The 122,414-nt window shown below is 47.3% G+C and overlaps 16 protein-coding genes, 1 long non-coding RNA gene, 3 other non-coding genes and 1 pseudogene across 27 annotated transcripts; 12 read left to right on the forward strand and 9 right to left on the reverse strand.

Moving 5' to 3' along the window:
- Window positions 1-3,626: 3,626 nt before the first annotated feature.
- On the forward strand, window positions 3,627-3,700 carry TRNAV-AAC. The gene has a single exon. It is a non-coding gene; the product is annotated as a tRNA-Val (tRNA).
- Window positions 3,701-7,433: 3,733 nt separating this feature from the next.
- On the reverse strand, window positions 7,434-10,123 carry LOC101775649 (transcription factor PIF4). Of its 4 annotated transcripts, none has more exons than XM_012848667.3 (8): window positions 9,920-10,123; window positions 9,596-9,677; window positions 8,912-9,491; window positions 8,706-8,804; window positions 8,548-8,613; window positions 8,337-8,402; window positions 7,948-8,247; window positions 7,434-7,849 (listed from the first exon to the last, which is right to left on the reverse strand). In XM_012848667.3, exons 2-8 carry the CDS (start codon window positions 9,640-9,642, stop codon window positions 7,721-7,723), a joined length of 1,287 nt encoding a protein of 428 aa, XP_012704121.1. In that variant the 5' UTR covers window positions 9,643-9,677; window positions 9,920-10,123; the 3' UTR covers window positions 7,434-7,720. The 4 variants fall into 4 exon arrangements, with proteins under 4 accessions (XP_012704121.1, XP_004981540.1, XP_004981539.1 ...); XM_004981483.4 differs by having other exon boundaries at window positions 9,822-10,123; XM_004981482.3 differs by having other exon boundaries at window positions 9,927-10,121.
- A 6,868-nt stretch (window positions 10,124-16,991) lies between these two features.
- TRNAA-AGC lies at window positions 16,992-17,064 on the forward strand. The gene has a single exon. It is a non-coding gene; the product is annotated as a tRNA-Ala (tRNA).
- A 3,417-nt stretch (window positions 17,065-20,481) lies between these two features.
- Window positions 20,482-20,554, forward strand: TRNAA-AGC. The gene has a single exon. It is a non-coding gene; the product is annotated as a tRNA-Ala (tRNA).
- Window positions 20,555-21,318: 764 nt separating this feature from the next.
- On the reverse strand, window positions 21,319-23,794 carry LOC105915098 (annotated as a pseudogene).
- Window positions 23,795-26,528: 2,734 nt separating this feature from the next.
- On the forward strand, window positions 26,529-29,176 carry LOC101777008 (reticulon-like protein B8). The gene is made up of 6 exons (XM_004981485.2): window positions 26,529-26,733; window positions 27,677-27,877; window positions 27,953-28,133; window positions 28,208-28,349; window positions 28,504-28,573; window positions 28,729-29,176. Exons 1-6 carry the CDS (start codon window positions 26,544-26,546, stop codon window positions 28,896-28,898), a joined length of 954 nt encoding a protein of 317 aa, XP_004981542.1. The 5' UTR covers window positions 26,529-26,543; the 3' UTR covers window positions 28,899-29,176.
- A 495-nt stretch (window positions 29,177-29,671) lies between these two features.
- Window positions 29,672-30,800, forward strand: LOC101769079 (U1 small nuclear ribonucleoprotein C-like). The gene has a single exon (XM_004986150.2). The coding sequence runs from the start codon at window positions 29,759-29,761 to the stop codon at window positions 30,428-30,430; it is 672 nt and encodes a 223-aa protein (XP_004986207.1). The 5' UTR covers window positions 29,672-29,758; the 3' UTR covers window positions 30,431-30,800.
- Window positions 30,801-31,221: 421 nt separating this feature from the next.
- On the forward strand, window positions 31,222-32,505 carry LOC105915208. The gene is made up of 2 exons (XR_001164960.3): window positions 31,222-31,375; window positions 32,170-32,505. It is a non-coding gene; the product is annotated as an uncharacterized LOC105915208 (long non-coding RNA).
- Window positions 32,506-33,067: 562 nt separating this feature from the next.
- Window positions 33,068-35,296, forward strand: LOC101777690 (probable ribose-5-phosphate isomerase 4, chloroplastic). Its single transcript, XM_004981486.3, has 9 exons — window positions 33,068-33,367; window positions 33,445-33,572; window positions 33,778-33,847; window positions 33,953-34,060; window positions 34,210-34,305; window positions 34,386-34,442; window positions 34,563-34,680; window positions 34,790-34,856; window positions 34,998-35,296. Exons 1-9 carry the CDS (start codon window positions 33,182-33,184, stop codon window positions 35,065-35,067), a joined length of 900 nt encoding a protein of 299 aa, XP_004981543.1. The 5' UTR covers window positions 33,068-33,181; the 3' UTR covers window positions 35,068-35,296.
- A 3,965-nt stretch (window positions 35,297-39,261) lies between these two features.
- On the reverse strand, window positions 39,262-41,325 carry LOC101778105. Its single transcript, XM_004981488.3, has 5 exons — window positions 41,199-41,325; window positions 40,382-40,624; window positions 40,013-40,286; window positions 39,824-39,901; window positions 39,262-39,723 (listed from the first exon to the last, which is right to left on the reverse strand). Exons 2-5 carry the CDS (start codon window positions 40,615-40,617, stop codon window positions 39,676-39,678), a joined length of 636 nt encoding a protein of 211 aa, XP_004981545.1. The 5' UTR covers window positions 40,618-40,624; window positions 41,199-41,325; the 3' UTR covers window positions 39,262-39,675.
- Window positions 41,326-45,345: 4,020 nt separating this feature from the next.
- Window positions 45,346-46,281, forward strand: LOC101778774. Its single transcript, XM_004981489.3, has 2 exons — window positions 45,346-45,623; window positions 45,857-46,281. The coding sequence occupies exons 1-2, from the start codon at window positions 45,447-45,449 to the stop codon at window positions 46,028-46,030; spliced, it is 351 nt and encodes a 116-aa protein (XP_004981546.1). The 5' UTR covers window positions 45,346-45,446; the 3' UTR covers window positions 46,031-46,281.
- Window positions 46,282-59,516: 13,235 nt separating this feature from the next.
- LOC101769488 (pentatricopeptide repeat-containing protein At4g21300) lies at window positions 59,517-64,979 on the reverse strand. Of its 5 annotated transcripts, none has more exons than XM_022823092.1 (6): window positions 62,263-64,979; window positions 61,568-61,620; window positions 61,084-61,202; window positions 60,723-60,980; window positions 60,180-60,504; window positions 59,517-60,070 (listed from the first exon to the last, which is right to left on the reverse strand). In XM_022823092.1, exons 1-3 carry the CDS (start codon window positions 64,951-64,953, stop codon window positions 61,157-61,159), a joined length of 2,790 nt encoding a protein of 929 aa, XP_022678827.1. In that variant the 5' UTR covers window positions 64,954-64,979; the 3' UTR covers window positions 59,517-60,070; window positions 60,180-60,504; window positions 60,723-60,980; window positions 61,084-61,156. The 5 variants fall into 5 exon arrangements, with proteins under 5 accessions (XP_022678827.1, XP_022678828.1, XP_022678826.1 ...); XM_022823093.1 differs by having other exon boundaries at window positions 60,180-60,521; XM_022823091.1 differs by lacking the exons at window positions 59,517-60,070; window positions 60,180-60,504; window positions 60,723-60,980 and having other exon boundaries at window positions 61,568-61,709.
- On the forward strand, window positions 59,682-60,637 carry LOC101779451. The gene is made up of 2 exons (XM_004981491.3): window positions 59,682-60,104; window positions 60,322-60,637. The coding sequence occupies exons 1-2, from the start codon at window positions 59,688-59,690 to the stop codon at window positions 60,493-60,495; spliced, it is 591 nt and encodes a 196-aa protein (XP_004981548.1). The 5' UTR covers window positions 59,682-59,687; the 3' UTR covers window positions 60,496-60,637.
- Window positions 64,955-68,062, forward strand: LOC101779842 (ribosome-binding ATPase YchF). Its single transcript, XM_004981492.4, has 11 exons — window positions 64,955-65,290; window positions 65,725-65,913; window positions 66,040-66,093; window positions 66,332-66,442; window positions 66,522-66,584; window positions 66,652-66,906; window positions 67,043-67,189; window positions 67,268-67,295; window positions 67,391-67,461; window positions 67,593-67,652; window positions 67,753-68,062. The coding sequence occupies exons 1-11, from the start codon at window positions 65,042-65,044 to the stop codon at window positions 67,819-67,821; spliced, it is 1,296 nt and encodes a 431-aa protein (XP_004981549.1). The 5' UTR covers window positions 64,955-65,041; the 3' UTR covers window positions 67,822-68,062.
- A 4,067-nt stretch (window positions 68,063-72,129) lies between these two features.
- LOC101781056 (alpha N-terminal protein methyltransferase 1) lies at window positions 72,130-74,956 on the forward strand. The gene is made up of 8 exons (XM_004981495.4): window positions 72,130-72,487; window positions 72,602-72,740; window positions 72,918-72,976; window positions 73,208-73,327; window positions 73,418-73,519; window positions 74,156-74,210; window positions 74,381-74,478; window positions 74,560-74,956. The coding sequence occupies exons 1-8, from the start codon at window positions 72,263-72,265 to the stop codon at window positions 74,686-74,688; spliced, it is 927 nt and encodes a 308-aa protein (XP_004981552.1). The 5' UTR covers window positions 72,130-72,262; the 3' UTR covers window positions 74,689-74,956.
- Window positions 74,957-75,638: 682 nt separating this feature from the next.
- On the reverse strand, window positions 75,639-78,186 carry LOC101780654 (dihydroceramide fatty acyl 2-hydroxylase FAH1). The gene is made up of 7 exons (XM_004981494.3): window positions 77,896-78,186; window positions 77,152-77,217; window positions 76,766-76,858; window positions 76,493-76,689; window positions 76,302-76,407; window positions 76,039-76,185; window positions 75,639-75,944 (listed from the first exon to the last, which is right to left on the reverse strand). The coding sequence occupies exons 2-7, from the start codon at window positions 77,200-77,202 to the stop codon at window positions 75,825-75,827; spliced, it is 714 nt and encodes a 237-aa protein (XP_004981551.1). The 5' UTR covers window positions 77,203-77,217; window positions 77,896-78,186; the 3' UTR covers window positions 75,639-75,824.
- An 819-nt stretch (window positions 78,187-79,005) lies between these two features.
- Window positions 79,006-82,161, reverse strand: LOC101780256 (tubulin beta-7 chain). Its single transcript, XM_004981493.4, has 3 exons — window positions 81,616-82,161; window positions 80,108-80,377; window positions 79,006-79,986 (listed from the first exon to the last, which is right to left on the reverse strand). The coding sequence occupies exons 1-3, from the start codon at window positions 82,007-82,009 to the stop codon at window positions 79,313-79,315; spliced, it is 1,338 nt and encodes a 445-aa protein (XP_004981550.1). The 5' UTR covers window positions 82,010-82,161; the 3' UTR covers window positions 79,006-79,312.
- Window positions 82,162-88,426: 6,265 nt separating this feature from the next.
- Window positions 88,427-92,792, reverse strand: LOC101781461 (inosine-5'-monophosphate dehydrogenase). Its single transcript, XM_004981496.3, has 4 exons — window positions 91,708-92,792; window positions 90,768-90,947; window positions 89,363-89,620; window positions 88,427-88,860 (listed from the first exon to the last, which is right to left on the reverse strand). Exons 1-4 carry the CDS (start codon window positions 92,701-92,703, stop codon window positions 88,789-88,791), a joined length of 1,506 nt encoding a protein of 501 aa, XP_004981553.1. The 5' UTR covers window positions 92,704-92,792; the 3' UTR covers window positions 88,427-88,788.
- Window positions 92,793-94,347: 1,555 nt separating this feature from the next.
- On the forward strand, window positions 94,348-97,462 carry LOC101781863 (actin-depolymerizing factor 2). The gene is made up of 3 exons (XM_004981497.3): window positions 94,348-94,559; window positions 96,092-96,357; window positions 96,947-97,462. The coding sequence occupies exons 1-3, from the start codon at window positions 94,539-94,541 to the stop codon at window positions 97,095-97,097; spliced, it is 438 nt and encodes a 145-aa protein (XP_004981554.1). The 5' UTR covers window positions 94,348-94,538; the 3' UTR covers window positions 97,098-97,462.
- Window positions 97,463-104,683: 7,221 nt separating this feature from the next.
- Window positions 104,684-105,802, reverse strand: LOC101783089. Its single transcript, XM_004981500.4, has one exon. It carries the CDS (start codon window positions 105,645-105,647, stop codon window positions 105,006-105,008), a length of 642 nt encoding a protein of 213 aa, XP_004981557.1. The 5' UTR covers window positions 105,648-105,802; the 3' UTR covers window positions 104,684-105,005.
- An 11,467-nt stretch (window positions 105,803-117,269) lies between these two features.
- On the reverse strand, window positions 117,270-119,686 carry LOC105915099. The gene is made up of 2 exons (XM_012848892.1): window positions 117,336-119,686; window positions 117,270-117,279 (listed from the first exon to the last, which is right to left on the reverse strand). Exons 1-2 carry the CDS (start codon window positions 119,684-119,686, stop codon window positions 117,270-117,272), a joined length of 2,361 nt encoding a protein of 786 aa, XP_012704346.1.
- Between the last annotated feature and the right edge of the window lie 2,728 nt (window positions 119,687-122,414).

Here is a 122,414-nt window from a genome sequence, read left to right on the forward strand (position 1 = left end):
AAAAAAAATGCACGGACGACACAGAAGAGCTTGGTAGGTTGAGAGTTGGGATAGCTGAGACTAGGAGGAGCTTTGCTGGTGAGAGACTGGAGAGGACTTCTATGGACACAAGCAAGCTATAAAGCTAATCGATGGATCTCCCTCTCCCGTCCCATCACCTCTCTCTCACACACACACATGCCCGCACATTGCACGCTCCTCCAAGCAGCTAGCTCGGTCATGGCGCGACCACAGCGAAGAGAAATGAGAATGAGAGAATAAAGGCACACCCGCATGGCAACAAGCCCCGAAGAATAAAGGCGGACGCCCGCTACGCACCAAGTGAAAACCCTAGACACAGGCGCGCCCTAGCTGGCACAGTGTCAGGTTGCCGCTACTAGTGCTACTACTAGCCCTAGCTGCATGCCTTTTCTCGCTCTGACTCTCTCTTTGCTTTGGCAAGCACCCTTGTGCTTGTGGCGACATGCGTCTCGCGCACAAGAACGAATCTCCATGTGCTCTCATTCTTGAGAACTTTTTCTTTCTGCATTGCCTATGTGTATCAGTGTATGTAATTTTTGCAAATTGCAACCCCTCTCTCTGATTCTCTCTCTCGTCTACTGTCTGTTTTGCAATGCAACGACCGAGCTGGCTTTCTGAGACGGGGTTTGTCTGGCAGCGCTTGGACGGGAGCCGGATTCCCATTCCCCAGCGCGCGCGCTAGCTAGCTGCTGGACCAACAAGGTGTGCGTGGGTCACGCCACGCCTGGCCGGCCTGGTCTTTCTACTGCGCAAAAGGGGGGCCCCCCCCCCCCCCCCAAAGAAAAACCCTAAACCAGGCGGCCCCCAGGGGGGACAAAGTTGGAGGTGCCCCCTTTAAGGGTTATATATACCCCGAGGGGCAAGCCTTTTTCCCGTTTGACCTTTTTTTTTGTTTGGGCAACCCCCCTTGTGGTGGGGGGAAAAGGGTTTTCGCGAAAAAAAAAAAATTCCAAGTGCTTTTTTTTTTGAAGAATTTTTTTTTTTTCATTCGCCTTGGGGAAAAGGGGAAAGAATTTTTTAAAAATGAACCCCCCTCTTTCGAATTTTTTTTTTGTTTACTGTTTTTTTTCAAAAGCAAACGCCGAGGTGGTTTTTTTAAAAGGGGTTTTTTTGGGAAGCCTTTGGGGGGGGCCGGTTTCCCCCTCCCCCAGCGGCGCCCTAGTTAAGTGGGGGCCCCAAAAGGGTGGGGGGGGTCCCCCCCCCCCCGGGCGGCCCGGTTTTTTTTTCGGGGCGGGAGGGCCCCCCCCCCCCCCCCCCCCCCCCCCCCTCTTTTTTAACAGCGGCGTGCCCCCGTGACCGTGCATGCGATGCAGGTGCATTCGGCTTTTTACATGGCGCTCGCAAAAAGGTTGATGGTTGATGCGACGACTGGGGATTGAGATGATGGGCAAAAGGAGGATCGGAGCCGGCCGGGCCTTGCGCATTTCGTGCTGTGCACTAGGATTATTGCTCTTAAACCCAAGTGCGTATTTGGTCCCAACTCCCACGCTACTTGAAAGAAATAATGTTGAAGGAAGAGGTAGTAGGAGTAGTATACTAGTCAAGGTTGCTACAGATTGCAAGCTCTGAAATAAAGCAGCAGCCTTTCTTTCTGAGTTGTGAATATAAAACATAAGGCCGTCAGGATCAACTGATGAAGCAGTACAACGACCCTGTCAACCCCCACCGGGGAGTAGGCGTTGGACAGCAGGAAGCTAGGTGAGTCAGGTCAGGTCAGCACCACCACGTACGAACGATGTGCGGACCACGTGAGATCATCGACGAACGGGAACCAATGGCTACGCATAGAGTACAACCCGTCACGTACGCCCTCCGTACGGCGATGTCGTCGTGGGTGGGGGACTGCGGCCGCGGGCGTTTCCTTCGTTCGCTTCCGCGCCCGGCCGGCACCGGCAGCACACCCGTGCTCCCGGGGCGCCCTGTGCCGTCGCGGTCGGCGAGGAGGCCGACGCGCCGCCTGTGGGCTCACACCGAATCAGATCGCCGATCGAAGCCTCCGGCCGGCCGGCAGCGGAGGGACCATGCTGGGATGGTGGATGAATCCCGTTGGCGCCCGCGAATCCGAGATGGATCCGTGCACGCACGCACGCACACCGCTTTCGGGGAGATTCGCGGCGCCCGCTATGGAACAAACGCCCGCAACGGCCGCCCCTGCCCGGCAAAGCTAGCGAGCCCCCCGCCCCGCCCCGGCGCCGTCGTCTCGCCCTGCTTGTCTCCCTCTGCTCGCCCGCTTCTCTGTCGACTCGACCTACTCGATCCCTCCCTCTGCTCTCCCTGCCAGGCTCCTTTTCCTTGAGCTGTGCCGCAGCAAGCCTGCTTGCTGTTGTTAGTTGACCGCTCATAGAGAGAGTCCATGACAATGCATGCGTCCATATCCATGGTTCAAACGAAACAAAGCACTGTGTGTGTGTGTGTGGGTGTCCCCTGCGTTATTTAGCTTCCTTGCAAATCTATCTCTGCTCTGATGATGAGAGTATGAGACACGGCAACGACTAATAGCCCGACAAGGGCTAAGACGCTGCATCTGCTAGCTGGTTGATGACACGACAGATAAACAGCCCACATGACGGACAAGCTCGATCAGCTTCTGTTGGCCGCCGGGCACCACCTAGATCGATCCATCTCACTCTCACCTACCGTGCGCTGTTTCGTGCAACGGACATTATATTGCTCCCAAACTAAACCTCACCATCCTATCAGTACGAGGGGCCATGATTTGATCAAGCAACGTAAGCGATCGAAGAAAGAGGCCACTGCCATTGGTCAGATGCCCTGCGCGAGTTGGCACGCCGGGGACCGGGACCCGATCGAGCCAAACACCCATGCCAGTAGATAATATGGAAGAGGCGGTGCGAACGAGATCATCATCCATCTTCTCCAGCTACATCTCTGATGACAGGAGTACGTGTACGCAGCGCAGCGCAGCTAGCCGTCTGAAACTGCTCTAGCTGATCATAAACAGATGCGAACCGGCTGATCGAATCGCACACTACAGAGCAGGCCCCTACAGCTAGCTGCTGTACGTAAAGTGCGCATGGATGCGTAGATCGATCGCAGCATGCACGCACCTGCAGGTAAGGCTGCAACTTACACAAAGAGGCACGGACAATGCATGCAAGATCCCGCGACCCCGCATGCATGCAGACATGCAGGCACCTCGAGTACGCGGTACGCATGCACGAGCGATGCGTAGGAATTACTGTGGTAATAAATGGGCGCAGCACCAGGCCGGCGAAGCATGCCTGGAAGTCATCATTCTCGAGGCTAGCTGCACGATGGACGGGCATGCTCTTCTAGTCTCCTCCTTCCTCGCTGTCGTCGCCGCCGCCCGCCGACGCCGGCGTCCTCGGGGACCGACGTGCATGCTGGCAATGTTGAGAGAGTGACGGGCCGGGCGGCGGCGGGTTCTAACATTCGGCTTGGCGGGCCGCACCACAGGGACGACGACGACTCAGTCAGTGGCCAGCCACCAGACGCCGGTTCGGAAAGCCCGTGGGCTGCTTGCTCGCTGCCTCGCTACCAGGTTTGGGCTTCGCCGCCTTTCGGCCCAAGTTGAGGTCTATTTACAGTAAAGTTAAACAACTTTAACAAATTCAAACGCGAGCGGTTTCGTGGTGTAGTTGGTTATCACGTCAGTCTAACACACTGAAGGTCTCCGGTTCGAGTCCGGGCGAAGCCATGTATGTTTTTTTCAATTTCATTTTCGTCCCTCCCTCTGTAGTCTTCCGTACGCTGACGTTGAAACAACTGCTGCAAGGCACAAAATGAATCGTATCTTTTGTTTTACAAATGTTCATCACCACAGTGCGTTCGGATCCGCATGTTCTCCTATTATTATCGCTCACATTTTGTTTGCAGTTCCTCGATTTTCTGATTTCCTCTGTTGCGCCGCTAATTCATGCAACTGCCAACTCTGTTTCTGTTTCCTGCTGTTAGCCATCTTTATCATCTAGATGCACACCAGCACACAACACAAACAACATGCTTCAGTTTGCCAGAGGAAATAAGAACACAGCTCATTCCTCCATGCAAAACACAACACTTTGACAACTAGACTTCAGCAGGAGATAGAGATGCAGCCAGCTTGCGCATGAACTCCATGCAAATCCCAACTTCTAAACGTGAAACACGATATGAGTCCCAGTCCCATAAGATTGTTCTACCCGGAGATGGCAACTGGAGTGAACCCTAATAAACACAAGATGCAGACGTGACATCAATCACTCCTACACCAAAGCTTAGCATGTGCTCATCGCTTCCATGTTTTTTTTTCTTTTTTTGAGGTCCACTTCCATCTCTTAACGTTAAGCCAGAGAGGAAAAGGCATCAATTATTATCACACTCAATTATTATCAAAGCTGTGTGCTTTCGAGCAACTATCAGGACTCAAAATTAATTTTCATAAGAGTAAAATCTTTTGCATTTGTGATGCATATGAAGCGAGGGCTCATTACACTGAACTCTTTGGATGTAATCTAGGGGACTTTCCAATGAGATATTTGGGTATACCTATTCATTATAGGAAACTGTCAAATGCTGATTGTAAAAGAGTGGAGGAACGCTTTGAAAAAAGACTTTGTAGTTGGAAAGGAAAACACCTTTCAACAAGGGGTCGGCTGACATTGATTAACTCAGTGCTTAGTAGCTTACCTAGGTATATGATGTCTTTCTTCTCGGTTCCCAAAGGAGTATAAAAAAATCGGATTACTTTCGATCACAGTTATTCCGGCAAAGTGATGAACAAAAATGTAAATACCGGTTAGCCAAGTGGGACATTTTGTGCCAACCTAAAGATCAGGAGGGTCTAGGAATTCATAATCTTGACATTAAGAATACTACTTTGCTTAGTAAGTGGCTTTACAAGCTACTGACAACAGATGGAACTTGGCAACAGATCTTAATAGGCTCCAAACCCCTCTCACAAGTGCAATGGAAGAATGGGGACTCGCATTTCTAGGCTAGTCTTATGAAGGTTAAACAAGATTCCCTTCATTTTGGCACCTTCATATTAAGGATGGATCTCAAGTTAGGTTTTGGGAAGATATATGGATGGGCGACAGAACCCAGCGTGAACAGTATCCTTCTCTTTATAACATAGCCCGTCATAAACAAGATACTGTTGCAGAAGTACTAGGCGTCGCTCCACTAGTCTTTCATGGCGTAGAGACCTAGTTGGACAAAAACTAGTTGCGTGGAACAATCTTTTGCCATGTATTGTTAATATTGTGTTGAGCCAAGAGGAAGATGAGTTTCGCTGGAATTTGCATCCCAATGGACAATTCTCAGTGAAATCTCATTATTTAGCATTGATCCGTAACAACATCCCCAATATAAATAAACGAATTTGGAAAATGAAAGCACGATCTTTCTTTGGTACCTACTTAAGGGTGTAATCTTAATGAAAGATGATCTAGCTAATCACAATTCGCAAGGTATTAAGCAGTGTTGTTTTTGTCACAAAGATGAGACAATTAGACACCTGTTCTTCGACTGCCAATTTGCTAGAGATGCATGGTCAGTTATTTATGCATCTACAGGTTTATCACCTCCTCGTAGCGTCGCAAATATGTTTGGGACTTGGCTATTGGGGATTAGTAATGATCTTAGGCCATTTGTTCTTCTCGGGGCCACAACTTTTTGTTGGTCCATGTGGCTATGCAGGGATGATTTGGTTTTTGAAAAGAGAAATATTGCTACTCCTTTACAAGATATCTTTTCGGTTATTCACTGATTCCGTACATGGGTTATTCTACAGAAGGCAACCTCGCAGGGTTTGGTTGCAGCGGCGTGTCAATGCTTGGCGTAGGTAACTAAGGAGTTTTTTTACCCAGCACATGGGTGGCAGTTTAGTCTTAGGATTACGAATCACTAGTGTGTTTTTATCTTTATTTTTTCTTGTAAGGCTGTGTGCATCTTAGTTGTGTAGAGGTCGGGAGGATCTCAAGATTTTTTATCGACTCGATGTAACGATCTTGATTTTAATAAAACTTCCCTTATCGAGAAAAAAAACAAAATACCACACAACATGTTCCAGCTGGCGAAACAACTGCACAAAGAAAAGTAACACGAAAATCACTGTCCAGATACAGCAATAATAGCTAGCCTTGGTCATTGAGCTTCGTGCATAGACTAGTTGCACCAAAAAAAACTAAGATAATTTGAAAAGGAGGGCAATTCACTTCTACTTCATCACTACTCGTATCCCCAGCATTCCGACGACACAAGTGACAAACCATATGCATCCAAAGAATAACCGAGAGACGAAAGCAACAGCGGGGCAAGGACTGCCAGGGGATCCAAAAGTGGTGGTAGACATGAAACTCCAGGAGATATGAGCATCCGATCCTATTATCACCAGTTGCAGTGAGCAGGCCCCGGTAGCATGTGCTGATAGGACATCCATGTATGTAACATGCACACTTGAGTGCTGTAACATCAGTGAAAACTTTGGAGCGAAAACCGCCATGTCTTGAAAAACACCTCCAGGCTGAAGATGAGCGGCTGGCATTTTGCAAGCCTAGGGCTCCACACAGATTCTCCCGGCTGCTGTGAGCCACAAGAACACCAGGAGGATGCTGAAACCATTGCCATCAAGCATGTTGCCTCAGGTGCCCCACAAGCAGATCCAATTATAAGCCGGCAGTGTGATGGCGAGCTCATCTTCTGCAGATCAAATCTTTCCACAAGTAGAAAATGGTGTTGGTAAGTTGTAGATAAGATCATCGTTGTATGTGTTGGTTCCCCAGAAATAGGAGCAGGCAAAAGGACAAGATTGATTGATCTGTACTTTGGATTTAGAGGTTTGTTATCCAATCTCTGTCTGTAGGACCTGTTGGTAGGACTTTGGTCAGTTCACAACAATCATTTCTAAATTCTGTTAGAAAAAGAAACCGCAAACATCTCGGTGATTTATTAACAGTAATGGAAAGGAAAATCTTGCCATATGTACAACTTAGGAATTGACTGTTAATTGAATAATATTGTTAAAATTAGTAAATGCAGTGTGAATCAAAGTTAGCATCTCAGAGGAGAAAAATCGATATCTGCATTTACATGCACTTGTAGCATTCATATCTAGACAGCTATTGCCATATCAATCGAGATATAGCACAGCAATATGGATGTCATCTGCTCATCATTGTCAGCATTTTCTTTTATTGCCAGAAAAAAAGACCCTTGTGCAAATCGACATAGCATTCCTGATCCTGTAATTGTCATGAAAGGGATGGTTAGACCGACTAGTCCTGACGGTATCTACATCTTTGCTAATATGTACAAAATTGTCAATTCAGTCTGAAGAAATGGATTCAACATTTAAAATTCATGGATCATGCCAAAAGAATGTCAAGATGAGATAGATAGGCAAAAACAAGCAGTCAGTTTCCATGAAACTGATGGATGCAGCAAAAGCATAGGTTCAATGTGGACAGCTTCGAATATACTCATCCATTCACTCTTGTGTACACTGTACCGTGCAACGGTATGCAGCCATGTTCCACAGATAAAATATGGAAGCTAGACAGTTTCCTTTGTTACCTATACTAGAGTCTAGACTCCTAATAACTCTTAACAGTTTCGATGTCAAAGAATGGCTGCATACACTGCTTACACTTCTGTACATATATGCAGTGATATACAGCTCAAGTTATCTATGCATCATCAGTTTTATCAACGCAACACCTTACAAGATTTGGTCATTCTAAACTCCACCATAAGTATGCGGTTGTCCTGCACTAGAGGTTGGCACGACAGTACTAGCTGGCACTTCCAGTACCCTATTATGTTCAGCTTGTGGTATTTCAGGTCCATAAACATGGGTTCCTGGTACCTGCAGAACAGATGACATTTCAGCTAGGTGAGCAGATGAAAGAAGGTTAAAATGTCCCTGAAGTTCACAGCATCTGGGTTATCATACTGTGATCATACCTGAGGTACCACTGTTTGCCTGCCATCTGGGTGAATGAAGTGATTACTTGCCTCTCTGAGGTGAACATTTTGCATCTGGTTCGAGACACTCAGTGAATTCATTGGATTCATAGCTGGAGATGAGTTCAGAGGGATGTGATTTGGCAGGGGAAGGTTCATGTATGGTACTACTCTTGGCATCTGATTTAGTCCTTGCGCTGCAGGGATGCAAGCTGAAGTCATGCCTAGAGCCATTGGTGGCATGAATTGGTGAGCACCAGGAAACATCATCGGTGCCATCCCAGAAGTCATCCACATGATCTGAAACATATTCATTTCTTAGTCTCAGTTGGTACCAGCAAATGATCTCATATCGGATCATGTGAGTTCAGGTAAGAGTAGCTCCTAACCTGAACTTGCATTTGGAGGGACTTCAGATACTCAATTGTCTCATCTAATATCGACGCTTTGTCAGTCTGAAAATTATTGCAACCAATAAATTCAACCAAAATATCAGAGAGAAACATATTGACAACAATCAAGTACATATGCCACCACTCACCAACAGAATTTTATTAATCAAGGGACTTGCACCTGACAAAAAAAAGATGCATAATATACCTTGTTGCAGTGTGGTATCAGCTCTTGCAACGCGCGCATCTTTTCATTGATCCGGTCTCTTCTTCTCTATATGAGCAGCAATCGACAATGCTGTAAGAACAATTAACCAACAAGCTTTCTTTCTGAAAATAGACTTGGCTAGTATAATCTGATCTCACCCTCTCTGAGAGATTATGAACTTCAGCTGCGCGAGTCCTGCGCTTCGTCCCGCATCGCCTTGATGATTTGGTTTCCTCAGTTGCCTCACACTCGGCATCCTGCAATTTCCTCATCAATTCTATTCTATTCAAGCATCCATACTTCCTAGTTCTTACCCAATACAGGTTACAACCAAGGAACATGAACAAATTAGACCAAGAAACACCTCACTCTGACTATCCGAGTCGTCTCTACACCTCCCCATCTTTTTCTGGACACGGCCGCTGTCACTCGGCAGCCCGGATCCTCCATAGTTGCTTCCGGACCCGCCGGATGACGATGTGCCGGCGCCGGCGCCGTCGTGCGCGCCGGCACCGCGCGGCACCTCCGACTGCAATGCCGCGTCCTTTCCCCTGTTGATCCCTGCCGGCGTCATGGGCACCTGGTTGCTGCCGCAGAAGGTCGAGCAGATGTCGCCGGCCCAGCTCGACTCGACGCCGCTGCTCCCCACCGGCGGCCTTGCCGGGTGCGCCAGCTCCGGTGGCGGCGGCGGCGGCTGCGAGCTAGGGCCCGGGAGCGTGCCCCCGTGATGCGGGGCGGCGTCGGCGATGGTGCTGTACCAGAGCTGCGTGTACAGGTCCTTCTCCAGCGAGTCGTCGAGGGTGTCCGGGAACCACGCGGCGGTCTCCTCGTCGGTGAGACCGCTGCTGTCCAGGCGTTCGGAGGGCGCCGGCCGCTGGTGCGCCTGGGGCTGCGCGACGACGCCCCCGTTGTGCCACAGGAGCTCCACGAGGTCGTCGTCCGTGCTGCGGGGCGCCATCGGAGCACGCGCAAATCAGTACCCAGGGATCAATCAATCAATGGACACGAAAGGAGAGTTCTTTTGGGGGGCGAAGAAAAAAATCTTTACACGATGGGCTTCCTCTGATTCGCCGCCGGTCTCGCATTACCATCCATGTCGTCACGATTCTAGCCCCTGAGGAGAACGTTTCCTGCAATCGGAAAAAGGTTCCGGGGCAAGAACAGCAAAAGCGTCAGCAAACCTACCAAAACAAGAAACCTGGCCATCGAAGTAGAGCCCCAAGAGAAGAAAGAAAGAAAAGAAAGGCAACAAAGGGGAGGACAAGCTAAGCTACCCTTCTCTTCCTAGCTTGGATTGCAAAGGAGAAGAGATGGAGAGGCAGGCTATTACTAGTACCGCTGATGACGACTGAGCTAGTGAGCTGACGTCTACCTCCTACCTGAATACTGCTAGGCTCAAGCAGCCGTGCGCGAACTGCGAAGTCGTCTTCAGGTCTTCTACCGGCGTCTTCTACTACCTCCCGCCTCCGCGCAAACAGGAGCAGCCGCAGGAAGCTTTATGAGGTAGCTCTGTACTAGCACACAAGTAGGCAGTAGCTGCGCCGCTGTCCCGTTTTAAGTGTTTTCTCAGTGTATTTCCCTTTCTTCAGAAAGAACAGAGCCCGTGGGCGAAATTTCGCGTGGAATTTTCCCGGGAAATAATGGAGGGACGGAAGGGGGGACGCGATTTTTGCAGCTGCGGTTTCGATGGCGGAGGACGACAATGGTTGGCGTCGTTGTCGGATCCCCTTGGCATGGGATAAATGTCGGCCCTCGGAATTGGCAGCTTGGAGAAACGGAATGGATGCATCGCTTGCTCTGCTTCATTTTATTGATCTGCTTCCTTCAAAGAAAAATCAGTGTTTTCGTTCTCTTCTGCTGCTATGGCTCCGAGTCGTATTGCGTAAACTAATGATTCACCTCTGCAACTGATGCTGCATGGATGCACTGTATTTTCTTTTCTTTTCCTCCTTATTTTGGAAACAGATTTCTAGATCAAGTTCTCTGTTAAGTATAAGAGCAAATTCATGAAGTGACAATATGCACGGATGGAGTTTGATGCATGCGTATACTTTTCGTTTCTTCCGGTAAAGCGTAAAAGAGTAATCTTTTTTTTTATAGATGTATTGGTTGTGTGAGCGATTCTGCGATAAGATTTCGAGATGGAATGGATCATTTTGCCGAAATCATGGAAGAGTCCGAACAGAATATTTTCTCACAAAAGAAAAGGATATCATGGAGTTGAACAGTAGGCAGCAGGAACATTCTGGCATTTGGTGCCTGATGGATACCATGCAGAAAGAGAATTCTCCAGAGCTGATTCCTGTTATCTGCAGTTCAGAATATCTTGTACCACAATACTCAACCTTAAACAATGACTGATATACATGTGCATTGAGCAATCAACAAAAACGTGGAAACCAACTTCAATAGACATACTGTCACATGTTCAAATAAAAAACGTGTTCCTTTATTTCCAACGAACAATAATACTAAATATTATCCGTTTCTAATGATATAGCACGAAAAAATACAATAATGTAATCCCCGGAGACTATACTCACGAAAAGAAAAGAAAAGAAAAAGACTACCTAGCAATGCCTACTAACAACAACTACGGGCAAACACATATCAGTAGCACATGATAACAACATAAGCAAGATTAGGTGATTGTTTCCTTGGTAGAAGAATAGAGGATCCTTAAGTGGACACCAAAGCTTATACCATGATTTCAAAAGAAAGAAAAAATCTAGCCGAATCTATAAATAATTTTCCTACCCAACTGTGAAATTTACTCTCTGCACAGGAGCAACAAAAAAAAAAATCTCTTTCAGACGGAGCAAAACTGTTTTCTCTTCTTCTAAAAATGAAAAAAATGGCATATCCGCTACTTGCCGGTGAGAGAATGAGTCGAAAGCGAAATGTTCCACCCAACATCCAGACTGCCGAAACCGACTGCCGAAGCTGGTTGAGAGCCATCCAGTTCATCTCGATCATTCTCTTCTGACGTTTTCCTCTCCCGTTCCTTTCCGCCGCCATCTCACGATGATGAAGAAAACCTTCCCTGCCGCCTTTGTTCCGTGTGATCTTGAGCCAGGTGAGCCTGCGCCAATGGGAGATCGGATTTGGATTACGGATACGTACAGGCCAGGGCCCTCTCATCCCCGAAGAAGATCGTGCTCTACCACGGCCTCTTGTGTGCAGACAAAGGACTTGAGCTTGTCGACAGCAACGGTGCTGCTACAGTTGACGATTTTGTTTCATTGATCGGCCCCCTCTGAATTTTGGCTCAAGCTCCGTTTCTGGTTATTGCAGCGGTTTATAGCCATCTTGATCTGTATCTCTGTTTCCTGACGGTGAGTAGCGTGCGAAGCCGACACCCAAAGAGAGTCAATAATTTTCCAATAGCGTCTTACCTTACACCGCGTGGAACATCTGGTAGGAGAAAAACGCATGTACTTTTCAAGAAAAATCAAGAACCGAGACGAACTTCACAATTGAACATAGATATCAACCAAAGAAAATCGGTCTATTTTCTTCATTGCACTATCTACATAGCTTTTGCACCTTGAATGATACGGCCTTTCGACCTCTGGGAGCGTTATTGTTTTCTGCCAAAAAAAAAGACCTTTCTATCTCCATCTTGATGGTGATGCAGTTTAATTTTTGTTTCAGTTCTTCTAGTTTTCTGGATTATGCAAATTCTTTTGCGTGCATGATGATCCCAAAATCATATTCATAGTCGAGAACCTAGCTAGAGATCGATTTGAGGTTGACCACATCAAGCGTCGAGCCCATTGCATGGTCATCTGGAAAATCGCTATGCACTTATTTGTACGTCCTCTGTCCCTTCCTCCAAACTATGTACAGTTAGTAGCCGTTTTGTTCCTATGCATTTCCTCAGCAAATAGGTATAGGTTAGTGTCCGATGGCATACCATTTGGAAGGCAATGCCCAAATAGACTAATAGAGTTTCCATGGTTGTTTACATTATTACATGGAACGTTTGGAAGAAAGGAATTGGAGGTTTCCATCGTAATTGAAGTTATCAAACAAAGAAGATCATCCTTGCTCTTGGCGAGTTATATTAGGCCGTCCCAAACACATTGTCTTTCACAACGGAGATGGTGTTTGGTTGGCTCAAATGTAACATAATCCAATTACTGAAGGTAACGAATCCCATTGCAGATGATTGTTTGAGTGGTTTGTAATCAATTGACACTATAATCGAATCACTTACCTATATAAGATTGTTACCCCCTCCTTCCCCACCGTAATCGGATACAGTACCCCCACTGTAATCTGATAACATTACCGGAGTCCAACCAAATAAAGAGGGTGATTTACTAATTCCACCGGCCACTGTAATCTGATTCATCTGATTCCCTCTAGGTTTACATTACCTTTAGCACAAACCAACTCACAAGTTACGACACTTCCCGTGCAGCAGTTTGGGCTATGATCGTAGTGATGGGCTGGGCCGAGCTTAGTAGAAACGACCAATCTTTCGGCCTCAAAATTGAGGTGCAGGCCCACACGAAGAAACTGAGATAACCAGAAAATCAGACGTAGATGAGGGAGTCAGGGAGGGGAAGTACAGAAATACGAAGCTAGGGTACATTTGTACATGTACATATGAACAATGGCAGAACACTCCAACACAAACAAAAATACCCGTGCAGTCGCACACCCTTGCGGAAAAGAATGGTGAGGTCCAGACTGAGAGACATCGCTGCTCTTTTGTTTACGTACAACACGCAGACGGAGGAGCGGCGAGTGATCCCGCGAACCCCCCCACCACACAACCAGGCCGGCCTCCGATGATGGGCACGGCGCGGCGAGCGCTCCTATGCCGACGGGGGCGGCGGCAGGAACGGCACCGCCACATTGACGTTCGGGATCGGGGGCATCGGCGGCAGCGCCACCTTGGGGTTGGGCACGGACGGAGCCGCCGGCATGCCCGGCAGCGCCACCCGGGGCACCGTGACCACCAGAACCGCCGTCATGGGCGGCAAGGTGACGGCGGGCATCTGTGGCACCGCCAGCAAGGTCGGCAAGGCCGGGAGGCCAGGGATGGCGGCAGCAGGGGACGCGGCTGCCGCTGTCGTGTCGGCCAGGTGGCGCGCCGCGTAGCAGGAGCTGCCGGCCAGGAGCGCGCACACCATGACCTTGGCCAAGAAGCTCGCAGCGGGAGAAGATGCCCCTCAGCTCTCTGGGCTTGTTCTCGCGTCCGGTCTAGTCTGGAAGGCGTCGGTGCATTGGGCTTTGCTGCAGCAGCTCGCCGCCGGCCACGCCCTCCGTCTCGTTGGAAGTTCCGAGCCTGAGGAGGACGACCGAAAGATGCGCGCCTCCGCCGCGGGTGAGGCACTTCGACAAACATGTGTGGCCGGGATCGCACCACCGCCGGCTGCCGGCGACGCCAAAGTGAGCCAGCTGCTGCTTCTCCTGAGCCACCGGTCAACCGCGGCCACCGGCCAGCTGCCGGGCGCCTGGCGAGGAAGAGACTCCTGTGATAGATGTTCCCAATCTGGGCCGCTCAGGCTCGATCGGACGGCTGCTACGTGCCCAAGGGGTGGACAAATACCGTCCACCCGGTCGGTTTCTGAAATACCGTCCGCCCTTTGGATCGGGCATCGGCGGCAGCGCCACCCTGGGTACGGAAGGAACGGGGATCGGTGGCAGCGCCACCGGTGGCACTGTGACCGCTGGAACCGCCGGCATGGGTGGCAGCGTCGCCGGCGGCACGGTGGCCGCTGCCGTCTGTGGCACCGTCGGCAAGGTCGGCACGGCCGGGAGAACAGGGACGGCGGCGGAAGGAGCCACGGCTGCCGCGGTCGTGTCGGCCAAGTGGTGCCCCGCGTAGCACGAGTGGCTGGCCAGGAGCGCGCACGCCATGACCATGGCCAGGAAGCTCGCGGTGGAAGCCATGGAACGCACTGCCAGCAGCTAGGCAGCCTGGCTTATCGTACTCTGCTGCTACAAGGTTGGTGGCCGCCTGGCCTGGCCGGATCGGTGTGGCAGCGCGAGTTCTTTAGCCAGAGTTGGTGATCAGAATGCTACGACGAGGAGATTAGTCGTGTGTCTCAGATTTCTGTGTTTATTAGGTGAGCAGCAGGGGTCGTGCCCTGCATCTCCAAACTGATGCAGTATCCAAGAACTCCTCTTAGCAGTCGTCTATAAAAAAAACTGTTCTTAGCAGAAGGGATAAAACTGAAAGATGCAAAGTGCAGGCTTTCAGTTCAAACAATGAAGGGATCGATCTGTCATTTCTGCGTGAAGAAGATGCCCCTCAGCTCTCGCTTGCGCGGAACGAGAGGGCGCAGCTGCTTCCCAAAGAAACCGGAAGGCAAGATGACGGGGCGCTCATAGCAATGGTACTGACGGAAGCGCCCGGACCACCGGACGCTCATGCTTTCCAAGTCGAGGTTGCAGATGTAATCCTCGACGCGTTCGTCGTCCCAGGTCCTGGGCTTGTTCCGCACCAGGAGGCAGAGCGTGCCGTCCGCCATCAGGACGGGGAACCTGGGCTCCATCTCCGGCAACCCCCGCCTCCTGAAGCTCCACCACCTCCACAGCTCCCTGGCGCGGAAGCTCCTCTCCTTCGTCCACCGCCGCGCCGCCATGTCCAGGCTCCACACGGTCACCGTGACGTCGCCCAGCCGGCGGGAGCGGTCGATGCAGACGAACCGGATGGCGCCGGCGGCGAAGCGCATGGTCCGGTCCCTGTTCATTGAGAACTCGTCCGACAGCCTTTTCGTCCAACTCTCGTCGGGCGGGCACCCCGGGGGGATGCCGATGAAGCCGAACTCCACGGCCGCGCCGCCGCCGGTGGCCGGGGGCCAGGCGCAGTGCGCGAGGCCCTGCGCGAGGTCCACCCAGAAAGCCTGGCCGCCGAAGGAGAAGATGACGTTCACGGTGAAGGGGTTCTCCTGCTCCGGGAAGCGCCGCCGCATAAGCTTCCACGGGCCGACGCCGTCGGGGTCGGGACGCGCGCGCCGCTCCTCCGCCGCCGCCGCTGGAGTCCACACGCAGACGACCTCCTCGTGGCGCCGCTTCAGCCGCTCCGGTGTCGGGGGCACCGGCTTGCGCGCCAGGAGGATCGGGTCGTAGAGGCCGCCCCCGCCGCGGGGCACGTGGAGGGGCCTCAACGTGGATGCGACAGAGCACTGCTCCGGGAGGAAGGGGACCATGGACAGCGATGGGGAAGCAGCGTCGTAGACGAGGTAGGACCGGCGCGCGCCGACTGCGTCGTGGTCCCTGAGGAGGAGGTCCACGGCGAGGAAGAGGAAGCGCTCGTCCGCGGCCTCGATGACGTAGGCGTCGGCGCCCAGCCCGCGGTGCTCGTTGATCCGGAGGAGAGGATCATGGCCGCCGCCGCCGCCGCCGAACTCCGCCTGGATGGCCCGGAGCGCGCCGTCGCTGGTCTCGATGTAGAGAGAGGAGGTGAGGTCGCCGCTGCTGGCCGGGTGCGCGACGAGGCGGGCGTGGAGGGTGAGCCCCTGCACCATCCGCTGGCCGTGCTCCCCGCATCCGTAGGCGTTCCTGGATTTGCACTCGGCGACCGCCCACTCTTCTTCCTCCTCCTGCTGTTGCCGCTGCAGACCCTCGGGGACGGGCCCGGGAGGAGGCCCCTGCGCCACAACCACGGAGCGCTCCAGCACGAACGCGGGCGGCGCGGGGCGAGACGCCAAGGCAGCACCCGGGCGACGGCCGCGGCCACGGCGGTCTTGGTGGCACGCGCGGCGGCGCTGGCGCAGGAGGGCGGGTGGTGGGACGGTAGAGATCGGCCCGTACGGCCTCCATGGCTGATGGCTGTGTTATGACACCACAAGGTATCAGGAGAGAATTGAGATAGGATAGCAGGAATTTGAGGAAGAACAGATAGAACACGGCGGAGCCGCGAGGAGGATAGCGAGCGTTGCAGAGTTTTGGTTATTCACCATTTGGGCGTTTATATGCTCACCGACAGAGCTCACAGCCATTTGGGCTTTTGGACACGTTATGGGCCGAGTAGCCCATAACTACTCACTCACTATTTCGCTCAACATTTCTGGCCCACGCGCCCTGCGTCTTGCCTGGCGCTCTTGCAATCGCTGCAGCTTCTTAGTGACCTTCCGGTTCACGACAGACTTGCGCGTGGGACGGCGAGATCGGAGGACGGGAGGAGGGCGAGGTCGCGAGGATGAAGGGTTCGATGGATCGAACGAAGGCGGGCCCGACCTGTTGAACTCATGCCAAACTCGGATGCGATCCTACGTTTTCAGTTTTCCACCATGCACAGCACAGGGCGGCGAACCTGACGGAAGAAACACCATGCACGGACGCCGTGGCCAAAGGCGCCCCATCTCTAACCCGGTCGGCGAATCTCTCCATCTCGTATGTGCGGGCGCGTCGAGTCGTGTCAATTCTTTGGTTACGCAACCAGAACATATATATTAAAATTTAGCAACAAAAACAACGTAGAAGGGGATGTAGCTCAGATGGTAGAGCGCTCGCTTAGCATGCGAGAGGTACGGGGATCGATACCCCGCATCTCCATCTAGTTTTATTTTTGCATTCCTTTGTTTTGTGCCTGCATACGGAGGAGCCCATCTGCAGCGTTCGCTCCGGTGGCCTCCGCAGTCTCCAATTTTCCATGCCATACTCACGAGCCTATCATCTTGGCTTCCAACTCCTTAAGGATTGTCATTTTTTTTCTGTTTGTTCCTGTTTGACATGGGCTAGCTGCTCAAGAGTATCGTTTTAGTTTCTTGCACTTCGCTGAAGCCCTGAAAGCTGTAGTAAGCACGCTTTTGCATTTCCCTAATAAAGGAGGAGAAAATATATATAGCGGCATATGTAAACACGAAGGCACATCAGGTTAATTAAGCATCATCGGGTAATAACAATAGTACCATGCATACTATTACTACATGCATATGCTACACTGATTTGGCAGCCCATGTAAATAAACGATGTAAAATTACTCATACCGACACCGTACCGAGCAAACATGATCACACACGCACTCCACGTACACATGTACATATATATATGTACCCTACAACGTAGGTATCACGACGAAATCAGACACGCACACATAACACCAAGAGTGCACGACGTCGTCGTCATCGACCACCCCCGTGCCCCGGTATGTGCACACGTCGGGGCCGATGGGGACGCGGCGCAAGAGATGACGGCGCGGGCTCGTCCACACCGGCCGGGAGCGGCGGACAGCATCCACGATACCCGCGCGGCGCACCTAAGGCCCCGCGGGCACGCCGGGCACCGGCACTGCTGGCAGCTCAGGCACCTTGGGCACGCCGGGCACTTGCGGCACCTTGGGAACACCGGGCACTTCAGGGATCGGCACTTGCGGCACGCCGGGCACTTCAGGCACCTTGGGAACGCCGGGCACTTCCGGGATCGGCACTTGCGGCACGCCGGGCACTTCAGGCACCTTGGGAACGCCGGGCACTTCCGGGATTGGCACTTGCGGCATGCCGGGCACTTCAGGCATCGGAAGCGTCGGCAGGCCTGGCAACTCGGGCATCGGCAGGTCGGCGAGGAGGCGGGCCGCGTGGCACGTGTCGGCGCCGCCGCCGAGGAGCACGGCGGCCATGACGAGCGCAACGGCTAGGAAGCTCGAGGTTGTGGAGGGGGCCATGTCGATCTATCGGTGCCACAGCTAGAGAGCTAGCTAAGCTGCTGCCACCTGCCAGTGGCCGTAACAACGCTAGTCGCTAGCTAGCTTGGTTTCGTGATGAGGCGAGGAAAGAGGGGAGCCGTGCATGGCGATTTTATAGGCAGCTCGATCAATCGCCCATGTGATATACGCGCCGCGCACCACCAGGCGATGGCAAGGGTTGCTGGTGGCCACCCAACGCCGGCATGGGTCGCGCTTGTCGTTACAGAGAGGACCGCCGATCGGTGAACGAGAGACGACGACCGCATGTCCGCATGTGCACGGCTAGCTTTGTAACCCCAGAAGACCCCCAGAGCACACATTTTTTTCCTACGTGTCGTCTCTTTCGCGACACCGCTCACTTTCGTCCTCTCACTTTGTGACTTTGTCCGTCTTTTCGGCTACGTACAGAGAGGAGGCGAGGAGCTTACGGCTGCAGCCCGCAGGGCACGCAGCGACACGGCGGCCATCCGTCGTCTGCGACGGGACGATGAGGGGTTTGTGGCGGGTGGACGGTCACTGCCCTCTGTGAGGCCGGGGTGCTCGTGCCCGTGGATCGAATTGCGGCCGGCGATTGGGGCCTTGTCTCGCCGGATAGCATTTCCAAAGGTTTCGTTGGGCCACGTCACAAAGCGGTGTTCTTTTTTGGGGGAAAAAATCCGTGCAGGAGGGCTGCAAAACGCTCTCCTGCAGCCCTGCCGTGGATTTTCGCCACGTGGACAGCCCACGTATCCAAGGACAGGCAGCAGACACGGCTCCCCCCTGCTGCTGCAACCCAATCAACGTCGCTCCACGCGCGGCGCATGCTCAGCTCCCTCGGCTGTCGGCTCCATTCTTTTCCCTCGCTCCAAGGGATCACAGCATCTTCATCCGCTACCCGGCGGTGCGACTCCCATCGTCCGACGCTGCCGCCATGTGAGGAGGTGGTCAAGAGGACGATGCAGTCGCTAACTCACCATGCATGGCAGGAGGAGACCAGGAAGGTTTTATCGTATTGCAGATAGCTGCATAGTTTCTACAAGACCACATAGCTGAATAGATGAACTTACATCACCAGAGAACATTGCTCAAAGGTTCCATGGCCTTGATAGCATGTGTAAATGACACTACAGCCATTAACCGTCCCATATCTGTGAAAATGATTGCCATGGTATGGACAATAGCCACATGACAAATCTGACATTATTTTTTATGCATGTTTGTGATGAAAGTTTGTCCAACCAAACTAAGTATTCACTAGGGCATCAAAATACCAGGGGTGAATTTCTGAAATTTCCACACGAGACATCTTAGCAATCTTTAAGCATCAGTGAACTAGCGCCACAATTTCTCATCGACATGTGTAGTTTGTATCAACTAAACCGCACATCTTGCTTTCCTATTTGACTCTTGAAGAGGATTAGTCACTGGAGACCAAAGCCGCCACCATCAACTAAATAAAGTGAGCTCAAGTGTAAGACAAAAACTACCACTCCTTTGACAGGCAACAAGGAGATGGAAGCAATCTTCATTTTCAAAGCACAAATCATAAATGACATTGCTACTTATGTCTCAACTCCCATGTAGTCATGTTGCAGTACCTTTAGTCGAGTGTTTGTGCCTGACGATAAACTAGCCAGAGAGAATTTGCATTTGGGTGGCACAAAGCTTTAGTTGTGCACTGATAATCAACCATGAACTTGGAGGAATTCATGCGTAACTGAATGAATGGATCAGTAGAGAAGTTACATCGAGTACGCTAGATCAGACATTTCATTAAGCATCTAGTGGCCGCGCGAGCAACTAGTCCGAGCCATGCCTACACACGGGAGCCTAACCGACATTGCATCGATTTGAGGAGAAGGTTCATGCAGTAGCGGAGTAGTGCACCGAAGGTGTGGGGCACTAACATCGTTGTAGACAGTGGCGGTGGAAGAGGGAGGAAGCTTCAATTCGAACTACCGCGGCAGCGGCGACGGCGGACGACCGATGCTTGCGGCGGCTGACAGAAGAGGTCGAGCCGCCTGCAGTTGAGCGAGGACCTGCAGTGCAGCAGCGAGCCAAGGAGTCGAGCGTAGCCTCCCTGAGATGTGCGTGGGGGCGTCTGATCCTGCTGGTGGGCAGGTGACAACCATCCACGGAGGGTGTTTCGCCTTTTTTTTTTTGGGTATCTATCCGTGTACTACGGGCTACGGACGTGAGCACGCAGGAACCGCGGGTGCCCATATTTGCTGCGCCGTTCATGTTGAACAAAAATGTCAGCAGTTTTATTTATGGAATAAATAATTTTCAGAACAACCCAACCCAACCACGGGGATGTAGCTCAGATGGTAGAGCGCTCGCTTAGCATGCGAGAGGTACGGGGATCGATACCCCGCATCTCCACAATTTTGCTTTTCTTTTTCTAGTTTATTTTCCAACGTATTTGTTTTAACCCGATAGCATCTCTAGTTCTCTACCCCTGTTTGTGTGTTATACCAATTATTTTTTTGATACTGTAATTATACCAAGTTGATCGGAAAGGAGGGGAGCGGGATGGCATGCTGCATCCTCACCAACCGCATGGGCAGCACGGCAGCCATGGCAGTGGGCGCACGGCGAACGAAGACGACCGGCCGGCGCACGGCCAGCACGTAGGCGGACTCCACGGTACGTTCAGCATATTTTATCTGAATCACATGCATGGATTGAACCATGGCACCAAACATTTTCTTTTGCTGAATGAATCTTTGTTTTGTTTGCAGTCCTTCGCTAGTTCATGTATTTTTTTTTTTTGTGAGGGTGAGGTAGTGCTTGTGAGTTGTGACCACAGACTTGTGTAGTGGTGGCTAGCAGTTCTCACGAACATCTGCAAGACTTGGTATATGTTGGAGCTATTGTGTAGTGCAGGGCCGTCCCGGCATAAATCGAGTCCCCGTACCGAACTATAAAATGAGAACTACAGCGAAATAAAGTAATAAAATAATATATAGTATGATAATATAATATATTACATAGAAATATGATACATTAAAAACCATACCTATTTAATCTTACCTATTTAATCTTGGTTGCATAATCTTTATCTGAAGAGCATCATTCTTTTGGTGTTCCTTGAAATGAAATTTTCAATAATAAACTCATATTCGATCTTCTCCAATATGTCACTCTCAAGTGCTATCATGGTCAAATGATTTAGTCTTTCTTGTGTCATTGTAGAACGCAAGTAAGACTTTTAGTAGCTTCAATTTAGAAAAGCTACGTTCTGCAGATGCAACAGTCACATGAATGATTAAGAGAACTCTATATGCAATAATAGTATTGGGAAAAATATCATGTCACTTCAGAAACTTTAGAATCTCAATAGGACCCATATTTTCTTCTGGAATGAAATCTTGAAGAAACATTAACTCCACATACAATTCATTAGCATCAATATCAGATTTACCATCTCTTGTAAGGGCCCCCTCAAGACTTTCACAAGAAGATTTCAAACTATTCTTATCCAATGACTTCAATATGTTGGAAATAAATATGAAACCAAAAATATTCTGGTAACCTTAATACTGTTCAAATCTCGTTGTAAGTGAGAAAATAGATTGATCAACGATATTTAGGAAATAGTTGATTCTAAATGATTCCTCTGCAGTCTGTATGGAAGCATTTGCATCATTTGGGTTCTCATCAAAATGTCTCTTTCTTTTAATCTCTCGTTTCTTTTGAAACTCTTTACCAATATCCATCTCAAGTGCAATTCCTTTGGCTGTCTCCAATACCTCTAAGAAACCAATTTCCCTGTACCCTTTGAAGAACGCAATCAACCCCTTCACTTCCTCAATAGCAACATCAATAAGCATATCCTTTGATTGCAACTGTTTGCTTACTAAATTAATGGCATACAATACTTCATACCAAATTACTATTGCCACTATAAATTCGTACTCTCCAAGTTCATTATTTGCTAGACCTTTAACCTCGCTGCTTGTATTTACATCATTTTCAATATCAGATACCTGAGATTAAAAGAAGCAACATATCATTAGATTTAGAAATGGTCAAATGAATTACAACATTATTAGTATAATATGAAAATATCGAATACCTGAAGTAGAGCCTTCCGGATATCTACATATTGAAATTTAATAGCTTTAACACTTTCAACATGACTCTCCCAACGTGTAGCTGACACTAACTTGAGAGTCCATCCTGTTATGTTATCTTTGAGAATCTGCCATTTCTTAGTGGAATTAGCAAATGTTGTGTAGATGCGCTGGATGATCCCAAAAAAATCTTTAGCTCCACCACAATTCTTGGCCATGTCACAAAGTGTCAGATTAAGGCTATGACAACCACAAGCAGAATAAAAAGCTCTAGGATTTACATCTAAAATTTTTATCTTTACTCCCTTGTTGCATCCTTTCATATTTGCCCCATTACCATAGCCTTGTCCTCTCACATCATCTATATTAAGATCAAGTTGCTTTAGCTCATTCTTTAGCACATTAAAGAGTCCTTCTCCAGTCGTATTGTTTACATCTAAAAATCCTAGAAAGGATTCTTCGATAGAAACATGACCGGAAGATGTATCCACATATATTATAATTAAAGATATGTGTTCTTGATGACTTGCATCAGGGGTACAATCAAGAATGACAGAGAAATACTTTGCACTCTTTGTTTTCATAATAATTTCAGACTTAATAGCAGAAGCAAGCATGTGTATCAATTCATTCTGAATCCTAGGACCAAGATAATGAACCTGCATTTCATCATTTATAATACAACGAACATGCTCTTGAATAACTGGATCAAATTCAGCCAACATCTCTACCAAACCCAAAAAGCTCCCATTGCTATCATCATATAGTTTGCTGTTACTACCACGAAATGCTAGATTATGCTTGGCAAGAAATTTTAGAATGGCAACAATTCTGAATAGAACTTTTCTCCAGTGGTCCTTTTCTTTCTCAAGTTGTCGCTGAGCAGTTTTATCAATAGTTTGATCCTTTTGCAGTCTACTACGCAGCTCATACCAAGCGGTCATATTTAAAACATGATCAGCACTTGCCTCATGCTCTTTAAGTCTAGTGCCAAGATGTGCCCAATCACTATACCCCTCATTTGCCGGATAACCTTTCCGGTTCCCTTTTGTGAATAATTTACAACTGAAGCAAAATACTCTATCGAGCTCTTTAGAATAAACAAGCAAATCCCTATCGCAATGCTCTCCATTTGATAATACTCTAGTATAGAATAGTGCAGAAAATCTTCTAGAATATCTATCCCTAGGACCATTCTGAATTGATAAGTCTTTTTTAGTCCCTTTTCTGCTAAAATGTCAATTTGTTTAGCATCAAGTGAATCCCAATACCTAGGATCAAATATATCAGGCTGAAAAGAATCATCAACATCCTCAATGGGATTAGTATCCAAATTATCACCATCATTATCCATTTGCTCATTGGTGTTGTTATTAAGAGCTTCCTGTATCTCAAAATTATTTTCAGTCTCTGTTTGCCCATGCCCATCTATAGGATCACTATCAGCATTATCATCAATTGGATGACTCTGATCAATTGGATGACTCTGATCAATTTTCTGATTATTGGAGGACACTCGCAATTCTTTTCTAATAAATCTATCCATAGCTCCTTTTTGAGATTAAGTTGATTCTTCCATCCTTTGTTTTTTCTTACGCTTTTGATAAAGTGATTCAAATTTTCTAGATCGGTTTGCAGAAGATATGGCTTTGATCTAGACCAATTCATGCACATGTATACGAAACATAAGAAAATTTTGATTCACTAATCCACGTGAAGCAAGAATGATCAAGTAAAGAAAATTAATATTAGTATATTACCTTGTGAGCTTGTCTTGTCTCGTAGCAACTAGCACTCATGTCCCGTCCAGGAACCAGATTACCAGAACTCCAGAAGCCAGAAGGCCTCACACGGTCACGCCGCTCATGGAGTCAATCACAATCACGCTCCAGTCCACAGCCGCACAGCGGCACGCCGCCACGCTGGCACAGCTCCACGTGCACTTCAGTCTTCAGTGAACAACGATCGATGATGTTAATGTCATGATGATAAATTTACAATTACCAATAGGATTAGGTGAAGCAGTAGTAGAGGCCGAGCGGTCGGCTGCCGGCGCAACTTAGTAACTTACCCTAGACGATTGGAATTTGGAAGCCGCGGAGAGTCAGGGAGACAAGCGGACTGCGGACAACGCGCGACGGCCGACGGGAAAAGGAGCTAGGCACCCAGGCCTTTGGGCTTCAGCCTTCCTTTTGTGACTTAAATTTTGGCCCAGAATTTTGGTGGACATGATGGGGCAATGGGCTGTAGACCTGGAAAATGGAGGCCCCTAAAAATGGAGGCACAGTCGCACGGGCCATACACCCCAGGGACGGGCCTGGTGTAGTGTTCTAGTGTCAATTTCTCACTCCGTTTTAAATTATAGGTCGTTTTGATTTTTCTATATTCATAGATATTATTATATATTTAGATATAATGTATGTCTAGATACATAATAATATCTATGAATATAAAAAAAAATCAAAAGGACGTATAATTTGGAATGGAGGTAGTACATGATTACATCTTGTTTAGGTTCACAGGCTGAATTGGATGTTCCTTATGTTAGTTTACCTTTTGTTTTATTTTTTTGGTATCTTTGTGTTGTGTAATCCAAATCTTGGTCATCACATTTGTATCATAATTTCACTAATTTATAAAAAGTCATCAGCCGATATCTAGGGCGCTCATGTGTATGTACCAATCGGTTATGTAACGTGCGCACTTACTAATTTCTAAGCATTAGCTAACACTCCATCCGTCTCAAAATAAGTGTTTTTAATGTTATAAAATTTTATCACACAAAGAGTGCACCAATAAAAAATATAGAAAAGCACATGGTACCAATTAAATGATTAATTGATGCTACCTTTTCTAATTTCAATGCATGCACATTTGTTTAGATCATAGAACCATATATATAGCATGACTTTTGATCACAATACTTTGAGTAATTATGTATAAACAAATTATTTCTCACGACTAATATTGTGTGTAAAATTTGTTAGAAATGTACTTATTTAGGGACGAGGGGTAGCCGTTTAAAGGGTTTTCAATGACAAGGGGCCAGGGAGCCCCTTTGTGTACATGTAGCTCCATCGGCTAACATACTTTATGAAGTACTCCACACATATTAACATCGGCAGATCCTAACTATTAATCTATATGCATAGTACTGCAGAAGATATGAGTCTCAACATGAGGGCTGAGGCCATGAGATCATGGTGGCTATAGGCCCATTAGTGGTTGTATGACAGTATGCATAGCATGGGAGATGTGAAGGAAGTGGATGGCGTGAGAGGAGTGTCAATAAAAACGAGGGAAGACCAAAGCTACTAGTCCCCCGCTTACAAAATGTAGTTCGCTTTATTTTTAAGTTAAATTTTGCTAACTTTGATCGAGTTTGTAGGGAAAAAACATCAAAGTCTACAACATTCAATTGACTAATAATCAAATCCACCATAAAATACATCTTTATAGTGTATTTATTTGGTATTCTAAATGTTATTATATTTTTCCTATAAACTTGATCATAAATAACTTTGACTTATAAACTAGTTAAAGTAAAGTATAATTTGGAACATATCGCCATTAGTAATGTTTGTATTCGTAGAAAAGTTTATTAAATTAGAATGAAATAGCATGAAAGCTAGAGCAGGTGGGCCTGTTTGGTAGAGCTCTATCTTATTCTAATTCTCTATGAAAATTGATAAGTGATTCTCTTTGATTCTCTAGTATTAACTCTTAAAATTAGAACGAAGAATCACTTCATAGAATCAGCAGAGAATTATTTCTAAACACACCATAGAACAACCATGAGCCTTTTGAAAAATGAGCCTTTTGAAAAAGGATTAGGCGACTTTCAAATGAGTTCTCAGTCGATGATTGTTTCGACCAATGAACTTTTTAAGGAGTTCTTAGCTAATCAACTTTAACACGCGTTTGCCACGCTCAAACAATTTGGCCAATTTGCAAATCACGAGACGCTGACAAGTGATAAAGACGGAAAATATTAGACCACGCTTCCCTCGCGCTCTATACCAGCACTTGCACTTGATTTGCCCGGAGAAACAATCCAGGTGATCGTGACGTCTTGACCTCCCCTTCAGCGGGCCCCGCCACGTCCATCCTTCCCTCGAGGCCCACCCGTAAGTGAAAACGCGACAACGACTGCGTGCATGTAGCAAGCACCCTCCTCGTGGGGCCCGTCGTGGCAGTGGCTCGCGTACGGCGGCGCAACGGCCACTTCGGGTGGGAACCCCGAGGGTGGGGGTCTTCGGAGGGCCCACAGTCCAGTGTACCGCTCGTCGAATCACATGACCCGCGCCGCCGCTCCCCCTCCCGGAATCGCGAATCAATTTCTGCTAGTAGGATTTCTTCCCCCAAAGCCACCAACCAGCCTTTTCCACGGCACGCTGCTCGTGCTCGACTCCTGCTCCTCGCGATCGGAGAGGGCGCGCCGGCTCACCGTCGCTTCGTCTTCGTACCCCCGCTGCTCTTTCCCCGGTATAATCTCTCCTCCGAGCCTTTCCCTGAACTTCGATGGCGGGTGGTTTGGACTTTGGAGCGGCGATGTGGAATCTTAAGCGCCTTTTCTTTTCCACCCCTGCTCTTCTTTTCGTCTCAAAGATAATCATGGGAGATGGGGCTTTACTGTAAGAAAAGGGAGGCGGTTTTTTAGGTCCAGGAACGGCGGATTCGGGTGGTTTGCTTCTTTTCCGAGTCCAATGTTGGTTTATGAATGGCGCGATGAATCTTTGGGGGGTTTTGAAGCGAGGCTGCGAGGCAGAGGGAGGCTACCGACGAGTTCTGGGTCTGATTCTCTCCTGGGCGGGGAGATAAATCATCCTGCCTGGTTTCTTGGCGAGGAACCGACAAATCGGTCAATGTTTGTCGTGAAGTGCTCTGATGATTGAAAGATGCTGTTTCGGTTAATGCTCTTCTTCTGCAAGTGTTACTGTCAAAGGTGTTTTTTTTTCGTTGTAGCTTGGACTTGGAGTCTATATTGCAGAGGTCCCCTCAATTTTTTCTGCACTGTAGCAGGACAATCGAGCAGGTAGCTGGGCTGTAGAATACCTTACGGTATTTTGCTGTAAATGAGTTCAATGGAAAGTTTTGCTAAATAATATGATTCATTGGATGATTAAGGAGTACTGTATTATGTTATCCAGGAGTGGTTAGAATTCATAAAGGAGGAAAACTGTTCCAGTCAATCAATTTTAGTAACTGGAATTGCTAGCCAGAAATGTCTAAATATCTAGGTCCAGTTAATTCTATCATCCAAGTACAATGGTTTAATTTGTACCTGAAATGAAACATTTGAACTTGTTTCGCTGGCCTTGTTCTCATATGCATTGCGTGGATGTAGTCTGTTTGTTCCTTTTTTTTCTTTAATCCATGCTTGGAATGTGATGGGACATGGCGTTTAACTTGCCTTCATAAATTCCAGTGAGCTTAAAGTTATTGAGGATGTCAGAACGTTCTGAGAGTGCAACTGAAAAGATTATGAGCAGCATCATTGACACCATTGCTGACAATCTTCCTAAGCAGAAGTCTGGGCAATTTGGTCCAGGCTCGGTCTCTGACAAAGTGAAGAACAAGCTGTTTGGTCGTCAGAAGACCCTGCATGGAGCTCTGGGTGGTGGAAAACGTAAGCGATCTGCTTGTTGGTATGTTTAACTCTGATTGTGCGGACATGTCTGATGGTCTCTATTTGTGATTGTAGCTGCTGATTGCCTGTTATGGAGGAACAAGAAGATATCATCAAGCGTTCTGGCTGTTGCAACAGCTATCTGGGTTTTCTTCGAGTGGCTTGATTACCACTTCCTGACAATCGTTTCATTTGCCCTTGTTCTTGGAATGGTCGTCCAGTTTGTCTGGTCCAATTTCTCAAACATGCTAAGCGGGTATGGAATTTTGTAAAGCATCTGAATAGTATGTTCCTTGACATGATAATTTGAAACGTGTTTTGTACTTTTAGATCTCCTTCTCAAGTGCCCCGAGTTGAGTTGCCTGATGAGCTGTTTGTGAACATTGCTGTTGCAATTGGTGCGCAAATAAACAAGTTCCTGAGCTTCCTTCAAGATCTGTCTTGTGAAAGAAACTTGAAGCATTTTGTAGTGGTATGTGAAACTTTTCTGCATATCCATTCAAATAGCTATGATCAACACACATTATGATAGTATGATCAATTTCAGTCTTCCACATTTAAGCACTATTATTCTATCTGACCGTCCCAAACAGTCATTTTAATTGAGGTGCTATGTTTTCTTTCAGGCGATTGCTGGACTGTGGGCTGCTGCAGTGATTGGAAGTTGGTGCAATTTCCTGACAGTTATATATATTGGTAAGAAGGCTATAGCCTGTAACTTCCGTTCTTGTCAGCCACAATTTTACATTTTTGCCAGTCGGCAGTGAGAAAGAATACTCTATTCCTATTTTCTAAATGCAAGTATTTCAGCTAATGTAGTACTGACAAAGATATTGGATTACCTGGAACAGGATTTGTTTGTGCTCACACACTTCCAGTGCTCTACGAGAAGTATGAAGACCAAGTCGACAATTTCCTCTACAGCCTTCTTGGTCTGCTGCAAGATCAGTATCAGAAGCTCGACCAAGGTGTCTTGAGCAAGATACCCAAAGGGAACCTGAAGGCTAAGAAGAACGAGTAGTTTAGCAGCTGGATGTCAAGAATGAATGGGCTGGTGAACTATTGCTGTGCCCTCTTGTGCGTTGCAAGCTTGTATCAATTGTTACTTGAACGCTGCGTGTGGCTTTCTGAACATGGGCGCTAGTTCATTGCCCACCGCCACCGGGTTTAGACTTCTAAGCTGCAATGTATGTCATCTACTATTCGTGTTCTGACTCATTTACATTCCTTCTCCTATTACTTGTGGGATATTGGCTAATTGGCAAGTAATGAAGTGTGCCCATGATTCATTTCTGAAAACTGGAAGTTGCGGGCATGCTCTTTTTTCTTCTTTGTTTCTATAAGAGTCTGCCTTTTCTCAGACATTCTCAGACAAGCTCAAACTGCAAGGATAAGTTCTAGCATATAAATATGTATGTAGGACTGATGTATTCCTTGTTTCTCAATTAAATTAACTCGATAAAATTACATAACGTTTTCACAAAATGAAAGCCTTCATCCCGTGACTGCCAAGGACTACGTAAAATGGCTGAGAACATGTCTTAAGAACGCTATATAAACTGAAACATCCCTTGTATATAAAAACAAATGAAAACAAAGCCGAAACGTGAAAAAACCTGTAAGGGAAAATGTGAATCAAGAAGCAATGGCAGGTTTGGATGTACTAGAAGCCATTAAGCATGAATCATCTTGATCTGCGTAGTTCTGAATTCTGAATGCTAAACCAAGTAGCTTAACTTACGTGATAGATGCTTCACGCCTGAGACATGAACAGCAGCAGTCAAAACGATCAGTTCATTCAGAAAAAGGAATGCAGGTCACCGCGATCCAACCTAACTGCTCTCCATCCATGCTATAAAACTTGCAGAGAGAGACCATGCCATGCGTCTCCTCACCGATCACCTCACCGGCGGAAGCAAAGGGAGCCACAAGAAGCTCCGCGCGAAGCAGCAACAAGCCATGGAGCAGAAGCTGCTGTCCGTCCTCCTCCTCCTCGCCGTCCTCTGCGCCGGGCCCTGCCACGCCCTGCGCCTCCTCAACGACGCCGACGGCGGCCGGGAGTTCTCCTTCGGCTCCAAGGCCGCCGCAGCGGGGGCCGCCGAGACCGAGCCGCTGGACCCGTCCCTGAGCGACGACTACGAGAACGAGATCAGCCACGTGGAGTTCGAGCCGGAGCTCGGCAGCGTGGCGCCGCACGCCACGGCCGCGGCGGCGCCCGTGCCCGCCGCCGCGACCACGGCCACCGTCACCGTCGCCGCCGCGGGGCCGGCCCCGGAGCCGGTGAGGGCCCGCAACGCCGCCGCAGCGGAGAGCGCCGCCGGCACCCGGAGCATGAAGTGGTGGCTGCCGCCGTCGACCATGCCGTCGTTCCCGCTGTTCCCGAACCCCGGCGGCATGCCCGGCATCCCGGGGCTCCCGATGCCCGGCATGCCGTTCCACCCCATCGGCGGCTGGGGCGTGCCGGCGCCGCCCGACCAGTCCCCGCCGGCACCCCCTGCGGCCGCCGCAAGCACCAACGCCAACGACCCGAACGCGAACGGCGGCGTCAACTGACCAGCGAGCTCGCTGCTCGCCTCTATATGATCGGCGCGCCGCGGTGGACGGTGCTAGAGCTCACCGTTCCTTCTCGGTTCTTATCACTACTCGTGTCTCGCCTACTACCACCGAGTTCACCCCTACTAAGGCCTAGTCGTGCCTCGTGTGTGTTCGCTTCGAATGTTGGGCTGTGAACTTGATTGTTACCATGTTGTTGGCCGCATGAACTTGTGTTGCCTTCAACGAGGGCGTGCCATTTGTTCTGCTGCTCTAACTTACACGAGTGAGATAGACAAACCTGCCGTGACTCTACTGCTACAAATATAGGTTCTTGTAGCATGAAAAAAGTTACTGTGCTGATATGTTGTCAATATACACGGATCTTATATGCGCTCGTGTCTTACAATTGATTAATGTTTGACAAACTTTTTCTTTATGACCATTGTTCAAAATTGGCAAAAAACGAGGACACAAAAGAAGCATTTCCTCCGTTCCAAATTATTCCTCCGTTCCATATTAGTCATTTTGATTTTTCTAAATTGAATATTCAGTACTCTCATCGCTTATCTCTCTCTGAAAAGAAAGAGATAAGAAAGAAAGAAAGAAAGAAAGAAGATAACGCATAAGCATGGGCCTCATATTTGCACAGAGGCCCATTAGGCTGAGAAACCGTCCCTCGCCAAGCACTCCGGCCTGTTCCGTCCGTTTCCAGATCGGAGCCCACCGACTAGAGCCCTGATCCGCTTCAAACTCCCCGCACCGGCAGATCTCGGCCGTCCATCAAGCCATCACGACTAGGGTTTTTGCTTTCCCCAGCACCCAGCCTCTATAAATCAGAAGCCCGAGCCAACGCCGCCACCATCCCCGTTCGTCCCCAACTCGCCAAATCCGCAGCCGCCGCAAGCACAGAGACCCTCTAGATCGAGCGCGAGCTCCACCCCCGCCGCCGCGATGAGGGCCAAGGTTCGTCTCGATTCTGTTCCTCCGCCTCCGTTGCGATATCGTTTGCTGTTTCGATGATGCCATGACATTGCGTAGTAGAATTAGAGAACTAGTGCTGTCCTAGGGTTTGGTTCTAGAAGCTGTGCTATGCGTGGTTTCTGCTGATTTTGTCTTCGATTCGAACGGTTATGCTATGCTGTTCTCTATGATGACGAAACACAGATGACGAGTCTGACGAAATCCATTCCATTAAACCATGGGGACAATCGAGGCATTTGTCTGAGAGAACACTGATCTGCTAGAAAAAGATTTGTTTCGTCTATGTCCTGTTTTAAATTTCGGTTTATTTGTTCGCAATTGTTTCGGCAGTACTGGCATAATGAGGAAAATCCTTATTTTTCTGATATAGTTGATGATAAATACCTCCTACTCATTCTGAATGCCAGAACACTGCCTGTTACCCCTGTTTTGTTTTGTTTTCTTTTTGAAAGAGGTACCTTGTTTTGTTGGTAGATTAGATAAGGTTTGTTGGCTTTTGCCATGTTCACTCTAATCGGACAGATTCAGATCTTTTTTTAGGAATCCTTAACATTTTTCGCAAAAAATAGTAATCCTTCATTGCTTGATGTTGGGATATGATGAAGAACCTTTGGTCCGTGTTTCTGATCAACCCTTGATGAGTAAACCACTCCTAAAGAATCTGATCCCAAACAATTTATAAAAATAATTGTGCCTTGTTCTGTATATTTATCTAATCCGATAAATTTGCCTGACACGAAGGATACTGATGCATCTTGGCTTGTTCTGATGTTCAGTGGAAGAAGAAGAGAATGAGGAGGCTCAAAAGGAAGCGCCGAAAGATGAGGCAGAGATCCAAGTAGGCTTGCCTGGAGGATGAAGGGAACTGTCTGTTGCATTGTGACCTAGGCTTGTTAGGATGATCACCCCGACGTGCTTTGGTGTAGATGCAGGAGATGTTTACCTTCTTGGGGTCTAGTTTTATTTTTAGCTCATCAAAACTCTGGTCATGTTCTAAGGCTGGGTTTTATGTAATGTGAGGATAATATGTTGCTTTGTGACTGAGTTTATGCAGTTAAACGAGATTTCTGGCACTAAAAAATATACTTACTGCCTATCTGTTACCCTTGTGATCGGTAGTTGTTTCCGTTATCTGTGCTGTTTTCTCACGCGCTGTGGCAATTTTCAGAATCTCAGGATGTTTTGCATTGCTCCATGGTGTAGATGGAATAGTTGCTTTGTTTTTGGTTGAGGCATGACTGCATCACTTGTTGATTACAGAGCAGAGAGCGCTGGGGTTTATGAAGTTACATTGGATTTGTATTGCTGTTGAGTTGTTAATTACTGGAGTTTTATATCTCGTATAGCTCTGGTGTTCTACTTTGCTTCGATAAATGATGCCATTTTAGCAGGGCGATTCTAATTCTGCTGTCAGCTCCTGATATGTCATGTTGAGATCACTCCATTGAGATTATGTGAATCTTGAACTGTGTGCAATTCGAAATTGTAGAAATAATTGACTGCTTTGGGATGGGATTTGGGTTTGCAATATGTGGAGGAACAACATAGACCTGTCTGGTTCAAACAGGCGTCAGTGAAAAAGCCTTCAGTGAACTCGTGGCGTCGACTCGTGAACTCTGAAACAGATGAGGTGCAGGTGCACAATAGAGACGGCTGGCCTCGCACCTGCACCAGCACCAGCACCACTCCCTTATCCGCTGGGCCTAGCATGAATTTGTTCGTAACCGTTTATATTCCTGCCAGCCTGATCCCTGCACTAGAACTGAGAGCTTCTCAACTCATCCGTTAATGGAGGCCATAGTCAGGGCAGGTGTATCTTCCTCGGCGCCGGCGCAGCTACGCCCGTGCCCGATGCCGTGCCGCAACCGCTGCCTACCGTCCTCCGTGCGCCGTCCCGGACGCCGGGGAGTTGCCTGCTCGGCCTCGGCGGCCGACGCCGACGTCGTCGATCTCTTCGATGCCGCCAAGCTCACGGTATGGTAGTGAGATACCTCACCGTTCGTTCGTGAGCAAGCCGTGTATGTTCTCCAACGAATTTTTGTTCTCTGTAGGTGGACAGGTTCGTGCAGAGCGGCATGGTGGTCGGGCTAGGCTCCGGCCCGGCGTCCGCCCTGGCGGTCCAGTACCTCGGCACGCGCCTCCGCCGGGGATCTCTCACCGACATCGTCGCAGTAACCTCGTAAGTTCTGAATTTCTGATTGCCACTGCATCATCTGTTCCTTCTTCGTCACAGACTCAGAGTAACCTAGTAACTCTGAATTTCTGTTTTCTGATTGCCACTGCATCATCTGTTCCTTCCTTTGTGCATGAAAGTGCTTCTTTTCTCATCAGACACTCGAATCAGTTTGCATCTAATCAGCTCTTGGGATTGATTGACCAGCCAGGTCCGTGCTCAGTGCGAGCGAGGCAGACAAGGCCGGAATACGGGCTAGCAGCTATCAGGAAGGAACCCAAGTGAGTATGCGCAGTGCTGTACGCCTGTAACCATCAGCTGTAAACCTCTTCTTATAACACGGGAAGAACAGCATCTGAAACTGTGCTCTGCTCACTGACGTATAGATTGATTTTGCTTTCACTGATGCTGAAGTAATCGAAGAGGGCACGCTGGCTGCCGTCATCGGGCGGCGCAAGACTGAGAGTGGAGAGCCCTCTTTCATGGTGGAGAAGGTATTTGACTACTTAATCAATGTCTTCAGAGTTAGCACGTGCATGAATTTCTGATCGATAATCATTCGTATGTAGGCGACAGTAATAGACGCATTGCATATCTGAACCATTTATTTGATTTCAACCATGTTGTCCCATGTGTTATACAGGCAATGGTTAAATCAGCTGATAAACTTGCCTTCATCACTGGAAATGACAAATACCTGACAGGTGTCGAGGGTTCCATTCCAGTCATAGTTAAAAGTGTAAGGGAAAAAAAATCCTGTTGCTTCAGATATGGTCAGTTTTATGCAATGTTTATGAAGAGAGGAACAGATGATTTCAGGGAAATTGGATAGACACTGCTGAAGAGATCGACGATTTGTTCCTAGGGGATGCAGAGGTGCCCTCATCCATACGAATACTCAATAGTTAAATTTTCAGAACTCGAATACCTGCTGGACTGCTGAAACTGAAACGCTCATGAATGTTTGGTCACCATTGTATGCGATTTTCTGATCAGGTTTGGAGGAGGCCATCATTTGGGACTGCCGGTCCACTAGGGGGTGATCACCCATTGGTCACTAAGGAGGGTCATCACGTTCTTGATGTGATCTTTACGACTCCAATCCCAGATCTAGGTAAGCTGATGGAAGATCATTGCAACAAAGGGGCTAAACTCATCTTGAGTCCATTAGACCATTTCTTGGGCCAAAGCTTTAGCTGGTTGCTTTGCCATATTTATTGCAGGTCAGGTAGCAGAGAAGTTGGACAAAGTTGCTGGCGTTGTGGATCATGGGATTATTTGTAGCAACCAGTAATTTTCTTAACGCAAGCATACACAATAATATTTTTAATTAATTTTGTGGGGATGGTTTACGGAGGTGTGTTTCAGGTTTTCTTTTTCCCAAAAAGGTGCTTCTCAGTGTTCTAACACGCTGCATCTCCTGCCCTGCAGATCGTATGCGGTGATTGCATCCAAGGGGGAAGTGCAGGTTATTGAGGAGAAACCCTCGGTGATACCGTAGCGCTGCAGAAATCTTCCAGTTGCCTGCAGAGGCGCCATTTTTCTCCACACATTCCGGATAAGAGTACTTCCAGGTTGGCTGGAAAATGCCCGAGAGTTAAATAATATAGTAGCACCAAATGTAATCTCTTCAGTATCCAACACTCTATGCACCAGTATGCAAAACCTTCCACTTCGTGTGCAATGAAGATCAACAAATCTGCAGTCACAGACTGTTAACATGCCGAAAACACCATTTTCCATGGCAGGTTACTGATAACTATGCTCGTAGGTCCAAGAAAATTAGTTGGGCAGCAAAGCAAGTATGCTTGACAGAATGTCGACTGACAAATACTAGCGCTTTGCATTTTCATCCAGGATACATAAAATGGCAGTGTTGAACCGCAGGACTTCCTCTTCCTGGATTCTTGTCCCACATGTCATAGAAACATTTTCTTGCCAAATTTTTTCACAAATGTGGCTTCAATATTGCTAGCCAAAATTATTTTGGCAGCCACAAGTCGCCTAATATTAAGGTTAGGAACCAACCAAACAGAAAGCTCCACCTCCCAGCTCCAATCCAAGCAGCCGTCAGAGACATACAGTACTAATAAAACTTTTTTAGGGAATGCTATTGTTTCGCCCAAAAAGCAGAAACTGCAAGCACAAGTGCACAACATCTTCAGTTCCCCAACTATGCCTGAACTCTAAAAAACACACACAGATCAATACAATTTCTTGATTCATATGGCTCGTTCTTTCTAATCATGTGACACGGCAAAGTTCTTGCCGTTATCCCGAATAAAAAGATATAATCCATACGGCTCACAGATATCTCTAAATAAACACAACTAGCAATCATATTTACGCTGCAACCTCAGCACACAAGGAACGTCTGTAAGCAACTTGAAAAGATGTGTCATTATCTCCTTACTCCTGCTTTTTCTCCAACACCACCTTCTTGCTGTCGAAGAAAAACAGTTTAGAACAATTTAGAAGACGTGCAAGTTCCGTCGAGTTTAGCTAGAGACATTAGTAGGTTTCATGAATTCAGCAGGCATATACAAATGAAGGGCGTGGTTGTATCACGGTACAACAACCTGAGTAGCCGCAGGACATCGCCTCCAGGCAGTCACATGAAGATGCCACTCCTTGGCGTCTCGTTGCCCGGAGGAATCACCATGGCGAAGAAATGGGAAGGCAGCTCCGTGAAAGTGAAGCCATCCGAGCGTCACTACTTAAAACGATTTGTAGGGCACCCCATATTTTATTTTTATAAGGATAGGCGAAATTGCTATCCGCATCTACAAAACGGATCGTTATTGTAGCATACGGCCTACCCGTGGAGAACCATTTGTAGGGACGGGTCACGGGACGACCCGCCCCTGGGGGGCGATTTCCATGGGCGGGCGATGGGGTGTCCCGCCCATGGAAATCACAATTTGCAAGGGGTGAGTGACGGTATCACCCGCTCCTGAAAATTATTTCCAGTAGCGAGTGATGACGTGGCTCGCTCCTAGAAATGGGTACAATTCTTGATGCATGAATGCGCCATAGACATCCTTAGCAGAACACTTTGCATGGTGCCTCATTGCCTTCTTGAATGTGAATATGGTAAGAAACAAGTTCACAAAAATATAAACCGTAGCTCAAAAAATAAGTGTCATATATAAACCAACATATAAATCATGTCACAACTCAACATAACTACAACCAAATGATATGATAGATCCCACAGAACAGATAAGACATGTCACATTACATATAAAGTTCATAGATCATAACTCAACATAACCAAATAAGAAATTCCACGCAACAGAAACAGAACCAAGATTCATTGACAAATAACACTACTACACTATCCATTTCTTCACTTAGCATTAGCTACTCCTAAGCCAAATATCCCAAGCATGAAACCTACAATCAAGGTCACCACAGTAGTAATGACAGCCATGTTGCATGCACCCCAACAGTTTTTTTTTTCTGGCCACAACAACCTTGTTTTCTTTCCCAGAAGATGCTTCAACTCTCCCACTTCCAACTTTAATTTATTAACATTCCCTTTCATTTCTCCACACTGGATCTTCAATTCACACATCTCCATCTTCATATCACAAATTGCTAATTTTATTTGACTTATCTCATTCAACATACTAGTGCTTGCCGACGGCTCAGGAGGCTGAAATCCAGCACTTGACTGAGTTGCTGCTGTTGCTGTTCCTGGAGCAATACTCGCCAATTGATAGTTTGGAGGCATTGAATGGGGAAATTTTTTCCTTCAAATGGTTCAAGTACTGAGGTTCAAACCAGTATTGGTCATATGTTCTAGAATCTCCCTACTTCAACAACACAAATGCAACTCAACCCTATGGTTCCGACACGGTTGATTCCATGATGTTAGGGTTGCAATCTTACCTTAGTGTTGTTGGGGCACTTGTAGAAGATGTAGCCCCCATTGCTCCTGAGCCAAATCACCCTTATTCCGCACTTATGGCAGTCGACGAGGGGAAGTTGCACGAACTGGTTGCGACTTGGTACCAATGATGGGCAGCTGCTTGACATAACCTTCACTTGCTTGTTCTCGACGGATGTCGAGGAGCTAGAGGACAATGAGAAGTCCAACAACTTGCCTTGCCCCCCTTGGCCTCCTTTGCGGTGGCGGAAGCTGTGGCGGCGTGCGACAGCGGTGGAAGCTATAGCGGCGTGGCTGCGGCGGCGAAGGTGAAAGCATAGCGGTGGCATGCCCGCATGGAAGGAGGTGCCGTGGGAGGAGAGCACCACGGCGGTGGCCCGAGTGCGGAAGGAGGCGCCGCGAATGGAAGGCACCGTGGGAGGAGGGAAGGAGGCGCGACGCTGCGGCATGGCGGTGGAGGCGTCGCGGGGAGGCGCTGCGGCGGCGGAGCACGCGGGGGAGGGGAGCGACGCCGGAGCGGGGGCGGAAGGAGGGGCCGGGGAAATTTTGACAGCCTAACGGCGTCCCGCGGGCTTCTCCAAAAATTTGGCTTAGTAACCGTGGGCGCCACTATATATAGGGTGGCATTAGCACCACCTGGAAATCATTTCTCCATTTTTTTCTAAAATGTATTTTGGAGCTATTAAATGATCTCAAATGCAAAAGTTGTCAACTGCAAAGTTTAATATCTCGTTGAGCTCCACAATTTTGATATAAAGTTTTGATTTATCCAAGATGAAATGAAAATTTCAAAAAATACATTCACTAAACACATTCACATGTACTCATACATTCACATATACTTTGCAGTGAAGGTGTGTGTTTAGTGGATGTATTTTTTTAATACAAAATATTTTTAATTTCATCTCGGATGGATACAAACTTTATATCAAAATTATAGAGATCAATGAGATATTAAACTTTGCCGTTGATAACTTTTGTATTTAAGATCATTTAATAGTTCCAAAATACATTTTAGAAGAAAAATAAAAATGGAGAAAATATTTCCAGCCATCGCCCGCACTTGGAAATCGTTTCTAGGAGCGGGTGGTGACGTCACCCGTCCATGCTAAATGGTAGCTTATATATGGTGGCGCTCACGGGGACTTAGCCAAATTTTTTCTTGAAAAATTTAGACGTTTAACATTTGAAATTGAGGTTCAACATTTCTAAAAAATATAGGTTCAACTTTTTTTTGAAAAAATGTTGGTGAACATTTTTTTATCTAACATTTTTCCAGTTGAAATGTTGAATAGACCATCATTAGTTGGATCTTGGTGGCTTTGAAATGGAACGATCTTGGTGGCTTTGAAATGGAACGGAACTGCGAAGCTAAGCTTTATATCATCAGTTGGACCAGTTGGACCTTGGTGACTTTGAAACGGAACGGAACTACGAAGCTAAGCTTTAGCTCAAACGCTTATCCATCTTACAGCCGGTAGACTAGTAGTAACAGGGTTCTCTAAAAAAAATAAAAGTAGTAACAGGGGGAATGCGCTTGATAGGTGATAGCAGCATAAGATCATCTAGAAGTTTTTTCTCCAACAGAAAAGATAAAGAGCTGCTGCCAGATCCTTCACCACAGCAACCAGCGGAGGTAACAAATGACGCATCAGCTGAATGACTCATACAACAAATAGCACATCGACTGAAGACACATACAACGAATATGAGGATGAGAACAAGGAACCTTTGCCAGCCTCAGGAGCTCAGGATCAGTGAATCCCTGACCCCGAGCGCTGATGCAACCTGAGCAAGTCCAAATTGCAAATTCAACAGATCAATTTGATTAAATGACCACCAATCCACCATATATCCTCCAGCAAGCTGGTCACTAGTACTGTATCAGAAGATGTTTACAACAACCGAACATCCTGGGGTTTCCAGACAACACCCATTTTCAAGTTGCATCTCGCTATCAGAAACTGGCCTAATATACTCTTTCCCCAACATGCATAGTGCTTTTTTTTTTTATAATTTCTTCAACGAAAGGAGGACTTAAGTACAGCAGGGGAGACAGGACAGCTAGTAAGGTAGAGTAGAACAGCCATTGATAGCCCCCCTGTTGAATTTGATGCTGAGGTTTTGTCTAATTGAAGAAACAGCATTGCCACCTAACTAGAGATTTTTTCCTCCAGCTAAAGTCAAAAGTCCAAAATTCATACTCTGACACCGCCTCTATTCTGAATCGCTCTCCAGGCTTAGAGCCTTCAAGCCTCTAGCCCTCTGCATGATGTTTCACTCATGTAAGTAACAAGCATTCAACAGAACAGAGGTAGAATACATGCTTCTTGAAGCAAAACAAATTTAATTGTATCCAGGTTACCTTTTTTGAACTCTTCTTCTCTCGAACTTCATATCTCTCATGTGACAGATCTGACAACCAAGCTCCTGGGCTCACCATCTGTGATTATACCGCAAAATGAATCAGACAACAGTGTAAAAAAACAGAGAGCACTATAACAGCAACAAAGAAAACAGAAGTTGAAATCAAGTTTTTGAGCTTGATCATTACAAGCAAGCACTTCTGCATCAGCTTGGGTCTTTTCTTTGGCCTCTGTGGGAGCTTGCAGCCCTTCATTGCCATGAAATCCTCCTCCTTCTCCTTGTTAGACAATGCAATGAAGAACCTTGGCAATGCAGTGGTTCCCTTGTCCTCGGTTAAACCACCAAAATCGAACCCATTCCCCTCAAAAGGAAATGGAGAACCCCTAGTGGAGTAATACCGGTCCTTCTCTGGGGAGAGTGCCATTGACTGCTTGTACTCGTTCGCTGGTGAATCCGATTTCCTGCTCACATAGTAAGGTATTTTGAGCACTGTACTAGGGCACCTGATGGTATTGCAGCGGGCAATTCGAATAAAGCCTGAATACACTGAATCTACCTGCGTTGAAGGGTGCTTGGGCGGCGTGGCGAACGAAATGGTGCGATGTCAGCTCCGAGAAGAGGCCGGGTTGCACGGGGCACAACACGTCTAAGAACTTCAGATGGCGAGGGTGATGGTGAGCCGTCATCGCGCGTCTTGACACAGCGCAGCCGCTTCCGGCTTCCCCATTGCAGGAAGAGGTTTGGCTCGCTGGGAGACCTCGAGGGCCTTGAGTCCTTCACCTCCTGATCCATCCGTACCCTGAAAATGAACGCAGGTAGTTAGGTACCGAGTAGAAACTTAAGTCAATGGAGCAACTTCGGATCAAAGTTCCAGTGGATTTTGGGAAGAGAGGAGGATGGGCACTCAAATCAAAGCAAAATCTTGCCCCGAAATTCATCAACAAAAAAAATCCTGCCCAACACACGAAGCAAGTGCCCCCTCTCCATCCAAACACCTAGTGCCCTCTTATCTTACCATCACCAGCTCGAATGAGAAAAGAAATAGAACTCGATCTTATCTGAGCACATCTGCTTTGCACAAGGACTCTAGAAGGGGGAACGGAGCATGCACTAGAACTAGAAAGCGGAGAAAAATACTTGTTTTATTCCAAAACAAATCTAATCCTTCTCTTCAAAAGGTATCCGCTAGCTGATACAAGCAAATCAGACGCCCCCAAGCAGGGACAGACCCAAGGATGGCAATCTTTACACAAAAAACGAAGTTTGCCGGTTGTAATACATTTGCAACTTCGAATTGGGTCAGATCCGAATACCAATAGCTTTGGGGCGCTCAGTTTCGCACAGCGGGAAGGGACGAGATGGGGCGGACGTACCGGGTGGGTGCTCGTCGGCGGCGAAGGGCCCGGCGAAGACGGGGCAAAGGGCGGCGCCGCTCGCCCAGTCGGCGCCGCAAGGCCACGAGAGAGAGGACAGGAAGGGGCAGGCAGGCAGACTGAGAGAGAGAGCTGCACGGGAGGAAAACAAAAGATTAGGGGTGAAGGCGCACGCGGCACGCCGCAGTCAGCGACGCGCTCGGGCCGTGTCGAAGCAGTTCTCGTTCGGCCCAAGAAGGTCCCGTTCGAATAAAAAGAAGCCTGGCCATATTTGCCGTGTTGGTTGTTTGTAGCACTCGGCCCAACGTTGGATTGGGGCCTGGTCCGTTCGAACAAAAGCCTGATCTGACCTGTGTGCGTGGGGGGCATCTTCCAGCGTGATCAGAAATCTAGGGAATCCAACGAAGGAGAAAAAAAAATCAACCTTCACATATCCTATAAAAACCACCCGGAGATCTAGAGAATTTACAAATCACAGGGCAACTCTACCATATATCACCAAAAAAAATCTGAAATTTAACTTATCACCTAGCACTGCTACCACATCACCACGCACCTGTACAACATCACTTAGAGAGACATGTAATTTAACATATCGCGCTACCATATCAACAAGCAATGCAAATATAACACATTCACGGCGCGCGACACCAAACAATCATGTTAGGCAAGGATCATAGCAATGAATTACTTGGGAGACATCTCCCAAAAAAACACTTGTGGCCTGTTCGCTTCAGCTTATAAGCCGGCTGAAAAGCTGAAACGGCTGATTTGTTGTGAGAGGAAAACACTGTTTGGTGGCTGATAAGCCGGCTGAATAAGCTGAAGTGAACAGGCCGTTAGTTTTTAATGTTTCACAGGTGCATTAAGACTAAATCGCTATTATAGATAGGCAATGATTATAGATTGTAGTAATATCATGAACTGCAGAAGCAAAACAAGCCACATGAGATATCTTTGCCAATTTGAACATTGTCATTAATATGTCACTAACCTAATAAGTGCACATCCAGCATGGTACCCTGATTCCAATTCATCCTTCACAACAAAAAAGAAGAAGCTTAGAGCAATGATAGGCTTATATCTATGTCACGTTAGCTAGAGAATTTCAAAACTTGTAAATCAACCTAGCTAGAGAAATATAGAAATAAGATTTCACGAATTCAAAAAGTAACTGAACAATTCAATCAAATCAAGTGGTGCAGTGGTAAAACTTATAATTAACAATTTGGGCAGCCGCAAGACTTTACTTCGGGTCAATGACTATTGGGTGAAGATGTCTCTCAAATTTCTTTGGCCTGGCAGTGATAGGCGTCCAAACCAATAGACTCTCGAGATAGGCAGCTCAACATTTACAGATGTAATCCTCCATAGGATCCTCCTTCTCTTAGGCTTCTTATCACTACCATCCACCATCAGGATGGAAAACTTGGGCTCCATCGCCGGCACCTGTTCTTTCTTAAGCTTCACAGCCTCCAGAGATCTTTGGCTAGGAACTTCTTATAACTCCTCCACATATTGGTTGCAGGATCAAAGTTCCACACAGAGATGTTGACATCGCCAAGTGGCTAGGAATGATCAATGTACACAAACTTGATAAAGCTGACAACATAGGCCATCATCCTGGTCATGGGAAATGCGTCTGATAGCTCAAACCTAGGTTTCGTCCACCTCTCGTCAGGCGACCTATGAACCCAAAATCCACTACTGCACCACCGTCAGCTAGGGCCAATTGCAGTGCGCGAGTCGCTTGTGCTACCGCTGCAGCTGCCCAGCGCAACTGCTCAGCTGCAAACCCCAAACAGCTGCAACCTGATCACTAAAGCTAATGACTTGCACAACAAACAAATACAGAACCAATAGTTTGTATAGTAAAAGAACAGTCTCACTGTTCTGGTTGTTGTATAGCTGCAGCAAGCTGTTCCGAGCACTGCTGACATCGGCGGCGAACAAATCCTGAAACGACTGCTCTGGGAGGTTCCACCTTAGCACATGCTATCGACACTGTTCGTCCGTAGGTGCAGGCAGTGACCAACACAGACAACATCCTCCGTGCGCCGCTCCATTTGCTTTCATGCCGCAAAGCACGTCATAGTTGACTCGGATGTACAAGGCTGAGATGAAGTCCGGGGTGGAGTCAATGAGGCAGGCCTAGAGGGTGAGCCCCTCCACCACCCTCTGGCCATGCACTTTGCAGCTGGAGGACTTCTTGATCGGGCAGTTGATGTTCGTCCACTCCTGCTGTAGCCACAGAGGTTGCGCGGGAGGCCTTTTTCATATCACGAAGCGCTTCAACTCGAACGAGGACGACACATATTTTGTCAGCGCGAGCCATAGATGGGGGAAATACCGGGCTGTGGCCGCAACCACGGTTTTCGCACACGCGGCGGTGGCCATGGCTAGCGCACGAAGTTGTACGGTGTAAGAGGATGAGGGACCCACATGCTTCGTTGCATGCGGGATTCACGTGGATCCAACAGGTGGATGGTGGATGTAGTGTCAAAAAACATATTGTGACACGCGAATACAACTTTTTTCCCATTTTTCCATTTATACTCAAGTAAATATCATTTATGCGTATAGGTCATGTGCATTAGTTGTTTAACAACATTTGCAAAAATTATGACAAACATTATACATATAAATTGTATATATCATAAAGGTTGTGCTATAAAATTTATTGTAAGGAAAAATACGCATGTAAATTGTTTGTATAAGTTATGACTTTTTAAAAATGAAAATTTGAAGTTGTCCTTTAGAATTGCACTTGGAAGTGCTACGCATAAGTTATGCATTCCATTAAAGTTGTGCTGAAAAATTATCTAATAAGAATTTTTAATACGAAGTTATGTGTATAAGTTATGATATTCCAAAAAATAAAAAGTTGTTGGAATTTATTTTCCGAAAACTAGAAAGTTCGAAGAAGTGTAGTGGGCTGTCGGGAATCAAGCAGCCCTCCTGGTGAGCGCGCTCCATTAGTGTTGGTGCTGTTATATATCAGCGAACGTGATAAAAAAAACCCCATAGAATTGGTGCTGCTATATATCACCGAAGGTGATAAAAAACCCACTGTTGCCTTCATTTTCACCCAGCAGCTCCCTCCGCCTCGGCACAATGAGTGGCCCACTCGAGGTCATTCTCCTCCTTCGGTCCTTCCTCCCGATGAACACAATACCACCGCCTTCTTCCCCCGCGCCGCCATCCTCCTCCATCTCCGGTGGTAGGAGATACCGGATCCGCTGCCCCATCGCCCTCTCCTCCAGTTCACACTCCTCTCTTCTCATTCGCCCCCCGCACCAACCTCCTGCACTGTCTCCGACGGCTCCTGCCGTCAGATTCGTCGCCACCGGCCGCCATCGCTCTAACCCGGCTCTGCCGGGGAGCTCACCGCTATGGCCCTACCTCCTCCACCGCCCATCGATTGTCCTCCACCACCTGCGGCTGGCGGCACCCCACCGCCTCGCCACCACCTCCGGCTACCTTCCACCCAAGACTTCCCCTCTACAACCGGAAGCTCACCGGCGACCCTAACACCACAGCAACCTGAAACCGAACCCTAAGCTCCTAACCCTAGCCATGGCCTCAGCGGCTACGGGAGGAAGACGACGGCAACATTGCTCGGCCATCGTGGGCCGTCGTCCGCGCCTTCATGCGACAACTTGCAAATTTGTCGCCTTCACCCATTAGCATTGCCCGTGATCAGAACAGTTGGCCAGGAAACCAGGTATAACCACGCGGCAGCATATAGCATACAGATACTCGAGGACCATCCCAACCAAAACGCGTGGACGTTTCGTTAGTTCAAACATTCCTCCGATCGCTCTAGCCTTCAGCACTCCGCTGGCTTTGAAAAGTGAACCCAGATCGCTGACTACGAATTTTGACGAACCCTGGACGAGTCATTTCTTGACGCAAAGGAAGAGGACACACGGTCAGGCAGAAAATCCTCTAGAAGAAGTCGAGACTCGTACGGCGCGTGCCCCCGGCCGATTCAAAAAGTTCATCTCCGTATGACGCAGCCGGTCCGGTCCAAACACCGAAAGCAACGAGGCCGTCAACGCTTTCCATCACCGTCTGGGCTTCGTTCCGTCCGACCGACGCCACACCTCACGTACTCCCTCAAGTCATCATCTGCGTCCCAGTCTGTATCACATGCTCTGCTGCAGCTGAACAGCCCTGCATACTTGGTGGAGGGGAAAGGTAGGCGACGGAACCAACGCAACCTCTGACCTCTCTTTTCGGCAAACCATGGCGTCGTGGCTGTTGCTCCGGAGGATCCAATCTGCTGGCCGTCTATCCGGCGGCCATGGCCGGCTGCTCAGCTTCAGGGGCGGCGAGGGGCTCTGCCGTCCTCTTCCCCCGGCGGGCGAGCCATCAGTCTGCAGCAGTGCCTACGGGCAAATCAAGACAGACACCAGGATCACGGTTTGTTCCTTTCCTCCCTTTCTCAAGTTCAATTCCAGAATCATAGGACCTAGTTAAATTTCGGTTTTTCATACCTTCCAAGAAGAAATGCGTTCAGATAATTTCATCTGGACCATTTCTGTGTCTTCTTCTTTGCGTGTATGTATCCATCGTTTCTGCTGAAAAGTCTTCTGATGCTTATTTCAAAAAAAAAAACGGTCTTCTGATGCTTGCTGCTTGCGATATACGTGCAGAACCATGAGCCACATCTCGACAGGTTTTCAGATCCCCAGGTTGCTCATGAGGACCGTCAGTTCATTCAGTTCTTGGACAGGATGCTGGATGCGATGAGGAACCCTCAAAGTCTTGCGCTAATACATCGTGGGAGGCTGGCAAGTGGGCTGAAAGCATTGGATGATGACATATGAGCCAAGTTCCCTCTGCAGACATACAAGAGCCGAATAAACGTGAAAATTTGTGTTGTGTAAAATGATCCTGCTGTGTTTTCTGACTAACATTGCACAAGTTTAGTGTGTTGAGACTGATGCTGTTTAGGTTCATTCCTAGTGGATGAGAACATCAACTTACTTGAAGCAATTTCATCTCTGAAGTGGGAACTGTTTTTCAATATCAAATTGCCAATAATCTATAATAAATTGTAGGCTTACCTTTGCTCAAATGTTTTGGCCAACTCAACGGCCAGTAGAAGCGAAGAATACATCATCTGCACTCATACTTGTGCCTAAGCTTTCATGTTGGCAACATGCTAGCAACTAGCACTTCAAGCATCCGACAACAATTATCACAGGCTCACAGGAAGACATCTGAACATGCCAAGCTTCTCTTTGAAAATGTCGATATCAAATAATAACTTTCCACATTTTTTTCCTTTGGTCTTTCGCATCTTTTAATGCTTGAGATCAGGTAGATATCCCTAATTCCTTACTGGCTGCATTGCATATGATGCTTCAGATGACAACAAAGGGTTGGCAAAAGAATTATGCTATACAAAATAAAGTATTAAGTTTAATTTAAAACTCGTACCTGGAGAAACAAAAAAGATAAATTATGTTAAGGGGTAAATTGAACCAAATTGCATAGTTTAGGGGTAAACTGAACCAAGAAATAGTTTAGGGGTTATCCAGACTTTGTCTATAGTTGAGGGAAATAATTTAAATTTTTTTCCTAAGTTTAATAAGAAAGAAAGACATATAAACTAGGAACTGCAGAACTTGCACAGGAAAGTGTCACCATTGGCCACTCATGAATCGAATGAGCTTGCACACTGGTATCAAGGCACCATATCACATATCAGTGCAAAAGAAATGTAGGGACAACACACGGACCTGTCAGCATGCCATGGAACAATTTTAATTTCCGTATAAGTGTTTGAACAGAAGAAAGAAAAAATAAAGAGAAATGGAAATTTTATTTCCGATGACTTCTAGGTATATCCTCGCCATAAATAGGGATGAAAGCAGTCGGGAACAGTTGGTTTTGATTTCGTATTTTTATTCAGGAACAGGAACGAAATCGGGAAATCTCGGTCGGGAAAACGAAATCGGATATACAAGATATCGGAAATGAAATAATTCAATCGCAAACACATCGAGCAAAAACTAGGTATTTCACTCTGATGATCTTTTCATCTATGTTCTAACAGTTTGTACTGTTTAGGAGCAAGCAGAGAAAATAGGATTGGAGGAATAAAAATACAAGACGTGAGGTGCCTACAAGATGGGTTGATTTGGCTGACCATGGTAAAGAAGCTGCACAGCATATTTGGCTGCTGACTATGAAACCTGTCATTTACGTTGCTAATGTTATGTCACAGAACAAGACATTCAAATGTTGCTGAACCTGATAGCAATCCTCGTGTCAAAGAGGTGGCTAAAGCAGCATCTGCCGTCCTGTCTGAGACCCTACGCATCCAACGCCGCCTTTTGCTCGATGCAGCCACAGCCCAAGACTGCAAGTCCAACCGCAAGAACCCGCCGCCGAGTCGTCCTTTTCGTTCACCGACGGCGACAGCGCGACTGTGATGGGCAATTGCAATTTGCACCCCACGGCGCGCCAGCGAGTCAGCGCCGGCCGCGTCAGGAGCGGATTGACGCCGGCGACCCCTCCACGAAGCCGCGAACGAACCATGCTCTCCCCATTCGTGGACCGGTCTCCCTGCGCACTCGCCGAACGGCCCATGGGCCATGGCCTTGACAGACTAGGCGACAGGGAGGAGGGACTTGCGGTTGGGAGAACATATCCTGTGTTACCACCCATTAGGGTGTTACCGTGTTACCAAGTCCAAAATACATGTCTACAGTGATCGAAACATTCCAATAAAAATATGAATAGATAGCTCATGTCATATTATACCATCATGAAAAATTTGAGATGCAAAAGAAACTTATACAAGATGCAACAAAAAAGTGAAATCGGCACATGAATAGTGCTACTTGCAACTATTCATCACAGACCCGCAACCCGCTACTGTTTATGTGCCGATTTCATTTTTTGTTGCATCTTGTACAAATTTCCGTTTCATCTCAAATTTTGCATGATGGTAGAGCTATCTATTCATATTTTTGTTGGAATTTTTCGAGTATTGTAGACATGTATTTGGGATTTGGTAACACGGTAACACCCTAATGGGTGGTAACACAGGATATGTTCTCTCGCGGTTGGCACTTGGCAATACCACTACTGTCCAAGGATCACACACAGATCACCACTCGAATCAGGTCTCATCTGCACATCATGGTCTGCTAGTGCCATCCGGCCCGCTGACTGCTGGTTACTCCAACGTAAACTGATTACTGCGGACAAAATCAAACAAACCGAAACTCCCTCTGCACGTCATGGTAAAATGCTTCTACTTTGTTACAGCCTACAGCATGGAGTCTACTAGCAAAAGGGTTCAATCTGCCAGCAATCTGACACACAGGCGTTGCCTTTCCATGCTCTCTGTTTGCATTCGCAGGACCAGGAGCCCACATCTCCGCAGGTTTTCCGAGGGAGACAAACTCTACCACAATATACGAAACCATACAAAATGGAAAATAGCAGATATACAAAATGAAACCATCAACTCAAATGAAAGGGCAGATATATAGACATCATCAGCGAAGCATAAGAGGACTCATCAACTTGCAAACTGAGCATTCCCAAGTACCATAGTTGCCACCAGCATTCATTAATTTTATCCATATTAAGTCGACTTGAAACTTGTTCAGCTGTGTAGACGACATAACATAATAGCTAACATTAGACTTGTTCAGAATATTACATAGTAGACCATCATCCCCCAGAAGATCCAGAGGTGTACTGGATATGGCTGCTATCATTCAGGGAGCGACCAAGAGTCAGTCGGTGTTGAGGGACAGCTTCAATCTTCAGGTTGAGATAACTACCAATCGCCTCTCAAAGGGAAAGAGACAGATCCACAGTCATCTACAATCAAAACAATTGATGATTTGAGAATTTCTGAGATGGAACACACCAGACATACAGATTTAAACTAATAGGCACCACGTAACAGTTTCATACCACAATAAGTTGGACGCGATTAAACTATAGTTTTATAACACCCAAATGACAGAGAAATGGGCACTTGAAAAAACCAATTAAGATCGACCGGGTCTGTCCCAATTTTTGCATCAGTCCAAATTATAGATGTGGTTCAACACTTTTTAACCCACAGAAAATACATATCATATCTACAACCGTACCTAACAAAAATTTTCCCCATCACCCACCATGGATGGAACGTCTACCGGAACTACTTCTCTCAGGGTGGTTCTTCTTCGGCGGCTCCTGCCTTCCCTGCTTCCACCGCCACCCCCGACGATGACGACTTGGATCTTCTCTCCCAGACACCATCGCATGTACTGGCGGCCCCCAACCTCTCAGCTGGGAGGGTGCACATGGAGAACCTGGATCTCAACTCCCAGGGTGAGGGTTTCCCCTTCCTCGACGAGTACTCAGGTTGCCTGCAGTGGGAAGGAGGTCGCGGCGACCAAGGGCTACCTCGTCTTGGACCGAGCGGAGATGGCGGCAGATCCGGCACATTCTAGCCTCCTCAATAGCTTAAACCTGAAGTAAGGGAGGATGTTCACAAATAGGAATTTGAACGTGCGAACGGAATTGCAAAAGACACCGATAGGTAAGACCAACTCTGACACATCGGTGTTTTATTATGTCCATATCCTTTATTTCTTAAAATATATGTTTGTATATTTATATAGTTGACAATTCATCCTATCACATATTTACCACAATTTTCAGATGGATGGCTTATTTTATAGTACATAGCCAGGTGGGATAGTTCTCTAAACGTGCACATCTATACGGTGAGTAAATATACTTTGTTGTACGTTCCTTTGTGATTTTACAATATACGATAAATCCCATCACACAAGAGCTTTACTTGAAGTAAAAACTCACCTTATGTATAGGATGCTATTACGATGCGGCGTAACTTCTTCATCGATCTTTTGGCGCACGAAGCGAATGCCTAGAAGACAAGACTACCTGGCATTGTAAAACATTATCTTTGGCGCATCACAGGCAAAAAATTAGGATAGATGGGGGTGGTCCTTGGATGACCTGTCGTACCATGCTTTGTTCAATGCCATAGCTACGATTATCTATATTCGTACTTGTTTCCACGTGATTATCTTCCTGCTGAATCCAATGTTGAAAGTTGTTCAAGTTGCTGTTGGAGCTTGCTAGAAACGAATACAATGTAAAGGTGATTAACTATCATATATCGTTTAGGAATTGGTCACATGATTGTTCTTTTGCAAGTTAAGATAAAAAAACATCCAAGCATACTGTCCTTATGTTATTACTCATTGCAAAGTCATTTTTTGTTTCACATTGGAGGCATTTCAAAGTTATTACTCATTCCAAGGTTGTATGACTTAATTAAAATATAGTGTTGGAATTAGCTGAAACCTTGCAGAAACATAATGCATTTGTCCAGGAAAAAAATGCAGTTTGTAGAAGCAAATATTTTACACGATAATGTTTGATGCTTATAGACGAAATTTGTTTTGCCCGCAGCAACATACGGGCACAATCCTAGTTAAGATAAAAAGGAAAAACAAAGCTTAAGTTAACGAGTTGTGCCTACATAAACTCAGAAGGTACCCTTAGTTCATTATCTCGCAGCCTAGTATAGACAACAATGTGAAGTACGAGAATTTATAGTAAAATTACTGATATAAGTTTGAGAATCATACAATTTAAGTGTACAAAAGTATTATTGTATCAAGAACGTATATTCAGAATCACTTGATGTATGCATAGTTCCATCTTCTTCATCCTACTCTTAACTATTTAGGTGCCCAGGTGTTGCAACGGCTTCTAATTTCCTACACCCCCACATAATTCATTCTTCATATGATGAGAATGTGAATTAAAATATGACATTTATTGGTACTAGGGTTACTCTTGATAATACAACCAATTTTGCAATGACATGAGGACCTATGGTTAAACAATACGCTGTAATAGTTTTGGGAAAACAATGGTCGATTACCGTGGTTTGCACTTTACTAAATCAACAACAGGTTACGTATAGACTAAGTAGCACCTTTGTATATACAAATTTGACCAGTGGCTGAATAGTACCTGCTTCAGACAGATAAGGGAAAAAACAACAATACAGGTTTCAAAATAAAAATGGTTTCATGTCAAACAAGAGAGAGGAATTAAATGGGTTAAAACGACAGATTTAATCAGAGAAAACAAGTCGCAAGATTGTCCTTAACAACAATTTTTCACACGTACAATCCCATCTACGCGAGCGGAGGAGACGAGCCCGCTGGGCTCTGCAGCGACGTGCGTACTGGTGCTGGTCCTCCCTCGTCGTCGCGCTGCCGTGTTCCGGTGCAGCCCCCGCCCTGCTTGCTTCTTTTCTCCTCGGTCGCCGGCGAAAAGAGGGTTTGCCTCCGGTCGCCCTTGGCAGAACGCGCACTGCATACTGCGTGGCAGGCGCCAGGCGGCCAGCCCCGACCAGCTGATCTCTGCCTGCCTGGCCTTTGCGCAGCGCCCATCGCCCCCTGCCCGGCTGCCCGCCCCTGGGCGGCCAAATCTGGCCATGTGGCCTTGCAGCGTGCGCTGTTTCGCCAGGCTAGAGACGGAGGGAGATCATGCTCCGAACGTTCATGGACACGTCTATCTACCTAGGGTTGCTGCTACAGGTTTGGTTTGAATTGGTATACGTATAGGAGCGAGTCTAGCTTAGGAATAACAACGTGCATTTTTTTAAAAAAAAGAAGAAAATAGCAACGTGCATATACGGTGGATAATGCATAGCCAGCATAGGGTACCTTATCTGCGATCGAGCCGTTTGAAGTTTTAACTGCGTATTATACGGAAATATCAGCCACGTACGTGTAATCAGCCGTTGTCGTGTCCTGGCTACGTACGCTGCTTCGGAAGAAGGCGTCCGCTGCGGTGATCGCGTGAGCGGCAAGGCCACGTCGCCGGGCGGGCGGTTGGCAGGGATCAGCTGGACAGGGCTGGCCGGTGACGACGCTGCATGCAGCAGAGGGCGCGGCAGGATAGCGCGTCGCGCCAAGGGCGCCCAGACGCGAATCCTGTTTTTCCGGCGACCGAGGCGAAAAGCAACCGCCCCCTCCCCTCCCTCGCCCGGCCTCCGCTTGCCATTCCCGTCTCGTGAAAGCGCGCGGCGCGGCGCGGTTGGTGGCAAAAAGCAAAGCAAGGTGGCCAGGCGGGGGGTGCCGGGTGCGAGCCGTGCTGCGTCGGTGATCCTGCGCCGGGACGGGCCGAGCGGCACACGGCACCGGCGAGACGGTGGTGGCAGGAGCCCGGCCGGCCTGCTGCCCCGCTGCAGGCGACGACGCGGACCACCACGTCGCAGGTAGCGCGCGCTCTCGTCTCGTTCGTTCGCACGGTCGCCCTCGCCCTCGCGCGTGCATGTAGCCACACGTGGCACGCGACGACACGTACCAGATCGAGGCGCCGTAGCCAAGATGGGATGGGAAGGCTGCTTCTCGAAGTCTTGGATGCGGTGTCCTCTTCCTGGCTTTTGTCCTCTTCTCCCAAGTCACGGCCAAGAGGGGAGCGAGGGTTCTACTATATTTATCTCCTTTTCCCCCTTTTGTTTTCATGAAGGAAATTACTGTAAACTTAGGCTGTCTGAAGCCCTGAAGTCCTATTTTTTTTCTTTGTAAACCATAGCTTATCATTTTGGTGCATGTTTTGCGATGTGTGGTCTCAAAAATTCGAAAAATAAATTTGAACACCAAACGATCGATGTCCTTGCCACGTACACGTAGTTTGATGAAGCTTTTCCTCCTTTTTTAAGGTGCCAGTTCCATTGGATCTGAATGCAAAGTCTGTTACCCAAAAAGATAAAAATTAAAATTACACGACTTGCTCACTCGATGTACCATAAAGGTGCATGTGCATGCACTCAACATTAAAGAAAAAGATCAAAACCCATCAGATAAACATCTCCTGTTACTTCCTACACGGAGATAAAAAGACAGAAAAAAATCTGGAACGGCACATCATCTCTGCCTCTCTTGCATGTTTTGGGGTTGTTCAGCTTTGCTGCCATTTTTTTTTGAAAAAAAAGCTTTGCTGCCAACTAGTCCACGCAGGCCAAAAGGTCCAGCACTGGCGTGGAAGAGCCGGCGAGCATGAACGGGACCGTAGCCGCTCTTTCTTTTTTGAAAATGCACCACGAATCCTTGAACTAGAAATGTCATCCAAGTCCCTGAACTTTGAAAATGCACATTGAATTTCCTAACTTGCTAATTGGTTCACATGAGGTCCAAATCTTCGTAACCCGCGTTAATCCACCTACGTGGCATGCTGCATGTCAGTTTTCTCTTCCTCACCTCTTCCCCCACCTCTCTGTCTTTCTCTCTCTGCAGCGCTTGTTTGGCTGCCCGCGCCGCCCCCTCTTCTCCCCGAGCCGGCCCCTGCCGCCTGCCGTAGCACCCCTGCACCTCGCGCCGCTCACCGCTAGCACGGGTGCCCCGCGGCAAGGTCAACCGGTCGCTCCCGACGGCGTGTAGGAGAACGAGGCCACATGCGATGCACGCGACAGCGCGGAGGGCCCTGGGCGTCGTCCCAGTGGCCCGGGCGTGGACCACTGGTTGCCGGCCCATGGAGGCGCTCAGCCTCGAAGGCGAGTAGCTCAACAACATGGCTGGGGAGGGACACTGGCGGCGGCGGCGGGTGGCCCGCGGCGAAGCGGCGCGATAGCATGGCTGGGTTGGGCGGTGGCCGATGGCCCGCGGCAGAGCGGTGCGACAGCATGGCTGGGTTGGGCGGTGACCGGTGGCCCGCGGCGCGACGGCATGGCTTGGGGAGGGTGCTGGATGGTGGCGGCCCGCGGCAGAGCGCGCGCGATGGCATAGCTGGGGAGCGACGCGATTTCAATGAGCAAGACCATGAATCGGAGACGACGCGAACGAGCTTGATGCGACGGCAGCAAATCGAAGTGGTCAGCGGTGGGAGAAAGGCTTGGGTGAGCATCGTGCGGCTGCCATCCTTGCGAGCTCCACTGTTGGTGCCAGTGAGAAGGCAGATTGCACGAGCTCGAGGGTCGCCATCAAGGTTCTGAGGTGGAGCGCCGCCGCCGACGCCGAGGGCCTCGTGGTACCTCCGTGTTCGTCGTCGATGCTGGGACCGGAGCAGCCTCACCCGCTGCAACCTCCCACCCCTCTGCTTTCTTACCTCCGCGCGCTAGCCCCCTCCCATTATCCTCCCCTTTTCTCCTCCACCTCCTCGGAAGGGCCCGTGGGGCGGCGGTGGCCGGCGGAACGGAGGCCGACGGCTGCGTACCGGAGAGGTAGAGCAGCGTGGCTAGCAGACGGCGGCAACTGGAGCCCGAGGTCAAGCGTTGTTGTCCGCCGCTGCCGAGGGGCTCGAGTGCCTCCTGCCAGAGATGCAGATCTCGACGACGGATAAGGAGAGAGGGGTGGGCCTGGCATGTGGCCCAGATGTCAAGTCCACGTCAATGACACAATGCCACGTGGGCAATTTAACACATGTTATGTTGATTTGGACCTAACGTGAACCAATTCGCAAGTTCAAAAATCTTAATGTGCATCGGCAAGAGATCGTGCCAATGTGCATCAGATGTATAGTTTGGACGTGCCGGTTAATGAGGACACCACGAGTACATCTACACCAGCAACACCTCAGGCGCCTCCAGTTGCTCCTCCACCTCAGGCGCCTACAGTTGATCATCCAGTTGGGCCAATCACTCGGGCCCGTGCGAGAGAATTAAACTTCATCATGGTGTTAAGGAATGAAGGCCCATCGGAATAAGAAGATGGCCCAACAGGGCAGCCCAGGTGGGGCGCCTAGGGTTGGGCGCGCGTGACCCCTCCGGACTCCAGGGGCTGCGCCCCCTTTATTTAGTCGGAGTCCTTTTTGTTTACGACTTGAGTTTTGTTTTACATCTAGCTTTAGCTACTCTTGAACACGCGCAAATGCGCGCTGTCCTTGTGTGATTCAGAACTCCACCTTCGAGTGATATTTAGATTGCTCGCCTCTTTTTCTTGTTCGTTCTTCGATTGCGGACAGGAATCGATCTTCGTGATCAGGCTGATCTCGCACCGGCGAGGTTGGTAACCATCGGGAGTTGGTTCAGCGATTGCATTGGCGCTTCGGGTTCGCTCGTCGTAGTCGGATCGTGAGGGTCTACTTTCCACCAAGTCGAATTTATCTCCACTCACCGAAAGATCGGGCACTCCGACTCTATCAAGCCGGTGCCTTCCATTGCTCTGCTCGGTTAGGGTGTTCTAGAAGTTGCTCAAACATACACCTACACCTACACCTACAAATTTGTTTTAAAACTCCAAAACATCTAAAATATGATTTTTGTGATGAATTTTGGCCCTTTTAAGAAACTGGCCTATTTTCATTTTATTATGCACCCATTTCAACACCCATGACTGAAGTACCCAAATCAATCCAAGGGAGTAAGAGAAGACCGAAGCAAGGGGAACGCAGGAGTGTGGGAGCTATGCTGCACAGTGGCACAAGAAAAAGCCCCTCCGAGCAGCCGCAACGTATAACCGTGAGGGTGGTGCTAGGAATCTGACACGTAATGAAGTTGCCAAACTTCTCATTCCTCTCTAGTGTATAGTCACACCATATTATCTAAAAAGTAGGTCCTGCACAGAATAAAAAATTCATCAAATAACTTTCATCTCTCCCCTTTCACTCACTTAGGACATCCGGAGTGTAGGAATAGGGGATCCTAAGAAGCTTAGGACCGACCCTACACATACCACAGCCGGTCCTAGGAGGGGATCTTAAGGCCAAAAGGCAAAGACCCGAACTCAAGCCAAAGGCTCGGTCTTAAGGAAGAAAAAACTCAACGAAGGATGGTGTGGGGGCCACAGGGTGCGTAGGAGGGCGCGGCACGACTCCTGCATGTGGACGGTTGCGCGGGTGGACGCAATTTTTTTATCCTGAAGCGGGACCCACCCCTAAAGACCGGTTCGGTCATATACATAGCAAGCCCGATCTCATCCCACCGTGGGGCCTAACATTAAAACCGGTTGGATCCTGTACACATCGAATGCCCTTACCCACCACCTACTAATTTGTAGCACCTAATGCTTCAGAGCACCCTCCTAACGTGAAGCGTCGTGAGAATCTTTTTCTCTCTCTCCTCGGAGCATCCCCAGATCCCAACGCTGGAGCTGCTCTCGTGAACGTGCGCTCCAACTAAAACGTCCATGAGCAGGATAGGATCGGAAGCGCAAGGTGTCCATGTACTGTTGAAACGTTCCCCACGTAGCCAAGTACAAAACAGGGAACACAAGAAAAGAAGAAAACTGGATCTTGCAAACAGTACAAAAGCAACAACCAAACGGGAGGAGGCCAACACACACAACATGCTTGGACCTGGTGCGCGAAGAACGGACCGTGGGTGGCAGGTTTCGTTGAAGTTAACATACCAGTCCCTCTTATAGAATATAGATTCAAAATGTGCCAAACCAATCCTTAAGTTTTAGTTACACTAGTTCTTTTGTCCTTAATTCTTAGACCATGCAGCACCTCTTTAGAGTTGTTTTTCAGCCCGTTCAGATGGCTTCGGCTGGGCTTTTTTCAGCTGGGCTTTTCAGCCCAGCCGTTCGGATGGCTTCCGCTGGTAGCCTTTCGTGGAAGCCGTTGGAGCGCCTTAACGACACACCGACGCTGCCTCCAGTGCCTCTCTCTCGCCCCCTCCGTCGCATGCTCTCGTCCCCTCCGTCCCTCGCTCCGGATCCGCCGCCGCCGCTCCCTCCGCTCCCCCGCTCCGTCCCTTCCGCCCGCTCTCCGCTGCCGGTCGGCCCTCGGCTCGCCCGCTCCGTCGCGCGAGCCCGCGCGACGCCGCCGTCCGTCCCGCTTCTCCTCGCCCCCTCCGTCGGGCGCGGTCCGTCCGGATCCGCCGCCGCCGCAGCTTCCGCTCCGTCGCTCCCTCGCTGGCGTGTGCTCCCCGCCGCCGGCGAGGCGTTGAGTGGCCCTCTCCCTCACTCTCGGCCGGCCGGGCGACGGCGCCGTTCGTCCCGCTGGTCGCCCCCTCCGTCTCTTGGTCCGGATCCACCGCCGCCCGTCCCTCCGGATCCGCCGCAGCAGCTCCGACCCGGCGCACCCGCTGCCGCCGCCGGTGGGCCGTCGGGTGGAAGGACCGTCTCCCACGCTGTCGCCCCCTCCATCCCCTTCGCTCACAGGTATGGCTGCTACCCCATCGGTATGCTGGTAGTGACTGAATGCTTTCACCCCACATTTCTGGAAGTGATTCCTGTGGTTAGTTTCAGAGGTTGATAGATTGTGTCCATCTCGCCAAATGTCTATTTATCATGGTTAATGTGTTATGCTAATCCTGCGTTACTTATTTTCATTTGATAATTCTGGGGTTCTACTCAATAGTTAGCAAGTAGTGTTCTAATTACTACTAAGTCAGGTGTCAATCTCGATTCAATTGTTGGAGCCTTCTGCTTTTCGCAATGTTTATGCAGCATTATGTCAACGAAATAGGACAGTTCATCCAACCTTGTCGTATGCATTTTCAGAAAAGGCAAAACTTGATGTAGTAATTCTTGTACATATTAGCAAGACTAAGTAGTCCCTGGTTGTGGTTGCTGAGCAGCCTTGGTCCTCGGCAAACGAAGCTTGTTATTGCTTGCTTTGCACTCCATAATTATTTGCTGGACCTTGTCAATGAAAGTACTGCAGGTTCGTCCAGGGCGCGAGAACCGGACTATGGGGTGTCCGAATGGGTGGCAGCTAATGCTACTCCTGATATGGCCAGTGTCCGAGATTGGATTGCGGCGGGAATCTCGTTGATGTAAATGCGGGGTGTATGTTGTGAACGTTCATGTTGTAATTTGTATGTACCAAATTGTAATAGTTTGTGTGTACATTCGTACCCTCGAGTGTGTTGGTTATGTTTGCCGGACACAATTTAAATGGTGTAGTTCCATTTACTGTTACAAATTTAATTTTCGTACTTAGCAGCGCATTCGTAGGGAAACCACACCGAAAATTGCTAAGGATAAGCTGTCACCGCTGCCTCGCTCCCATCGGTATGGAAATAATTTATTTTCTGTATTTTTAACGACCTTACATTTTTTAATTCTCAACGATTCCCGAATGATTTGTAGTTCCACACCTTATAATAGTTTCATTTTATAAAAAAGAATAGGCAAATGAGACTTGCTAAATTATTTGCTGCATAAATTGTTTTGGTAACAGGGACTAACTAACGTTTGGAGTTCCAGTGGCCCAAACGGCCGTTAGCCTCCGGATCCGCCGCAAGCAGCAGCTAGAAGTTGCGCTGCAGCCGCTGGCAGCAGAAGCCAGCAGTGGCAGCGGCTTCTAGCTCTGTCGAACGGCCTGTTTGAAGCAAGACCAAATGGCCGACCGGGGCAGTGTAGGGTCAGGGGTGGCAGAGGTCAGGAGCTTGCTGATTCGTCTCTCTTGCTGGTAGCAGTAGAGGGTGAAGGCAGGGAATAGGGGAGAGAAACCACCCCACTCGTGCATCATGAGTTCATGACTCGTGGGCGTAGGCGGCCCACTTGTCACACGGCCAGAACTACTCCATCACCGCCAAACAAGAGATTTGTCTCGAGGAATTTCTCATACCATGAGCCCTTCTTTATCATCGTGATTCGTGAAGCATTCCTTGTCCGGCTCGCTTCGCTGCTCAGACGACCGTGTAGGATTTGTCACTCCACCGAAGAAGTCGGAACGGAGGTCTACCGAAAAGAGGCCGAAGTATCATCTCCTCCTGCAAAAACCCGTCTCACAGTTTTTTTATAAAAAAACACCTCCTTTTTATTATTCGATTCGATGCCGGTAGATCCCTTGCGACACTGCATGGGCGCGCAGCCAGGAGCCAACACACTACACACCGCATAACTCGCCGTCGCCGCCTGGTCGTTGCCGTGCTGTACGGGGCCCGCCGGAGACGGCGACGGGCCGGCTCGGCATCGGCAGGCCGCGTGCCCACCCTTGCGCAGGCCAAGTACGTGACCCCACAGCGATATCCACCTGACAACTCCACGTACATGTCGGGGCCCAGCTCGATCCCCCGCGCCGTGGTTGGACGAGGCGACCGAGGACGATCGCGCCGGGTGCGGTGCACGTCCTGACGACTTGCAGGCTGCAGCTGCTGTGGTCCGGGCCCGCGGAGAACACCGTGACTGCTCTGGTGGAAGCGGCACGCGAGGACGCACGTCCCGATGAGCCGGGTCTGCCGCACTGCTGGGTCGCTGGCTCTGGCTGGCGCCGCTGGGCTGGGCGCAGTTCGGTCCACGGAGTACTTGGCCAGCAAAATAGAGTAGGCGTTTTGTTAGTTCGAAACATTCCTCTAATCGCTCTATCCTTCAGCTCTCCTCTGGCTGAGCCAAAACAAAGATTCGTAACTTCGAATTTGACAAACCGTGGACGAATTCTTCTTCATGCAAAGGAAAGGTGCACGGTCAGGGAGAAGTCTTCTATACAAGTCACTCACATGTACTACTCTATTGTAGGCGCGTGCCGCAGCCGATTCAAATTCAACTCTTTATCTTTCTAAAAAAAGGGGAAAAAATTCAACTACGTATGGCGCAGCTGCCCACAGTCCAAACTCCAGACCTCCAAATACCGAAAAAGCGACGAGGTGGTCAACGCTTTTCCATGACCAACGCCACACCTAGCGTAAACCCTCAAGTCAGCATCTCCGTCTCCGTCTGTATAACATGCTCTGCTGCAGCTGAACAGCCCTGCATACTTGGGCGGAGGGGAAAGGTAGGCGACGGAACCAACGCAATCTCTGACCTCTCTTTTCGGCAAACCATGGCGTCGCGGCTGTTGCTCCAGAGGATCCAGTCGGCTGGCAGTCTGTCCGGCGGCCATGGCCGGCGGCAGCTGCTCAGCTTCAGCTGCGGCGAGGGGCTCTGCAGTCCTCTTCCACCGGCCGGTGATCGATCGGTCTGCAGCAGTGCCTACGGGCAAATCAAGATGGACACCAGGATCACGGTTTGTTCCTTTTTCTCCCTTTCTCAAGTTCAATTCCAGAATCATAGCACCTAGTTAAATTTCGGTTTTGCATACCTTCCAACAAGAAATGCGTTCAGATAATTTCATCTGGACCCATTTCTGTGTTGATACCTTTTCTGTCCCCTTCTTTGCGTGTATGTATCCATCGTTTCTGCTGAAAAGTCTTCTGAGCTTGCTGCTTGCGATATACGTGCAGGACCACGAGCCACATCTCGACAGGTTTTCAGATCCCCAGGTTGCTCATGAGGACCGTCAGTTCATTCAGTTCTTGGACAGGATGCTGGATGCAATAAAGAATCCTCAAAGTCTTGCACGAATTCAACGTGGGAAGCTTGCAAATGGGCTGGAAGCTTTGGATGATGACATATGAAAGTTCCATCTGCAGAAATACAAGAGCTGAATAAATGTGAAAAGTTGTGTTGTATAAAGTGACCCTGCTGTGTCTTGTGACTAACAATGCACAACCTTAGTGTGTGAGACTGATATTGTTGGCATATACCTACTTGACGTAATTCCATTTCTTTGAAGTGCTTTTGAATATCAAATTGCAAATAATTTAATACTGAACTACGGTTCGCTAATAAATTGCAGGCTTACCTTTCCTCAAATGATTTGGCCAATTCAATAGCCAGTAGAAGCTGAATAGTACAGTATCTGCCTTCATACTTGTGCCCAAACTTTCATAATGCTTGCAAGTAGCAACTGAAGCAAATGATGGTGATTATCACAGCCTCTCAGGAAGACATCTGAACATGCGAAGCTTCTCCTTGAAAATCTCAATATCAAACAAAAAACTTTCCTCAAATTTTCCTTTGGTTTTCTGCATCTTTTAAGGCTTGAGAATGGCATATATCCCTACAGGTTGCAGGACGTATGTTGCTTCAGATAACGAGAAAGGATTGGCAAAAAAATTGCACAATAGAGAATAAAGTACTGTATATTCACTGGAGAAGCATACAAGCTAAACTGCAGAACTTGGCACAGAAAACTGTCACCGTTACTCATGAATCCAATGAGCTTGTAAACTGGTATCAAGGCACCATATCAGGGCAAAGGGAATGTAGGGACAACGTGGACCTGTCAGCATGCCATGGAATCATTTTTATTTCTGTAGAAGCATTTGAACAGAAGAAAGAAAAAAGGAATGCAAATTTTATTGCTGACAACTTCCAGTTATATCCTTGCCACAAATGAGAATGGCAAAGTTCAGACAATTATCACATGTTAATATTGAGAAGTTTTATTGCTGATGACTTCCAGTTCTATCATGGAAAGTTATTGGCAAAGTTCAGACAATTAACTAGCATGCAAATTTTAATGCAAAGTTTTGTTTAAAGTTATTAGCAACCAAAAAGGAGGCCTGGAACACCTTTATCAAGTCTGAGACTGAGAGTATCCATTATCTAGCATGCAAAGTTACAAAAAGGTTAACTTATACTCACCACTTCTGAAAATGTAAACTGCAGGCAGCTCTCTGTATCACAAAGTGTCCTTCCTTGATTTTCCATAGAAGAGCATATCAGTGCCACAGGGACAAATCAAATTGTCAAAACCTACGATGCTCAAATTTTTTTTTGTCAAAACCTAAAAAAAATAATGACATAAGAACAAAACAAGTTGCATAGAGAAAACTGAGGTTATAAATGGACATATCTTGCCAGTATGATAGAACCTGCAATTCCAGATAACACAACAGCACAACAAAGTAGATTAATGCCTTTAAAATGGCATAGCTCTAGTTCAATGACAGAAAATGGTACTAAAAAATAGCATCGAGGGACTATATCTACCAGAATGACATCCCTATAGCTAGTTTTATACCACTCGACGGGAAAAACGTAAGAAGCTGCAGTTTTATCAATTTTCTATAATAATTACTAAATGTGAAACATAAGATGTTGCCATTTTGTTCACATGCTAGAATAATTACATAACTTTGATGGCTCAATGGTATCCATTATTCCAGTGTCTGATTAAATTGAAGTTTGTGCGTGGATATGCAGAAAGGCAGGAATAGGATTTCACAGCTGGCAAAACAGTAGCACTGCAGTCAAGACAAGTATTTTCATTACGTTAAACAAAGAATGAAGGTGCATAACAAATCCAAAAAAAAAATTCTGGAACTATCAAAGCTGACCTGTGTGCTGTTATTTGGGTGCATGGGGTGACATAGCTCTGGTCTCGGAACATAGCCTTCCTCTCTTAGTTCTTGAAGAAGGCTCTTCAAGGACATGTAGATATCTTCAGAATCAGGGTGGCTTTTATCTGCTGCAACAAATAAATGGCTGCTGTTATTAACATCTACCCAGCTGTATCCAGGTATCTTCTGGACTTTATTATCCTTCATCAGTCTTCTAACTTTTGATACACCATCCCATCGTCCAGCAACTGCATTGATATTGGACATGAGGACATAGTAACCAGAATTACCAGGATCCAACTTGAATAGTTCTTGGGAAGCTATGTCGGCAAGCTCAACATTGCGATGCACGCGGCAAGCATGGAGAAGGGCACCCCAAATGCCAGCATCTGGCTTAAAAGGCATATCAGCAATAAATTCTATAGCTTGATCTAACTTCCCAGAACGACTGTATAGGTCAACCATGCAAGCAAAATGCTCCATTCGTGGTGCAATTTGATATTCCTTAGTCATGCATTGAAAAAGTCGAACTCCTTCTTCAACCTGCCCAGCGTGAGCACAGGCAGATATCAAAGTGAGGAATGTTACATGATCCGGCTTGAACCCTTCCTCTTGCATACGATACAATAAACTCACTGACTCTTTAAGAAGACCATGAGCTCCATAGGCAGCAATTATACTGTTCCATGACACTTCATTCTTATCAGGCATGGATTCAAAAACACGAAGAGCCAGATCCAAGTTCCCACATTTGCCATACATGTCTATCAGAGCACTCTCAGCAAATATGTCTGCCCTTATAGGACCCTTTATGATAACACCATGAATCTCTTTTCCATAATATATAGCTGGTAAACTCGCGCATGCTGATAGGGCAGAAGATATAGTTACACTATTGTACTTTATTCCTTCCATACTCATTTGACGGAAAAGGTCAAGAGCTTCTTCTGGTTCTCCATTCTGTGCACAGCTTGAAATCATTGAGTTCCATGTCACCTCATCCTTCACAGACATCTCGGAAAAGATATAATGGCTAAGGTCCAGTCTGCCACATTTTGAATACATGTCCATTAGTGCACTCTCAACATAACATTTTCCTTCATAAGCATTTCTTAGAACATAACCATGGATCTCCTGACCAAGAGCCATAGCAGCCATGCTAGCACATGCTGGTAAGACACTAGTTACAGTAACAGCATTTGGTTTGATGCACTGTTCTAACAAGTACCGGAACATTTGCAGTGCCTCTTCAATCATCCCATTAAGAACATAACCTGATATCATTGTACTGCCAATAACCACATCAATAGCCCAAGCTGCATCATATACATTCTGTGCCATCTTCACATCCCTGCACTTGAAATAGATGTCTACCAAAGCACTCACCAAAAAGACATCCATGTGCACATAGTTCCTGATAATATAACCATGTACCTCCTTCCCCTGCTTGAAACCATTCAAGTCAGTCAAAGCCGGTAACAAACTGACCAGCGTAACTGAATCTGGTCGAACACCACTCCTCTGCATATCACAGAACAATCCCAATGCCTCATCAAGAAGCCCATTTTGGACACATCCTGAGATCATCCCGTTCCAGGTTACCAAGTCATCCCGTGGAATCAGGTCAAACAATCTCCAGGCATCATCCAAGCACCGGCATTTGGCATACATCGATAGCAATGTGTTAGCCACAGCCACCACCGGCTCTAAACCACATTTCACTGCCAGAGAGTGAAGCTGCACCCCAGACAGCAAATCAGCCTCTGCGGCACACAAAGACAGAAAGCATGCCAGTGTCGCGAAATTGGGCTCACAACCGGATGCCCTCATGTCCCGGAATAAACGCACCGCCCCATCCACATCTCCAGCCTTTATGCATCCGTCCATCATCACGTTCCAAAGCACGCAGTCCCGCTCCGCCGTTCCGTCGAACACCTCGCGCGCGTCTCGGAGGAGGCCAGCGTCAGCGTACATCTTGATGAGCGCGCTCCCAACGTACACGTCGCGGCCGAGCCCGATCCCCCGTGCCGTGCGGTGCACGAGGCGGCCGAGGACGACCGCGCCGAGCGCGGCGCAGGACTTGACGACGTAGGGGAGGGTGTGCTCGTCCGGGCGCGGCGCGGCGGGGTGACTCCACATCTTGAGGTAGAACAGAACGGCAAGGCGGTGCTGGCCGTCCGCCGTGAACCCGCGGATGAGCCAGTTCCAGGGCCGCGCGGACGCGGCGGCGCCGCGCGGGAGCGCGGAGAACACCGCGACGGCGTCGCGGAACCGGCGCGCAAGCACGTACATGCCGATGAGCCGGGTCTGGAGCGCCGGGTGGGAGGCGAGGGCGCCCGACGCGACGGCGCGCGCGTGGATTTGGAGGCCTAAAGGGAGGTGGGACGCGGAGACGCAGCCGCGCAGGAGCGCCAGCAAGCGGTCCGCGGAGGGGGCGTTCGTGACGGCCGCCGCGGTGGAGAAGGTAGTGGAGGCGGAGCGGCATGGCCGCGGCGGAGGCTTGAGGCGGCGGTGAGCGAGGCGCATGGCGACGCCGACGGGGCGTCGAGGGCTCGAGGCCGTCGCCGTCGAGGAGGGGGATGGCGAGGCGGCGAACTGACCCAGCGTGCTGCGGTTTGATTCGAGCTCTCGTGGCTTCAGTTCCCGCACGTGCCCTTGGAACCCCCTCACGCGCCGCTCACGTGACATCCATTATCCATCTCGCAGCTCTCGTCTCTGGCAACCGTTCGCCCCGGCCGCCTTCCCGCGCCGCTCACGCACTCCTCCCGGCGCGCCCATGACGACGGTGTCGCGCGCGCTCGGCTCCGCGTTCGCGGGCTTCACGCGGACCCCTGTCGCGGCGCCGGCCGCGACGACCCTGCACTCCCCGTGCGGCTCGTCGGCGCTGCTCCGACACTGGCAGTGGAGCCGGGCCAGCCGCGCCCGGCGGTTCTCGTCCGGCCGCGCGGCACGGATTAGCATGAGCCTCCGTGCAGGAATTGTCGGGCTGCCCAATGTCGGCAAGTCCACCCTCTTCAACGCCATTGTGAGTAACCAAGCCTGCTTGTTTCGCTGCTTCCTGAGGAGGAATTCATGTTGTAAAGAACATTTATTAGCCAGAGATTGCTAGAGGGCAGAGAATTGGATATCGGTTTTTCTTCTCTCGATATGTTCTTTCGGATTCGTGCGCTGGCTTTGTATAGGGTGGAATGTACTAGCATGCATGTTGGGTGGACGTCGATGAACGCCAACTGTTCGACGTTTTGCCACATAGATGTTGTTGTCGAAAGGTTGACACTGTAGGCATGTTTAATTTGTAAGAGTGAATATATTTCACGATTTCTCTGTTGTTTTGCTTCCGCATAAGTTACATTCCTGACTGCTTGCATAAGATGTTTCAGATGGAGAAATGTGTGACATGGATAGGATAGGTCATTCTCTGTAATAATGAAATGCTAATTCTGTTCTCAATGTTGTTAGGTCGAAAATGGGAAGGCGCAAGCCGCAAACTTTCCCTTTTGCACCATCAGCCCAAATGTTGGTGTGGTGGCTATCCCTGATCCTCGCTTGCAGGTGCTCTCAAAATTAAGCAAGTCACAGCAGACGGTCCCAACATCCATAGAGCTTGTGGACATTGCAGGTCTTGTCAAAGGAGCAAGCAAAGGAGAGGTACTATTTTCGCCATTCTCTTCAATTTACCTGCAGGACAGCTCCAACTCCGCTGGCCAAAGTTTATATGGTTGCTGAATGCTGGTTAGTTTATACGTGATGGTGTTAATTTATTGTTGACATCAGGGACTAGGAAATCAATTTCTTTCAAACATCCGTGAAGTAGATTCCATACTTCAGGTGAGTTCTTGTTGTACTTACATTTGTTTGTCAAGTTCTAATGTTTGTTAATTATTCTGTGCCACTCTGCTGGCGATATGTGAACTAAAATTGCAGCCACTTCGTTATCCAGCACTCCCGCTCACTTCTGAGGCAGAGGCTCACTATTATATTTGTTTGTTTGTTGGAGATTGCAAAACACTAGGATATTAATTACCAAGGCTCTAGGAATAACTATTCATTGTGACTGGATCCTCAGGTTGTGCGATGCTTTGAGGATGATGATATTGTTCATGTCAATGGCAAAGTTGATCCCAGGTCAGACATTGATGTTATTAACCTAGAGCTGATATTTTCAGATCTTGAACAGGTAATTTGGTGACACAATCTCCATTTCTATTGCTATCTATGCCCCTGACCAACTGCTGACAGTTTTGTGATAACTGCAGATAGAGAAGAGGTTAGATAAGCTCAAAAAGAGCAAAACTAAAGATGCACAAGTAAAAGTGAAGGTAATACATACATATTATTTTGTTGTTGATGACCTTTTCATCTATGTACTAACAGTTTGCACTTTAGGAACAAGCAGAGAAAACAGGGCTGGAGAAAATACAGGAGGCACTTATGGATGGAAAGCCTGCAAGATCGGTTGATTTGGCTGACCATGAGAAAGAAGCTATACAACATCTTTGTCTTCTGACTATGAAACCTGTCATTTACGTTGCTAATGTCACAGAATCAGATCTTGCTGAACCTGATAGCAATCCTCATGTCAAAGAGGTGGCTAAAGCAGCATCAGACCTGGAATCTGGCATCGTTACGATATCAGCTCAGGTTTGTTGTATGCATCTAAACTACAAGAAGCTTTTGAAGAAATGCCTGTGAAATTACTTTTTTTTCTCCTCCCAAACGATGTTGCCTATCTGTATATACTCAAACTACGCTAAACATATCATGGAATGCATAACAGGTTGAAGCTGAACTGGCTGAGCTACCTTTGGAAGAGAGAGTAGAATATCTAAAATCTCTTGGTGTTGCTGCAAGCGGACTAGGCAATTTGGTAAAAGCGACATATGACCTATTGGGACTAAGAACTTATTTCACAACCGGAGATAAGGTGCATCTTCTGTCCTGTTAAAGGTTCTTTTCCCCTGGCCGTCAACACAAAACTTTTAACTGTGTATATTTTTATCAGGAAACGAAAGCTTGGACTATTCTTTCAGGTTTCATTCTTCTTCTTTAAAATTCTTCATTGTAACAATTGCAAGGATTGTAGGAAACTAGGAATTATTATAACTGCATGTAATCTTACCTGTAGGCATGACTGCGCCTCAAGCAGCTGGAGTTATTCACAGTGACTTTCAGAAAGGATTTATTAGAGCTGAAACTGTAAGTGGTGTACAAAGTTTTAAAGAATTTAATGACCAAATTTCAGTTTGCATGTTATGATCTATCACAGTTACAATTGCTGATACTTCATCTATTTGCTAACTTTACAATGATTACTTTCCGAACCTCAGGTATCCTATGATGATTTCGTTGCGGCGGGTTCACTCGGAGCAGCAAGGGAGAAAGGGCTGGTAAACAAATTTGCGTTGCTACACCTTACATTCTTGAGATTTGAAGCGTGTAGTTGAATATACGTTTATTTCTTGTTTAATCTGTCAAATGTGACTGCAGTTGAGGTTGGAAGGGAAGGATTATGTTGTGCAAGAAGGCGATGTCATGCTTTTCAGATTCAACGTGTGACAGCAATAGTAGCACAAAGCTTCAAAATACCGGGACTATGTACAAGGCAGATTGCAGAATACAATTTTCCCATACTATGACAAATTTTTTTGGCCTTATGACACGACTATTCATGTACCGGCATTGTTCCTTTTCTTATGAGGGGGGAAAATACCATGATTCACTGTTAAAGTATCATTCGCCACATTTTGAGAAATATACCATGCAATGCAAGAGTTCTTCAGTGTAACTTCTCTAAGAATCCCTATTGTGTCCTTAAGGATCACTCCAGACATGAAACTTCTCGTTTTTCTTAATAAAAGCATGCGGAATGTTGTATGCTTGTGACAAATCTCATGTCAGTACTTTATTCAAATAATGCTTGAAGTTCTGCGAGGAGTATATATTGCAAGATACTACTTCTATTTCAAATTGTAGGTCGTTTTGGTTTTTCTAGATGCATGATTTTTTGCTATGTATCTAGATATAACGTTAAAGACAAAACGACCTGCAATTTGAAACATATTTACTCTGTTGCAATTTGAAACGGAGGGAGTATTAAGTAGTGACAATATGGATGGATTCTAAAGATGAGCTCTTAATTGTCTTCGGTCGCTGGCTCGCTGCAATGGCATTTGGCCTCTAGAAACTTCTCTGTTTTTAGAAAATTTACTGGTTCATTTAAGAAGAAAGATGTTTAGGAGTACAATAGGTACGATATCACATAAATAAAAGTTCTCTTAACTCTTAACATTAATGAATAAAAGTTCTCTTAACTCTAACATTAATGATAACATGGATACACTAACCCAATTCAGGGTTCCCACATGCTCTCTTGCGCCAACTGATGTCCTCCTGAATCATGTCAAAGACTTGGTTAGGCCGCATACTTCTTCCTTCGAAAACCCACCGGTTTCTCTCCTTCCATATATTCCAAGCTGTGAAAATGAGATAAGCTACCACTGAATCTCCCTTGCTTCTTGTTGAATGGTGACAAGGATCGCTTCCACAAGTCCTCAACATCCACCAAGTCATCTTTCGGTATTTTGATCAGACCTCCAGTCCAGTTGCTGAAACTACACTGCAAGCACAAGTGTATTGCCGTCTCAGCCTCCTGATCACATAATGCACATCGGATCTCACATTGCCAATTTCTAGCAATCATCTTGTCAGCGGTTAGGATTTTGCTTTGAACTAGTAGCCACGTAAAAAACTTATGCTTGCCCTCCGCATGAGCCTGCCAAATTACCTCCCCATCAAATGTGCCGTAAGTTCCATTCAGCTGTCCCATGTATGTTGTTCTTAAAGTGTAAGAGCCATCTGCAGTCCATCTCCATTTAATCTGATCCTCTGTTCATTTAGATGCACATTCTATAACAGATCCCATAAAGTGAAGAACTCCGCCATTTGCTGCACTGTATTCATACGTCAAAGCCCTCTAGTTCAGTTGTGATCAGTTATGTCTTATCTGACAATTTTATTCTTTATCCATGCAAGCTTGTACAAGCTTGGTGCTATATCTCTCGGTGCTCAACCATCTATCCATGAACATTGCTAGAACTTTATTTGGTTTCCATTGTCCAAAGTTACATTTGTACTTGCCCTGAACAACTGTTTATCAATCTCATCACAAGGGGTGTTTGTTCCAACCCACAGCATGTTAGTGTCTGTCCATTCATACCATAATCAGCGCAATCGAAGAGATCTACTGAATATGTGCAGGTCAAAGATGTCGAGTCCTCCTAGTTCCTTTGGCAAAGTTGCCTTTTGCCATTTCACCAAACAGTGACCTCCACTGGCCTGCTCTAACCTTTCCACATAAAGTTCATCCTGATCTTGTCAATCTTTTTTAGGGCTCATTTCTTTAGTGCAAAGACTGTGATGAAGTAGATTGGCATCGAAGTTAACACTGATCTGACCAGTGTGAGTCTTCCTGCTTTATCCAACAATTTTCCTTTCCATGCAGGCAGCTTGGCTGCAACTCTATCAATTAATGGCTGCACTTCCACTCTCTTCAATTTTCTCAAACTAAGTGGCAATCCCAGGTATTGACAGGAAAGCTCTTTACTTGACATGGAAAGCTCTGCAATATGTTAACTACATCTATGTTTTCACATCAAATCGAGTAAGCAGCACTTTTATCCAAGTTTATTTGTAGCCCTGACACTCATCCAAAAGCATCAAAAATTTCTCTTATGTTCTCAATTTATTCCTTCGCTAGATTTACAAACACTGCAACAACATCTACATATAGGCTTATTCTGATCTTAGCCGCTCTATTTTGAATAGGTGACAATGTAGATCAAAGCGATCCCTTGCTCTCTCTCTAGATCAAAGCGATTCAGAGGAGGCGCCTGAAAGCGCCCACGGCCTCTAGCGCCACCACTACCTCTCGACGGTGATCTATCCCTACGTCCTCCAAGACGTTCTTGCACGGGGACACGTCTTCTAACTGAACCATCAGGGACACCATAATGCTACACAAATCTGTGTTTAACTGGCCATTCCACCTCCAACTTATCATCAGGTTACCCGCTAATGTTACTCTCACAACTCTTGTAAGATGGACTACTAGGCAAAGGTGAATAGTCAAGCACTCGATCTAAATGAATGGTAATAGCATAATCAAGCATCTCAACTGGCCCATTTCTAATGCAAGGCATTTCAAGGTTACCCAAATGCATGTAGAACTCCTCTGGGGCAGTGAAAGGCTCTTCAATTTGCATAGTTGTTGTCTTTGCTAACCCATTAGGATTTGCAGTCCACACCCACAAAGCAATCTTTTTCTTGTTTAGTTTGATTCTCATTGTCAATCTCGTCTATGAAGGATGGGGCACTAAACAGCTGGGCTACCGACTCAATCTGTTGTGCATGCTTTGGCACTCCCTCAATGCAAACCTAGCCCGGTACAGGACCTTGGATGTTGATGCACTAACCTGTCGAGTCCAAGGCATGAGTCGTAGTGTTGTCTGCCCGACGGCGAGGCCCCCCAGCTCGAGCACCATATTCCGCTGCTCCGGGGTGGAGAAACACAACATGAACATTGAGGGAGCCAGCCGCTTCACCCCCATCTCATACTCCGGGATGCGAAGCTGCTGTAGAGCATCCCGGTGTACAATGTTAGTGGAGATCCGAGCTCTCACGTCAACGAGGACGCAAATGAGCGCAATCAGCAGCAACATCCTCTCCTCGTTGCACACCGTGCTAGAGCGCGGCGCACATACCGTGATGTGATCCGACCTGTTGCTCGCCTCCCCCAGGATGAGCTCGGGGAAGCCGTACTCCATTGGAGCCTTCTTGGAGGCACCCCTCTTCTCAAGAGGCGTTTTTTGCAGCTGTGACGAGGGCATGGATGGTGAAGGTGACTTGGTGGAAGCTGCAGCAGCTAGAGACTTGGTAGTGAGAGTGGCTGTAGTGGATGCGGAGCGGCAGTGGTGAGCTTTGTGGCCAGAGTGCGAGCACAGGATGCACCTAGGGGGATCCCTGCACTTAGCGATGCAGTGGTCAGGATCCAAGCAATTGAAACACCATCGCCCCGCCTTGGCCCTAAGGAGTTCTAGCCACTGTCCTTCTTGAATGACCCTTGGTCCAAGACGCTTAGGGACGGAAGGCACTCTTGCACCCAACCTGTCATGAATGCTTCTCTGCCTTGCTCCGAGCCTAGACCAGACAGTAGCTGTGGTCCGGTGCGGCGCCTGTCTCTTCATCTCAGAATGCCATACCTGCTCACCATGATGTGACTTGTCCTTGGGGGACCTCGGCTTGAAGGTTTTTGCTTCAAAAGCGTATCCTTGTAGGAGACCTTGTGAGATGTAGGCTTTACAAAGATGTAGGGAATCCTGCGTTGTGCGCCATCAGCTTTCTGTCCTCCGTCCTTGTCCCGAGAATCTTTCTCCTTCCTTTCTGCCACTTTCTGGTCTTGTGCTGTCTTCAATGTTGTATCATTGATGTGACGAGAGCACGGGCTCTCCTCGTCGGAGTCAAAGCAGTAATGGAGGTTGAGGGCCTCATTCATAAGGTGTGCTAAGGTAAGGGAGTTCTGGTTGGTGGGCGTAGCGAAGGTCTAGTTGAGATGATTGGTCACCAACGACGAGGCGTGCTCAGTGGTGATTGGGACTGGTTTGTGGTTATGGTAGAACATCGCCGGCGAGGAGCCAGGTGGGGGAGGAGGGAGCTCAGCGGAACCCATCCCGCCACGGCCGTCAAACTTCTCTGTGCAAAATCATCTATCCTCAAGGCCTTTGAGTACTGCAGATGCAGCTGCTGAAACAGCCACCGCAATCTGTACCGAACACTACAAATGCACATCACAGAAGAAAAAGCCGGCGCTGCGTACGGCAGAGCGCGGATGTACATATGCTAAAAGGCCCCTGCAAAAACTGGACAGCAGATTTGGACCCTCTTTCCCTTCTCCAGCACGCGCGCAAGCAGCTCTCACTTGGCCGCCACCGCCGCCGGAGAGATGGATTCCCGCGGATTCGATTCAGCCGGCCGCGTCTTCTCCAACGCCACAGAGATGTGGGTGGAAGAGCTCGGCTCCACCGCCACCGCCACGACCTCCGCCGCCGCGGAAGCTGAAGCTGCCCCGACCACCGCCGCCGCCGCAGGCAACGGTGACGCCGGGGAGGAAGCGAGCGGCGACGGGAAGCGCAAGGAGTGGTACTCCAAGGCTATCGCCTACTGGCAAGTAAAGCACCCGACTCTTCCTCCTCCCAGAGAGGCCCTGAACCCTAAACCCCCAATACAAGTGTGCGCTCATCGCTGCAAATTTAGCTTAGAATTTTATCGAAATGGTTCCTAGGGCGTGGAGGCGTCGACGGAGGGGGTCCTGGGAGGTTACGGGTGCGTGAACGACGCGGACGTCAAGGGCAGCGACGCCTTCCTCCGCCCTCTCCTCGCCGAGCGGTTCGGCACCGCGAAGCGTCATCTCGTTGCCCTTGGTGAGTTTATTACTTACAGCATGTAGGCTTTGACTAGTGTCGGTAAAGTTTGTTTCTGTGCGAGTTTTGTTGTATTGATTTTGATTCCAATCTGTGAAAGTTGCCGTGCAATGTTCAGTTTATAGAATCCTTATGTGCAGTCTGTAATGTTCTATGTCATTTTTCAAACTGTGGCAGATTGTGGCTCGGGTATTGGACGCGTTACAAAGAATTTTCTTCTTAGGCATTTCAATGAGGTATGCAATTTATCTTCTCTCAGGTGGTTTGAGGTTATGCTTTAATCCTGAAGACTGGCACCTTGTAGCTGTAGGCATACCATACCATGGCACCGGCAAGAAACAACATACTTCCATTCTTCTCCTGTATACACAATTGAATTGTTATTCTATGTTTTATCTGTAATATTTGCTCTGTGCCTTATCTGTATGTTTTGGCCCTTTCTGAAAATCTGGAATTTGCCCATCCAGGTTGATCTTGTCGAGCCAGTATCTCATTTTCTTGAAGCTGCACGGGAAAATCTTACTGGATGTATGGACCAAGGAGAAGACTCACACAAGGCTGCCAACTTTTACTGTGTGCCACTTCAGGTTGGTACCTATAGATCATTATCACTGGTTAGATATCTTCGAAAAGTTATTCTCTCCTTTGTGTATAATCTAGTTTACTTCTTGCTTCAGGACTTTACTCCCGAGGAAGGAAGATATGATGTGATATGGATTCAGTGGTGCATAGGGCAACTTCCTGATGATGATTTCATTTCATTTTTTAATCGTGCCAAGGTGAATTGACTAAGACTTGATTAATTTATTTTCAATCCTACACTATTAATTTATTTTCAATCCTACACTGATTTTTTGTTGGATTCTGTTGAATATTTGGTTGTAGTTAAGGGCAAGTCTTAACACTTGTATTGACAAATAAGTGCTGTACCATAGTTTTAGGTTTACATAATTCTTTTCCATGGAAATAATAGCTTGCAGATGAACTTCTTGTGCACTAGTAGAAATATTTTCATTGTGTATTTTTCAGACATTACCTGGACAAATGTTGTAGTCAGGGGCGGACCTAGCTCAAAAAATGAGTGGCGGCCTGTTAGTGTATGAGCCTTTACAATTTCAGTAAACAGGATCTATGTTCACTGAAAATATAAACATGAGTGGCAGCCCGTGCCCTCACTCGGCTCCATGTAGGTCCGCCCCTGGTTGTAGTGCTAGTTGGTTATCAAACTTTGTTCTAAGATAACCCCAGCCCACTTTTATACACCATACTGTTTGCAATCATACTTTTTTTTACTTTAGGCCAAACTACAGTTCAATTGAATGAAGCCTTCAAACTGTTATTGTTTATGTGCAGATTACCATTGCTCTAGTGTCGATGCGTTCTAATTAAACATACACTTGTAACATTCTTTCCAGGTTGGGCTGAAACCTGATGGATTTTTTGTTCTGAAAGAGAACATTGCAAGAAATGGTGAGTTTGCTGTACCAAATAGTCTGTCTATCTACCGCAGCATACTTTTCCTGAGGAAATTCTGTAGTACTCATCTAGAAATTGCTACATAGCATTGTCTCTAATGTTATACTTCTTTGAGAAGACCATATGCTTGATGTTGCTCAGAGTACAAATGTTTGGTTTTTCAGGATTTGTGTTAGACAAGGTGGATAACAGTGTCACTAGATCCGATCCATACTTTAGGGAGCTATTTAAAAAGTGTGGATTATATATCCTCAGTGTTCAGGTAAATGGTCAAAAGTGCCAATGTTATTTTGTTACATTCTTTATCTTTCCAATCATTCATCTGATCCTGCAAATAAAACAGGACCAGAAGGAGCTCCCAAAGGAACTATTTGCTGTCAAAATGTATGCACTGGTGACCAGTCAACCAAAAATGCAGAATAGTGGAAAGAGAAGGCGACCTAAAAATAAACCTCGTATGATCTGTTCTTGAAAAATGCCCATGTTAGGTGTGCTGATGGGCCAACTCATTTGTATGGTCATGTACTATTATTGGTTTGCGTCAAAGTTTCTAGGACATCAGTTTTGCAGTCTCAGTTTTGTTTCATATACATTTTTTTTTGTATAAGCTCAAATTTTCCTTGAGATCAATATGTCCTCAATCTCAACTGATGTTGTATCACCTGGTTACTGTTGAAATGCATGATCTCTGTTGAGTGCATGTTCACATTATTCGGAGAGGAATATGATGAAGTTTTGAATCAAATGACCGGCATGTGCTTTAATTTCCTTATGAAGTAATGTAACAAGATATCGTGGAACTGGGATTATCTCGTGAGAAGTAAACGCCCATTGGCAGCAAGCTGTACCTCTAAAGTTTTAATACATTTCTTGTGCCATCTGCAACTGCAAGGATATCATCTCCTGATTTACCAATCCAAATCCCAAATTGCTGAATTACATACGACTTGCCTCTCATTTCCCCATGCCCTTTTGATTAACATAATAGCTATATCTAAAGGTAGCAACATCAGTAGTGTAGTAGTGGTTTTAATTGCAAATGCCGTAGCTAATGAGGATTTTAATCTTAACGTTTTGGGACAGTGCTGAAGCACTTGTGAGTTAACATGATGTTCAAATAACATAATCTTCTTATCTTCGGCACATGGAAATGAATATTTATTATATGTTGCCCTAACAGTTGGTTAAGCTGTTCATACCTTTCTCACACGCACAATTTGATCATTCTCCTGAATCTGTAAACGCAGACCCAGAACATCCATCATATATACCCATTCTTCCAACTAATAATGCTCGACAACTCATGATGGGGGACCAGAGGAAGGACGGGAAGAAAGAACATCGCATCTGCAAGTATCTAATGATCTGATTTTGAGAACTAAATGGAAATAAGTAACAGGCGATTTTGGAGACCACTGGCAATGCTTAGAATGATGAGCTAATGAAATCACTTCACATCAGAATAAGATTAACAGACATCAGTACACAGGAACTTCGAACTGAATGGACATGTGAAACCCATCGCACCAAGACATTACTAGAATCGTACCGCTTGAATATATTACAAATGCCCTAGAATTTCCCATGCCAAGAATTCTGTTATGTGTGTCAGTTCTTCTTCCCAGTTGTCGCCGATGGAGGCAATGTACCAAAAATAGTGTCCCAGAGCGTTGAGGTGATGCCAAAGCCCTTGTCTTGGATTCTGAAGTGGTGGTTGAGGTGATACCGCTGCAGAACAGGCAAAATTGCGAGGAATCAGAACCTTGTGGAAATTTGCATGGAGCAGCTAGCTGATTCATGACTTAAGTGGTTATGCCCTCACCTTGAGATGTTTTGCTGGGTCCTTGGATGGTTGTCCATGGTGCAGATAGTAGTGGGTGCAATCATACATCACATATCCCAATAGACCACCTCCAAACAATGCAGGAGTGGTAGATGGAGTTGCAAAGAAAGCAACCAGGTTCCAGAACTGAAAAAGAAAACATTGGACAGTTCGACTAAATCAGTCATGTTACTTCTGAATGGTCAAAAGTTTCATGTTAATAAAATCCAATTCTATGTTTAATTTTAGCTTCAGGGTCATACTGGGAAACACAAAATTGCTGTTGCAGTAGGAGGAAATACAAGCCTGAGAGAGTCCATAGGGTGCTTATGGTGGCACCCATGAAGAAGGTAATGTGCGGTGTTTGACCTACAACAGTGCATCAACAACAATTTGATTAGCAGAAGGAAGACATAGTGCGATGTTGGATCCTTCAAGGATGAAGCATTGTTACCAGTAGGTTTTGGTCTCAATGTGGAATAGGAAACGGTGCAAAGTATATTCAATCAATGTCCAAATAAATATTCCAAACAGAGCTATCAGAACTACTTCCTGAATGGTATGACCCATCAGAATAGACTTCACGAAGAAGTAGCAAACAACAGGCAGCCATATGGTTGGCACAGCCCACCACTTTGTGCGTGTCAAGAACTGGAGATTCAAAAATTCTGTTAATACAGTTCACTTTCCAAAACCCTCGGTATACCAATATGATGGAATACGTTACCTCCAGGACATCATTTCCGAAAAAACGTGGACCCTCCTTGCTGACGATAGGTTGGTGAACCCATTCCTGGTAACGTTCCTCAAGATGGCCAACCTTCATTCACAAAATCAAGAACAAAACCAGAATAAGGTTACTTTAGCTAAAGCGACTAAACTTCTAGTCAGAAACTCAGAATTTAATAACTGCAGGAGATTCTTTCATAATTTACAGCAGAACCATGTCTACCACAACTATTGCCAAGAAACAAAAAAAACACAATCCCACATTAGAGATGGTTGTCAAAAATCCAAAGTAGTACTAAACAAGCTCAAAAACAATGAAAAATTTATGTGCTTGCCAATTTCATGAGTTACTTTGCACCTCAGCACTTACGAGCGAAATCGTACCTGGAAAACAAGAGGCTTGTTCAGATCAACAGTGAACTCCTGGACAACCATCTTCCCCAACCAGAGCTGCACCACAGAATTCCACGTTACATGCCAAACAGAACAGTCAAGAAAAAATAAACAGCTTCGGAAAAATACAGCACATACAGCACAGAGGCACTCCTACGCGCAAGACAGGTGACGACTGAAACCAATTATGAATGACAACGGAGAGAGCCGGTGCCATACCAAACTACTAGTGAGTATCAGGCCTAAACGCAAATGCGGATGCCATGATTGCCACCTTTTCCCCCAGCCCTTGACAAGGTTCCTCTTACTAAGCAATCCTCAGCATGTGGCTCCAGGCACAAAACAGGCAATCTTTATCTCCTTTACTTCTCACCCACACTGGATGTTCACACGAATTTGGCAACCAATACTTCAGTGCTATAAGAGTGTGCTACACGATTTTTTTTTCTCAGGCAAATGTTTACGCGAATCTGAACAGAATGACAACACCGTCGCAGCAAAATGCGGCCACAGAAATCTCGGCCTAGATCCAAAACTTCGGGTCAAAAAGCGCGCTGCCCTCGAGCCACCATTGCTGAACCACGAAGATCCCGAAAAATCCACGCAATGTCCTATATCTAGGAAACTATACACCAAGCGCCATTGCGCGAATATAACCAATGCGGCCGCGAGGTCTACGACACAGAACCCGGAACAGCACGATGGGATCGAGATATGGGTTCAGGGGGACCTCACCAGCAGCGGAAGCAATGGCGGCCCCTTCACCGGAGCCGGAGCCGCCCTCCTCCCCGGGCGGCGAGAGAGAGGAGGGGCGAACGACGACGAAGAGGAGCAGCGGAGCGGATGACGCGAGAGGGAGGGGCGCGAATAAGAGAGGAAGGGCGGGGGGCTATCTGGAAAAAGAATGAGTCGCGCCTCCCTCTAGTCCCCCTCTCCTCCAGTCTGCCGCCAGAGGGACCCACCACACCCCCGTGCTGAGCTGTGCGCGTTTTGCAATTAGTGGGGTTCTGCAGGGGTGCGCCTATAATTGGTGATCCGCCAAGGGCTCTCGCTCTCTCAAATAGAGGGGGCGCTGATGGGGGTGGGGTGGGGCCCGCCGCCAGCTTGGCTGTGGCCTGTGCCCTGCTGTGCTGCTCCTTGAATTTGTGATGGGGGACGGACGACAGTGCATAGTGAGCTATCAGCAACGGCAAACAAAACAAAGACAAGAACACGTCCAGTCTAACAAAGCATTTTGGCAAGAGCTGGTGCAAGATCACCAGATGCTCGAAGGTTTTTTACGACCCTAAGCCGTTTACGAGCCACGTTTGGAACTCGGAGGTTTTCGAGAGAATTCGATTGGAGTTTACGCTAATTTGTGCAAAAACAAAAAAAAATCTTCATGCGTCGTACGCAGAACTTGAGATCCTCGTTCCTGTTGGATCTTTTGGAGCCGCTTGAGGGGCATGTGCGGCACATGTGGCGCAGCACGTGAAGCGGCAGCGAGCAAAAATCCTCTCCCGGAGACGATTCCTTGGCCCAAATTTGGTCGTCGTCACTCGTCAGCTCGGGCGGGCGGTTTGCTGGGTCCGCCCACAGCATGTGCCCGCGACCGGCGGGATGGTTACTGGTTCTGTGCTTCAGATCAGGAGATCCGATCTGGTCTCGCCTGTCGAGGTTTTCTAGGCCAGGACATGGGGCAACGATCCTACTACCAGGCTGGTTTGTGGTTTGTGCCGCGGCGGCACAAACCGAATCTGAATTTCTGATCGAAATCCTGATGCCCGATCTTGAGCAGTTGACACTGTAACTGAGCGCCTTCTCCTGGACACACAAGAGCAAAAGCTGATGCAGAATGACACAGGCTTTAACAGAGATGGGAAATCACTCACTACTACCAATACTCGTCAGAAATTACAGGCGACCAGCTCGAGGAGAGCACTATCAGTGCAAAGCCATAAGCTACTTGACCAAGGTCCACGGGATGCGGAGCAGAAACGGACGGCGACCTATTACAGTAGGTACATTACAGGTGACCGCAGCCGAAGCACAGACGCAACCTCAACGACGACGACAATGTACGTGATCAATCCATCATGCAAAAGCCACGAGAAGCATAGAAGACAAACTCAATTCACAGGGACACAACCTGGCCGGCGACGGCCGCTCATCGCTATTCGGCCACAGCTTCCTCTTCCTCCTCATCCTCGTACTCCTCGTCAGCGGTGGCATCCTGGTACTGCTGGTACTCTGCAACCAGGTCGTTCATGTTGCTCTCAGCCTCGGTGAACTCCATCTCGTCCATGCCCTCACCGGTGTACCAGTGCAAGAAGGCCTTGCGCCTGAACATGGCGGTGAACTGCTCGCTCACCCTGCGGAACATCTCCTGGATGGAGGTGGAGTTCCCCACGAAGGTGCCCGCCATCTTCAGCCCCTTGGGCGGGATGTCACACACGCTGGACTTGACGTTGTTGGGGATCCACTCCACGAAGTAGGAAGAGTTCTTGTTCTGGACGTTGAGCATCTGCTCGTCCACCTCCTTGGTGCTCATCTTCCCGCGGAACATGGCTGAGGCCGTGAGGTAGCGGCCATGGCGGGGGTCGGCGGCGCACATCATGTTCTTGGCATCCCACATCTGCTGAGTCAGCTCAGGGACGGTGAGGGCACGGTACTGCTGCGATCCACGTGAGGTCAGCGGCGCAAAGCCAACCATGAAGAAATGGAGACGAGGGAACGGGATGAGGTTCACAGCAAGCTTGCGCAGGTCGGAGTTGAGCTGACCAGGGAACCTCAGGCAGCATGTGACACCACTCATGGTAGCAGAGATAAGATGGTTCAGGTCACCAACTGCATTGTTAGAAATCTTTATCAGTGCCTACTTTTCAAATTAAATACAAATTACAGCATATTAGATCCAGAGATATCACATGTCATACAGCAAGTAAAGAATTAGTGATGATTAACTTACAGGTAGGGGTGGCGAGCTTTAGCGTGCGGAAGCATATGTCATACAGAGCTTCATTGTCAAGCACCATACATTCATCAGCATTCTCAACAAGTTGGTGAACCGAAAGTGTAGCATTGTATGGCTCCACAACAGTATCTGAAACTTTTGGCGATGGGAAGACAGAGAAGGTCAACATCATCCTATCAGGGTACTCCTCCCTGATCTTAGAAATAAGAAGGGTGCCCATGCCAGATCCAGTGCCTCCTCCCAACGAATGGCAAACTTGGAAACCTGTATATGAATCAAAATGTGATTCAATTATTCAAATACAAGCAGTATTCCAGCATGCAAATGTAAAAGGCAGCCTTGGACTACACAGGTTCAAAAGATACAGGAGCAACTAAAGGTGTCAAAGAGCTAGCAATATGTCAGAACTGCGACACATTAAACGAGACCAGAGTTTGTGTGCAATCATCAATCATGTTGCAACAGTTAAGTGATATTTGAATTGAGTCAACATCACAACATACTGCCACCATGCTTTGGTAGGCCATGAACCTATCTTGACATGCTACCAGAAATTTAATTTGGGCATGACATAGTTTATAGCATATCAAACAATAATCATAGTGATTAGATTACAAAGATACAAAGTTCAGCCCTTATTTATTCACCAAGAAGACAAGGGATCTATTTCGTCTGGTGTTTGGCAAAAGAATTCAGTCCAGCTATGGCACAATATTTAATTTAATTTTTTAATAGAAACAGGTCATTAGCAGTTGTAGGGTGCCAGAGTGGAACTCCATGCTAACACATCCAACACTCAAGTTACAGGAATAAAATATCCATCCTACCGACAGTTGATGTCAGTACAGCTACTTAGCCCAGAAGAAGCTACAGGAGTTCAACCAAAACATGAATTCACCAGAGCATATTCATGAAAACCAACATATTAACTAGCACAGCTATACAAAGTTCCATCTTGACAGTGCCAATATAACCGCAAATAAACCATAAAAACACCACAACTAACTACTATAGGTACAATTTTCCTTCCAAGTTACTATCTCACTCAGGCTGTACAAACCTACTGAATAACAGAAATGAACAAAAAACGTCAGTTCATCATGAAAGGTAGAAATTAGCCAGACTCGCAACAACCAGCAATCCCTTTCAATTCATTCACAGATATAACAACCTACCTAGAGACTAAATGACTAACAAATAGCACAACATCACTTAGCAAATTGATCAGATCATTTGGTGGAACATGACAGTGAAGACGAAAAATTACTACATATGGCCAGCAATGCAAATAACAAAGGGTACCTCGCCGAAATGCCAATTGGAGACAGATTTTAATTGCATCCACAAACACCCCCGGAACCCTAGATCTGGACTAGCTCTACCTCCCCCACGTGCTGCCGCTCCCGGATCTAAGCCTAACCGGCTAGCCCCTTAACCCCAAAGGAAAATCTAACCAAATCAGAGAGCGCGAGGGGATGGGAATGGGATGGGCGGAACAATACCCTGGAGGCAGTCGCAGTTCTCGGCCTCCTTGCGGACGACGTCGAGGACGGAGTCGATGAGCTCGGCGCCCTCGGTGTAGTGTCCCTTGGCCCAGTTGTTGCCGGCGCCGGACTGGCCGAAGACGAAGTTGTCGGGGCGGAAGATCTGGCCGAAGGGGCCCGAGCGCACGGAGTCCATGGTCCCTGGCTCGAGGTCCATGAGCACGGCGCGAGGCACGAACCGCCCCCCGCTGGCCTCGTTGTAGTAGACGTTGATGCGCTCGAGCTGGAGGTCCGAGTCCCCCGCGTAGCGGCCCGTGGCGTCGATGCCGTGCTCGTCGCAGATCACCTCCCAGAACTTGGCGCCGATCTGGTTCCCGCACTGCCCGCCCTGGATGTGCAGGATCTCCCTCATGGCTGACGCCGCCTTCGCCGGTGACTTCGCCGGAGCGGCTGGGGTCGGAGGGGGAGCGGCGCGGGTGTGGGTCGGGTGCCTGGTGGTGCGCGTGTGCTGCGGGGCTGCGGCTTGTGGTTTGGGTGAGGACTGATTTGAAATGGTGCTTTATGCTGTTGGCGTGGGGTTCGTTCGTTCGAGGGCGTTGTGATGTGGCCTGTGTGCGGAGGTCTTCACCGCGCCCGGTGCCCGGTGGGGAGGCCCGGCCGCGGTGGGGGATGTTGCCTCGGGGCCCAGCTGCAGAGAGGGTGGGGAGTAATGTGTGGTGGCGGTGGGATCGTCCCTGCCGTCCATCTCGGGCGTGCGTTCTGTAAATCGGACGGTTATCAGGAGGTCTTGTACTCTTGTTCGCCCGGTTCCGTGATGTTTTCTTTTTCAAGGCAACTTTCTGGATGTCGTTATCTGGTTCCTTTTGAAATTGTTATATGCCCTACGAAAATACGATTTTACCCTATAAACCTACCACCCTTCTCCCTCCTCTCCTCCCCTTCTCCCTATGCATGCCTGCCAGGCTGCCACAGCTAGCACCTCCCAAAAGTTTTTTGAGGGCCAGCGGCCGCGGCACCAGCGAGCGGCCGCAGCCCGATCCACCGCTCTAGCTCGGTGACGGCGAGGCTGGTAACGGTGGCAGGCGCGTCCTCGAGGAAGCAGCCGAGCTCGTCGTGGCCCCACGCACTCTGCATGGAGTTAACGTGCCCCCGCCACGGGACGCCGGCGCCGAACCGAAGCTCCACGGAGTTGGTCAGGCATGCCAGGCGCTCCAGCATCGGGAGCATGAGGAGCTCGATGGCTAGGAACGAGCAGCCGTTGACGATGAGCTCCTTCAGCCGCGAGCTCGGCGTGCTAATCACCCATCGCTTCGTCTTTCCCGCACAGCCGCACGTACCGCCGACATGGCACGAGGCGCAGCGTCTCCAGTGGTGAGCATGCGGTGAAGAGTCTCTGGTAAGTGAACGTCGGCATGTCCCGTAGGACGAGCTCGGCAAGCGCGCCGTACCGGTACAGCCAGGGGTGGATTTGGGCCCCGGGCTGCAGCCCGAGGCGAGGCTCAAGAAGACTAGGAACAAGTTTCATAAAAATGGCATAAAAAGGCCAGGCAGCCCATTAGCCTACCCTGACGCGAAGTGAGCCCAGCAAGCCGGAACCCTAGCCCTGGTCAGCTGACCGCGCGCCTCCTGTCCGCACTTGTCCTTCGCGAAACGCAAGTCGCGCGCCTCCCGTTCGGGTCCGACCATTTGCACGACCGCACCCGTTGGCGCCGCGCCATCTCCTGCCCCTCCCTTACCCTCGTTGTCGTCGGTCGCTGGCTCGCCGCCACCCGCCAGGTCGCCACCTCGCCGGTCTCCCTCAGCGGCCCCGCCGGCCGCGCGCCCATGCCCCCATGCGCCCATGCCCCCACCGGCCGCCGGCTGAGCGGCAACGCGCCCGCTTGCCAGGCGCCGACCGCCGGCTGAGCGGCACTGCGGCAGCGCGCCAGCGGCTGAGCCGCTGAGGGCAGGCAGCAGCCAAGCAGCAGCAGGCATGTGAGATACTACGGGGAGATATCCATTACTTCATTGAGTATTTGAGTCTTACTTTGCAATTGCAACATTCCATACGTTAGAATGGAGAGATACTATGCTAAAAAAGATGCGTCAAAGAGTAGTGCCGAAACTAAAGAGAGCCGCGTTGAGCAAAAAAGACCACGGATTGAACTTGATATGAGAGATATAGTTGCTGATCCAGGAGACAGGAAGCCAATTGATGATTTTCATCATGACATTAGGGATGAGGCTAGGAGAGCATATCTACGAATAGGTCCATATAGGCTAGCTGGTCATAAGTTTCCAAAAACGAAAAAAGATGGTAAAGGCCAATCAAGAGGATTTGTTGGATCATGGTTTGATCAATTTGATTGTTTAGAATACAATGTAGCCAAGGATGCAGCTTATTGCTTTTATTGCTATCTCTTTAAGCCACAACAAACTGGTTTCATAGTAATGATACATTCACTAAAGTTGGGTTTAGAAATTGGAAGAATGCAAAGGATTCTTTCAAGGAGCATGCTCAATCAATTGATGGCTTTCATAGTAATGCAAGAAAGAGTGCATTTGATTTCAAAAATTAGAGGCAAAGTGTTCAACATGTGTGGACTATTACAAGTGCAACAGAAGAGGAGGCATATAAAGCTCGTTTAACTAACATGTTAGACATTGCTAGATTTCTCCTTTTGCAAGCTCTAGTCTTTCATGGATATGATGAGTCTAAAACATCAAGAAATAAAAGGGAACTTTATGGAGATGCTTGAATGGTAAAAAAGAAGGATCCTAAGGCTGCACTTGTGACCAGTGAAAATGCTCCAGGGAATAATCAAATGAGTAGTCCAATGGTTCAAAAAGATTTGGCTAGAGCTTGTGCAGAGGAGACAAGTGAGTTAATTAAAAGTGAAATAGGAGATTGTTGGTTTGCGGTGCTTGTTGACGAGGCTCGTGATGCATCTATTAAGGAACAAATGGTTGTGGTTGTGAGGTATATATCTCCTCCCCATTTGGTTATTTTGTTGGTTTTGTTTTGTTGCTTTCAAATAACACTATTTTTCCTTTTCTCTTGTAGGTTTGTCAATGATAAAGGAAGTATGATTGAGAAGTTTCTTGGCATTGAACATGTTTCTGACACCACATCACCTTTATTAAAAGAAGCATTGGATACTATGCTTAGAAAATATGGTCTATCTGTTTCCAAGGTTAGAGGGCAAGGATATGATGGAGCTTCAAATATGAGAGGACAGTTTCATGGGTTACAAAGACTGGTATTGAATGAAAACCTATTTGCCTTTTACATCCACTGTTTTGCTCATCAATTGCAGCTTGTGGTAGTTTCTGTAGCCAAGTGTTGTGATTCAACTTTTGATTTCTTCAATTATGTCACTTCAATTATCAATGTTGTTACTGCTTCCTGCAAGAGGAAAGATCAACTCCTTCAAAGTCACCATGATAAGCTTGTTAAGCAGTTAGATAGTGGTGCTATTTTTTCTGGAAGAGGGAAAAATCAAGAAACTAGTCTTGCTAGGCTTGATGATACACGGTGGGGTACATATCACAAAATATTGGTACGTCTTATGATCACGTGGTCCTCTGTACTGGAGGTGTTAGAAAATATTAGTGAAGATGGAGCTGATGGGGAAAAGAAAACTATAGCCTCTGGATTGATTCAAAGAATGAAGTCATTTGAATTTGTGTTCATATTACATCTTATGATCAGAGTATTAGGGATGACTCAAGACCTATCACAATGTTTGCAAAAAAAAATCAAAACATTGTTCGTGCAATAGGATTAATTGGCTCTATGATGAGAAATATGAATGAAATGAGGGGAAATGATTGGGATGCTCTTTTTGAAGAGGTAAAGGAGTTTTGCCTCCTCAACAAAATAGACATTCCTAATATGGAAGATATGATACCAGTTAGAGGTCGTTCGAGATGTCGTGGTGCTAAATTAGAGAATTAATATCATCATTTTCATCATGAAATTTTCAATGTTGTGATCGATCAAGTTTATTATGAGTTAAACAATCGATTTTCAGAAAGATCAACTCAACTCTTGATATGTGTTGCTTGCTTTGATCCGACGGATTCTTTTGCCAACTTTGAGGTAGAGAAGTTAGTTGAACTTGCTAAGATTTATAAAGATGACTTCTCTGATTATGACTGTATAAAGCTTGCGGGTGACTTTCCTATATTCATTGATGAAGTCACAAATGATAATAATTTTGGCACTTGTACTGATCTTGGTAACCTTGCTGAGTAGATGGTTCAGACTGATAGACATACAACTTTTCCTTTGGTTTATCGTCTTATTAAACTTGCATTGATTTTACTGGTGGCAACACCAATAATTGAAAGAGCTTTCTCTGCTATGAATATTATCAGGACCGAACGAAGAAATAAAATGAATGATGATTGGATGAATAGTAGCATTGATATGCTATATTGAGCGGGATTTGTTTGCATCGATTGAAGATGAAACAATTCTAAGGCGCTTTCAAAGCTTAAGAAATCGTAAGATGAATTTGCCAATCGAGGGCTCAAGGTGCGTGTCGTTTACTTGTATTAGTCTATTTCAATACATAATGTTATCTTGCTTTATAAAGAGCTGAGATTTTTAAAATTTTTATGTAGAATTGAGGATGTCGGTATAAGTGGTGTTAAATCATGAAGACATGTATAGTTTTTTTTTGTCATGGAAGACTCTTAGTTTGTTACTTTTCTATCTTCAATGTTCTACATGTTGTTTGAGTCTATTGGTGGAACCCTTGGAATCAGTATAATTATATAATTATTTGTGTTCTTTGGAAAATATGCTATATCTAATAGTGTATGGCTAGTAAGATTTTAAGCCTTATAATAGTTAGCCTGGGGCGGAGCCTGATTCTGGATCCGCCACTGGGTATAGCGGCGGCACCGTGCAGTTTGCCAGCGTCAGGCTGCGGATGCGTGGCTGGTGGAGCTCATGGCACACCGGCGGTTGCCGCCGTCAGCTGCGTCCAGGAGGCCCGTGACGCCGTCAGCGAATGCGCGCATGGCGCGACACTCGTAGTGCGCGATGAGGGCGTCGAGCTCCAGAACGTCGGTCAGTGGCGGCGGCGAGGAGGTCGCCTGGGGCGATGCGGCTCTATTTCGGCCGCGGCGACCATCCCCTCCCCTTCCTACGCCCGCCGATGGATCGGCCGCCGGCCGCAGGGGTGGCGCCGCCGGTGATGCCCTTCACCGCGCGGCTGCGCGGGCTCGGTGGAGGTGGCCTGCGGCGGCCATCGCCGGCTCCGCCTGGCGCAGAGCTACGGCACGGGCCCCTTCCCCGTGCCACCCCACCTTGTACCCATCTCCCCCTTGTCCCGTGCGGTGTGGAGCAAGGGAGGAGAGGAGGGAGAAGGGTGGTGAGGCTTACAGGGGCAAAATCGTCTTTTCGTATGGGTTCCAAATGGAAAATCCAACGAAGCGTTGTATAAGGAACGAAAGTTAAACTCGATGTCGAATATAGAACTAAAATCTGTTGAGGAATAAACTAGTAATTTTTCAAGTAGCAAATAGGTAATTGTCCCATGTCATGTCGTTAATCTTCTCCATCCATTTGGTTGGGATCTTTCTGTTGCGGCGAATCGGGGTCCAGGCTGGCGGTAACCTGCGGTGGTTCCGTTCCGCGGCCGGGGAGATGGCCGTGGGCCCACGTGGCAGCCTGGCGTAACCGAACTCGGGCCCACCCGCAGCGAGACAAACCTACCTGATCCGTGATCCGTGTAGGGAGTCCGGACACCGGACCCGAGCTGAGCTGAACTGAGCAGCACTGTGGATTCCGCTTTCCAGCGACGCTTAATGAACAGCGATCAGTAGACGCCTGATTATGGCGGCGAGGGGCGAGGGCGATCTAGACAGCGGATAGCGATGCTTGACCGGTAATGCAAGCAAGCAAGCGAACGCCCGGATGTCAACAGACGTAGCTGTTGCTTAGGGGAATGATAAGGACCAATTACCAGCCAGTAGGGAAAGGGAACAAAAAGTGTGTGGCGCTAACTAATGGCGGGGACGGAGTGGCTGCAAGTACAAGCTAAACATTTTATCATGGCCTCCATTATCTCTATCTGCTACGAGCCGACGACAATATCATAGGTTCAGCAGGGCAGGAAAAAGTACAGCGGCCAGGAGATCCAATCATGGGACTAGCGGCGGACTTCATCTTAACGACACTTTGGGGAGAAACCGGGGAAGTTATCAGTTCACTTTTGGCTTGATGCTACAGGATTACTATTGTAATTACGCTGGATGGATGGTACACAGTACACTAGCTGCCCAGGACGGCACGATTGGCTGGCAAGCTTCTGAACGAGCTTGAAGATTGCCAGGTAGGAGGATATGATCAGCAGCATCGCTACCTTCCATATCATGTAGCTAACCACTCTTTGTCCCGGTTCTTCATTGATTGGTCGATGGAACCAGAATGCCTTCTTCTCGTACGAGGCTGGCGCCGCGGATCCAGAGTAATCAAGAAGCCTACTCCTACGGCTCCTACCAGAGTGCGCCAAAGGGAAAGAGGCGGAGTGCTAACATGTTAAAATCCACGAAAATACAACTGCTTCATCTCTGTTTTTTTCTTTGCAAACCGTTTTATAATGCTAAAAAAAATCTAAACATCAATTTCATCGTAAAGGATGTAGTATGTGCCAATGTACCGGTAATTACCACGAGAAGCCAAAGCTCTGAACAAATTAGTTGCAACTCAATGTCTGGCTTCTCGAATAGAACACGAAGCCTTTGAAGTGTGAATGGCATGCTGGCCGTGCCAGGGTCACAAGAGACACTGATTCCCACCAGATTAGAGACGAAAGCAAAGAAAATACGCCACATCTGCATCAGGTAGTTGTAGATACCTAACCTCACCTTCCCGTCTCATCTCCCTCTAGAGGGGTGCAACACGATGATAAGTCGAAAACGGCAAGATAAAGTACAGCGATCACCCGATCCAATCATGAAATACCAGTCCCCCTCTTACAAGATTTGGGGCAAAGTTAACAGTTCACATGACCATTTCAATGGTCGAGGATTATTATCACGCTAGGTAGATGGTACACCTGCTGCCCAACTCGACAGGCTTTGCTGGCAAGCTGCTGAGCTTAAAGATTGCCAGGTAGGATAATCAACAGCATTGTCACCTTCCATATCGTGCAGCTAACAACTCTTGTTCCAATTCTTCCTTGTTTGGTTATGGAACTAGAATGCCTTCTTCTCATATGAGACCAGCCCATGGATTCCTCCTTCAACCTGGGCAGCGCCGGTCCTCACCTGGTAAGGACAACCAGTAAAGATCAAGTTAGTTCCACTATTGGTATAAGAACAGAAAAAACTGTTTTCATTTCCACAACCTCTTACAGATGCTCAACTTTCGGTTATTTCAGACATTTTCAGAAATAAAGATGGATACAGAACTACCAACATAAGTATGTTAGGAACAAGGCTTTATTAGGCAGTTTGCTTTCTGGAACTAGACAGCGTGAAGCAAGGATGAAACTCTCTGAGTATTCCTAATTTTGATCTGCTATAATTCAGACTCTTTCTTCCTATCCAACCTATTGCTCCAACATTTTGACCTTTCTACAATTCATATGGTTTGATGACCATCAAACAATCTATGGGAATTTGGAGCCAGTTCCAGCAATAAACCTAATAGTAACAAAGATTAACAATCTCTTTATTAATGAAGAAGATGAAATTTCTCCGATCCTAGATGATTGGTATTGAAATTTAAAACATGTTGGAAGATAACTATTGTGCAGCATGAAGATACCTCTAATCTGAGAGTCTCTGATCGCAAAAGATCATGAGCTGACTGCAGAGAGGATGCACCAAGATCTTGGAATCCTTGCTTAACTGCTTGCATTGTGTAAGGAATGAACCTCAGAACGGAACCTTTGTCGGCTACTGCTCCAACAACTCCCTGCGCAACTTTGAGCTTGAGAGTATCACCAAGGTACCTTGCATCACTCCCCTTTGTCATCGCTTCCAGAGATCCCATGCCTCTGTACTTTTTGACTCGGCGGCCGTCCTAAAAGAAACATCTCAAGAGTTATAACTCAACATTTTTGTGAAAGAGCAAGTGCAGTTGCATGTACAGGAAATAGAATAGCACAAATTCACAGATCAGAATTAGTTACCAACTTTAGAAACTGCTTCTACGATAGATACAGCAGCACAATAATAGACACACAAAATGCAAATGCGTTCTCACTGATCTTAATATTAATTGTTTTGCAGGAGTTCATGGTCCTAGCAATCACATATATCACATTGCAAAATCAGGTAAGGTAGCATAGCTACAGGCAGACAGCCTTTTATCCATTTTTACAACTTCCTGGTTCAGGCCAAACTAACAGAACTTCCAACAATAAACTGTGGCTTCGTCCAGAAACATTACTAGAGAATGGGGTTATCTAACTTTGAGGCTTATATACTATACATGACCTTATAAAACAATAAATTATAGTGACCTAGACAGCTATCCACATCACTAGTTGCAAACAGTTCCAAAAATAAAAATGATGACCTATAAGGTGTATTTGCACCAGATCTGCTCCCTAAAACAAAGCTAACAAAGCCAGTTGAAGCTAACAAAGCCAGTTGGTTACTTCGTCAGCACAGACTGTAATTGGTAAAATGACATGAAAAGAAAAATACAACTATACAGAGTATCAACAGGCAATTGATTCATGGCAACCTCATTGGAAACCCAGATTGTAAAATGATATTGATGTTTTGATTCCGCAGTTTATCAAATGGATTTCTACTTCAGTCTTTGCAGCCTGAAATAAATGATGTTCTAGCAATGCGGTTACCCATGAACAATGCAAGATTTAGAAGAAATAGATAAGTGCCACTATGTCATTGTATATACCAAATTTTTATTGCATTTTTGTTAGCTTTTTAAGATATCAAATTAGATTGAGCTGTTGTTTATGCATAAAGGAACTTTTTGTGCAGTGGTCACATGGGGTGAACATCTGCCTGTGCGGGGCATGTGATCTTCAGTATGGATCGAGTCTACTTTCTACAGGGCTGTAGGGGCTTTAACAGTCAACTCCAAAGCCCAAAAGGCATTTGAACATTCTGTTTATGGTAAACATATAAAACAAAAGGCAAGAATAGAACTTTAACCCTGCTCCAGAACTGTAAAAGTATCAATACAATATGTATACCTTGTACTCATAAGTACCAGGAGCTTCATGACTGCCGGCCAAAAAGCTTCCCATCATAACAGTGGATGCCCCCAGCGACAGAGCTTTCACAATATGTCCAGAGTTTGAAATTCCCCCATCAGCAATAACCGGTACATTGTGATCATTGGCATAAGATGAAACCTTATACACTGCTGTAGCCTGTTGCACCAATACAAAGAAGCATCAACTACAAGCAGCAGTACTGAATTTCTTTGGTGTCTGTATTACTATAGACCATATGAAGACAAACCCCTGGACTCGTTTTGCATCCACCACGAGATAATCAGAAATTAAAGGATTCTCTCTAGCATTTTTGGTCTCCCAAGACTACGCGAGGAGCCGAGGGAACAAGGAGCAGCAATTCCATATACGCCAAACCGTACTTCAAAAAAGAAAAAAAAAAGGAAAGAACTGCTGAGGTTTTGACAAATCTAAGACCCTTGAAAGATACGAATGGACAGGTACATCACCTAATACAGATTTCTAGTGCTTTCGGTGTCCTAACACTTCATAAAAGCTCAAAGGTAAATAAAAATTATAACAAGTACCCGTCAGTGTCTTCTAAGCATACAGAACAAGAAAACATGCCCTGCCTAGCTGAGAAAGGCAAACTCAGTAGATCATCCGATGTCATCAATATCAGAATTGGATGCCTATGATTAATATAACAAACCTTTCAGGATGTTTACAGTATCCAGAGAAAATGGAGAATTGGTTTCCACCTTGGTCACAGCAATCTAAACGAACTTCAGAGCATCCAAGAGCGGCAAAATAAAAGGTGTTGCATGCTATCCTACCAATGGTTGAGGATTCAAGGTAACTAACTAATTTGGCAGCAAGCTAAAAGAGGTAAGCTGACAGCGAACTGATTAGACTACATTGAGAAAAAGAGTTTATGAGAATTTCAATGGTTCCATACCTGTCCCCTTCCAACAGCACAAACTTCCTGGGTAGTGCAAATTGAGCCGGACCCCATTCCAACACGCAATCCATCCACACCAGCCTGAATCAAATTCTGCGCCTGCGCAATTGTCACCACATTGCCTCCGATCAAATCCACCTCAGGATACATCTTCTTCGCATACTTGATCATATCAAGCTGGTAAATGGAGTTCCCCTGCGAACTATCAATGACGATAGCATTTGCCCCCGCCTTAACTAGCTGCTCCAGCCTTCGCTTGTCATCCTCACGGGTCCCAATGGAGGCCGCGACTATAAACTTCCCATCCGCTCCCAGAGACGGCTTGCCTAGCTTGGGATAGCTCCGGATGCGCTCGACATCCTTGGCGGTGATCAGGTCAATAACCTCGCCGTCATCGGATATGAGAGGGGCGCAATCCAAACCTTCGTCAGCAAGGAAGGCAGCGGCTTGTTCGAAGTCAAAGGAGGCGGAGGCTGAGCGGGGAGCGGGCAGCATGTATTCCGACACAGGGGCAGGAACCTCGCGAGAAGCCGCATCGGCCGCAACTGCGACGCCGACGAGCCTGGAGAGCGAATCCCCGAGCTCGGTGACGAGGGCGTATTCATAGCCAGCGAAATCGTTGAGCGTCGGGGCGGATGACGGGGCGAAGAAGGGAACGGATGACACGAAGGGGAGGCGGCGGGACTTGGCGGCGCGGACGATGGCGGCCTGGGCGTCGGGCTCGGTGTTGCAGTGAACGACGGCGGCGGCGCCGAGCGAGGCCATGGCCGCGGCCATGGGGGCCTCGGAGACGGTGTCCATGGGGGACGCGACGCAGGGGATGGAGAGCGGCAGGCGGCGGGAGAGGCGGGTGGAGAGGTCGACGGCGTCGGCGGGGAAGCCGATGTAGCCCGGGAGGAAGATGACGTCGTCGTAGGTGTAGGAGACGCCCTGCGAGAAGAGGCGCGTCGCGGAGAAGCCATCGTCGGCGAGGTCCGCGCTGCTCGCCGCCATCGGTGGGTGTGGGTTTTAGGGTTTTGGCTGCGGCGGCGGCGGCGGTGGCGGCGGGGGAGGATGGGAATGAAGAGAAGCGTGAAGAGCGTGGCGGGGCGCGCTGTTTTGTGCTCGGCTCCATCGATGGATGGGGATTTGTTTGGCGGGTAGCAATGCGCATGATGCGTCAATGGCACGTGGGCCCTGTCTTTTTCGCTCCCGTTGTGTCAGACAGAGGATTGCGAATCACTACTGGGCCGACAGGCGCGGGCGACTTAGGCCCGGGACAAAGGGCCCATTCGGATGGCCCTCATGTGCCGTGATGGCGTGATGGTTACAGTTTCTTGAGGAAGTCATGTTCATTGTCTCGTTTAAGTTTAGCAACTCGACCACCATTTCGGCCGCATGCTAAAAGTTTGATAAGGCACAAATATTGTTTGTACTCTAGCTTTATATATGTAGAGGTACGTGTTGGCCTAAACCTGAATAGCCAATTTGGGCACCTCGGTTTCGCCTCAACATTGGCAACACGCCAACACCCTAAGGTTAGCGTTGGTCAAGCTTAGCTCTACAAAACAGACCAAACCAATGGTAGTGGAGCACTTGCTCGGTTAGTAAAAGATGTCATGGAGCACCGCGCACTTTACGCTTTAGCATGATGCTCAATGCTCGCTTCCTTTTCTAAGTAAATGTCATATGGCTCGAAAGAATGTCAACGTGATACAGCCCATACTACATATTTTTGACACGCGAGCAAGAAGGCCACGATGCCACGCTTGCCACAACTTAATTAAGCGGGTTTGTGGCTGCCTATTGTTGCGACCATGCCGGTGCTATATATTTTTGCGGACTTGGTGACCGGGTGATACAGAAACCCGCGTGCATGTATGGTCGCGTACTCACTGCCCGCTACGGCGCACACGCAATTTTGATCAGAACAGCAAGCTAGCAGGACACAAAATTTGTTGCTGGCAGCACTGCCCGAGGGGACGATAAGAGTAAGAAGCCAGCAACCTCAGAAGAGGCATTGCGACGAGCATGCAATTGCCAAAAACTGAAGCTTCGCGGGTTCTTGCAAGTTTTGCGGGCTCTCATCATTTGTCCAGCGGACGTGCATGTGACCAGACGAAGATCGCGAGGGAGTCATCGCTGAGCCACATGCACCACGACCTGTTATTTGGCAGGGCCGAGGCGGACAAGCGGGTTCGTATAAGGACCCACCCGACTGCATCCTAGCCACGAGAACGAAATCCTGCACCCCTAGCCACGAGAATATGACCATTTCATCCACGCGTGTAAGACTGACTCTCCCAATTCAATTTTTTCTCTGTGTCTCAATCGAATTTCTCCTCTTTTTATTTTCTCACAAACAAATCACAAAAGAGCCCAAGATCATCACGGCTCCGCTGCAGGGGCCCACCGGCCCAGCCAGAGCGAGCCGGCGATGCCATGCAATCTACCGCCGCTCAGCCCCCACACCTCCCCGACCCACCGCCCACGGTCCCACATCCTCCTCGCCCTCACGAAGCCATTCGTCTCACCGACATCTGGACCCCACGCCTCACAAGCCCCACATGTCACCCTCACCCGCGGCCCACGCGTCGTGTACGCCGCACACCCACACACGAAGCGGCGCGTCCGCGTATATGAACGCGCACCGGTACCACACCAAAACCCGCAGCAGCCCAGCGAGCCAACTCGCATAAAAAAGAAAAGAGAAGGAAAGGAAAACCCCCGCAGCAACAGAAGAAGAATAATCCCTTCTCCTTGCTTGCGCCTCCCGTCTGCGTGCGCGCGTGCGATCGACGCAGAGAGGCGCGGGCGCTCACCGCCGCCCACCCCCCGGCTCCGATCCGATGGCCTTCATGCGCTCCCACGTGAGTGTTCCCCCCGCTCCCTTTCCTCTCGTCGATCCGCTCGTGCTCGTGGTGATTCGGCGCGCGTTGGGGGTGTAGATCCGTGTGGGGGAATCGGGTTGGTTCGCGCGTGATCTGGGTGCGGGAGTTCGTGGAGGGATGACGGTTTAGATCTCTCTGGGAGGTTTTGATCCGACCTCACCGCGCGTTGCAACAGCGCTGGGAAGTTTGTCTGGTTGGTGCTTGTCCCTGTGGTTTGTTCTCTGGTGGCGTGGTGGTTTTGAGTAGTAGATGTTCTGGTAAGGTAGGCTTGTGGATAGCCGTGAGCCTTGTAGCCTACAATTTCTTAAGTAGATGGGTACACGATGCTGTGTTTGATCCCGACACGTTTATTAGTGTTTTTGAAGTATTGCGACTGATTTCAGTACTGATTAGACGGTATATATGGCTGTTCATTTGTTCTGATTGCAATGACGGGTTTCATCGCCTATGTAAATGTACATGTGCTTCTAAAGTCAAATAGTAATATAATTTCGCAAGTGTCTATTTATTCAGAACCTGAGTTGAGGATATCTGCTGGTTTCTACGTTAGATTGCTTAAGATTGCTTAAGTTTTGAGAAATTCGGGGTGAAAATGGAGTTGATCTGTAGATGATAACTTGAGATAACTTTTAAGTTTGAGTTAGGGATGTTCTTCTTAGCTCATTCCTGCAAGGCAGAAATTAGTTCCTTCATCCCGAATGAAATGCAACTAGTCTTGATAGTTTTCTGGTCAAAATGTGGTACTGTCACGGTTTTTCTTTTCAAACAGTTGGATCAGTACATGGCTACTTTATAATCCATTCTTTTATTTATGTGTGCTGTGTTGACATGCATATAGGTTTTTCCTCCACTGAGGCATAGCCATAGTGGTCATAGTCATATTCCTGCTTCCAGTGGAGATATTTGTATTATTTCTGCTGGACAATTTCTTGGATATCCTAGTTGCCTTTTAGGTTAATAATGGGGGGAGATTAATCTTGCCATGCACAATGCAATAATGCAGTTGGCCTTCCCTAGATTGGATTTGATTGAGTGAATTGAAATTAGCATGATGGTTGAGCTTCTATTAGGTACCAGTTCTTATCCTGTCCATTATTGTGCAATCATATGTGCAAGTGATTTTACATGTTAAGCACGCTTAATTTTAATTTTCATTTCTGGATAGTGACTGGAGGATTTTTTCTGTTCCACAGAAGCAATATCTGTGTAATTTTGCCTAGGCAATCTTGTTTGAGTACCCTCTGTCTGTTGTAGCATTACTCTGGACCGTGGGCAAAGTTTGTGTGGTGCCCTGTATGTGGATTGTGGAATGTTGCAACTTTTATGGAATTGTGGCTACATAGCTGCAGATCATATAACTGGCCTCTTGAATGTTGTTGATGTGCTATTTACTGGTTAACCTTGGTGCATGTTGGCTTTGAATGCTGAAAGAATGGAAATCGAACAGTTTATTTTGCATTTCAGTTTCTTACCCTTGATTTTCTTATTAACGCATCGACTATTTTCTGCAGTCAAATGCATCTTCCGGCATGGGAGTTGCTCCTAACATCAGGGAGACATTTGTTGAGCTTCAGATGAAGAAGGCATTCCGATATGTTATCTTCAAAATTGAGGAAAAGCAAAAGCAGGTGGTTGTGGAGAAGACGGGCGCTACTACTGAAAGCTATGATGATTTTTTGGCCTCTCTCCCAGAAAATGACTGCAGATATGCTCTGTATGATTTCGACTTTGTCACTGGGGAGAATGTGCAGAAAAGCAAGATCTTTTTCATTGCCTGGTGAGCTTCATAATTGCAGTCTTTCTTCGGTTTCATGTTTAGCAGTTACATTAACCTATGGTAGTTCTGCCAATGAATGACTAGATCTGTTAAAAAAGTAGTTAAACAAGTAAAACTTATAAGGAGCTAGTCATGTGCTAGGATTCTATATACAAATACTTAGATGTATCTAATGCACCAAACAGGGCAGCACAGGAAACCGCAACATGCTAGCTATTTAGTAGTTCCTTTTGTTTTTGTGTTGTGAGTAGTTCCTTTCTCCTTCCAAACATGATGAAGTGAGTATTAAATTATAAATATGGATTTGATCTTTTGATGGGATCTACTTTATACTACTATTTGCTGGTAGCCATGCTTATTAGCAATCTAGTAGCTCTGACAAAGAGGAATAACAACGCATGTGGTGCAACAGTTAAGAATATTCTCGGCAATAATTGTTAATTTTTATGTGAGTTCTGACATTGACTTTTTGATGTTACCATGTGTACCATGTGATGTCTTCTCTAATGGTTCATGTTCAATGCATCAACTCTGGCCTTTCTGTTGATTCCACTTCTCCAGACATTAACCCAGTCCACAATCATTCCAGGTCCCCATCGACATCCCGCATTCGTGCGAAGATGCTGTACGCCACCTCCAAGGACCGCATGAAGCATGAGCTTGATGGGTTCCACTACGAGATCCAGGCAACCGACCCAACCGAGATGGACATCGAGGTCCTCCGGGAGCGGGCTCACTGAAGCTGGTTTACCTATGAAGGGACCTGTGGAGGGCCTTGAACCTTCAGCCAGATTCAAATTCTATCATCAATGATGCTCCTGCCGTGGTATTGTTAATAAGTTCCTGTAAGCATATCATTTAGTCGTGATGCATGACTCTAGCTGGTGAAACGCTATCGAAGCTCTATCCGTATGAGATCTTGAGCCTGTAACGAAGCAACATGTGCAAACTCATATATTGTGGTAATGATACTGGATTGATGGTTGTGGATTGTTCGGAAATGCCCTTGTTGGTCTGAACTTGTTACCGACTTGTGCTGATCACACCTGGTTCTGGGTTTCTGACCCTTCAGGGCAAATTGTTAGTAAATGCCATTGTGATGGAATTGGGACTTGTTTTTCAATTCATGGCTTCAGCTTTGCATGTAGGCCTACGTGATGTTCACAGGAAAATTATGGCCTGGTATTATCTGGTGATGAGAATACGAGGATGACTGTCAGTGAGATTGAGACTGTTTTGCTGCTGCTGACAGCAGTGCACAGCGCCTCAGCCTCTCAGTCCGCTCGGGAGCGCGTCTGAGGGTGCCCTTGTCGGGCTTTCTAACCTGCTTTTACTTTTGCAAAAAGTTAAAAGCCAATCAAAGGGTCTAAAAGCTCTACGTGCTTTTGCCCAAAAGCTACTTTTACTCTAGTACAAAATCAAAAGCACCTTTCCCCCTGCTTTCAAGTGCTTTTAGGGTAGACGACCCCGACCGCCGCCGCCCGTCGCCCCAGGTCGCCGGCTGCTGGCCCGTCGTCTGCCATCCGCCGACCCGCCGTCCGCCGCCCTCGGTCGCCGGCCCGCCTCCCGGTGCCCCCGGCCGCCAGCCCCTCTCCGCACCCCGGACGGCCGCCGGCCCGATGCCCCAGGCCGCCCGCCACACCCCCACCCCCGGACGGCCGCCGCCCGACGACCCCGACCGCCGCCCGTCGCCCTAGGTCGCCAGCTGCTGGCCAGCCGTCCACCGCCCTCGGTCGCCGGCCCGCCTCCCGGCGCCCCCGGCCGCTCGCCACACCCCGCCCCCCGGACCGCCGCCGCTCGACGACCCCGGCCGCCGCACCCCGCCGCCCGTCGCCCCCGGTTGCCGGCCGCCACTCCCTGCTCATCCATGTTGAAGGATGGCATCCTTGTGTAGAACTTTTGATGGATATAATTTTATTTATGTGGACCAATCACTTTAATGGATGAAAAATATATAAAATTTATTTTGTTACGAGCAATTTGCATATAAACACACTCACAGACCTTTAGGGGCATTACATGTATTTCTTACACAGCCTACAGTTTCACAGCTCCTCTAACCAAACGGTCTTCTGCTTTTCCCACAGCTGCTTTTCCACAGCCCACAGCTCACAGCAGCTTTTTCAAAAGCCACAGCCCAACCAAACACAACCTCTCAGGTCGGCTGCCATCTCTGGCTCGCTCAGCCCGCAAAGCCCCCAAACGAACTGGACTTTAATCTAAGCAGGAATAAAGTTAATTGCAGAATATATTGCGGTAGATAAATGCAAAGAAAAGCTAGGAGGGTTCCAAGTCTAAGGAACATGAACACAGGAAATGTGTCAAATATCGTCGTGACCTTTCCTCGCGCTCTCGGCAGCCGGCACACAAATATCCAACTCGGTATTTTACAGAGTCTAACCTCAGGCTCATAGCCATTACACACAGTAAAAAGCAAATTAAATTAATGTACGCCGTCGGATCCGCAGTAAACGGTGATCTATGATCGATGCTCTTGATTTGCAAACACCCGTCATTTACGCTTCCTCAATCGGAAAACGTCTCTCCCTTGATTGAGCCTGCCAAGGTCGCGCTCGCGAGCGGCCGTTGGTCATCCATCTGGCCGCCGTTTCGTCAAAACGGAAAGAGAGCTTCCTGCTAACCCTCGCCATTAACGGCAAAGATGGTCAGAGGTGAGGGGATAAGGACGAGAGGCGTTGCGAGCAGAGGGCGATTCGTGGGGATTGTACGAGAGGCAGCCACGCAGGAGCTCTGCCATCTGTTTTCACTTTTCACAAGTTCACCTCATGATGCTTCTCAAGGATCGTTTTGCGTTCAAATCGTCCAATCCCATAAGTGCAATTCTTAGTTGTTGAGCAATATATATATTTTTTTGCCCCAGAGAACTTGCTGCGGCAATCTTAAACTAGTAGCAGAGTGGGGATTATAGTTGGCATGTCCTCATTTTTGTGACAGTACTGATGCTGCGCCTTTATTTAAAAAAAAAACAAAAGAAACCTTAAGCTCAAATTCCAGGTTCACCGGTTCCCACCTTTCGTTTTGCTCAAAGAACTTGAAGGATAAAGGAACAAAGCAAATATTCTGAGAAATAATTGTGACAAAACGTGTGCATGACAGATACATCCGTTGCCCTAATCGTCCAAACCACTATGTGTCATGATGATAGTACAGATGGCACACATTTCCTCCATCTCTAGCTCAGACTATGTACATGATGTAAAAGCTGAAAAAAAGGGATACGTCACACATCATAAGGTTGATTACACTGATGACTACTTGACTAGGATAGAGCAAGATGGGGGCATGCAGGAGGTGACCGGAAACTGAAAACTTGAGACCCAACCTCTTAATCTCTCTGAAATCTGAACCTTACATCAACTTGGGGGAAAAGGAGGCATGGAATAGAAATAGTCACCTTCTTCCTCCTCGTGCTGCTTCTGATGAGCTGAATAATTGTGTGGAAGCATTTGACGTCGCAAGGGATTCTGAGTACCCCCTTCTGATCATGCCCAAACTCCATTGCTGCTAGCTCCAGCAACCCGGTGAAGTATGGATGGTGAAGCACCTTCCTATGCACCAGAACCCTCTGTAGCTCCTTCCCCTCGCCGACGAGCACCGGGATGTGCCCTCGCTGAACTGACACGCTCTTACCCATCCTCCTCTGATCTGCGTTTGACACTTGGTTTGCTAGAAGCCCAGTAGTTATTGTCAGCCCTCCTGCGTATATAATGAATGCTTTGCCAGCTGTGATGGCTGAAAACTATTAGATGGTTTCAGTAGGTATGGTCGTGTTCATGCATTTGTTTATTGTCTTGTCGTTTGATTTCCTCTTGCAGTAACCGCTGTCTGTTTCATTCATGACAGTAGAATCTGCCAACAATGTGAGGACTAACCATTTTACTGACGGTGAAGCGATGAAATATAAACACATATTGATTAATCTAGAGGCATTCAGGTCAAGCTCTGGCTGCATGGAAATCTCAATGATTCATTGTACCCCCATAGCCAAAGCCATGATAAGAAAATTTCTTCCTGAAGCGTCAAATTGCTGGGATTCAATATTTGCCATATGATACTTGAATCAAGTATTCAGGTGCTGTACGGATATCTAATTTAATTCTTGGCCATTTTATTTCGCTTGATAACCAGAGCATGTCAACTTCTGTACGGATATTCCATCTCGAGTAAAAGGTCCTGTACGGATATCTGAATGATTCAGCCATAACCCAACCTCCCCCTAGTCATGATAATAAAGGGGAAATTCTGTGTAAAAGAAAAAAAGAAATTACTTCCAAATTGTCAAATTGCTTGGATTGAAGAGGCGTCGTATGATAATTAAATTGAAGTATAGCCAAAGTAAACAATTCCATAGTATGTGCTCCATGTCTGAAACATTGTTTCGTTATGTAGGAGTAGGTTTTATAGACTAATGCAACAATGCCATCAGCAAGTTCGGCTAAAATGAATGATTTGCCAATGGAGTACATACATCGTGTTGATATGTTTACACATTGCATTAGATTCTGTAACGATGGCTCACAGAAACATGTTTATTGTTCGACGAACGCATTTCAAATAAAAAGTATTTACGAATTACTGGCGATCAAGCCCCTTTCAGCTACGACTATAGTAGCCTTAATCTCTCGTGGTCCACCTAACGCCAATATGTACCTTTCATCAGCGGTTTCAACCATTTATATATTCCCATTATCATCATCTGATCGTCAATCATCTCTGTTTTTAATCTCTTTCTCGTGGTGCAGTAGATTAGACTTTATGGCCCTCATAAGTCATATCAGGTGCATTTTTGTATATAAAACTGATATAAACACCTCCATTTGGAGTATATCAAGTGTCATACGTCATGACTTGAAACGCTAGCTATTTAAAATTTTTGAATATCATAATTGCTTCCACGCCATGGTCTACCTGGGTTCTACAGGCTCGAGGTTATATTCTTTTTTTACAACATGACTGACTCGTTGCCAAATTTAACTAAGCCTTCCAAGGGCACCATTGCATATAAAAATGCCGAATTGAGTAAGGTATTTTAATTTAGCATCTAGTAAAATTAACTTTCAGAATTAGCACTTTTCTTCCAAATATTTTGAGTTAATTGTACTACTAACGAATTGCTGTCGATTTAGGATATAGAGAACAAATGGAATGATGACTTCTAAATTCTTCAAGACAAACATTAAACGTTCTACAAGTGGAACCCTCATGTTTGGTAACTAGATGAGACAAGTAACACGCATGGAGTCTCCAAATACGCACGAAGTTTTTTTTTTTGCTTTTGCAAGATCTTTTGTTCTGTTTTGTGGAAAACCGTGTTCTTGGAGTCCAGTAAACACGAGCCACCTGCATCCATGGCTCACTTGTTTTGAAAACAGAGGCCGGTGCGCTGCAGAAGTCCAAATGACTAGATGGGTACCTGCATGTGGATGCTGTGAGACTAGGGACATTGGGAAAACATCATTGTCTAGAGCAAGACTTGCAAAGTCTTTCAGGCTTTGAGTAATACTCATCCCTTTTGGACAGGTTATAATAAGTGACAACATGATTGCACGTAGCCAAACATTTCAATTCCTGGCTATCGATATGTTTATCAGCATTCAGATTGTGTACATTGAATTTTATTTGTAAATTATGGGTTTGTCCCTGAAAATATTTTCGTAGTGTTGAAATAATGCTAGGTTTTACTGAATATAATATTGCAAAATTATCCTTGAGATTGACCTGTGGGGCTTAGCCGAGACGCCCAAAATGTCACTAACTTGTGGCCGGAGACTGGAGACGAACAGAGGAATTCTTTCGCAAACCGCCGCTATCCTGGTTGGAGTATCGTATGGGTGTATTGTATGAGCTGTGCACGAGCACAAAAACTGCTTTGGCAATCCGACAACCGTCACTTTGGATGCGGAGAATGATGAGGCAATTTTCTAAGCCCAAACGAAGAGTGTAGAGGATGAAGCACAAACGAATCTCATTATGCGTCTTCATCGTGCCGTTCCTTTCGAAAAGAGATTCCCAAACTCTTATTTGGACAGAGCCGAGAGGAAGGCGAATGGATGAGTTCGTTGTTTCAACCTGGGATGTCAGGAGGAGAGGCAGAGAGTTTTTGGAAAGCAAGATCAAAGAGCTCCCGCATTGCTGTCTGAAGAATTTTTCAGTAGAGAGAGCTGGTAGAAGGCAGAATGTGATGATGTCTGTATTTTGGTTGTCAGGGGATAGTACGCTCAGCACTGAAAACATGGCCGGCACACGAAGAGCCTTGTTTAGTTGCCCAACTTTGGAGATGCAAAATCACCGTTGTAGCACTGTAGCATACTGTAGCGTTTCGTTTGTATTTGTGAATTATTGTCCAAATATTGACTAATTAGGCTCAAAAGATTTGTCTAGCAAAGTACAACAAAACTGTGCAATTAGTTTTTGATTTCGTCTACATTTAGTACTCCATGCATGTACTGCAAGTTTGATGTGATGGGGAATCTTCTTTTGCATTGTGTCAAAGTTGGGAGTTTGGGGGACTAAACAGGCCCTAGGATGGCCCAATTTGGTTGGTCCAGCGTGGTCTATGAGTGTAGGTGCACATGTTTAGTACCACCTTGCTAGTTGAGCAAGGGTGGAGCTAACTTATAAGCCTTTGTCAACCAGCCATAACACATTCGGGTTAACCCTTTTATACGAAGTGAGAATGAAAGTGTAAGCATGGTGCTATGTGTACGCGTGCCCACCCCTCGGAAAGGTTGGACGGTGCGGTTTTTGGAGGACGAGGTTGTTACACAGGACCTGCGTGCATACATGAAGTGGCGTTTTCTTCGTAGAAAGAATACAGATGCAGTGAAAATTAGCTGCATATGAGCTCGAAATGTCTCCTAACTTTACAGCCTTTTGTATTTTTTAAAGAAAGACACATACAATTTTAAAAAATTATGCGTTCCAAGTAGTAGGTCGTCCTAACTTTACGCCTTCTTTTTTTTTTGGCAAAACGTAGTCTGACCTTTGACCTCAAAAGTGAAGCTTATAATCTTCCACAATTACCCACGTGCAGTAACATAGGAGGAGTAGCACTGAACGGAGGAAAAGAACAGCACGGGCTTTCGTCATCCGACCGTTGCCCACAAGGCCACCACCACCAGCGCCAGCCCAACGGTCGGAAGGCTGTCGCAACAGCACACTCCACAAGCTTCTTCCAGCTGCCGCCGCCTTCTTCCACAGGATTCTCCTGCAGCTTCCACTGCCTCCTCAACTATTTAACTCACTCCACCAGTCCACCCATCTCCCCTCCCAAAGCAAAGCACCGGCACCACCTCACCTCCACCATCGTCCTCCCTTCAAAGCATCCTTCACGTTCTCCCCTGCTCCTCCAAGCGGTTGGAATTCCGGAGCAGCAAGAGAGGAGGCATGGGGTTCGTGCTGGTGATCTCCCTGCCCTTCATCTTCTTCTCCATCCTGCTCGGCTTCGGCTGCTACTTCCTCGGCAAGCACAGGGGCCGGGAGGAGATGCGGGCCGGCGTCGGCGCGCAGATCTACGGCACGCCGCTGCCGCCGCCCGGCGTCGTCGGCGGGTCCTCGCCGGCGCATGAGCCGTTCCACATGAAGAAAGAAGGGGCTGAGAACGTCTGAGTGGGATGTCGTTTCGGGATTTGTTTGGTTTAACTGATATAGTTCATTCTTTTCATCTATGCTATGTTGCGGTGTACATTGAGCAATTTGGTGCCTGTATTTGTTACTTCGTTCAGGTTCAGGGGAAATGGTGATTGTGGTGTGATAAAACGTAATCACAGTATGTGCTTGTAAGCAGTACCAATATGCATTGTATAATGGTTTGTGTTTCTCAATGTTTGGCAAGCTCTGTTGCAAGGTTTGTACGAAACCACAATTTTTCTAGACTTTGCAGTTCCCTTGCCTGTTCGTGGAATTGATGGAGTTTTTTTGGATGGAATTTCTCTTAGAATGAATAAAAAGGCAAGCAAACAGCACAACATATATGCAAGCAAAATGCATCCAAGCAGAATATAATCAGGAACGGTTGATTTCTCGAGCTTCTTGAAGATCTGGCATTTTCTATTCGTTTGTCATAAGATAGTGCTGCTTAATTCCAGTATTCATCAGAGAGGAAAAACACTATGTTAATCTGGAATTTTCTGTCCAGTCAGATTGCAGGCTGCCCCTAAAAACAGGCTATCTTTTGTAGAACAGGCTGCAGGTTCCAAAAATTCACTTGGAACTGAAAATTCAGACAAGTAAATAACCTGGAAAAGTGACAATGTGCAAAATCCGGAACGATTTTACCAAATCACAACATAACCATTCACAAGACTTGCAAATTCTGCCTCAAGCAACGAGGCAGTTAAACATTTTGGCCAACGAAGTAGGATTAACATCATCTTTGTCGTAGTATCATAATACTGAGAGAGCATTTTCCCTCTCTGTTACAATCAGAAACACAGATAAAACCTGACGCATCACATATTTCCTTATTACAAACAGATAAAATCCAACACCAAAATTCGCAGAACAAACAGTTCTGCCAAGAATGACAGGGCCCTTCATCCTCATCCAGCAAAGCAATGGTAGTCAAGAACAGCGCCAAGGAGGCAATTCAATCATCACGTGATCCCCGGTTCTTCCCGTAATCTCGTCTAATTACAGAGCAGGAACCTGGTGAGCACGAGCACCCCGCATGCGGCGGCGAAGAGCGCGAAGACGGCGAGGTCCCTGGCCTGCCAGCGCCTGGCCTTCTCGGCTCCCTTGGCCTCGACTCGGAGGCTCTTGGCCCTTCGCAGCGCGTCCACCTCCTTGAGCAGGTCGAAGTCGAGGCCCTTGCGCTTGAGCTCGGAGACGCACCTGCCGAGGAGCAGCGCGTCCTCCCGCTCCCGCGCGAGGAGGCGCTCCAGGACGGCCTCCGTGTCGGACTTGTACCGCAGCGCCCAGAGCATGGCGAGGGACGAGAGCAGCGAGACGAGGCAGGGGATCCAGGACCTCCTGCACGCGGCGGGGGACGGCGATCCGGCGGAGGCGGAGGAGAGGAAGAGGAGGAGGACGGAGGCGGCGTGAAAGGCAAAGAAGGCGCAGTAGAGGAAGGCGATCTCCTTGCGCGCGCCGTCGAGGCGGGCCTCCCGCAGCGCGACGCGGCGCGCCAGCAGGTCCTCCTCCTTGACCCACTGCTTCAGCAGCAGCCGGTGCGTCCCGCTCGCCGCGATCTGGCTCAGCGGGTGCTGCTGCTGCTGCCGCGCGGCCCCGGACCCGGCGCCGGAGACGACGAGAGCGCTGGAGTCGGCCATGGGTGGCGGAGGTGGAAGCTGCGATTGGGTGGTTCTCGGCGCCGAGCGGCTCGAGTGCGCGGCGGCAGCGGCGGTCTCGTCTCGTGCGCGGCTGCTTGGAACGGGAAGGATCTGAAGGAGGGGAATTTTTGGGGTCGCAACGGTCGGGAGGGCGAGATGGGCTTAAAAAGGTTGGGAAAAGCCGGTTCGCGCACCTGACTGAGCGGCGCAACGGTCGGAATTCCCCCGCGGTGGGCCTGACTGGCGGCGACGCGGAATTATTCGGGCTTGGCGTGCACGCGGCCCGGCAGGATAGGTTGATGAAGAAGCGTAGAGAGATGGATGGGCGGGGCAGCGATTCTGGCCCACTAACTAGTTGGGAGTCCCCGCAGGCAACCAGCCCACCAGCCCACAGCAGTTTCTCTGAAGGATCATAAAATCGAAGCTGCTTTGCTGGTCAGGTGCTTGCTATGAAAACAAGTCCTACCAGTAGCTCACTTCACGGGTCTCAGAGAAAAAACCAGTAGCTCACTTCACAGGTCACATCCTCCAGCCTTTTTTTAACTCGCTGTTATTTTTTTCCACCTGTTTTCTTCCACCACTAAGCCCGCAGCAAGCGCATTTCGCTGCCTTCGGAATGAGTGACATCAGGCGAACATATTCCACCAGTATATGTGCCTGCACGGTTCGGCGCCACGCTTGATGCCCTATGAACTTCGAATGGGCACCCAACAGAAGTTGATGCTAGCTTCTAGGACAACGCCATCGTTGTCCGGCATCACAAAACACCAGCCACCCTTGCCCGTGCATCACAAAATCGTTGGTGGTGCTCTCAGGTCAGCGGCATGGGATAGGAACCCCTTGGGGGTGTTTGTTCAGGTGGTTCAGAAATTTGATGCCGTATGAATTTACTGAATGTGTTATCTCAGCCTGTAGTAGTAATCAGGTAGCAGATTGTTCAGCTGCTTACGGTGATGGTAGGATGGATGAGGATGCCATGCACCAGACTTTGTATCCGATGTGGTCTCTGGCGATCTTACTAGAGACGACACTGGTTAGTGGAAGTTTGCATTTCCGTTTGTCCAACAGAAGAAAAGAAAAGAAAAGTTGATGCTGTAATCCTTACTACCGGTGATCCTTGGATCAGATCGCTCCACGGATGCAACAGTTTTGCATAGCCAAGATGCAAGGTGCGTTCTCCGTCAGAGTTGTTTTCTGATCCTCAAGCACAGAGTGCCTCGACGGCGACATTTTAGCCCATTAGTTTTGGCTGGTTTCAGAGAGGCACTAGACCCACCAGCCCACACAACAAACAGATCATTCATAATTCAATGAACTCTCTTATGAAACTCGTATGTAAATCGTAACCGAAGCTGCTGTGGGTTACTTAACCCATTCCCAGTGAACTGTTTTTATTGATATCCCCATTAGCAAATAAGAATAATTTTTTGAACAAATAAGAATAAATTGATGACTCAAACAATCTTCTACGATGCATAGTCTGAGTCTAGCCCACTAGCTGGGAGACCCGCAGCCAACCGGCCCACCAGCCCACACAACAGTTCTCCGAATCATCATAAAATCGAAGCTGCTTTTCTGGTCAGGTACTCTTGCTATAAAAAGAAGTCCTACCAGTAGCTCACCTCTCACAATTCACATCCTCCAGCTTTTTTATCTCGTTGTTTCTTTCAACTGTTTTCTTCCACCACTAAACCCCGCAGCAAAGCACTCAATGGAAGTCGTGCCTCCGTATTTCGCCGCCTTCAGAATGAGTGACATCAGGCAAACATATTCCACTGGCATGCGTCCCTGCACGGTTCGGCGCCACACTTGATACTCTTTGGGTTTGCGATGAACAACCAAGAGAAGTTGATGCTTCCAGCACGACGCCATCATCGTTCCAGAGCAAATTCTAGTGTAGTCGCCATAGCAAATGCAACTTAGGACCTGTTTGGCAACTAGGTGTTAAAGTTTTGACACCCGTCATATTAGATATTTGGATGCTAATTAGGAGTATTAAATATAAGCTAATTACAAAACTAATTGCACAGATGGAGTGTAATTCGCGAGACGAATCTATTAAGCCTAATTAGTCCACGATTTGACAATGTGGTGCTACAGTAACCATTTGCTAATGATGAATTAATTAGGCTTAATAGATTCATCTCGCGAATTAGCACAGGATTCTGCAATTAGTTTTATAATTAGCTCATGTTTAGTTCTCCTAATTAGCATCCGAACATCCGATGTGACACTGTTAAAGTTTAACACCTCGTATCCAAACACCCCCTTAAGCAGTCGGCAGCTGAGAGAGAGAGTAGTGTTCATCACTGTACAGTGTACCATGCAAACCCCAGCCACCCTTGCCCGCGCATCACAGAATCCTTGGGGTTGTTTGTTCAGGCAGTTCAGAAGCTGAAACAAGTGCTAGTGTCACCGGAATTTTCTGCAAATTCGCCAAGACATAAGAATTTTGATACTATTTTGTTATTCTATAGGGGTGAAACTGCAAAGAGCCAAAACAGATCACGGCCGGCCTCCATTGCCGGTGGCAATGATGGCAGGCCTCTGTTCTCGCCGACCCATGGGAAAGTGGTGCAGCACATAGAGGAGATCATCACGGTTCCGTTTGAGGGGTCAGTGGTGGCCACAGCTTGACGGGGCAGCGGCGAGCTCGGCCATGGGCGGCTTGATCTGCACGGACAGGCGCCGGCATTGGCCCTTCAGGCATGGCCCATCCTGCAGGAAGCCAGAGGAGGGCGCTGGGATGGTGCGGCACCAGTGGCTCGCCGTGCGCCCCACCGCAGGTGGATCCGGATTGTCGTCGTTATTTGCGACGACTACAATGGCGATGCCATGCCGTCTCGCACGAGCGCGTGCCGTCATCTCACGAGATGACAGCTCCCGTCTCTCTCTCTTCGTAAATGAGGATCAATGGAAATTCATTGCTGGCGGTACAAAGATGGTGGTTGTTGGTTTTCATCCTGGACTAAAATTTGAATTAAAATGTGCACTTTAGTTGATTAAATATCTAAACACTTGATTAAAAGTAGGACTAAAACCTTTAGTCCTCTAGTCCACAAAACTGGACTAAAGCGGGGCGAGGTTCGGGGAGGGCGGCGGCGGCAGGTGGGTGGTCGAGGACGGCGGCGGGGTGAGGGCTAGCGGCGGGGACCGGTGGGGCAGTGGGGCGGGTAGGGTGAGGGGGACACGGACAAGTCATAAACGAGGATAGAGGGTATCCAGGGTACACTTTAATCCCCATAAGCAACCCCTTGGTGACTTATGGATTAAAGTTTAGTCCCATAAGAAGTCTGTTTGGAACTTTAGGGACTAAAAAGAACTAAACTTTAGTCTCAAAAATAAGTAAGGTGAATCCAAACACAGCCTAAAGGAATAAAATAGAACCTAATCCTCCTCGTACTGTGGGCAATAAGGAGATCAATTAAACTCACTAGCCCATCAACCTGTGCTCCTGCACGGGCTAATATTTTTAGAAGCTATTGTATTTGAAAATTATTTAGAAATTAAACTCTTAGCTAATAATCAAAATTGTTTACCTATTGCCTCTCATTTTTCCAATACTTCAACATAATACTTATATAGATATGTACTATTTTTGTGCAGTTTTGATTGATTTTTAATTAATAATTACTCTATGCACTTTTTTTTATCCATATTCATATTTTTTCCTTTTTATCACACCTCCAATCCTCCATACATTATGTTTAGCATACAAATCAATATTTTTCACCGATTCCTCACATACATGTATAAATGGTCTAAATGGTGGCACTCATCATGTGTATATACTTTAACTTAGTATTTTCATATTAACAATGACATAAATAGGTAATTTAGAATCATATTTTAGTTTACTTTTTGACATTTTTGTATGATGCACATGAAGATAATTTGATTAAGATTTAGGTGTTTACTTTAGGTTATTTTTAATATCGACATACATGGGTAACATAGATAAAATTTTAGAATGACATTTTAAGTTATGCTTTTATAATGATGTGTATTAGTAAATTGGATGAAATTATGGGGTTACTTTAGATTATTTTTTATAATAGCTGAGCTCGGCAATTTAGATATAGGTTTAGAGCTCATTTTTGAATATTTTTCCAATGATGGTGGGTAAATTTTTAGAAAATATAATAGATCAATGGCTATGATTATTAGAGTTTACAGGATTGGTGTTCGATGTTTTTAATTTTTATGAGAATTTCTCTCCTTTTTCTAGCTTATCTCATGGGAACTAATATGAAGTCTCTAGTGGAAAAAAATGAGACTACATTGCTACAAAATTATTACCATAAGCTACCTTGTCGTTTGTTAAATATTCAAACACGATACTTATGTAGATATATACTTAATATCTTCATCCAATTGTGATAGATTTTAGTTAGTAATTACTTTATAATATTTTCATCCACATTTATCATCTTTAACTTTTCACTTTGGATCACAGTTATGCGCTTGAATTTGTTTAATGAACCCTAAGTTTGAGATACAATTTTATCATAGAAATCCATATTTCCATCACTTTATATCCTTATAAATGGTAACACACACCATGCGTATAGATCTTAAGTATTATATCGTATACTAATAGTGCAAGATATAGATGATTTAGAATCATATATTGCTGTATATTTTTAATTAAGGTTATTTGATTCAAAACGTAGGGTTACCTCATATTATTTTTAATAATAGCATGTGTGGGTAATATAGATGCAAATTTAAGGGGTTACTTTAAATTTTTTAAAGTAATAGTGGTAGGCAATTCAGTTGCAAATTAGGGGGTTATTTTAAATATTGTTTATAATGGCATAAGTGGGTAATTTTGATGAACATTAGGGGGTTACTTTAGTTTATTTTATATAATAGCAGAGGTGGATAATTTATATATAGATTTAGGGGGTTACTTTAGGCTATTTTCATAATGGCATAGGTGGGTAATTTTTTAGAAACCATACTAGATCCAATGGCTATAATGATTTGAATCTATTGATTGATGGTTGGATGTTTTGCTTTTTTCCGAGAATTTTTAGGATTTCTCTCTTTTTCTAGAGTGTCCACCTAGAAATCCTAGGTGGCTTCACCTAAAGGCTTCAAAAGGAACCTCCAATTAGTAATAGTAGGATAAGCAGCCCCATATATATAAGAGATATATAGCCTAAACTCCTAGGCAGTTCCGCAGGGCACCAGCCCACCAGCCCAACACACAGTTATCTGAACCATCGTAAAATCGAAGCTTCTTGCTGGTCAGCTACTGAGGTGTTACAAAAAGAAGTCCGTCCTAGCAGTAGCTCCACTTCACACACACCAGCATTTTTTTTTACCTCTGCTGTTTTCTTCCACCACCAAAATTAAAGCAACGAGCACTCGACAGAGCTCGCTCCTCCGCATCTCGCTGCTTCGGAATGAGTGGCATCTGGCAAGCATATTCCACCGCTTGAGGTTTCAGAACAGTTCGGCGGCACGGTTGATGCTCAAAGGCATTGGAACCCACTCCCAATGAGCATTGATGCTGTAGTAGTGCCAAGCTTAGGGCAAGGCCAACGTGGCTGACTCAAATGCTAGGAAATGTGGGATCCGGTGCAGAGGGCAACAGGTAAAATCCATGAGACCAAGCAGGACACCCCCACAGTCAGTAAACAGAAGTTAGTAGTTTATTTGCTTGTGGTGCACTCTAAGATTGAAGCGTATTTTTTCTTTTATATACCCACAATAGTAAAGGTGCATTCTTATAGCAGCGCAAGATGCTTAAGTTCACCTTTTTGTCAATGTTGTGGTTGCCCTTAGACTTGCACGTACCATTTGATTCTCGTCATGGCGCGCTAGGTGCAGTCACGTAGACCCGCTGGAAGAAGCGCTTGTATCAAGGGAGAGACGCTAGCATCACAATGGGTGCGCCAACCAATGATCCTTGAATCATCCAAAGTTGTGCAGTATTGCATAGCCAAGATGCATCCTGCACAGGAAAACAGCGGATTGGTGGTGACCGACAGCCCACACCACATATCGTTCATAATTATATTGTTCTGAGACTCGTATGCAAATCGTAATCGAGAATGCTGCAGAACATGTTCCTCACGGAGGTCTAAAACAAAAGTCCCATAATTAACTTGCAAGGTGTCCTGTTTAATTAAGGTTCAACATGCAAACTTTGACTAGTGTACATGCAGCTAGTGCTCATTAATGTTACATATACCACTTTCATATAAAAATCTGATAATAACAAAAATTAGATGATATAAATGGGATCTGATAATAACAAAAATTAGATGATATAAATGGGTGGTAAGCTGACTCCTAGGTACGACACATTTTCAGAACAACTCGCGCTTTACAGTGTAGACTACATCGGCACTAGCCTTGCTTCCCACACTGTAAAGCATAATTATGCCACCAAACCAGAACATGAATCAAACAAACAATTAATTCTAGTGTAAATCACTTTATCTAAAGATGGCAGAAATAGGTCACGTTCCACCTCTATGCTGTAAGTACCACCAACAAGCTAGTGGCTCACTTCACACACTGATCCCCCTCTTGGTGCATACTCCTCATTACCCCGTTGTTTATTCTACCTGTTTTCTTCCCCAACTAAACACCCAATGGAAGCCGTGCATCCTTATTTTGCTGTTGCCTTCGGAATGAGTGGCATCACGGGAACATGTTCAGCACCGTAGTCGATGCTCGGCAGAATCAAGATGGACGCCCGGGCAACATTGATGAGGTGATGCCAAGCTTAGGTTTGCACGGTAGAAGAGATGACGTTGCTCTCGACATGGTTCAGTCCCGCTGGTTCTGCTGACAAGGACACGCGCGACGTCACAGTGTGGGTGAGCCTATACCGGTGATGCTTAGATCAGATTGCTCTGTAGCGTGGAGACAATAATCTTGCCTAGGCAAGATGAGAATTGATGTGACATTGTATTCGGCTGTCGTGGTGTTATGATGACCCTGAAGCACCACAGCGATTCAGGATGCACAATGAATGTAGATGCAGAGAGTGCTCATTTTATGTCACACGTATATATCTCACTTTCATATCTGAAAAATATAAGAACAGATGTTAAACGATATATTCTCTTGTAGAGTTATACAAGTACTATCGACAGTTGGACACTCCTTGCTTCACACACACTACTCCAGCTCTTGAGTGCATCCTTGCATATACTTTTAATCTTATTTTACGTATTTTCTCACCACTACGATAATACTAACTACTACCTCCGATTCTTTTTATTTGAACAGCCAAATTGAACTACTTGCAAGCTAAAATCACTGTCCGAAACGTCAAATATAATGAATCTCGGAGGTACTACTAAGTGAAGGTCAATGCGTCTTGTGCATGTCGCTACCAGCTTCAGACTGAGGGGAATCGGGAAAGCGCAGTCCACAAGACCCACACCTCCTGGTCGGTTCGCCGCCTTCGTCTGTACTTGTCCATCACGTCGACGACGTCCATGAGACCATGAAGAACAGATAGACGCTACGTTCAAGCTTGCAATTACATGTGTTAGCACATGAGAGAAACTAAACGTTCGTCGCCCCCACGAGAGTTGAGAATCATAGCAGCAAGCCAGCAACTGGGGTGGAGACTGTTCGGACAAACGCAAAAGCTGTTCGCCTGATGGGCCGCGCTTATTAGATGGATTATATTCATCCTGCAGTTTTAAGGTTCAACTTGCAAACTTTGACCAGTGTGCATGCAGCTGGTGCTCATTTATGTCACCTATACCACTTTCATCTGAAAAAATGATAATAACAAAATTTAGACGATATATTAATTGGCTTTGCAACTTGTATGAGCTACTCCTGTATAACTACTATCGGCACTTGCCATGCTTCCCGCATCGCACATTTTTTTTAATCCCATTTTACCTATTTTCTCACCACAAATACTCAGTGAAGGTTTATTTCTTACAAGTTGCTAGCTTCGGATTGAGCGGCGTCGGGAAAGCGTTGTCCACTGGCGGATACGATCATCTGACAGCTTGCCGCCATGGTTTGTGCTCGTCCGTCCCTCATCAGGCGCAGCCATAAGAGATGAGACCGTGGCGAACAGCTAGCTGCACACTCCGTTGGAGCCTGGACTTGCGTGATGACATGAGATAAACTGGGAACATGGTATAGTCAGCCCCTTGAGAACAAATCATAGCAGCAACCGAACTGGAGACTGTTCTAATAAACTCTGTTGCCCTGATGGGCCGCACTTGGATGGATTCATCCTTTTCTAATTTCTACCAGTACCGGGAGGTTTGTAGTTTTGTTTCTAGAAAGCTAGCAACTAAATTGAACTTGAATAGAAGTTAACATCTTAGCGTTTGCATGTGAATTGACCCACAAATTTTGCACGTTAGCTTTACGACGGTGTAACTTGCAGAATAATTTCAACTTGTGAGAACTTTTATGCTGCATAGACTTATCCTCCCATGGATTAATGAAATAGCCTCAAATTAATTTTTTCCCCCACCAGGAGTCACATAATGCACGAGTAAACCTTAACAGCATTCTAAGTAGTGAAACATTATATTGACATGGATTTAAACTTGTTGATTCTAAGTAGTGAAATATGGATATTGACATGGATTCAAAATTTTCACAAGGAAGCAAATAGTTCATGGTTAAACTTGAACAACACTCAAATTAGTGAAATTTGATATTGCCATAAATCATTCATTCGGGTTTGGCGTTCACGCGGCCCTGCAGGGACTCCCGTATGGCACCGGCACATCATCATAAAATCGAAGCTAGACGTCCTACCACCTCTCTATCTCTCTCTAAAAACAAAAGTCCTACCAGTAGCTCACTTCACACACTCCAGCTGTTTTACTAGCTCGTTGTTTCTTTCACCTGTTTTCTTCCCACCACTAAAGCAGCGAGCACTGAATGGAAGTCGCGCGTCCGCATTTTGCAGCCTTCGGAACGAGTGGCATCGGGCAAACGTACTCCACCTTTTGGGATCTCGTCACGGTTGATACTCTAAGGACTCAAAATCCATGCCCAAGAGACATTGATGCTGTAGTGCCATGCTTAGATTTGCATGAATCAAGAGCGTGTAGTTCTCGCGAAGGCTGGCCCCGCTGAAATGGAACAAGCGCCCATTGCAACATGTGGATTACTTGTCTGCAACATGTTCCTCCCTGAGGTCTAAAATGAAGCCTGTTTATGTCAGCGAGTGCTCATTCATGTCACATATCTCACTTTCATCTCAATATATGATAATTTATAACAAAAAATAAATGATGTATTCGCTTGTAAACTACTACTACATTTCTACTGTCGGCACTCGCCTGCTTCACACGTACTACACACACCGCACATTAGTTTTGTTGTAGGAAGCTACTACCAACTAAATCCAACTTCAATAGAAACTAACATCTTAGCGTTTGCACGTGAAATTGACTCACAAATTTTGCACGCTAGCTTTATGGGTTTAACTTGTGCAGTAACTTTAGATCAAGTGATATGTATCATTATGTTTCGCGAAAAAAGGTGATGTGTATTACAAACTCATTACAGTTTTCTATTACTGCCAGTTTTTCTGTACGTGTTAAAGTTTCGATAGTGTAACCATGTGCGGCGGTGCATGGTTCACGCAATGAAACTATATAGATGCTTGATTGATATTGATTTTCAAAAACAACAATGGAATGATTATAAGATTGTTTTAACTTACAGCATCTGAACACAATGTCGTCTGGGACCGGTGTATCCGACTTTCTGGTTGACACAATCAATTCTTCAATTCGCCATGGTTGGTGCCATGATGCTCGCCCTTGCAACCAAGAGCGTTCATATAGTGCAACTTCGCTTACTCTGTGAAAGAATATAAGGGATAGATTCTATTGATCGCATCGGTTACGTATTTATACAGTCTAACACTCCCCCACAGTTTTAACTGGGAGCACCGCGAACATTAAGACTGGACCTAAACTCCATGAAGACTGATGTCGGCAGACCTTTGGTGAAGATGTCGGCGTACTGAGACGTAGTGGGAACGTGCAGGACGCGTGCTTCACCGAGGGCGACTCGCTCTCTCACGAAGTGCAAATCAATCTCAATATGCTTGGTCCGCTGATGCTGGACAGGATTGCTGGAGAGGTAAACAGCACTGATGTTATCACAATAGACCACGGTAGCACGGCGAAGAGGATGATGAAGCTCTTGCAGTAGTTGTCGTAACCAGCAGGCTTCAGCAACGCCGTTTGCCACAGCTCGATACTCCGCCTCAGCACTGGACCTGGACACTGTAGGCTGACGTTTAGATGACCACGAGATGAGATTGTCCCCGAGAAACACCGCATAGCCAGAAGTGGACTTGCGCGTGTCAGGACAGCCCGCCCAATCTGCATCTGTGTAGACAGTCAGATCTACTGGTGAGGTCCGGTGAAGATGAAGACCAAGATCCAAGGTACCCTGAAGGTAGCGAAGAATGCGCTTCATAGCGCACAGATGAGGCTCTCGGGGGTCATGCATGTAGAGGCACACCTGCTGGACAGCATAAGCAATATCTGGACGAGTAAAAGTGAGATACTGAAGAGCACCAGCAATACTGCGGTAGGAGGAGGGGTCGGTGACGGCAGCTCCATCGGCAGAAAGCTTGGAATGAGTATCCACAGGTGTGCTGCAAGGCTTGCAGCTAAGCATACCAGCACGGTCAAGAATGTCCAGAATATACTGACGCTGTGAGAGGAACAAGCTGTCACTCTGACGCTGCACACTGACGCCGAGGAAGTGGTGAAGAGCCCCCATATCTGTCATAGAGAATTCTTGGCGGAGAGCATGGATGATCCGCTGTAGAAAACTCGTAGAGGAGGCTGTAAGAACAATGTCATCAACATAGAGAAGCAAGAATGCCACATCAGCACCCCGGCTGTATATGAACAGAGAACTGTCAGTCTTCGCCTCAACAAATCCGAGAGAAGTGATATGACTTGCGAAGCGATGATGCCAGGCTCGGGGTGCTTGCTTCAAACCGTAGAGTGACTTGTTCAACCGGCACACATAATCTGGGCGGGAGGTGTCAACAAAGCCGGCAGGTTGAACACAATATACTGTCTCATTCAGGATGCCATGGAGAAATGCATTCTTCACATCAAGCTGATGAATAGGCCATGAATGAGAGAGTGCCAGAGTAAGAACGGTGCGGATGGTTGCTGGTTTGACCACTGGGCTGAAAGTCTCATCATAGTCGATACCTGGACGCTGTGTGAAGCCGCGGAGTACCCAACGAGCTTTGTAACGGTCTAGAGAGCCATCAGACTTGAACTTGTGACGAAACACCCATTTCCCAGTAACAAGGTTGACACCGGACGGTCGAGGCACCAGGGTCCATGTGTCATTAGCCTGCAGAGCGTCAAACTCATCCTGCATTGCACGGCGCCATGCGGGGTCAGTCAGGGCAGTACGGACTGAGGGAGGCACAGGGGATAGCGGTGCCGCGTGAAGGTTGAGACGGTCAACGGGCTGCCGGATGCCGTCCTTGCCGCGTGTGCGCATGCCGTGTGCGTTGACGACAGGTGCTTGCTGGAGAGGAACTGTGGCGGATCAAGACACCGATAACCCTTATGATCAGTGGAGTATCCCAGGAACACACACAGAGTGGATCGAGGTGAAAGTTTATGTGGAGCTGTGGATGATAGGTTGGGATAGCAAGCACAGCCAAAAACGCGTAAGTGATCATACGTAGGTTGCGTGCCATATAGGGAAAAGAAAGGAGTGAGGCCGTCGAGGGTTTTAGTGGGGTGACGATTGAGAAGATATGTTGCAGTGTGCAAGGAGTCAGCCCAATAAACGGGAGGAAGACTAGCCTGAAAAAGAATGGAGCGCACAATATTATTTATAGTGCGAAGAATGCGCTCGGCCCGCCCATTTTGCTGTGAAGTGTAAGGGCAGGACATGCGAAGAACGACTCCATGAGTGAGGAAGAACGTGCGGGCCGAAGAATGGTCGAATTCACGGCCGTTGTCGCACTGGACTGCCTTGATGGAGGAGCCGAACTGCGTACGCACGTAGGAAAAAAAGTGAGTAATGGCACCAAACGTGTCGGATTTGAGGCGTAAAGGAAACGTCCAAGTGTAGTGTGTGCAGTCATCTAAAATAACAAGATAATATTTGTAGCCAGACACACTAACAACTGGGGATGTCCAAAGATCACAATGTATTAAATCAAAGGCGTGCGAGGCATGAGAGTTTGACATGCTAAAAGGAAGGCGCACATGGCGACCAAGCTGACAAGCGTGGCAAATATGAGTATCATGGCGCTTATTACATGGAATAGCATTGGAACTAATGAGCGTGGATAAAGCCTCATAACCGATATGACCGAGACGACGATGCCATAGAGTGGTGGAAGATGCAGCAGCAGTGAGGGCAGTGGTGCTGGATGGCGTGAAGAACGGGTAAAGGTCGCCCGTGCTATTGCACCTGGCGATCACGCTCCGTGTCTGAAGATCCTTCACAGAAAGGCCGAAGGGATCAAACTCAATGGAACAATTATTATCAGAAGTAAAACGGCGAACTGAAATCAGATTCTTAATAATGTTTGGAGAAACTAAAACATTAGAAAGAACTAGAGGACGCCCAGTGTTCGAAAAAGAGTGTGATCCAACGGAAGTAACGGGAAGTAAGTTCCCATCACCAACAATGATAGATGAAGGATGCGATGACGAGGGAGGGTGAGAGGTGGTGAGTATACCAGCGTTGTTGACCATGTGGGAGCCAGCGCCCGAGTCAGCATACCATTCGCCCATGCCGGGAGGGGAGAGCGTCATGGTGCTAAAGTTGCTGGCGAGCGAGGACGTGTCGAAGCTGCCTCCATGCATGGGCGTCCATGGCTGCTGCTGCTGTGGTGGCGGCGGGGCGACGTGGTAGCCAGGTGCCCCGTAGCCGTAGCCGGATGGTGCGCCGAAGCCTGGTGACAGGCCGAAGCCGGGCGGAGCGGCCTGGTAGCCGTGCAGCGCCTGCTGCTGCTGTTGCTGCACGGCCATGTACCCTGCAGCAGGCGGTCTGTACATCGGCCCCGGAGCGGGCGGTGGCCAGTACGCCCAGGGCTGGTACTGCGCCGGCGGGCGCTGGTGTTGCCCGTGCGGCGCCTGCTGCTGCTGCTGTCCGCCCTGCTGCTGCTGCTTGTTGCGTCCGCGACGGCGTCCGGAGCGGCCGCCCTGGTTGCCGTTGCCTTGGCCGGTGGGCGCGCCGCCCTGGTTGCGGCCAGGAGGAGCAGGGCCGCCGGCAGGGGGGCGCCATGTGGTGTTGGTGGAGCCCGTGGCCGCAAGGAGCGCCGGTGCGCCCGCGGCCGGCGTGGTGCTGCTGAAGGACGTGCCGGCGTCGCCGGCGAAGTCGTTGAGGTCGATTTCCTCGAGGAGCAGCAGTGTTCTCGCCTCCGAGAAGCTGGGGAACGGCTGTCGCAGCTTGATGTTCGTCACCATGGGGCGGAACTTCTCGCTGAGGCCGCGCAGCAGGGTGAGGACGAGGGTGCGGTCGCTAACGGGGTCGCCAAACTCGCGAAGAGAGGCGGCCATCGTCTCGAGGCGTCGGCAGAAGTCCGTGATGGAGGATGAGCCTTGTTTGACGGTGCGGAACTCGGCGGACAGCAAGAGGGCGCGCGACTCGCGCTGCCCGAGGAACTCGCCCTCCAGATGTATCCATGCGACCCGCGCGGTGGGCTCTTTCAACATTGTGGACTGCTGCAGGTCGGGGTTGATGGTGCCGTAGATCCACGTGAGGACGGTGCAGTTCATCTGCAGCCACGCCGGGCGATCATCGTTGACCACATCGGTGAGGACGTGATCGGTGAGGGCATATTTGCCCAAGACGACGAGAAAGAGGGCGCGCCACCGGGTGTAGTTGTTGGCGACGCGATCCAGGACGACGGGCACGAGCACCTTGATGTTGAGGACAGCAATGGCGGCGGCGTGGACGTCGGCGTACTTGGCCTCGTACTCGTCGAGGGCCTTGGCGCGGGCAGTGGCGGCCACCTCCCGGTCGCGCTGCTCCTGGGCCTCCTGGGCGGCGCGCTCGGCTGCGGTCTCCGCCATAGTTGGGGTAGAGGCAGGAAACCGGCGACGGGCAGACGGATCGTGTCGTGGCGGCGCGCGACGTGGCGACGGGATCAGCGGCCGGTGCGTATGGATCGGTCGGCGGCGCGAAGATTAGAACGCACGGCGTCGAACGGACCGTGTGGTACTCCGGCGAGCCTTGGCCCAGCGACGGAGGGAAGGCACGGCGCAGGGGCGCGCGTGCGGCCGGCGAGCGCGAGGCCCAGCGACGGCGAGGCCGCGTCGGTCGTGAGGGCCGGCGGCGTCTAGGGTTGCGGAAGCGGGGATCGTAACCCCCTCAGATACCATGAAAGAATATAAGGGATAGATTCTATTGATCGCATCGGTTACGTATTTATACAGTCTAACACTCTGTCATCTTTGATTTTTGTGTGAAAACATATTAGAAAACTTGGCAGTTGTCCAGCCAATTCTGCCAAAAGTCATCAACCTGAACCTGAACATGAGCCACGTCTATCTTTAATCTCAAACCCTTTCACGTTTACTCATCCTAACTTTAGAAGCTGCTATAATATTACTTAACTACTCCCGTTTCAAATTATAAGGCATTCCAACTTTTTTGGAGAGTCAAAGCATATCAAATTTGATCAAGTTTTATATATACAATAAAGTACTAACATTCATGATACCAAATAAGTATCATTAGTTTTTTCATTAAATATATTTTCATAGTATATCTATTCGGTGCCATAAATCTTTGTGATTCTCTCTATAATTTTAGTCAAACATAAAATGGTTTGACTTTCAGAAAAATTGAAATGACTTACAATCTGGAAACGTGCACAACCTTTGGCTTTCAATAACGGATGTGGGTCTAATATAAAAGAAGTCCTGCTGCAACTGATAAACAAATGGCAAAAAGTAGGACATGTTCCACCTCGCTCTGTGCTATAACTATTAGCAGCAGCCAGTGGCTCACTGCACACACACTCCAGCTGTCGGTGCATGCTCGTTTCTTTCACTTTTTTTCTTCACCACTAAACACTCAATGGAAGCCTTGCATCCTCATTTTGCTGCTGCTTTCGGCATGAGTGGTATCACGGGAACATGTTCGATCAGCTTGACGAGTTGATTTGACTGTTCGGCACTAGAGTCGATGCTCACAGTGCCTGTGTCCAAGTTATATTGATGCTGTAATGCCTAGCTTAATTTTGCACAGAGCAAGAGTTTGTTTTTGTTCATAGGCATGCCGCATTCGGTTTCATCGCGCTAGCTGGTCCGTCCTGCTGACATGTACATGCACGCCGTGAAGGACTGGCGTGTCATCACAGTGGGTGCGTCTAGCTGCCTATGATCCTAGGATTAGATTGCTCATGTTGGACGAGATTGCATTTGGCTCTAATGTTGTTGCTAATCATCGTGCACCAGAGCGACCCGATGGTGGCTAGGCCCAGCGGTGCATGGTTCACACAATGAAAATATATGGATGCTTTGATTGATAATGATTTTTATAAATAACAATAGAATGATTATATGGTTTCGAATTTACAACATCCGGATAGAATGTCAGGGAATGGTGTGGTGTTGATAGTGGATAGGTAAGCCCAATACACACTTTTGGGAATTTTTTTCACGCTGTATAGACTTTTCCTCCCATGGGTTAATGAAATGGCCTCAAACTTTTTTTCTTCGCGTGAGGAGTCAAATAGCCTCAATTCTTTTTCGTGAGGAGTCAAATAATGCTCACATTTCATGCTATAACCACTGTCGGGACAAGCGCGTCGCTCCCCAGTCACCACTCACCACACAACAGCTCTCGCATAGTCTAGTGTCATTTTGGATACAAGAGGACCGGACCTTCTCCTATGCACGACGACGAGAGGGGCAGTCGCCATCTTCTGGAACACAGTAGCCAACAGTTGAGGGATTGGTTCTGATAAATCCAAAGACTGTTTTCTCTGAAGGGCCGAGCTTGGATGGGGCTAATCCAATCCTTCCAACAGAGTTTTTTTTTGTTTTGTTTAAAAAATGTGAGATGCCAAATTGAACTTGAAAACAAAAGTTTTAAGGGTTCGTGTGTGTGAGCTAACCCATAATTTTTTTTATGTTAACTTCATGACCTTAACGTGTGCGGTACTTTGAATATAACAATTTAATTCAGATATAATCATGTTGTTATTCAAGGGGCTACAACTATATCAGTCACTGACGCCATCATTTATATTATTTTTTTTTGTGAATTTTAAGTCTCAGTGTAATCTTGTCTGGTGGCAGTTTACACAATGACAAAACATGATGTTTTTTTTTCTTTGTTTTGAGACGATGGGATGGGATGATAATAATATTGCGGAATTGTACCATGCGGACATAATGGCAGGAACAAGTCTTACGTGTTAGTGTTGATAGCTTTATTTGCACAGGAAATTCCACCGGGTCATAATAGTTGATAGGTAAATAGTACAGTATACATGTGGGGATTTTCGTGCTGTATAAACATTTTATTTTGTAGGCTTATAACGTAGCCCCCAAATTCAATTTTTCTCACGAGGAGTAATTATTATGCACGGTCAAACTTGAAAAAGCACTCCATGTAGTGAAATGTGGTTATTGACATGCCATAAATTGAAGTTGTTGATTTCAAATTTTTTCGAAGCAATATCTCATTGGTTGTTCTAAGCTTGGTGGTGGATGACAATTAGAACATTTGCCTCTTTCATTTCTTTGCCACTTATAGACTTTTTTGTATTCAGTTTCGGTTTCTATATCC

Source organism: Setaria italica, chromosome IX (genome assembly GCF_000263155.2).
Source record: "Setaria italica strain Yugu1 chromosome IX, Setaria_italica_v2.0, whole genome shotgun sequence".
Classification (NCBI taxonomy): domain Eukaryota; kingdom Viridiplantae; phylum Streptophyta; class Magnoliopsida; order Poales; family Poaceae; genus Setaria; species Setaria italica.

Coding starts and splice junctions, on each gene's coding strand:
- LOC101779451 (XM_004981491.3), top strand. CDS start 59,688: ATGGCGCAGCTGCCCACAGTCCAAACTCCAGACCTCCAAATACCGAAA. Junction 60,105..60,321: donor AGATGGACACCAGGATCACG/GTTTGTTCCTTT, acceptor ATATACGTGCAG/GACCACGAGCCACATCTCGA.
- LOC101769488 (XM_022823091.1), bottom strand. CDS start 64,953: ATGTCACGTGAGCGGCGCGTGAGGGGGTTCCAAGGGCACGTGCGGGAA. Junction 61,710..62,262: donor ACCCAAATAACAGCACACAG/GTCAGCTTTGAT, acceptor TATTTTTTTTAG/GTTTTGACAAAAAAAAATTT.
- LOC101781056 (XM_004981495.4), top strand. CDS start 72,263: ATGGATTCCCGCGGATTCGATTCAGCCGGCCGCGTCTTCTCCAACGCC. Junction 72,488..72,601: donor AGGCTATCGCCTACTGGCAA/GTAAAGCACCCG, acceptor AATGGTTCCTAG/GGCGTGGAGGCGTCGACGGA. Junction 73,328..73,417: donor TTTACTGTGTGCCACTTCAG/GTTGGTACCTAT, acceptor TTCTTGCTTCAG/GACTTTACTCCCGAGGAAGG.
- LOC101778105 (XM_004981488.3), bottom strand. CDS start 40,617: ATGGATCAGGAGGTGAAGGACTCAAGGCCCTCGAGGTCTCCCAGCGAG. Junction 40,287..40,381: donor CCAAGCACCCTTCAACGCAG/GTAGATTCAGTG, acceptor CTATGTGAGCAG/GAAATCGGATTCACCAGCGA. Junction 39,902..40,012: donor TGATGCAGAAGTGCTTGCTT/GTAATGATCAAG, acceptor GTATAATCACAG/ATGGTGAGCCCAGGAGCTTG.
- LOC101781461 (XM_004981496.3), bottom strand. CDS start 92,703: ATGGCGGCGAGCAGCGCGGACCTCGCCGACGATGGCTTCTCCGCGACG. Junction 90,948..91,707: donor GTGCTGTTGGAAGGGGACAG/GTATGGAACCAT, acceptor TTGGTGCAACAG/GCTACAGCAGTGTATAAGGT. Junction 88,861..89,362: donor CAGAGACTCTCAGATTAGAG/GTATCTTCATGC, acceptor TGTCCTTACCAG/GTGAGGACCGGCGCTGCCCA.
- LOC101778774 (XM_004981489.3), top strand. CDS start 45,447: ATGGCGTCGTGGCTGTTGCTCCGGAGGATCCAATCTGCTGGCCGTCTA. Junction 45,624..45,856: donor AGACAGACACCAGGATCACG/GTTTGTTCCTTT, acceptor ATATACGTGCAG/AACCATGAGCCACATCTCGA.
- LOC101779842 (XM_004981492.4), top strand. CDS start 65,042: ATGACGACGGTGTCGCGCGCGCTCGGCTCCGCGTTCGCGGGCTTCACG. Junction 67,190..67,267: donor ATTTCACAACCGGAGATAAG/GTGCATCTTCTG, acceptor TATTTTTATCAG/GAAACGAAAGCTTGGACTAT. Junction 67,296..67,390: donor AGCTTGGACTATTCTTTCAG/GTTTCATTCTTC, acceptor TCTTACCTGTAG/GCATGACTGCGCCTCAAGCA.
- LOC101780256 (XM_004981493.4), bottom strand. CDS start 82,009: ATGAGGGAGATCCTGCACATCCAGGGCGGGCAGTGCGGGAACCAGATC. Junction 80,378..81,615: donor GAACTGCGACTGCCTCCAGG/GTATTGTTCCGC, acceptor ATTCATATACAG/GTTTCCAAGTTTGCCATTCG. Junction 79,987..80,107: donor AAAGCTCGCCACCCCTACCT/GTAAGTTAATCA, acceptor CTAACAATGCAG/TTGGTGACCTGAACCATCTT.
- LOC101769079 (XM_004986150.2), top strand. CDS start 29,759: ATGCGTCTCCTCACCGATCACCTCACCGGCGGAAGCAAAGGGAGCCAC.
- LOC101777008 (XM_004981485.2), top strand. CDS start 26,544: ATGACCCGCGCCGCCGCTCCCCCTCCCGGAATCGCGAATCAATTTCTG. Junction 27,878..27,952: donor AGCTCTGGGTGGTGGAAAAC/GTAAGCGATCTG, acceptor TTGTGATTGTAG/CTGCTGATTGCCTGTTATGG. Junction 28,574..28,728: donor CCTGACAGTTATATATATTG/GTAAGAAGGCTA, acceptor TACCTGGAACAG/GATTTGTTTGTGCTCACACA.
- LOC101780654 (XM_004981494.3), bottom strand. CDS start 77,202: ATGGTTGTCCAGGAGTTCACTGTTGATCTGAACAAGCCTCTTGTTTTC. Junction 76,186..76,301: donor CAGCAATTTTGTGTTTCCCA/GTATGACCCTGA, acceptor TTTCTTTTTCAG/TTCTGGAACCTGGTTGCTTT. Junction 75,945..76,038: donor ACCCAGCAAAACATCTCAAG/GTGAGGGCATAA, acceptor CCTGTTCTGCAG/CGGTATCACCTCAACCACCA.
- LOC101775649 (XM_012848667.3), bottom strand. CDS start 9,642: ATGGATGGTAATGCGAGACCGGCGGCGAATCAGAGGAAGCCCATCGT. Junction 8,403..8,547: donor TGATACCACACTGCAACAAG/GTATATTATGCA, acceptor AATAATTTTCAG/ACTGACAAAGCGTCGATATT. Junction 7,850..7,947: donor GGCAAACAGTGGTACCTCAG/GTATGATCACAG, acceptor TCTGTTCTGCAG/GTACCAGGAACCCATGTTTA.
- LOC101777690 (XM_004981486.3), top strand. CDS start 33,182: ATGGAGGCCATAGTCAGGGCAGGTGTATCTTCCTCGGCGCCGGCGCAG. Junction 33,848..33,952: donor GCTATCAGGAAGGAACCCAA/GTGAGTATGCGC, acceptor ACTGACGTATAG/ATTGATTTTGCTTTCACTGA. Junction 34,443..34,562: donor TGTTCCTAGGGGATGCAGAG/GTGCCCTCATCC, acceptor TTTTCTGATCAG/GTTTGGAGGAGGCCATCATT.
- LOC101781863 (XM_004981497.3), top strand. CDS start 94,539: ATGGCCTTCATGCGCTCCCAC. Junction 94,560..96,091: donor TGGCCTTCATGCGCTCCCAC/GTGAGTGTTCCC, acceptor TATTTTCTGCAG/TCAAATGCATCTTCCGGCAT. Junction 96,358..96,946: donor AAGATCTTTTTCATTGCCTG/GTGAGCTTCATA, acceptor CAATCATTCCAG/GTCCCCATCGACATCCCGCA.
- LOC101783089 (XM_004981500.4), bottom strand. CDS start 105,647: ATGGCCGACTCCAGCGCTCTCGTCGTCTCCGGCGCCGGGTCCGGGGCC.
- LOC105915099 (XM_012848892.1), bottom strand. CDS start 119,686: ATGGCGGAGACCGCAGCCGAGCGCGCCGCCCAGGAGGCCCAGGAGCAG.